The 144,179-nt window shown below is 39.2% G+C and overlaps 1 protein-coding gene across 3 annotated transcripts; it reads left to right on the forward strand.

Moving 5' to 3' along the window:
- The first annotated feature begins 14,669 nt into the window (after positions 1–14,669).
- PTCH1 (patched 1) lies at positions 14,670–101,211 on the forward strand. Of its 3 annotated transcripts, none has more exons than XM_063454965.1 (24): positions 14,670–14,866; positions 29,880–30,072; positions 54,593–54,782; positions 55,626–55,692; positions 55,778–55,869; positions 56,811–57,009; positions 57,155–57,276; positions 58,863–59,010; positions 60,562–60,693; positions 60,873–61,028; positions 61,186–61,284; positions 62,072–62,197; positions 63,834–63,952; positions 65,398–65,800; positions 66,224–66,533; positions 70,629–70,771; positions 81,350–81,530; positions 82,571–82,851; positions 86,037–86,174; positions 88,625–88,767; positions 93,735–93,834; positions 94,387–94,641; positions 95,530–96,052; positions 97,442–101,211. In XM_063454965.1, exons 1-23 carry the CDS (start codon positions 14,864–14,866, stop codon positions 96,049–96,051), a joined length of 4,122 nt encoding a protein of 1,373 aa, XP_063311035.1. In that variant the 5' UTR covers positions 14,670–14,863; the 3' UTR covers position 96,052; positions 97,442–101,211. The 3 variants fall into 3 exon arrangements, with proteins under 3 accessions (XP_063311035.1, XP_063311034.1, XP_063311036.1); XM_063454964.1 differs by lacking the exon at positions 14,670–14,866 and adding an exon at positions 26,794–27,766; XM_063454966.1 differs by lacking the exons at positions 14,670–14,866; positions 29,880–30,072 and having other exon boundaries at positions 54,673–54,759.
- The last annotated feature ends 42,968 nt before the right edge of the window (positions 101,212–144,179 follow it).

A 144,179-nucleotide genomic window follows, 5' to 3' on the forward strand; every position in this document is an offset into this window, starting at 1 on the left:
AAAAATCTTCCAGTAATGTTTTAAGTTCGTCATCCTTTACTTCTTCCGCTATATTTCTGAATCTGAGGTTCTGTCTTCTAGCACGATCTTCTAAATCTTCCATTTTAAATTCTATGTCGGTTAATTTCTGTTCAGATATCACTTGCCTCTTTTTTTGTGATTGATTAGTCTCCTCCATCTCGACAATTTCATGCTCCAAATGATTTAGATCTATACTTAGATCGCCAATCTCTTGTTTTATATCTGCAGCACTAGATTTAATTTCATATTTCAGTGTTTTCACCATAGATTGTATGCACTCTTTTAAGAAAGATTGGGATACAAATGGGTCTTCAGTCTTTCCAGTATTTACAATCATAGATTTTTCTTTGGTAGCCACTGGAGAGAAGGATCCAGGCAAGCTCTTATCTAGTTTATTCTCTTTTTATCCCTTCTTGTAGCCTAGCTTTTAGTTGCCATTTTTACTACAGGATTGTCTTTTCCCTTTTTTTTCCTTCTCTACTGTGTCACTTTAAGAGAAAGGCACCCCCAAAAAGAAAAAAGAAAACGCAAAAAAATAAAAAAAAATTCTGCTGTTCGATATATCAGGGAAGGAGTTATTATTATTATTATTATTATTATTATTATTATTATTATGGTATTTATATAGCGCCATCAAATTCCGCAGCGCTTTACAATGGGTGGACGAACAGACATGTAATTATAACCAGACAAGTTGGACACACAGGAACAGAGAGGTTGAGGGCCCAATGAGCTTACATGCTAGAGGGAGTGGGGTAAAATTACACCAAAAGGTAAGGATAGTATTAGACTTGTGACAGTTGCAGAAGAGGAATCAGTCAGGAGCTATTAACAGTTTAATTGATACGCTTTTATGAAGAAGTGGGTTTTTAACGATTTTTTGAAGGAGTGGAGAGTGGGTGAGCATCTAACGGAGGAGGGAAGCGAGTTCCACAGGAACGGTGCAGCCCTCGAGAAATCTTGAAGGCGAGCATCAGAGGTGGGAGTACAGACAGACTTAGTGCTGCAATGTTAAACATTGCAGTTCTTGAGAAACTGCAATGTTTACAGCCACTGGTGGCGCTTCCTGGATCTTAACAGACGTAAGTCTTCAGCAGATCGTTAGGGCCTAGACGGGACATACTTGTGTATAAGGGAGGATAGATAGGTGGAAGCAGCATTATGTAGCGATTTTAAAGCAAAAAACAGAATTTTAAATTGAGCTCTATATTTTATAGGAAGCCAATGTAGGGACTGACAGAAGTGTGAGGCATGGGAGGTGCGGGCGGACAGGAAGATGAGCCTCGCTGCCGCATTCATTATGGACTGTAACTGCACAAGATCGGAGCACGTAAGACCACTGAGAAGCAGATTACAGTAGTCAAGGCGAGAAAGGACAGTGGAATGGACCAACACCTTAGTCGCATCTGGCGTTAAGTAGGGGCGGATGCGCGCAATGTTTTTGAGATGGAAATGACAGGATTTGGCGATAGATTGAACATGAGGCTTGAAGGAGAGGTCAGAGTCAAAGAGAACACCTAGGCATTGAGCCAGCGTGGTGGAGCTGATGGTAGCACCGTTGACTTGGAGGGAGACAGACAAAGGAGTAACAACATTTGAGGGAGGAAAGACCAGAATTTCAGTTTTGGTCAAGTTTAGTTTACGGAAGTGTGCAGCCATCCAGTTAGAAACAGCAGAGAGGCAGTCAGAGACACTAGTCAAGAGGGACGGGGAGAGATCAGGAGAGAACAGGTAGATTTGCGTGTCATCTGTATAGAAATGATATTGGAAGCCAAAGGAGCTAATGAGTTTACCAAGGGAGGCCGTATAGATGGAGAACAGTAGGGGACCAAGGACGGAACCTTGGCGGACACCAACAGAGAGGAGTTGGGGAGAAGAAGCAGATCCAGAGAAAGAAACACTGAATGAGCGCTGGGAGAGGTAGGAGGAGCACCAGGAGAGAGCAATATTTGTAGACCGATATTGCAGAGGATGAGAAGAAACTGTTGATGATCAACAGTGTCAAAAGCCGCAGACAGGTCAAGGAGAATTAGGGTAGAGTAGTGACCACGAGATTTTGCAGCAGCTTTGGTCAGTGGAGTTAATCTTTGGAGAGCTAGCGTTTACCCCTCTTTACCCACACTTTCTTTTCCTCCAATTATTGCACTGAAGAATATATAATATATATGTTGGAAGGCCATTTGGCCTGAATTTGTGGGAGGAGTTATGATCCTATAAAAACCCTACCCCCCTACTTACCTTTGTCGTGCAAGCTGTTTGTCGTCTCCATAGTTACTTGCACTTCCGGTTCGTCGTTACCGCCAAGTCCTGTCTCAAGTTGTCTCCAGCAAGCAGTCCGTCACCAGCAGCTCCTGCCTCCGTCTTCCGTGCCCGTCCACCGGCTTCTACCCGACTCCGCCACTTGCTACCCGGCTTCCGGTCACGAGACCGGCACGTCCACGTAAGCATAAATGTGGGAAATAGCGTTTGGCTATTTCCCACGTTCGGGCCTAAAAACGTGGGGATAGGCTCCCTTTTTTACTTACCCATTCATGCTTTTACACCATTCGTGTACTTCTGCGTCCAAACGATCAACAGGCTGATAAGTGGAATCGGCTATAGCCACACCAGGTGTCTCATTAAGCCCGGCAGGCCCTCACCTGGCGATCTCGGTCATACAGTCTGACTTACCTCTCATTTCCCTCCCCTTCCCCCACCATCCACTATTCACTACTCCATACGTCTCACCGGCCCACTCTGTTCCAATCACACGGGCCTTATCGCCATTCCCACAGGTACACTCATATGCCCCAACCTATTATCTATATCCATTGACCCTCTTACGGTGGAACACCTTCTGTCCACAGCAATCATACACTGGTTTCACGATCGCCTCTTTTTCAGTCCTCACACTTCTCATCTTGGCGTACCATTCCCATCGAGGTTATACGTCTGATCATAGTCCCCTTCCGCATCGCACTCTACTTCCATTCCCAGCATCAAAACTCCTCATTCCCGTTAAGGAGTTCTCACTGCACTACGCAAATCGACCATGCCATACAAGCTATCACTTCAGCAAGTAGTAAGGCTTAATTGAGCAAGTCAGACTTATCCAACGCCTTTAACCCCTTAAGGTCACATGTCATGTGTGACATGTCATGATCCCCTTTTATTCCGGAAGTTTGGTCCTTAAGGGGTTAATCTACTACCTATTCACCCTCCACCATGGCACCTTGTCTATGTTTGGCTCTAGGAGCAGCCCTAAGTATTCAACATCTTCGCATAAACCTTCTGCTGGACGAATTTTTTGTTGATTTAGCAGGTTCACAAACATCTAACAGTGTTCACACCACCACAGCCTCCTTTTCACAACACTCGGGGTCCCTCTGTCACCAGGCAACCTCGGGTTAGGGATGCCTGGCCCACTGTGACGGATGCCTTGCCGGCCTTTGGAGAGACTTCTACTTTGTCAGAGATCTACTCCAACGTGGCGGCCACCCTCACATGGGGTCATCTTTGGACCGGCAAGGCAGTTAAATGCTGCTCTGACAACTCCGCAGCCTGCGATTTCATTAGCAAGGGCAGTCATACTCGCCGCCACTGTGACTGATTTGCAGGCTGATTTGGCAGGTAGCAACCCCTCAGTTCTTTCTAGTCTACATTTTTATTCCTGGTGTCCACTACACAACTGCTGACACTTTGCACGCTCTCAATTTAAGGTTTTCTTTCAGGCACTCCCTACGATCCACTACATACCATCCAAGATACCACCATTCCATGAGCTAATCTTGGACTAAGCACACAATTTCACCACGTACAGGTGTGCACGCTTCACGCAGTTTCACGATTACTCTATCACTCACTCCAGGGCCTTGAATATTGTGTATATATCACAATTAGACTTTGCACGAATCAAGACTTTTGCAGTTACAATATGTTGGGGTTTTTTTTTGCCTCTTTCTCCTAACTTACAAATCAAGCATCTTACTTAAACCTCCTATGCTGTCACACCACTTTATGTCTCCAAGGTCAACCACACACTATCGGTCCTAATTCACTACTCCACGTCTAAAACTTCCATTAAGGTGGAGATACATCATGGCTTCCTTCGCTGGTCTTTCTGTCACAAAGTGCTGCATCAGCAGCTTCAAGCTCTTACACCCCAGTCTACATCACTAAGTGATGGGGCCACGGCTAATCCTAAACACAGTTACATATATACCTCAATCAGAGTAAAAGCTCCTTACATGCAAGCAGTACCCACGTTGTATTTAACTTGCATAAAGTGTGTTTTCTTTGAATCCTCTTTTTGCCCTCTTTATAGGCCTACTCGTACGTTGGTTTCGGCACACCTTAACCAACTTTGCTTCTCCTTCTACATTCCATTACGTATTAGATAAATTCCGAGCACAAGTTGGAAGGCCATTTGGCCTGAATTTGTGTGAGGAGTTATGATCCTATATAAACCCTACCCCCTACTTACCTTTGTCGTGCAAGCTGTTTGTCCCCACCCACCTACACCCATCTATATTAACAATTCACCTTTGTGGGCCCTCTTTTACAGGCCTACTCGTACATTGGTTTCGGCACACCTCAACCAACTTTGCTTCTCCTTCTACATTCCATTACGTATTAGATAAATTCCAAGCACAAATATATATTTTTTTTTTTTTTTTTTAATGTTGTCAGTTTTGAATTTTTTTGTTTTATACTCATCTGTTTCTGCTGTGACCTCTTCCAGATCTGATTACTGTAGTATCAGGTTTCTTCAAACTCTGTACCCTCCTGCTGTTAGAAAATATATCCGTACAGACACTGTGCTCTCAGTGTTTCCCCACTTCAATCTTGTTCGACACCAGGCGCCGGCAACAAACGGATAGGCGTCTTCCCCCAAATCTAGAGCCACACCGTCTTCTTTCAGGAGTCACTCTCTCCAGTCTCTCTGGTCACCTGCAACAACACGGGTATAAATCTCCCAGCTCAGTATCGGGAACGGCCATTCAATCTGGTATTATTGGCGCGGCATGAACCCTCTCCTTCCTTCCTTCACTTGCAGGCAGTCTCCTTCTTCAAACGTGCACGAGCCCATGCGCCACGTCCCATTGTGGTTGTTTCTATGCACTTGATTTCTCCATCCTCTTATCTCTTGATATTATAATATCGAGAGAGACATAACACCTCAAATTGCATATTTTCACATAAATCCTTCTACTGATCCTCTGAGTCATAAAACGACAAAAGTTAATGATTTAACATACGAGAGGCAAAGTTTTGAGTAACAAACAACTATAGGGTGTAAGACCCAAAAAACATAAAAAAAATTATAATGATTTAACATACAAACGTACCCTTTGCAGAAGCTCTTGTTCATCTGTCACCTATTAATGCTCCTGGTAATAAGAAAGTGTTGTTTCAGATATATTCTTTAAGTAAAGATTAGGCATGTCTTCTCTTGAAAAGCATTACTGCACAGATTCACCTTTAAAGAACAAAACTCATGGCTGGTTTCTTCACTGGAGCAAAAACTAACTGAAGTTCCACCATGCAGAGTTTGGATATTTACAGTCAGGGAGTTTTTTTTAAAGGGGTCTCCTTGCTGCAAAACAACTACTCACATGGAAATGGATAACATGAAACTCATAAAAAGGTGTTGGTGTAAAATAGTCTCTTAGCAAAGGTAATGACAGATGTGTCTGTCAGTTTGTTGGAGTCCTCAGCAGGCTGCTTTGATTCTGTATTCTAATTGTAATATAAATATAGTTCAGCTTTATTGTGGTATCCCTGACTCAAAATGTGAAGCCAGAAGATCACATACATGTCACGACGTACCACAACTTACAGGAATGTCAAATCCAACAAATAAAGGTAATGCATAGACATGTTACCGGGCCTTAGAGTGGCCTAGCTTAATGTTAATAAAGATAAAAACAAAGTCAGTAATAGCCAAGGTCAGGAATATAGAAATACGGCTAAACAGATTAACAAACCGGGTCAGGATACCAGAAATACTCAAGGTCGGGAACAAGTCAGGTTACCAGAATTACAGAAAGTCAAATACAAGTCGAGGTCAATATCAAAATATATCAAGAGAGACTTACTAGTACAAACGTGTATCAAGGCAGAAACCATGATAGGGCAATGAAGGGCCCAAATTAACTTTATATAGGCTAACACCCTTTCTGATTGGTCCACATCATCTCTGTGACTCCAAACTAATTAAATATGTGGTAGCCTAGAAGACGTGGTCACTTTGAGGGCGGCTGTGACGTTACATATCTTAAATACATAAAAGATGTGCCATTCAAGCAGGCAGTGTCTACGATTCTACAGGGAAGAATCAGAAGAAGAAACAGAATCAAATAGATATTGGCCCGCACAAACCAGTAGAGGGAGCTATTCACCGGGCCAAATGGTAAGTATAATATTCCCTGTTCAGGCCGCCTGACAAAGGGAGCATTACGGGCGCCAGGACCAGGTAAGTATGTGGTAATACATTATGTAAAACGTATTCAAGCAAAAAGAATAAAGTCCAATAACTTAAACAGTGAAATCAACACTAACCAACTTCACTATACAATAAAAAATGGAAAGTGTCCCTCTACAACAAGCACCAAAACAATAGTTACAATTCGAGAAAAAAAGGTTCAGCACTATGTTGAAATTGTCTACATAAAAGAATGTGATAATGCAACCTCAAAAAATTGCAAACATATAAAACATAGTACAATATAATTCACAAAGCAATAAATAACAAGTGTGCACACTCAGGGTAGAGACAGGATTGGACTCTCAATTAGATGCCTATGGATTGTATAGGTTACCCATCAGCCAGTTGGATGTCTTCTTATTCAGTGTCCTCCCACTGATAATGTGTCACGAACTCCGGAACCAGACAGAACACAGGCACAGGAAGTGCAGTACCGGTCCTTAGAGTGACCAAACTGTGCACACAGAGAGAAGTCAGAATACAAGCCAAAGTCAGAGGGAACCAGAGAGACAGAATAATCGATAAGACAAGCCAAGGTCAAGGGTCAAAGAAAGCAGGATTAACGGTGAGACAAGCCAAAATTTCGTTAATCAGACAAATGGACAGCGTATAGGTGCTAATGGGTTATCAAAAGACCACAACAGGGCAACAAGACACGGAAGAGGTAGTTTTAAATATGCTTAAGAGACTTCTGATTGGCTAACTTTCGATTGGAATTAATTATGACACGTGGAAGGTATTTAGGCCTTCCACTTTGACCTGTGACATCATGGCTGCGCATGTGACTGACTCGGTTGCCTATTTAAGCACACTGCACGCGAGTGTGTAGCATCAAAAACGTTGCCGGACGAACAGGGGACAGCTGCGAGCAGTGCGCGGCCAGCAGGAGAAGGCAGGCGCGCAGGGAGGGAGCCTGACATAATGGAATCTCAATCACATATAAAAGGATAAAAAGTTGAAAAAAAACTAAAAAAATTAAATTATGCAGATAGTTTTGCATAAGAGAGTATATATTTGATATAGTAAGCTCACATGTTCCAGGGCCAGGAAACGGGTGCTACCATTCTAATGTATTCATGCTGTTTGGATTTTGGCACAAGCTTATAAAGCCCAATGGTAGCAAATATAACTGGATAAAAGATGGTTCCAATGAAAAATATATATTTATTATACAAATAACATACAAAAAATAGATATGGCAACACGTTGTGCCATAGAATTGCTTTTTCAGTTGGTCAGACATCTGTAGTTAACACAATATACATAAATGAAACTACCATTCAGTTGGGGTAGAGATAGAGTGATAAAAAGAGACTAATAAAAAATATATATTATTTTTCATGGTGTTTTTTCATGGTGAATATTCACCTCTGTGCCGAAGTGTTATCTGGAGACGGATGATTTTCATTCTAATTGTAGATTTGCAGTTACCAAGGCAATGTGTTATATCACATTGATGGCAAAGGGTAGTTGTTGCATTCTATATTCTTGCTACAGCCCTGTCCAGTGTAGCTCTCAGATCGAGCGTTCATTTTTTTCTCTTCTGATAGGCTCTGGATCCTCGTGTTTAAAAATCAGAAATAAATAACAATAGTTCCCTGTGGAATGTGCCACTGGGGAGAGAAAGGTCTTCAGATTTCCTCACAGTTCTGGCTATAAAGCTCTGTCACTAAGTGCTCTGTAGTTGGCCTAAACCAGCAGCTCATGTTTGTTTATAACAGTGTGATTTATTCATTATTAACTGTTTCACATACATTACTTAATTTGCCTGAAACGCATTGGAGACATCAACAACAAAATGTGCCATAGTAGCCCTCTATTACTGAGGATCTGAAGATGTTAGATTTAAAAGTATGTATGCTCCTCATGACCCTTACTGAAAGGGCTTCCAAAATGCAAAAATCCAGATTCTACCTATAACTTCCAGGGCAGATTGTTTAGGCACCCAAAATATGTATTAAGCACAATGGAATGCAACCTAGATGTTCAAATAAAAAGCCAACGTAAGCATTGCTTGATCCAAATACTGTAACCTCAAGATTCTCATTGTGTTAACAGCAAATATGTAAAAAACTAGATTTGAAGGACCTGGGTCTTTTTTGAGCCAGGATTATCATGTTACTGAGAATTTAAGTTGACACAAGCCCACTGAGTAAAACAAGCAGCTAGGTAATATAAAAAATATATATATTCTTAATTAGGCATTGCTGAAAATAGAGAGTTACTGACTAAGCCATTTATCACTTTTTGTTAATTAAATTACAGCTGTTAAAGGTTTATTGGGAGCCAATAATTATTGGTTTAAATTCTAAAACTAATATCTAAATTCTACATTGAAAATATCGGTTTCGGTGATTTGTATTCATTTATTGTGCATGTAATTCAAATAACATTGAATTTGAAAACTAAAAGTAGTTGAGAAATATTTTTTTTATTTGCCCACTGTAAATTCCGTCCATGGTGCTAAGAAAATGTGCCTTAACTCTAAAGTTTTCCAAAACCTAAATCTCCCATAATACTAACCAATGTCTCAGTCCCCCAACCATAATCCTATACCAGCACTAACCTTAACTTTATACCAAACCTAAATCTAACCGCACATCAACCATAAATCTAACCACACACCAATCCTAACTCTAACACAAGAAGAATGTCCTCTGCTAATCTCACTGCTGACATCTGCTGAATAATTGTATCTGATTACAGATAGTGCAGAGTTCTCTGTGAGCTAAGTTCACTGAGTGATTGCAGCATGAGTGGCATCCTCACTGGCTCACACAATTATCATTTTCAGCAGGGGCAAAGTCACCTAACTGTGGTCTTTTAAGATGTCTCCCTCGGTTCCTTTGAGACCACACAGGAGTCTGTGGTAACATAAAGAATGGTTGTGTGCTTATTTTATATGTTGCACACAGCTAATTGGTCTGCATTGGGGACACTAAATATAGCTCCAGCTGACAGAGAGAAACCCCAGGTATCAAATGATGCCTTGATATCCCCAGAGCCAGCAGGGATCTAGCCCCTGCTGGCACAAAAGCAGATATGACAAGATATGACATTACATCATGAGGCATTAAAGGACCACTATAGTGCCAGTAAAACATACTCATTTTCCTGGCACTATAGTGCCCTGAGGGTGCCCCCACCCTCAGGGACCCCCTCCCGCCGGGCTCTGGGATGAGGAAAGGGTTAAAACTTACCTTTATTCCAGCGCCGGGCGGGGAGCTCTCCTCCTCTGATCCTCCCTTTCAGCTGAATGCGCATCCGCGGCAAGAGCTGCGCGCACATGAAACTGCACTGAAACTGCTATGTTTATATAAAAAAGGGTTCATCCTAGAGTTACCTGGCACCCAACCACTTCATTAAGCTGAAGTGGTCTGGGTGCCTAGAGTGGTCCTTTAAGGGGTTACAAGTGTCAAACATGCATTAGGTTAAGAAAAAAAAATGTCATATACCAAATAGAGTCCATTCCTGTTTCAAAGCTAAACGTTTCAGATTTTAAAATATTGGCTAAGTGTTATAGTTTTATTAGTATTATTAAAAAAAATATATCAACTTAATTAGACTCTTTAACTTGATACAAATCTGGCTAAAAGCAGTTCTGTGTAAAATTGTCACAGGTATGTTTTTGTCAGCTGACACTCTCAGCCAATGAATGGTGACTGGATTAGCATCACCACAGATGAAGGAGCCCCTGAGCCCAGTAGGACCCCAGGTAAGAGGGCAAATCATTGCTAAATGGGAACTGGGCTAAGGTGCTCTTATCGTCATAACCAGATCATAGGTAGACTAAAGCTCCACCCTTTGTCAACTTTTGTCAACTTGCACGTTATACATAAGGTAACATAGTCCCTACATCTCCTTCTGCAAAATATTAATTACTTTAATAAAAAACAAATTGAGAAAAGTGACATATACAGTGACATATATTTTAACCCCTTAAGGACACATGACGTGTGTGACATGTCATAATTCCCTTTTATTCCAGAAGCTTGGTCCTTAAGGGGTTAAGATGGTAACTCCAACCAACAAACCAAAGAAAACACTGTTTTTGGTTAGAGTAAAAAGGATTAGACTTAAAACCATAATTTACTCTTACCAGTATTAATTATAAAAATAACAATTACCAATAATTAATATGAGGCACTTCACAATCTGGACTCATTAGTAAATCTGTTTTGAGTTATTGTTCTTTTGTTACACTTAAAGGAACACTCCACACACCTAAAACCGTTAGCCTGCTGAAATAATTTTTTGTGTGTGATGTTTTTCAATAGAAATTGGCTCTTTTCTAAATTAGCCATGTTACACCCCCTGGCTGTCAAACAGATAACTGGTCCTGTTACTTTCTGGCAGTTTAGCTGAGTTGAGCTAAACTCAAGAGGCAGGCAATTGCTGCCTCTCATTGCGATTGCAGAGTCACAGGAAGTCAGGACTTTGGAAGAAGGGGAATGCTTGCAAAGGCTGTAGACAACAAATCTTCAGGTTTTGCAAGCTGCTGTTAGATATACCTGCAATTAAAAATGCAGAATTAAAGGCATGCTTGTTTTTTATTGGGTTATTTAAACTAAATCATGATTTTTGTTCTTTTTTTTCTTGTACTATAGGGTTAATAGGTCCCCTCTCCCTCGGGGCCCCCTTTCCACTGGGCTGAAGGTGTTAAAACCCCTTCAGCCACTTACCTTAATCCAGCGCCGGGCTCCCTCTGCGTTGGTGACCTCTCCTACCCCTGCCGACGTCACCTCCGGAGTGGAGTCGAAGTCGCATGCGCGGCCAGAGGAGCGTGCAAATTCAAACCGGCCCATAGGAAAGCATTACTCAATGCTTTCCTATGGGGATCTTATTTGACATTTGACTCCGTGAGGACGTCCAGCGTCCTGTTAGTGCGATTTACTCACTGAGAATCGCAGAAGCGACCTCTAGTCTCTGTCAGGTAGACAGTCACTAGACGCTAGATTAACCCTGCAATGTAAACATAGCAGTTTCTTTGAAACTGCTATGTTTTTAGCTGCAGGGTTAAAACTAGAGGGACCTGGCACCCAGACCATTTCATTGAGCTGAAGTGATCTGGGTGCCTATAGTGGCCCTTTAATGTTGTGTTAGATATGCACATAGGATATTAAACAAAAGCTATTCCTGCCCTTTAAAAAATATATATAATATTTATGGGTGCACTTAAAAAGTAAGGCTTGAATTACAGTGGAACAACCTCATAAGGCAAATTCTATGTTCTGTTTAAGTTTAGAAGTTGTATAATTGCTTCCGTCTTCAATGGGTTAAAGAACCACTAAAGTCATCTAATTCACTTCAAGTGGTCTGGGTGCAGTGGTCCTGTCATTACCCCTGAAATGTAAAATATTGCAGTTCTTTAGAAACTGTAATGTTTACATCGCAGGGTAAATACACCTGCAGAGGCATCCTCCTCCAGAACCGAGTGAAACAAAAGCAGACGATAGCAGTATTTGATTTGAGGAGTGTTGCATCTGGCTGTGTATGCCTAGTTCCAATCTTTTAATATTATTATTATTAGCATTTATATTTCGCCAACAAATTCCGTAGTGCTTTACAATATGGGCAGATGATTGGAGTAGTTTGGAGTGGTCAGCTTGGTTGTTGACATCACTGGAGGAGCTAAAGGCTGCAATGATTGGAGAATTGGTGCTGTAAATGAAATAAGTAATCTATGTTTTACTTAAATTTTACTGGGGTGGGGGATAACAGTGATCACTTTGCTATAAGGGAACCTATAGTGCCGAAATAGTGATTGTTCATTTCAGGGACAATAGGTTCCTTTAAAGGCAATCAGAAACTGCCATATTGCCTTGTACTGCCTGTGGATGTTTAAACAGATACTAAAGGTAGACTTGACCCCCTTTTTAATGTAACATGGAGTTAATAAATAATATTTTTTTATTAAAGAAATGTAAGCATTTCCTCGCCTCTGACTCTCTGGCTACTCCATTGCCAATAACAACTACAGTTTACATTGCAGGGCAGTTCAATATCTAGAGATTAAACTAGCTATCCCTCCTTTACAGTGCTGGTCCTGATCTAAAGATTAGATAAATTTGACGCAGTTACAATAAGGAAGACCTTCCGTCTCCACTCAGTATACAGACCCATCCTAAGGATTATGCATGCGCAGTCCATGGCTTTCCCAGAAATAGAACACAGTCCAGTTTATTAAACAGTGAACTGGGCTGTGTATAAAATGATCAAACCTGCAGTACTTAGCTGTCCCAGTCATCATATGATGTGATGTGATTGGAACTGCTCTTTGGGAAATAACTACTTATCCCATAGAAATGTCCATATTAGAGCATCTCATCCTGGTGTGCAGAGGTCTTCTTGCTGCTACCTTAAAGGACAAAGTGCAGTCTCAACATGAATTAACATCCCCCGTCCCCCCCCCCCCCCCCCCCATCCCCCGTCCCTCCCCCCAATCCCCACTCCTCACCCAAACAAGATAAAATTAATTTTAAAATAACACTCCAAGCACCATAACCACTACAATCTGCATTGTTTATGGTACCATATGTGCCCTGGCACATTTCATGTTGTTTTCATACCATTTTAGTACAGTTTGACAACTTACATGGGTCTTGCTAGACACCTGAGCAAACTGACTGCTCCTGCTGGAGAATCCACACTGCTCTATACAGCAATGAAGAGCCATTCATGACTGTGCTCATTGGCTGATGCAGGACTGTGCATTGTTCTATAGAGACAGGATGCAAAGTATGTGGGAAGAATGCCAGCAGGATCCAAGTAAGCTGTCAAACCATTCCATCTTACAGTGGAATATGCCAGGGCACTCCTTGCACCATAACCACTACAGCGGTTGTTCCTTTAAAGTGATGTAATTTTACATGATTTTTTTTATATGTAGAACTGGAGATCTATAAACATATTTGGTGTTCTGCTTTATGTTTTTGTGTAAGCTATTCAATTAGTGTTTGAAGGGTAAGTTGCTATGATTAATTGATTGACTGATTGATTGATTTTAATAAAAATAGTATTAAAATGATTAATATAGATTTTTCTGGGAATATTGCTAAAGGATATGGCAATATCAGTAAACGTCCAATATGTTTGGCATCCAGACTGTAATCGCATGAACAGAAATTCAAAGTAGGGACAGGTGTGGATCACATGTGGCTCTGGAAGTTTAAGTCTATTTTCTTTTGCGTTCTGGCAGTTAAAGGTAAAAATAACCCAGAGTTTTTCATTCACAGGTTAATTCACATTTTACCACATCAGCCCTCTCACCTCGGTATCTCCTCCAGTTCTTCTCCCACACACAGTAGCCTCATAAATTATCACATGAAAATAATGTTCCAACACTTTCATGTCTTTATTTTCAGGCATTTTACCAAATTCCCAATGCACTGCTGGCAGGGAACAGTGATCAATTGATGCAAGATAATAGAGCATGACTGACTGGCATTTCCTCCTAACACTGACAACTAAACAGCTCTTTCCCAGGAGGGACTTGTTACTGTATCTTCATTCTGCCCCATCCCAACTACCTCCATGAGTGTGATTGTTCATTAAATAATGAAAATACTTCTAATCTTTAAAGCTGAACACGTCAAGGATGCCGACTAGCTTCACAGTTATGAATTCTGTTAAGGTTATCAGTGCTTGCATCTAACAAATGGTCGTTATTCTGTTATTTTATATAGGATTTTTCTAATATTTTGTAATTTCATAAATGATATTTTCATTCTTCGCATATTCATAGGTTCAGTTAAGTGAACTTGCAATCGGCTGAGAATATTTTATTTTTCATATACACTTACAATTTGCAATAATTGTTTTCTGAGGGTGTCTGATATTATTTTTACTCAGCATGGGGCTAGTGAATATAATACCTTCATTTAGCATATTTCATTGAAGATTTTCATGCATCACGAAACATATTTCATTCCTCTATATCTCAATCATTCTCAAATTCTCTCTGTCTTTTCCTCTCTCTTTCTACCTCAATCTTTCTCTCCTCCCTGTCAGTCTCTCTGAAGCAGTCTCTCTCTCTTATTCTCTCTATCAGTCTCTCTAAAGAGGTCTCTCGCTCGCTCTCTCTGTCACGTGATCCTGACAGGTCCTGCCTATTGAGAGGCAGACCACCCACATGGAAGACGATGAAGCTGCTTAATAGAAACAGTCGTGTAATTGTGAGACCTTCCAGCACTCTGCAGAATGCCTGCAAACCAGAAGGATTATTACACTCTAAGTTCCTGACTGCGAGAAGCTGATGTGATTTCAAAGGGCGGTGTAACATCAGGTCCCCCCTGCCCCCCAAAGAGACAGGGGGAATCATATCAGCTGCTCCCCTGCAATATTCGCTGGGGCTTGGCACATTACGGAGGTGGCCCGATGGTAAGTAAATCGATGGTGAAATGTGCTGGGATACGGGAGGCAAAGCCTGGGATAGTCACTGGCTTCTCTCTGAAGTGGGATCTTGGCAAATGGCACCGGTTGTGTTGTGATCAGGCTACTGTTGCTGGACTTAAATTTGGGAGCACATAGAGGGCAGGGAAGAGTTGGCAGGGAAGTCATGATGAAGCTGTGTGTGAGTGTGTGTATATGTGTGTCTGGATACAGGATCTAGGGGTGAGGATTAACCCAGGCAATCCCTGAAAGGACAGTATAGGGCTCTATTCATATACCAGTAGTAAATGGACCAGAGCACGTTAACTGGTTCCCTGAGTATGTCTTCGGACCCCCAGTTAGTCCAACAGCCCAGTCATCACTCTGTCAACTTTCACATTCAGAGAAGGAAACGTGGATATTCTAAAATAAATAATTCTGTGCTCAATAAACCATTTCTTTGTTTAATTGAAAGTTAAAATGAGTTGGATTGGTTTTGTATTGAGTTGAATAGGTTGGATGAGTTTTGTGATAGGAATATGAAACCATTTTTTCACCTAGACATCGACACTTCAAATATATTATTTGTGAGCACTTAGATATATGCATAGATGGATGGTGAGATAGATGGATGGATGGATGGATGGATGGATGGATGGATGGATGGATGGATGGATGGATAGATAGATAGATAGATAGATAGATAGATAGATTGTGATATTTCAAGTCATTTTGGCTATGGTTACAAATATTGGTAGAGTTTATCCCTCGCCCAACAAAAAATATATATTTTATTAGAGATCTGTTTATTAGAAATTGTTTCAAAAACGTGTACATACTGGATCAGTGTATTTATCACTGATTATGACTTCATATCTTTATTTATTTATTTTTAAGTGTTGATGCTGTTTAAGTAAACAACGTTGCCATTAAGCTATATATGTCCTTGGGATTGTTCCTGTTAACCGTGAAGATGTTTATAACGTGATAATAGTTTTGGGCAGCAATAGGTATTATGTGATACACAGCCCTGAAATCAAATCCTCTTTCAAAGTGGTGGTTGATAGAAAACTTGACAGGCACATCCACAAAGGGGGGAGAGAGCTGGGTCCAAATGCGTGGATGCGTTAACCCCTTTATCACCAAACAGTGCTCAATGGCATGACGATCAATGGTTAATCTTGCTTTCACTCCCAAACACACACACACACACTATGTACCTTTTTTACCCTGCCTTGCTCCTGTCCCAGTTGATAAAGTCCTATTGAGGCATGTAGGCGTGATGTGTAAACCGGATTAGTTGAATGAAAGAAAGCCACACAATGAGGCTGAATTGTTTTACTTCCCTTTCACTGCTCACGCTTATATCTCTAATAAATGTGTTACTCCAGCAGTGAGTCAAAAAGGATCGTGTCACTTGGGATCTTTCCCCCGGCATGGACCCTGCTACAGAAATCAGGCACAACAGGAGCAGTAGTAGTGCTTTCAGGGCCTGGCTCTCCAGCTGCAGCTCTGCATGACTTGATACACAGGAAGCCCATGCCTTTGTGTATCAAGTCATGCAGAGCTGAAGCTGGAGGGGCAGGCCATGAAAGTACTACTACTGCTCCTGTTGTGCCTGATTTCTGCAGCAGGGTCCATGCCTGATTTCTGCAGCAGGCTGGTCAGCCAACCTTTGGATCTCCTAGTGCAGGCATAGGCAACCTTCGGCACTCCAGCTGTTTTGGACTACACCCAGCATTATGGGGGATGTAGTCCACAACATCTTAAGTGCCGAAGGTTTCTTATCTCTGTCCTAGTGTTTCAGATTGGTGCCTACCTCAATAATTAGCCATAATCAATACTGATCTACATCAATCTCTGTTCGGATATCATGGTTAATGGCAGCATTGTATCAATGCATTGTATTCAAACATTTCAGAGATTTTCAGTCTGTGTGCACTGCAAGTCGGCTGAGCTTTGTGGGCCTTGTACTCCTCGGCAGTTATAATGGAAGATTTGTAAGGAGAAATTCAGTAGTGCTGGTGCTGTATGTTTTTTTTTCCATAGGCCATGATCACTATTGTAGCCCATGTTATGTACTGACTTATAGCAGTGACTGTTCATTGACAGCATTGATAGGATCACTATGTTATCACATTGTATACATTATTTAGAGAGTGTAATCTGAGTCCACGTCTTCACCAATACAGATTAATAAGCATTACACGGGATGGTGTTAAACTAGATATACTTGTAATGCCCCAGCCTGCCCTCCCATAATATATCTCTGTATCTCCATATGGAGGAATCATTTCACACCTGGTAACAAATAATGGATTGTGTTCTTGTACTTCCATAGGAAACAAACATAGTGCTTGATTTACGGTAATATAGGTAAATTTGCAGTGAATATGCATACACCGATGTTAAATAATGGCCCTTTAAATTTAATCTGTGCTTCATGGCCCTTGCCACAAAGACTACTAGAATCTAGTCTATCTGGAAGAGGGCAAATATGTACACACTTTTCTAGAGATTTATATAGGTATTGGAATATCCTTCAGTTATACTCCATCCAGAGATTGTAACCTGAGTGTAAGTTTATGTGGGTATATATTTATAAATTCATATTACATTATGCAACACATGTATGAGGTTATCGTAAAATATATGATAGATAGATAGATAGATAGATAGATAGATAGATAGATAGATAGATAGTTAGATGGACTTGTTTCCTCAGTGCAAGTGTTGCACAGCATGTCTTGTAAAAGCTTTGATTTGACAAGTCCAGCCAGTATCGGGTGACATAAAAGAAGACATTAATATGGTATTTATGTAACTGGCAGTTTGCAGTCTGCTCCAGGCCACACAATGTCAGTACAGACACAGTATGATACATTGTATAATAGTCAAAGCACTACTTTATTAAGAATATTGCTTATGGAAAACACGCACATTTTGTAGGTTACACCATCTTTCCCTGATAAGTAACAGCTGTCATAACCATAAAGACACAGTGATCTAAGTGGAATAGACGTGAGGTCTGAGTCCTGATAAATACACTGAACATAAATATTATATAGATAAAGTTGCAGGGTGTGCTTCCACTGACTAAATCCACATGTCTCCGGTGAAGCAGTAAAGACAATTAGTGCAGCTCTGGGCAATCAAGTATACTTTTACACAGGTGTAGGGACCTCTGGTACTCCAGCATCTATGGATCACCAATCCCATTACACCACAGCAATAAGAACCTGACTAATCCTGTATTTCTCATCATTTACGATTTCGGTGTTCAGGCTCTCAGCAACAAAGGAATTAGGTCCACGACCCCAATTTATCTTCTACTGCACAACAAAGGCATTTGCTTTGGTGATAAACCTACCTAAATACTACATTTGCAAAAAGGCTCAAGGTTTATCTTAAAAACAAGTTTTACATTAAACGTGTCACCCTGAAGGTATAAAATATGCATTCACACTAGGCACGTGGGGGGTTGTTCACTAAACAGTGAACTGCAGTGAATTGAGAAACTAATCTGTAAACATTTAGACTAGAATATCCATGATGACAGGAGGACATTTTCCGGTTAAACTGTTTTGCTTTAAATTCAACAAAATCGAGTTTTCATTCATCACAATTCTTTGTTGACAAACCTGTGTGCAGCAGACCGAGCTAAGTGTGCAAATCATGTTATGCACCACAATGCTCTCAAATGTAAAGGAAGACAGAATAAGGACAGACATTATTTGTGCAAGTGCAAAACTAGTAGCAATTATCAATGAGGAAACTGGATGCAGGCATCAATCTGACCACCCAAGTTGAAAACAGGCTCTTACAATGACACCTCTTCCCTTTTTCTTGAACATTACAGAAACAAGGCCAATTAGATCCCCACAGTAATTCATCTCTTGTGTATGAAGCAAGCAGACCACAGGGAGAGAAACGATTAAGATAGCGATTGTTTAATTCTAGCCTCCAGATCAGGCTCTGCAAGAAACAAGAAGGAATTCTCTGCCATCGTTATTGTTTTGAAAGAATGAGTATGTAACCGCTTCAAAGAGTATTGTGCCCTCTACAAAATACCACTCACAATATAGCCAGCAGAACTTGCCCCTGCCAAAATGAGTCTCTTGTGCATAATCGTTCTTAGTTTGCTATGAGGGGTGAGTGGCAGAGGTTTTAATTCATGATCTGCCCAGAATGTGCTTATTATGTGCCCTGTTTTATCCCAAGCCTGTTTCACTAAGCTCAGCCATTCAGGAAATATGCATTGGTCCAATTGTGTGAACAGAACAGGGCTGTGCAGACACTGCTTTCTGGAGCAATCTGGACTCTTTCATCTCATGGGGTACAAATGTGTGGTGACATATCTTGCACAAGAATAACATTGTATATCTAATAATATGCTATTCCTACATAGTAGAAATCAGATGGATATGCATTACTCTGTTTAGATTGTGTTTCCACTGGTTTGGTTCCACATTCTGATGAATATAATTTGAGATTGACCTATCTTATTTCATATTTACTAGTATTTTTTAATTATCTTTATTAAACAGAAAATTATGATTCCCCTACTTCCAGTTTTCACCTTTACAATTTCGCCATGATATAAATTGTTTTGAACATGCACATCTTACAAGTCAACACAAGCTTTTGGAGTATATGCTATATAAAATTATTAAACAGCAATAACATTAGCATACTGCCTACCTCAAGCAAATGTGGATGGTCGCGTGTCAATATAAAAGTATGTAATTCAGTATCATGCTAAAGAACGAACAATGTAAACAAGAGAGCAATATCAAGAGATTCTAAGACAAATCTCTAAAAGGGGAGCAATTGGCAGAAAAAATCCGCTGGTTTGCATTGCGATTGTTCCATTTTTTTGCTCCTTATAATTAAACCCATGTTATAACTTAGGGATGAATTTATTTTTATTGATACAATTCCTTTGGATGTTTGATAGGTTTACAATGCAAGATGGATTTAATGCATCTATTTCTCAATTTCAGGCAATTATGAGTTTCAGGTCAAATTAGATTTACTCAATAAACAGTGAATTGTGACTTAGTAGCTGAATAGCAAAAGTAAGTTCAGCAGCTACATTTTGCAGTTTTGTTTTCAATCACAATTCGATGTTTAGTGAATACACGTTACTTTTCTTGGGAAGTAAATTGTTTGTGTTCCAATGTATATAGTGATTTATTGTGTACAATAGCGTTCCATGTATTGCAACATAAAATATTTATCAGGTAAAGGTGACTCTAAGCACCGCAATAAATGCCCACAATCGTTTAATGGGGGAAAAAAAGTGTAGCTTACTGAGAATCATAAGGATGGCAATCAATAGGATCGATACAACAGCCAGCTTTTATTTAGCATTCCTAGGGAACTAATTAAGACATGTTTTCTTCATTTAATAATACCATTTAGGAATAACACTAATTAGATTATCAAATAATTCATCCAATCTCCTTCAATGTGTGTAAAAAAAAACATTGTATCACAACTCCACTAAGGACTACAGATCACTAACGTTACCGTAGAATTGATCGATTTATTAAAGTCTACTTGTTTGGAAAGAAAACTACGTGTAACTTCTCTTGAAGTATGAATAATTCGGTTTATTGTCCAAGCTCTCCGCTATAGTTCTCTTTGTTAACAGCAGACCTTCACTAAGTCCATGATTTAGATGTTGCACGGTGCTGCTGAAATTTCAGTGGGCTCCTTTCTCGCTGGTAGCCGGGGAGGGACATTTTCGATGATGCGTAACAGAAGTACCTTACAAGAGAAATGCTTTCATCTCGCTATTGGCCAGTAGCTGTCAGCCCTTGCACTGCATTGGGTAACGTAAAGGGGGACGGGAGCAGATCCTCAGTTTAGGAATGTACTATGGCTTGCATGGTATTTCTTTACGCAGCAGACCAAGCATGTGCCTATATGTATGTGTATGTAGACTAATCTAGTTTGGAACGAGGGTTTCACAGGGCACAGTGACTCTCAGACATTATAAATGGAAACCTTCATTAGAAAGAGTAGGCAGAACAATACCATAACAGAGGGCAGAACACTGCAATAACACTGGTTAAAGCACTGTCGTTACACTGGGCAGAAAACTGTTTTAAGACTGGGTACAGCACTCTCAGAACACTGGGCAGAACAATGTCATAACACTGGGCAGATCACTGTCAGAACACTGCAATAACACTGGGCAGAACACTGCAATAACACTGCCATAACACTGGGCAATCACTGTCAAAACACTGCCAGAACACTGGGCAGAACACTGCCAGAACACTGGGCAGAACACTGCCAGAACACTGGGCAGAACACTGCCAGAACACTGGGCAGAACACTGCCAGAACACTGGGCAGAACACTGCCAGAACACTGGGCAGAACACTGCCAGAACACTGGGCAGAACACTGCCAGAACACTGGGCAGAACACTGCCAGAACACTGGGCAGAACACTGCCAGAACACTGGGCAGAACACTGCCAGAACACTGGCAGAACACTGGGCAGAACACTGCCAGAACACTGGCAGAACACTGGGCAGAACACTGCCAGAACACTGCCAGAACACTGGGCAGAACACTGCCAGAACACTGGGCAGAACACTGGGCAGAACACTGCCAGAACACTGGGCAGAACACTGCCAGAACACTGGGCAGAACACTGCCAGAACACTGCCAGAACACTGGGCAGAGCACTGCCAGAACACTGGGCAGAGCACTGCCAGAACACTGCCAGAACACTGGGCAGAACACTGCCATGATACTGGGCAGAACACTGCCATAACACTGGGCAGAACACTGCCATGATACTGGGCAGAACACTGCCATAACACTGGGCAGAACACTGCCATAACACTGGGCAGAAAACTGCCATGATACTGGGCAGAACACTGTCATAACACTGGGCAGAACAATGTTATAACACTGCCAGAACACTGGGCAGAACACTGCCAGAACACTGGGCAGAACACTGCCAGAACACTGGGCAGAACACTGCCAGAACACTGGGCAGAACACTGCCAGAACACTGGGCAGAACACTGCCAGAACACTGGGCAGAACACTGCCAGAACACTGGGCAGAACACTGCCAGAACACTGGGCAGAACACTGCCAGAACACTGCCAGAACACTGGGCAGAACACTGCCAGAACACTGGGCAGAACACTGCCATGATACTGGGCAGAACACTGCTATGATACTGGGCAGAACACTGCCATGATACTGGGCAGAACACTGCCATAACACTGGGCAGAACACTGTCATAACACTGGGCAGAACAATGTTATAACACTGCCATAATACGGAACAGAACACTGACATAATACTGGGCATATCACTGTCATAACACTGGGCAGAACACTGCAATAACACTGGGCAGAACACTGCAATAACACTGGGCAGAACACTGCAATAACACTGGGCAGAACACTGCAATAACACTGGGCAGAACACTGCCATAATAGTAGGCAGGACACTGCCATAATAGTAAGCAGAACACTGCAATAATACTGGGCAGAACACTGCCATAACACTGGGCCGAACACTGCCATAACACTGGGCAATCACTGTCAAAACACTGTCATAACACTGGGCAGAACACTGCCATAACACTGGGCAGAACACTGCCATAACACTGGGCAGAACACTGCCATAACACTGGGCAGATCACTGTCAGAACACTGCAATAACACTGGGCCGAACACTGCCATAACACTGTCATAACACTGGGCAGAACACTGTCATAACACTGGGCAGAACACTGCCATAACACTGGGCAGAACACTGCCATAACACTGGGCAGAACACTGTCATAACACTGGGCAGATCACTGTCAGAACACTGCAATAACACTAGGAAGAACAAAGTTATAACACTGGGCAGAACACTGCCATAACACTGGGCAGAAAACTGCCATAATACTGCGTAGAACACTGCCATAACACTGGGCAGAAAACTGCCATAACACTGGGCAGAAAACTGCCATAACACTGGGCAAAAACTGCCAGAACACTGGGCAGAACACTGCCATGATACTGGGCAGAACACTGCCATGATACTGGGCAGAACACTGTCATAACACTGGGCAGAACACTGTCATAACACTGGGCAGAACACTGTCATAACACTGGGCAGAACACTGTCATAACACTGGGCAGAACACTGCCATGATACTGGGCAGAACACTGCCATGATACTGGGCAGAACACTGCCATGATACTGGGCAGAACACTGCCATGATACTGGGCAGAACACTGCCATAACACTGGGCAGAACACTGCCATAACACTGGGCAGAACACTGCCATGATACTGGGCAAAAACTGCCAGAACACTGGGCAGAACACTGCCATAACACTGGGCAGAACACTGCCATGATACTGGGCAGAACACTGCCATAACACTGGGCAGAACACTGCCATGATACTGGGCAGAACACTGCCATAACACTGGGCAGAACACTGCCATAACACTGGGCAGAACACTGCCATAACACTGGGCAGAACACTGCCATGATACTGGGCAGAACACTGTCATAACACTGGGCAGAACACTGCCATGATACTGGGCAGAACACTGCCATGATACTGGGCAGAACACTGCCATGATACTGGGCAGAACACTGCCATAACACTGGGCAGAACACTGCCATGATACTGGGCAAAAACTGCCAGAACACTGGGCAGAACACTGCCATAACACTGGGCAGAACACTGCCATGATACTGGGCAGAACACTGCCATAACACTGGGCAGAACACTGCCATGATACTGGGCAGAACACTGCCATGATACTGGGCAGAACACTGCCATAACACTGGGCAGAACACTGCCATGATACTGGGCAGAACACTGCCATAACACTGGGAAGAAATCTGCCATAACACTGGGCAGAACACTGCCATGATACTGGGCAGAACACTGTCATAACACTGGGCAGAACACTGCCATGATACTGGGCAGAACACTGCCATGATACTGGGCAGAACACTGCCATGATACTGGGCAGAACACTGCCATAACACTGGGCAGAACACTGCCATGATACTGGGCAGAACACTGCCATAACACTGGGCAGAACACTGTCATAACACTGGGCAGAACACTGTCATAACACTGGGCAGAACAATGTCATAACACTGGGCAGAACACTGTCATAACACTGGGCAGAACAATGTCATAACACTACCATAATACTGAGCAGAACACTGCCATAATACTGGGCATATCACTGTCAGAACACTTGACAGAACACTGCAACAACACTGGGCAGAACAATGCCATAATAGTAGGCAGGACACTGTTGTAACACTGGGCAGAACACTGCAATAACACTGGGCATAAAACTGCCATAACACAGGGCAGAACAGTGCACTGAAAAGGTTGGCTAAAAGGCAGGTGCCTTTGAAAAAAACTGACACTCCCACAATAATTTTCGAATAAGGCAGGCATCGCTTTATTAACATTGCAATTTTGCAACAGCTGGGGGATCTGCTGCATGGCCATCCTGTATTTGTTTTGGAGAAATTTAGCTATGATGCTCAGCCAACATTAGGGGAAATGTAGGCTACAGCAGCTGTAAAGCAAGAGGTTTCCACCAATCTATAATGTGTCTCACTGGAGGGTGGAGGAGTAGGATCCCAACAAAACATAGCCAAGGGTAATGTAATTCAATACTGTTACTTGTTCACCCAAAAGAGTAGCAGCATTCCAGTTGGAATTGAACCTGTTTATAGTCTCCCAGGCATTGGCTTCAGACACAGTTATTCACTAGTCTGTCCAATGCCATGACGGTCTATAGGTCGCCACCCCCAGCATATTCATTTAATGAAGTGAAATGTCCCCCTCTCAGTGCTATAGTGAAAGCAGAGAGGGGATGATTGGGGGCAGCGCGCCTTATTCAGAGGCCCGTCCGTCACGTGACTCCAGTCTCTGCCCTCCCCGGCCCTGCCTCTCTCCTGTAGCCTCTCCTCCTCCTCCATCCCTCCCCCTCCCTCCCGCCTGAGACGCTTGTTTTTTTTTTGGTTTTTTTTCAATGGACACACACAGTGTTTGCGTTAACCCTATCGTCGCCCTATAAGCCTGCTTAGCTGGGGCTACATTCTTAATGGGAGTATAGCTTCAGGCAAGTAAATGTATAGAAATGGCTATAAAGACAACCACCATAGGGCAAGCCTGCTATAAAATCAACAACATAATTATCAACATGGAAAAGTCACAAGGCTCTTTTTCTGGGTTATTTATAATAAAAAAAGTGTAATTTCTGGCAAATAAAAAAAAAGAATATATATAGTATTTACACATATATTATGAACCACAATGAATGTTTCAGCAACGTATAGCATGCCGATGCATATGTGACGGGGTCATAAAAACAGAACACCGTCCATCCTCAACAGCCAGAGACATTTCGGTGCCTATAGTAATTAATATTGAGGGTTTAACAACTGCTCGCTTTAGTGCTTTTGATAAATAAACTACATGCTAGTATGTGAGTAGTTTTATTGCTGAGCGCAAATAATCTATTCCCTGTGTTTTTAGCATAAGAATGACATTAGATTATTGGAAGGAAGACTCACCCCACCTGGCAAAGCACGATAGCAAACAAGGCAGGTGTAGAGGTGGACTTACTGCTATTTGATTTACCAATATTCCCCAGTAACTATATAAATATGTACTATAGATGGATCAAACTGTCAGAGAATTGCATTTGGTAAATTGCTTTTCATGTTGTGCAGTGAGATACAAAGTTATACATATATCAAAATATATGTAAAGAAAATAATAATGTGTCAAACAAGATAAGAAGAACTCATAAATCAGTAGAAGCTTGCTGTATTATTACAGCCACGTAGGAAACCTTTCTCCCCCCACCCAATCCCAGTACTTTGCACATCAAAGTATCAGTATACACATACGCCCTAAGTATCAGTACCAAAATACATACATTATTTCTTGCAGGAGGAATGTCTGCTGTGTATACATCCTTGCCACAAATCTCTATCATGTGTTATTCTGGAATTCTGAGACATAGCGTGAAGTGATTGGTTAAACCATGCCATGCTGTGTGGGGTCTGGGCCATACTAATATGTGAAGGGGGTATCTATGAGTAACATTTCCTATATATTTCAAAAACATGTCCTCAAAGGACTGGAGAAAGAAAATAAAAGCAGAAAATCAAGTGGTTTTGATTAAAATTGACATATTAAATAAGTAAAAACAAACCAGTTTAACAGCAATGTTTTCTTTGTACAAAAGGGTTGTCAGTAAAGAAGAAAGACTCTGGCATCCCCCAGTATTCTCCCACAAGCACATTGTCATTATTTGTGCAAGCCTGGGAATTTAGACTGGACCTCCCAGTATTTATTCCAATTTAGGGCCAAGTTGCATCTTTCTTTCTTTTTTTTTTATTATAAAAGGATCTCTCTCTCTATATATATTTCTCTGTGTTTTGAGCAGATCACTCCGCGTGAACTTTAAAATCGCGAAAATCTTGTATTTAGTAAGAGTATCAAGTAAGGGTGTCCTGAAAAGGAAAGGGGGTAGGTAGTATAATCGGATCTTGCATTTCATAAGACGGAAAGCATAGAAGGGGGAGAGACAAGGGAACAAGAGTAAAAGGCTACTAATGGCTGGATTGCATGTGAGAGAGGGCTGGATCCCTTTAAGGCTCCCCCTGAAGCTGGGAGATGCACACACAAGGCTTGTCTGCCTGGGTGGTCCCTCTACTTTGGTGAGCTGTTGCTAAGCAGCTAATAATAGTCATGTTTGTTGAGTAATTTCTGCCTTCCTCTAGCCAATGGGATTCCAGAAATCCCAGCCATCTGACAGCCCTTTGGGCGGCTCTTTTTGGATTCTCCCCTCCTTTCCTCTTTCTCCAAATGGAGAGAGAGTTTTTCTTCTTCCCTCCCCCCTCCTTCTCCTGCATCTCATCTATTGAAGCAAGGAAAGAGCAAGGGAGAAAGAGAGCACACAGGCAGCCCAGCGAGTCTCTCAGGGCCCCCCGAGCTACAGATTAGGGATTTAGGTGCTGCTTGGAAAGTCATGGTCACTGCCTGCACCCAGAGGACGTCGCTTAGCTAAGGAAAGAATAAGCCCCCAGTCCTCCATTGCCTCATTTATGAAGCCAGCCGTGCAGCTGCAGTGAAACAGGCAACCATAGGCACCACCAGGAGCAAAGCACACTTGGGTGTCGTACCCTGAAGGGGAGATCCAGGCTGTTTGAGAAGTCATCCTCCACACTGTGTGCTGCCTAGCCAGGCAGGGGTTCCCCAGCCTGTGTGTTTGGGTGAAGAAGCAGTCTGTGTGTTTAGGTGCTTCTGTTTTGTGTTCCTAGTCCCTCCAGCCTGTGGATTCATGCAGATTGGTGTGAAAAGCCAGGTCACAGGGAGACCCGTTCAGTGATCTCTGGCAAGGCTAGTGTGCTCCCCTCCCCAGCTCTCACACATAAACAAACAGTTTCTGAATGTGGGAAGCTGCAGAGACCCCCGGATCGCGAAATGTGGGGATGGAAGGCGCAAAGTGTGACTCGCCGCCCTCCACATCTTCGCCTGGAGCAGCATGAAGCAGAGCCCGCTGAGAGCCGTGCCAGCCGAGGAAGACGAAGAAGTTACTGCCTGCACCCCTTCTTTTCCCCCACCAGGATTGACACCTCCCTGCACCAGCTAAGCCTCGGGGGGATCACGGAGTACAGTCCCCGGGCTGCCCCCCATCACTGCCCTACTCGGCCACAACATGGCCTCGGCTGCCTATGCTACTGAATTGCAGGGCAGTGGGGAGCCAGCTGCCCGACCGAGGGTAATCAGGAGGAGGGGAAGAAACAGAATTGTGTCGCCGCCTGACCTGGACTATCTTCAGCGGCCGAGTTACTGCGATGCGGATTTCGCTCTGCAGCAAATCTCGGAGGTAAGTGTACATCATCGCTACTTTTATTTGATACCCACTGTAAACAAACGCTTGGACGCACTTTCCTTATCCGTGAAGGGGTTAATGAGCGTTAGTGGTCCGTAATGCCAATGGGATTCCAGAAAAAAGCTTTGGGACTATAGTATTAGCAATGACCAGACTGTCAATTTCTATACGTATTTCAGCATGTAGTAATAGTAGTATGGACATTTAATGACATGTTGATTTTTACGATCATTGAACTAGACCCATTGGACCAAATCAGTCAAACACTGTCCTGGGTAAGTGTTCTAAACGTGGAACATTCAGAAGGAACACTTCTTAGGTTTCCATGGCGACTGCTCCCCTTTAGAACGTTGCCCCAGCACTGATGTTTGTATAGGTAACCCAGAAGATGATGCTCACATTGCACCATTCATGAGGATTCGGAAGACCAGGAAGCATCATCTGCTGTGTTTGTGACCCTGCTTACACTTTGTGCAAAGCTGTGTCCTTAACAGACACTCATCTGGATTTCTCGCTTGCAAATTCAATGTTTGTGTTATGATCCCGGCTTCGTACCTCTCCCCCTCCTCTTTATTTTTTTAAATAAAATTTTGAAGCGCCGCCAAGCTGATTTTGTGGGTTTTAAATGGTGTATTTTCCTGGATCTAATCCCACTCCTGTTGGTGGGAGTTGTTGAATAATACCTCCGGCGGCTTGGAAAGTAAGAAAACTGAGTTGTAAACAAATTGACACCTTGGGTCATTGTTGTGCTTGTACGGGAGGACCCCTTCTAGCTGGCTTTAGATCTGGAGGAGATTGTTGGGTTAGGGGTGGGCTCTCCATGCTCCTTATGCACACAGGTTCTATTGTAAACCCACCCAGGCATCCTGTTTGTTTCCACAGTGTATCTGCCACAGGGGATAGTTCCCCCTTTTTTTTCCTCCGAAGCTGTGCAGTGGGGAATGTGTAAGAGGGAGAGAGACAAGAAAAGGCCATGTGGCTGCCCTCTTCCGTTCACAAATAGTGTCGTGAGTTTCAGATGGCTGCTCTGTTTCCTAATTCAGATCACACAGCAGCTCGAAACTGCTATGGGAATTACTAAATTCATTTCTAACCACGTGGATTGTACTATACTACCAAGCACACACTGATATGATACAAACAATACACTGCCTCTGCTCCCTATGAGGGCTGCCTATCATGGGGAGCTGCTCAGCTGCAAAATGTAGTTCATATCTCTGTTTTACAAATTTAGTTTTTCATTGGTGAATAATTTCTCGACACAATTGTGGTTTATTTTTTACACCATTGAGTCTAACAGTGACAATACAGTGTTTTCATTAATCATTCTTATTTATGTACAAGTTATTTTAAATCAGTCCAAATGCCAGTGAAGGCTAAGCTCTCATTAATTTCCCATAATATTCATTCATTGACCTTTGTACCTCCTCTACTTCTGAATGTAGCAAGACTCTTCTTTTTACTAGTTAAGGGCACAATAAACATTGGGAGCCATGCGAATGATATATGCTTGTGTTATAACTTGTCCAAGGGTAGTCAGATGCGAACTTTTCAGATTGCAACTACTGAATCTTGACCCAATTTGTGATTAGCAGATGTGCGTGGGATTTGAAAGGCATTAATCCCAGTAGAGATGTACTTGCTGTACCTGCATTATTATTTATAATTTTATGTTATTTTCCAGCCTGACTTTTAAAGACCACTTTTAAAGACACCGATATGGTATAAAGCAGATACTTGTGTCTACTACAGATGCATAGTGTTGTGATGAAAAGATTTTGGACATTTGTGCGGTACCCTAAAAATAACATATTTACATGCAGTTCTTCTTCACTTACTAACATAATTTATAATCACATTTCTTTCATCTCACATCGATTATTTTTGCCACCATTTATAGAAAGTACATTGCACATATCTGGATTAGCATCTACACATTCTAACTCGTTATTAATATTTTAGTTTACTTTGGTGAATACAAATCTATTAACCTATATCATTATAAATGGCTATGTTGAAGCAGAATGTTTACATTCAAAAGCAAATTATGATGACTTAAAGTTTTTAAACTCGTACCCTCTTTTTAACCTGGTATTTTGTCTTACAGGGGAAGGCTACAGGCAGAAAAGCTCCATTGTGGCTCCGAGCTATGTTTCAAAGACTATTATTTAAACTTGGTTGTTACATACAAAAAAACTGCGGAAAGTTTTTGGTTGTGGGCCTTTTGATATTTGGTGCTTTTGCTGTGGGATTAAGAGCTGCAAATCTAGAGACTAATGTTGAAGAGCTTTGGGTTGAAGGTAAGAAATCTTTTCATTATTATATGTTGCTTGGAATAAAGGTGCCCAGTTTTGAGTCTTACATGTCTTTTAGCTGTTTTTAAATCTTTGATGTCACCTGGAAGGCGTAATATCGTATGATTAGACGAACAATGTTGAGTTGCCCAGCCAAGCAATATGCATAGCAAATAATGGCATGAGACTGGACCAGTCCACTTTCAGGTGGTTTAGAATGTATGTATTGATTTACAATGTTTCAGAGGCACAGTATTTCAAGGGCTCATTTTTAGGCCAGATCTCAGTATTAATGTGAATGCATTCTGGATGCTTTTTTTAAAAGAAAAATGTAAAACATTGATTTTGATCAGTTTATCTTTTACAGTGTTTCACTAGTTTATTTAATCACTGTTTTGATTAGAAAGTTATATTTGCTGGGTGTTTTTGTTTCAGCTCATAGTGTGCATAGTTTTTCACATTTGGTGTATTAGGATTTAAACCAGTTATTTGCTGAGTGAAAGACTAAAGCAGAAAGACTTGCACATTGCAGCCTGTAGGGCCCTGTGTGTGGTCCTGTGTTGGAAAGCTTTCAAGTTATTACTTCTAGGGGGAAGGGAGTGTGGCGCATATGTCTCAAGGTAAAGGAAGGGTGGGGGTGCAGCAGAGAAAGGGGAGTAGCAAGGCACAGGCCAGAACACATGTTTGTTAATTAGATTAATGTTGCTTTGGGAGGTGGCTTGTTTTAATGGAATTATTCATTAATGATTACTTTTTAACCAGCACAAGGCTGAGGCTTAGTAGTGGCATGATAATGGGAGATTTTGTTTTTAAGCAGATTTATTACTCTTTTTCAGTTCCATACTGTGTACTGTATATTTTTAAACCAGTTGTATCAGAAATACAATTTTTTAGGCGTTGTACCAATAAAGACAACTGAAATATGTTTTACATTGTTTGCTTTTACATTTACATTATGATGGGATGCTTTATTTATGTGTACAGTGGTGTATACAGTCATTTTGAGCCCCTGCCTATGCTCCAATAACAAACTTGCATAATTTAACACAGTATCATTTTCTAAGGCACATGTGATCACCTGTAAAAAGTAAGACCTATAAGGTTATTTAGTAAAGCATGATTTTTTGATTTATGTGAAGTCGATTTAAAATTTTAGGTCAAAATAGAAAAATTGGAAAATGAAAACAGTCTCAATGTTTTCAGTTTGGTTATTATATGCAAATTCACTTTGAATTCCCAACAACTCACAATTTAATTAATAACTTGCCCAGCCTCTCCTTTTACACCTAATTTGGATGTCTGAAATATTTGCCCTATCTCAGTGACCTCAGAAATTAGTAATAAATGAAAGCAGCTTCCGATTGGTTACATTTTGGGTACAAAGTGTCTTTGCAATGCTGCTGTGTATGCCAAGCGAACTGTTGAATGGCTGCATGAAAGAGAAGGCCCAGGTTTGGCTTCAATTTGACTTGTATATAGGTTTGTGCTAGCTGACTGGTTACGTGCGTCAAGGTCTTTGTACAGTTCATGTGTGCAGGCAAAAGAGCTTAATCAAAATTTCCTCTGTAATTAAACCCCGCCCAATTAAAGGTTTTTTTTTTTTTTTTTTATAGAGTATGCAATTTTGTTGTGGTATTATTGGGCGTAGAAGTTATTCTCTAAACTGTGGGGGTGGATGGTAATAGAGAACTGATATATTTGGCCTGAATATTTTTATGGCAGATTGACTTTGTGAGCGTTAAGGTATTTATGGTTTTATGTAATCTTATTAAAATTATATTTATTATATTATTAATTTTTCATAAACCCAAAATAAAATGCCCCAGTCTTATCTAATAATATATGTGTCTGTGTCTCATTCTATAGTATTTACATTTACTGCTGTATACGAAGCACAAACACGTTTACAGGGGACTTCAGATATGTCAAGGCTTAAAGCACGGGCTAAGTGGTTTGTTTAGGATTATAATTTTTTTTTCCCCTGATCATTTCTGTATTTCTCAATATACAAAAATGTACCATTCTAATAAATCTAATGTTTCTTTAAAACCAATACACCTGCATTAATCATTTGTGACACTTTACAAACAAAACGTACTGTCTGTCCATGAAAACGTTTTCACTAGTAGTAAACTGTGGTGAATTGTAAACTGAATTGAAAAAAATTAGACCAGAATAGCCAAGATGGAATATCAGTTAAAGGATCACTCTAGGCACCCAGACCACTTCAGTTTAATGAAGTGGTCTGGGTGCCAGGTCCCTCTAGGATTAACCCTTTTTTATATTAGGGTTAATCCAGCCTCCAAATCCTCTAGTGGCTGTCTCACTGACAGCCGCTAGAGGCGCTTGCGTGATTCTCACTGTGAAAATCACAGTGAGAGCACGCAAGCGTCCATAGGAAAGCATTGTAAATGCTTTCCTATGAGACCGGCTGAATGCGCGCGCAGCTCTTGCCACGCATGCGCATTCAGCCGAAAGGGAGGATCGGAGGCGGAGAGGAGGAGGAGAGCTCCCCTCCCGGCGCTGGAATAAAGGTAAGTTTTAACCCTTTACTCTCCCCAGAGCCCAGCGGGAGGGGGTCCCTGAGGGTGGGGGCACCCTGAGGGCACTATAGTGCCAGGAAAGCAAGTATGTTTTCCTGGCACTATAGTGGTCCTTTAAATTGGAAAATGTCTCAAATTTGTTTTGGCAATTACGATTTTACTTTGCCATAATTTAATATTAGGTGAGTAAAACCCCCGGTGTTACTATAAAAATACTGCTCAGTAGTAGTTAAAGGAACACTATAGTGTCAGGAAACAAACATGTATTCCTGACACTATAGTCCTGAAGTGGCTGTGTAGGTGACCGTCCCTCTCAGATCTCCATTGTTTTCTCCAACGCCAGACTTGTCATGACTGAGCAAACCTGACTCCCTTGGATGGCTGACATTATGAATCTTGATAATCTCAGCCAATCCAATGCTTTCGGTGCTCCAATCAGCATCTCCTCATATAGATGCATTAAATCAAAGCATCTCTATGGGGAACATTCAGCGTCTCCATGCAGAGCTTGGAGACCCTGAACGCCACTCCGAATCACCTCTAGTGACCCTCTGATTGACTGCCACTATAAGTGTGACTAGGCAACAAATTAAACACTGTCTTTTCTCTGAAAAGGCAGCATTTAAAGTGCTCAGCTTTCAAGGACAGGCTACATTAAACTGTAGTGGTTCTGGTGACTATAGTGTCATTTCTTAAAAAAGAAATAGATAGACTCCTAACCTGAACCTATGTGGGCATGTTGGGCACTCAACATATTCTGATGGTTTAAACATTAAATTTCTTCACTGTACAGAGAAACAAAGAAGATGTAGTCATTAGATATTCCTGACTGAAAACCAATATATCACATGGTAACACTTAACAAATGTATAAAGCGTATCAAACAGTGCTGTAACTTTATCAAAATAGGTGGAAAGTAGTGTTTTTTATTCAACTTACCATTATTGTATGGCAAGTTATACAGTCAAGGATAGGTTCACATGTGTATGTCCCATTCTGACTGGCTGCATAACCATTATTTAAATGATTATTATGTTTGCTTCACTACCCAGATTGAGTTCTAAGCAAGTTTCACACACAAAATCAGCTCCTATTAGCATCCTTCCTGGCATCACATTTAGGTTGAACTGTTGATATATAATATAACTGTCCATATAATATGTTGTGTTATTGTTTGACATACTAAGGTAAAGACTTTGAGGGATATACTTTTACCAGAAAGCTTGCTATTAGCCGGGGTTCACTTAAACTATGACTTTTCCATATAGTTAGAATCTTAAACAAAATGTTGGTGTTTTGGCTGGAGGGAGGGTTATTCTGTGGGGTTTTGTAGTCCATGTGGTGTTATTCCCCTATGTAAGCTGTGGTTATGCATGTGGGTTGGGGGGGAGTGGAGTACTTTGTGATGGTACATGTCAGGGTAAAATAAATGTGGGGTGTAAGGGTAAAAGCTATCTGTGATGCCTGTGTATATATGTGTATATGTTGGGGGCTGTGTGCCTGACATAGATGTATTATAGATTATCTGTGACAAGACAGAAAGAAAATAACATTTTAAAAAGTTAGACGTGTTCTCATAAATGTTTTGTAATTATCATACATGACAAGTATAGTACTGTGTGAGAAAGATTTAAAAAAAATCTGTGGCAAAAAAAGAGGAATAAATGCAGCAGAGCTGTTATTTTCTGCTAAATGTAATGCATCAGTCTTTGCTCTCTGTCCTCAAATGCCCCCATCTGGCCCGGTCTGAAACATATGCATACCTGACTGTGCCAGTGACTCAGTCCATTTAGATAGCATTCTAGTAAATAATGAGATGCTAAATGGTTGTAAAATTATGGTGTCTGCTTTGGTTTTATATCTGTAGCCAGAGAAGCGGTACAAAATATTTAGCATCAATGGTAATATTTTAAAATCCTGTGTACTTGAGCCTCATGGAGCGATGTTTTTAATGTGTAACTTTCCAGTAAAAAACACCTTCGGAAAACTGCATTGACTGTCAACCTTACAGACATTTATATCCTCAAAGGCCTATAGGTTATACACAATAGCAATTAAACTACTACAAACTATTAAGGCCCATCCTAGCAGTTCAATTGCAGTTCCTGAAATCCATTGTGCAATAAAGCAAAATATATTGGTTAAATGCACATAAAAATAATAATATATGGTGTCTATTAAATTTAGGCAAATGGAAACATGAGGTGAGAAGGGTTATGCTCAAACACATTTGCCTAGAAGCACTGAAGTATAGTTGGGCAAATAGCATATGCAACATATGAAGATGGCTAGTTCTGGAACCACTTATATACAGTATATGTGTAAATAATGAGATAAAATGTAGCTGTGAAGTAAAAAAAGTGCAAACTAAGTAGGTGCACACAGTGGGACAGATTGTATGAGTAAAAAGGTGCTACCCTCTGGAAATTGATTGGGTTTTAGGTAATACTTTTAAAGTTCTGGAAACTATAGGTAATTCTGATAGTATTACAGTGAGAGGTGAAAAGTAATAGCGGTTTTGTCACCTTGCAGATGAGAATTAGATTGGAAAGCCTGAGGAAAATAGAATGCATTTAGCATTGGTATTGCCATACCTGGGGTTTGTTTTAAGAAGAAGTCTCTAATTTTGTGATTTTGGGATAGTAAGGTTTAGCAGAGAAAAGCCAGCTTTATACGAGTCCCTTGCAGCTTAATAGAATTGAAATTAAGCATCATGAATAGATATTATTTTATATGGTCTTTTGGTTGCTACATCTTTAAGCAGCATTATAACCTTATCCCATTTGTTTTACACGGTCTATGAATAGGTGGTAAACTCTGCTCAACTAAAAGCCTCTCAACTCACTGTGAGTTTTAGTGGCATGCTCATAAGCTGAGAGCATGCACAACTTTGCTACTATCAGCTTATTCACAGCTCCATTCAGCATTTTTGAGCAGTGTAGTGTGCAGTGATCTCAAAAGCTGTAAACCACACATGTGGCAAGCAGCGACTTGGGTTCAATCCAGAGCTGGGGAGAGAACAGGAGGGATGTGATACGCATGCACCAGCCCAGTGAGTATAAGTACACACAAGTACTGACAATCTTGGAAAGCATAATAAGACGTAAAATTCCTCCTGTTTAACCAATTCCAACAGTTCTTTTAGCCCATTTTCTTTATTCTATTTTAGAAGCATGGATGAAAGGGTCTTAACAAGAATGGCTATACGTTACTAGGAGGATGTGCATGGAGTTTAGGCAGAGCAATGTATACAGTTAAACTACCAGCTAAACTATCACGCAAAATCATAGCCGTCCACCAGGTGGTGATTATATATTTATGAAAGTAGAAGTAGCAGGCCAAGTTTCATTCATGGTTATGCTTGACCACTGGCAGTGAACCAGAGAGATAGTAATGAACTTAACTTCACTTTGTACTATGATTGCCAAATCAACTTTTTTTTTATTAAGTATGCTTTCACTCATCTAACAGAGAACATGGCAAATAATCCATACAGCAGTATGTAGCATTTCATTCAGGAAAACTGATTCATTTAGAGGGGTATCTATATGCAATGCAATGACTATTTTTTTGTAGTCGCATGCAAACTTGGTGGATTATATAAGGTGATGCCCCAACAGTATGCAAAAGCTAAACATGCCTGAAAAAAATTCTAGTTTGACAATTATAGTTATAATTATAAAATAACATTTCAGAAATGTTTAGCTCTAAATCTTATCACATGCTTTTTGTTTTATTTAAAGCAGGGGGTACTAATTTATTCTCCTCTAAACATTTACTGGTCAGTGGTGAAATATAGGGTTGCTAAATTATGCATGTGCTTCTCCTTGGGACATCAATCGACTAATTACAGCAGTTTCTTTGGGATCAAGACCAAATTGATTTATGAATTTAACATATTATGGTCACAACAGTCCAAAATTACATAGCAGGTAAATTCCAAATCTAATACATACAGTTAAACTGTATTTATTCTTGCAATTTATTTTGAGAGCCGATTACATTTAGCCTATATTACCCTTTAAAGAACACCAACTAATTTGTAACCTTACTAGAATCTGGTGTTCTTTTACTGTAACTGTCACCCTTCTGCTGGAGGGGTTTCCTTTCCCCGTAGAGTAGAGAGCGCTAAAGTATTCCCAACCATCAATCCAAGCAGTGAAGAGTAGGCATAGCTGTAAAGCTCTTATAAGAGCTAGTGATATAGCATGTATAGTAGGTCCCTACAAACACGAGGCGAGGCTATATGTTAAGGGTAAAGCAGGACTGGTTTAATGGTAGCCACACTGGCGTTTTATGCAAGTCCCCAAGCAAGGTGTATGCCCACATGGACCTTGTTGGGGACAGGGACACAAAATTATACACCAATGATAACACGTTTACATTGTAAGGCACTCCCACACAAAGCATACAATCCCTCCCCTCTGCCTAGGAAATAATTGAGTCAGATACTGTATTACCAAATTATCTCCAGGCTGAAGTATTTTGCAAAACCTCAAAAGTACCCCCAAAACACATAAAAACCCCACAAGAGTTACATCCCCTGGGTGACCAACATATCAAAAAATCACCCAGATCAGTTCAGGGATTCAGAAATTCTATGGAGGTCTTATTTTGACCCGACCGCACGCATAGTTTCATGCCCAAAACAGTTCCAGAGAATCAGACTGTGCGGCCAGTCTACTTTGAGGATTCGAAATAACATTCGAAATACCGAACGTGGCCGTTGGTGAATATAATCAGTGTATCTCTGTTGGTCTGGAGTTTCTTTTCACCGAACACCGTTCGACTCCCGTTCGAATAGTCGAACATCCATGGTAGGTGAAACTTTAGCGGTGTTCGTGCCGCCGCGTGTCCGATTTGAGTTCTATGAACTCGACGACCAAACACCGCTCATAGTACTTGCGGCTTAAGATGGCCGCTGCCACGTCTTCGAATGTCGAATGGCGACCACTTCGACTCACTTCGACCTATTTTGACTGTTCAGGAGTTTGAAGTGTATTGAGTACATAATGTTAATAGGTGGCACACTTCTTGTTCGGTAAGGGGATGACAGGGAGAAATAAAATAAAGGGAAATTCAATGTCCTGAGCATATAGTTGAATGCATAAACAAAAAAGGAATGATAATCCATGGTTATAGTAATCCGTCACAGTATTTGTGTGTTCAGACAGCCCCTACACCTAGGCCTCCCATCCATTTCACAAAATCTTAAATAAGTCATATACAATGTGAGTGTTAATGGAGTGTTGCCTTATGTGAAATTGGACAGTGATGCTGAATAGGACATCATCCAGTTACATGAGGTGATCACTGATGTTAAGCTATTATATTTAGTATATTAACTTTTTCAGAGCTACAGGCATTAGGGCAATTTTACACCTCTGTGACACTCCATGTAGAAGGATTCATTCATGGAACAAGTCAGCTGCTGCAATAACAAGTAAATATGGTTCTTTATGGTTTAACTCCACAGTATGAAAGTTTCCAGATGTATGAATCGACTGATCCGTTTGTTTAGATTATGTTGTACAGCTGATGACTAGATTAGTGCTGGCTGGACAAAGTTGAGGGAGGTATGTCTGGTTTCCACAATGCCATGTTTATATTTAATTTGTGTTTCTCCCTCAAAGCTGACCTCCCCTTGACCTACCAGATTTGCATCCACAAAAGATGCAAACATTAACTAATTTCAAATTTCTATTAACAACCTGAATAATTTGTGCATAACCCTCATGGTGCGGTTCCACTCAAGGTTTTTTGGGTTACGGTAGTAAAAAAATCCAAAGGCTCATGTGTAGTATGAATTAATCATACATAATTAGCGTCAAATGTGCCCTTTTTAAAGTATGTGCCCTTTTTATAAAATATATTTTTTTGTGAATATTAAAAATATACAAAGCAATATATATATATATACACACTGCTTTATATATTTTTGATATGCATTAAGATATATTTGTGACTTGTTTGGCATACATAGTAATGGTCATAATTGTTTATTTTGTTTATATTTCATTTTTCTTGGATATAGATGTTTGTTTTTCCTTTTTAGATGCTTGAGTAATTACTATAGCTATTTTACTATAGTTAAGAATTAGTTGTCAACACCAAAAAATGTTTATTTACATATCTTGTGACCTACCAAGACTCACAGACATAGCTCAAGGCCAATGTAGATCCGTGCCTCCCAAGTGTCTCTATTTATATGGGACAGTCTCTATTTTGGGCCCAAATCTATCTATTTTTCTTTTTTTTTACCATAATGCCACTCTTTTCTAGGAGCTCCATATTTTTGGTGAGTTTGAATGTACTGCATAACCAAACTTCAAAGAAGTAATACTTACAGTAATGTGTCTTTAAACTACTATAAATGTGTTTAGAAGTCCATCTGTGTAAATAAGATATCGTATTGTTCTAAATTACATTTTAGCTGCATAAATTATTATTAGGAAGTCACTTAAAATTTCTCAGAACAGCCAGCCTCTGGCCACAGTCCCTCTCCCACATCCCTAAAAATGTAGATATCCTTCTTTGTCCATTTGAAATGTTGGGAGGTATGTAATACATTTTTGTGATAAGATGGCAAGCCTCATGACTGATTTATGTAGACTGCACAAGATTAGCCTAGTCTGTTGATATAAAGATCAAAAACCCAAATTCTCCAGGTGAGACTAATAGAATTTCCAGATGTAACAATACACACAGTTCTGATAAGGTCTCAGAACCTCAAGGAAGTTTGAGTCTTTGTGCAGGTTCATAAGATACTACAACTTGTCTGCAAAAGATTTCCAATAAAACTGCAGAATGTGACACATTAATCACCATGCACATAATGAGTTAAATGTAGCAATTTATTATACTGACATTGGAGAACAAATTTGAGCAGTGCGATATTTCCTGACATACTTCCTTCAATCCTACGGCAAATCAACTTGAATTTGTGCTCCTGCTCCCCTTCTGACCCCTTGTATGAGTTACCACCCTTTGCCAATTTGCATTCAAAGGGTTAAACCAGCCTAATGTACTTTAATTTGTGTTGCAAAGCATACTGAATGGGTTCCTTCATAGATGCCCAACAATATTCTGTAACTGCTCCAAATAAGCCACATCCCTCTTCTTTTCCAGGTTTTAATTGAACATGTACACACGCATACAAAAAGTAATAATGTGTAAATATGCAATAAGTAATCCTGTGCCTTTATATAGATTTTTTTCCTTCTTCTATATTCATTGCTTAAGGGTTTTTTGGCCCCCAGCTCAGGAATCCAAACCAAAATGCCAGAAGTATTACACAGTCAAAGATTGCAATGTAAACAGAGCTCTCTGCCATAAGAACAGGGTGGTCCTTTTCTCAGATTAGGAGGGGGAGAGGAGGAAAAATGCCTCCGCTCACAGCACAGTAGTTGTAGTGTTATTTGTGTTTTGGCTGCAGTGTTGTTATTTTTTTCTTTGAGTTACAGTAAAGGAGAACTGACAAATTAATATTTTTGACTGGCAGAGACCAGTATCTGAAATGAAATGAAGATGCTGTATCGCTAACTGTGGCATTATCATTGCTTACCTTGGCATGCTCAAAATTCAGAAAAGGAAGTAACCGTGGGGCAGTTTTGTGTGTGTGTGTATGTGATATACATATTCATTACATATGCACAATATCAAGAGGAAGAAAATACTAATACAAATATTGTCACTTTCATATATGTTCATAATTAATAATTTAGCTTAAAGAAACACTTTACTGTCAGGAATACAAATGTGCATTCCGGACACTATAATGTTAAAACCACATTAAAGGTGGTCAGCCCCCTTTTGAAAAGGTATAAATCTTACCTTTTCCCAGTGCCATGAGGGTCTTGTCATGGCTGGATCCAGTCCGCTCGGCCTCCTTGGCTGGGATCTGAGATCATCAAAACTTATGATCTCAGCCAATCCAATGCTTTCCTCTAGGAAAGCATTGGTAGGCTATTGCGTATTCACCGGGAAAACTCCATGCTTCGCCAGCACTTATTTTAATTTATTTTAATTTGATTTACAGCCAGCAGGGGGACTAACTGTCATTACAGTTAGTTCCCCTGCTGGCAATGCCTGAGCCAGCTATCCCGGCCATGTGATTGTGAGGTCCTCGCAAGGACCTCACTCTCACATGGCCCGGGGGGGGCTGAAGAGAGCAGACGTGCCGCGGGGGGCTCCCTGGGAGTCCCCCCAACCGCGATCGCCGGCGTGGGATCGCCGGCGACCGGGTAAGTTACTAAAAACCGGAGGGCGTACTATTACGTCCTGCGGCGTTTAGAGCCGCTTTTAAAAGGACGTAATAGTACGCCCTCCAGTCTTAAGGGGTTAATGTGTAATATACAGGGTGGGCCAAAATTCAGACTAGGGTTCGGAGTCAATAACCTTTTTATGAATGAACCAATTTTAATGATATTTCATACTGAATGCTTAAAGGGACACTATAGTCACCAGAACAACTACAACTTATTGAATTTGTTCTGGTGAGTAGAATCATTACCTTCAGGCTTTTTGCTGTAAAAACTGTCTTTTCGGAGAAAATGCAGTGTTTACATTACAGCCTAGTGATAACTTCACTGGCCACTCCTCAGATGGCTGTTAGAGATCCTTCCTGGGTCATGGCTGCCTAAAATGCATCCAAACATTCAGTGTCTCCACCCTCTGCATGAAGACACTGAACTTTCCTCATAGAGATTCATTGATTCTGTTTATCTCTATGAGGAGATGCTGATTGCCCAGGGCTGTGATATATTTGTGCTGGCTCTGTCCCTGATCTGCCTCCTTGTCAGTCTTAGCCAATCCTATGGGGAAGCATTGTGATTGGATCAGGCCACCACTTCTGATGATGTCAGGGGTCAGAGGAAGTTCACAGGCAGAGGCAGCCGCTTCAGATGTGAATACAAGTAAGATTTTACTATCTTTAAGGAGGCAAAGGGGCTAGATAGTGGTTTTAACATTATAGGGTCAGGAATACGTTTGTGTTCCTTACCCTATAGTGCTCTTTTAATGTATGGAGATTTCTTTGACTAGGTACGGAACATGACCTCTTTTAAATGAGCTCCATTTGCCACCTCACAAAGTTGGGCTCTTTCAATTGCCTTGCGTATAACATAAGTTCATGTTTGAGGCTCTAGCGCTCAAATATCTCCATAGATATTTTCCTTGAGCTGCTCAAGTGTACTTGGTTTGTTCATGTACACCCTCTCCTTCAGATATCCCCACAGGAAGTAATCAGGAGCTAAAAAGTTGGGAACATGGTGGCCAATTAATCTGGGAATTTATTTAAATTGTCCACTCATCGAACAGTTGTCTCAGGAGGACAATTGTGGCACTGGCCGTATAGTAGTAGCCCTATCGTCTTGAAACCAAATTTCAGGATGATTTTCCACTACAAAACATAAAATTCCACTATTTTGCTCGTTGTTCCTTCGTGTAATTACCCATGATGAATCTCTCAAGACTCCGTTATAACATGTACCTGTAACAATAAAAGGGAACTACTAACAAATACGTTATTTACCTGTCAAATCCTACTCTGAGTTTTGGTCCACTCTGTCTATACGGCCCATTGGTACAAATTTTTATAGTTTGGCCTGGTAAAATATATTGCCTTTTTTATTGCTTTTTGTGACATTATATAAACTTGCTGCTTGGTCTTTATTTTACATGGCTAAGCTTTGAAAAATGCATTTGTAAGCATCCTCAATTGAAAGGGAAACATGACAAGTGTTTCCTCCAAGCACGACTTTGATAGTAGTCCTACACTAAAACTGTTATGAAAGGAATATTTATAACAAACACATCTTGCAATTTGCATTTAATGTTTTTTTTTCTTTCATAACGATCCATTAACTCACTAACCATGATTGTAACCTTTACATGCTTTGTTTTGTCCCAACTGAACTTGAGAGTCAGACAATATAAACGTTTCCCCTTGCATTTAAACCAGTCTGTAGTTTGGCACTATATGCATATTTTAGGCTGGCCCTGCAAGGCAAGTATCTCTGGACACTGAAAAACATGGAAGTGATGAAATGTTGGTACTGGAATTTTCATATACTGAATTTATCTCAGAAGTAACTGCTCAACTCCCTTTTCTCACTTAGGGCTTGAAGTAACTGGAAGCAGTGTGAGATAAAACAGTGTATATGATTAATTACCTGCTTTCAACTATGCTATTCCCAGCACACTGTTACCTTAATGCAAGAGAAAGAGTTTACCTTGGGAAAAGCAGAAATGCTTGTAATTTATGTAGATATCTGTGCTGCTTCTTCTAATTGCATGTACTTTGCCTTTATGTGAATCTGTTGTGAGTCATGCTGCAGATAATGAAATTTATTAAGATAGAGCCCACTGTTGTGTTCAGGGGGGCATATCAGTAGGTAGTGGCAAAAAAGATCAAAAATCTAATTATTTTGGATAAATCATAACTTTTATCACATGAATAGTGTCATGAGTGCCAGGAATATTTACATATTATTTGAAGAATATCAAAATACATGTTATTTTTGATTAAAAAAAACAACCAAAAAACTGACTTTGATCCTTGCTTCCTACCAGTTTATGATTTTTATTTTCAAGGCCTCACTAAATACAATTAGTAAACAATATTATGGGACATAGAACCACCGCAGTAGACTTCACAGTTCTGGAGCTCAATACTTTTTGATGAATGCTTTCATAAATATGCAAATTTTACACAGTATCGGGGCTTTGTTAATCCCAATAAACATTGTATATGTAATAGCCTTTGGGTTATTAAAGTACATCCCCAAAGAAAACTACACAAATAAACAACCATTTAAATATGGACACATTTGACATTGCTGTTGTGGAAGTGGAATCATTGCATTAGCAATATGGTGAGAGCGGGCTAAGCCACAGGTGTTGGGATATTTTGTCTGATGGTTTTGCCCAGAGCTGAGGGATGGCACCAAGAGCCTACAAGCTCCATACCCATGCAATATCATGTAGCGGTGATGGTGCTTATACTGCCCTCTTAAATACCATTTACCTAAAGCCCAGCAACCCAACGCAAAAGGTGAGGTAAATTATCCAGATTTATGTTGTACTAATTCAGTTCAAACAACTCTACTTATTTGGGAGAGAAGGGCCATGAAAATGACCATACACTTTTAAGGAAATGTATTTTTATTTATTACTGGTACTTATAAAGCGCCAACAGATTCCACAGCGCTGTACAATTAGTAGTGATACAGGGCTGTTTTTTGGTTTGCAAAATATGCAATATCTCCATCTGGATACCTTGACTTATGATATAGGTTTCTCAAAAGAAGTTGGTGGTGATACAGGGCTGTTTTATGTTTGCAAAATATGCAATATCTGAACATTTTCGTTGTGGATCAGTATCAGCAAGGGACTTTAAAAAAAAAAAAAAAAAAAAATATTGTTCCTGTAAGAGGAAAAACTGTCAAAAGAATGCCATACTGATCATGCCTAAAATTAAGGCTAAAACTGCACCAAAAATGTTCAAAGTACAACCTCTGCTGCAATGCAATTTGCTAGTACAGTGTTGATAAACAGAACAGATGTCATTAGGAGTCCAATGGAATGTTCAAAACCATTTACCACAGAAATGTTCAACAGAAGAAATGGAGTCACCAGGTTAACACTTCAAGCCTATTTTGAGATGCTTAATGGCTGTTTCAGCTGACCAGTCAGACACAGGTAAGAAAAAAACAGGCAGCCATCTTGTTACATATCCGTCTGAAGTGCTGCTCTTCTACAATACATCATCGGAATAATATATATTTGTATTCTATGTTTAGAAAGTCAATAGAAATGCTAAATGTTAAGGACTGTTCCAGCAAGAATAATGTAAATGGTAACCAGTTAATGTGAATTGGTCAGATCTCCTTTTACTCACAAAAATATGTACTCTGCACATTGAATCTATGTGAATGAATGAGTGTACTGTCTATAATATAAATATATAGGCACACATTACACTTTGCCAATGTTTTAAATGACAGGAAGCAATCAAACTTTTCTTATTTTTGCTTCCCACACCAATTGATCTATCATTTTGCCTGCAAGGAGACTTGAGTGCAAGGGCAGTAACACACTCACATTTTATCGTAACTTTTGTTGCGTACCGAAACCAGTTGACTTGAATAAATTTTTCTGGGGCCTGAATGAAGCCAGCAACGTGGAAAAATCTTGCCATTCAGGGCAGTCTGAATGTACATTTCAGCCACACAGTAAGCTGCATTGGTAGGCACTGGACTGCTAAATACAACCATTTTTCGCAGCAGAGAGTTAGACAGGTGATTAGCATAATTAGTAGAGTGGGCTATACATATGGTAATGTTAAATGTGTAAATGCCAGCTGCGGTGTAAAATTTATGTCAGAGGTCGACAGGGCTGTGCGAAAGTATTGTGTTACAGCTGCAGGTCAAAGTGTCCTTTTGGCAACACCCTTTTCTCTTGTTGGTGAATGATGCAAGAGAAGAGAGAGTGCCCGAAAAAGAACAGATAAGGCTTTGATTGAACAGCTGAGGGAAAATTGATTCTGTTTTACTTCAAAATACTCAAAGTGTCAAGTTTGTTTTGTGTGCCATATTTCAAACTTTTAGATTTACCGAGCAGAATAAGTAGGTTATTGTACATTTTTTATGTATGTGTATTTAGGAGTATTTTTGAACATGTACATTTTTGCTCTCTGCGGCCTGGTTTGTAGCTGCTGTTTTTTCGAGGTGCACGCTGTAGCCAGTCAAAAAGTGACAGAATTAAATGTAATCGTAGCTTGTCAGTGTCACACAGTTTTCTGGCTGTCTAACTAAATTTGGAACCGGAGCCAAAATGTCCCTCTGTGGTTTTTGTGCTGCACAGATTCCCGAGACTCCTAAAACCACAACATTCTTTGTAAATTGAAAAGGACCTTTTCTGATTTGTGTGTATTTTTTACATTAAATACAGATCAATTTTTTAAATGGAGAGTATGTTGAAAGGTACATCTGTCATTTTTTTTCTCTCCTTGTTGTAAAAAGCTTGTTTCACGCAAGCTTATTTTATTTTTTCCCCTGGTACTTTTTTTTTTTTTTTTAATTCTGTCTGTAATAGTGGTGTTGACAGAATATAGTTCACACCACACTGACCTTGTGATGAAACTTCCTCATGACCACAGGGGGTCCTTATGAATCAATTCCTAATCCAGCTAATCCTGGTCGCAACAAAAATCATGAATGTGGCCCCCGTTGCAGTGTGTTTCCCTGCACAGATGCAGAGGGAACAGTTTTTGGTACAAATCAGTGCAGCGTGATCTTCCACTTTGGCTGGGGAGCCGGGTGCTTCTTTTGTGTTTTTGCCCCATTTGGCCTCAAGTGGGAAGCCAATGAAATTGAAGATGGAGACATAATGGTGTCTGTTCAGAGGCACAGAGTGATGTCAGCCTAACAGCAGAGACATGAGAAGTGGGGTTCGAGTTATGTAGGCGCACGAATTGAGAAACTTGGAACAGGTATTGTATTGGATTTTGAGGTTGTATTTTGTTGTTTGTTTAAAAGACATTTCTGAACAGCTTGGTCAGCAGGTTTTGCTTGATGTTCAATTTTAGTGGCAAGTATTTGTGCTATGTTCTATTCTGCATAGGGTACTACTGTATTATTTAGCATAGAATATATTTTTGTGCTAAAGAAATAGAAAGGTCATGTCTGGAACATTTATTTGTGCAACTAATTAACAGTAGGACAAAAAGTAATTCACATCATTGGTGGTGTTATTTGAAAACAAATATTAAGGTAGTTAAGCTCTGGTAGAAGTGGGCTCCACTGACTGTTAGTTTTGTATGTTCACAATACTGAATGAGCTATTTAAGTGTCCAGTGAAAAATAGGCTTTGTGACAGATCCAATGTTGTGTTTGGAGCTGGTGGGCATGTGAGAAATATGGAGATTTGGAGAGCTATGACAAGTAGTACTTTCAGGCCGTGAAGGGGGGGCAAGAGTTCTGACCTGACCTGATTGTCTGTGACACCGAAAGCAGTTCTGCTTCACTGCAAAGACTTTCAATAGGAAACTTTTTTGGTAACAACAGATGGCATAAAAAGCAGCTGGCAGGGAATCCTGAGGAACGATGGAGAGACGTGTTTTTTTTTTTTTTGTTCTCTTGTTTTGGGTTCTGGTCTGTCTGATCGATTTAATTTTGCAAATGTTTATTTTGTGAATTAATATTTAGATTTATATACTTCTCAGATTATAGCTATTTATCCTAGTATTTTTCTTTTGCACCCAAATCCTATTCGATTTCCTTTTATTTATTTGTAATGGAGTGCATATGTTTTTATTTTCTTATTATAGAAACTAGAATCCACTTAGAGCCGCTGTGTATAATCCTGTGTGTATAAAGCCGTTGTGTATAATCCTATATTTCTTAAAATTATGTGAATTCATGTTTTCATTCACCTATAGCAAATTAATTTCCTTTAACCCCTTAAGGACCAAACTTCTGGAATAAAAGGGAATCATGACATGTCATGTGTCCTTAAGGGGTTAATGTAGAAAACCAACACAGCGACTATATGCGTTAAAGCTGCACTGTCATGTTTTTTTTCTCTCTGTTTTCCTTTCTTTATGCGCCTTCTGTCCTAATGATTATACTCTCACCTATTTCCACTTGCCTTTTTAAAAAAATGTTTATTGTTTCTATCTTCTGCTTGTTATTAATATCCGAGCGCTGCCATTTTATTCTCATCTGTCCATGATGTTTACTGTTTGACTTCTGTGGGATTCTTTTGACTGATGAATTGTGGGCAGAATATCTTAGCAACTGAAATGGAACTTTGCGTAAGCTCCGCCCATTGTCTAAAATGCAACAAATTATGCTCCTTATTTGCATTAGTATTTCCTACTTATATATAACTGTGATGGATAGAAATTAATATAAGTAAAATGTCTATCTGCCACTTTCTAGGTTTGCATATTTTACCTCAGGCGCCGTGTCAGTGCCAAGTGTACAACACTGAGGTCTATGGAGGATACCGTGAGACAGCAGAATCCTCTATAGATCGATGCCTGAATCCCACACACGTCACTTGGGAAAACCTGCTGGGATTGGACAAAAGTTGATGATCTTTTGACGATCTCAGCCAATCCACTGGAAGGCTACCTCGCATGCGCATCCAAACGCCACGCTGCGTCAACCCGCATCTTCTCATAAAGGTGCATTGAATCAATCAATGGGGAAAGTTCATAAAGTTCATGCCGAGCATGGAGATGCTGACTGTCAGTGCAGCACTGACCCAGGAAGCACCTCTAGTGGCTGTCTGAGCGGTATTACTAGGCAGTAATGTAAACACTGCCTTTTCTCTGTAAAGGCAGTGTTTACAATAAAAAAGCCTACCTACAGAGACATACTATAGTCACCAGAACAAGTACATTAAGCTGTAGTTGTTCTGGTGACAATAGTGTCCTTTTAAGGTTTGACCCCTGGTACCGAACATTGACAATATTTGCAAGAAAATGGCCTGCAGACCGTGCTTGTCTCATCTGTTGCTTTTTTAAACTTTGTAATTTAATACTGTCGATGAAAGCATTTCATTAAAATCATTTTGATTAAAATAAAAATCTTATTTAAAGGATCACTATAGGGTCAGGAACACAAACATGTATTCCTGACCCTATAGTGTTAAAACCACCATCTAGCCCCCCTTGACCCCTCCTGCCTCCATAAATATAGCAAAATATTACTTTTTTCAAGCCTGAAGCTGCTGGTTCTGCCCTGTCTGCCTCAGAAAATCAAGCTGTCTGCTGACATCATCAGAAGTGGTGGCCCGATCATTCAAACACAGCATGATTCTAACACAGCCCTGGCCAATCAGCATCTCCTCATAGAGATGAATTGAATCAATGCATGCAGAGGGAGGAGATACTGAATGTTTGGATGCATTTTAGGCAGCCATGACCCAGGAAGGATCTCTAACAGCCATTTGAGGAGTGGCCAGTGAAGTTATCACTAGGCTGTAATGTAAACACTGCATTTTCTCTGAAAAGACAGTGTTTACAGCAAAACGCCTGAAGGTAAATTATTCTACTCACCAGAACAAATTCAATAAGCTGTAGTTGTTCTGGTGACTATAGTGTCCCTTTCAATCAACACACTTATCAATTTTAATCCACCTTGACTTTCACTGATAATTTCATTGTCACTATATGTTTTACTAATCTAAAAATTAATATTTGTATTAAGTGAAGTCTTCCGAGTACTACTGTACCTCCCATGTACAGGTTTTATGGGGTTTTGCAAAGTTACATTGTCAAATATACGGCTTTTCTATTTTAGTTTGCCTGATTGGTTTGCTGGGCCCATGTTGCCTTTAAGACTATATGGCAGTCAAGGAAATGAGAATTATCCCCATCATGCATACCATTTGCAAAAGTAGACAACTCAGGGTATACATAATGGTATTTCCAGTCATTTTTACTAGACAGCCACAAACCCTGGCTAAAGTTAGTGCTCATGTTTGATTTTTAGCGTTTTCACATAAAAACAGCACTTTTACTAATGGTATCATCATATTTGTGTTCAGCAATGTCTCACAAGTACATCAGTACCCCCAATGTGCAGGTTTTATGGGGTTTTGGAAAGTTACAGGGTCAAATGAGCTTGCAAATTAAATTATCTGTTCCTTCTGCCTGGGTTGTCAAGCAGGTCCCTCAATATATAATTAATAAAATATTATAATGATTTAGAAATAATATATAATGTACATTTAGAATTAAATTGTGTGTGTGTGTGTGTGTATGTGTGTATATATATATATATATATATATATATATATATATATATATATATATATATAAAAAGACAAAATGCTCTTGCACTCACGCTTTAAATGTCCCTTGTGTGCCGGGTGCTAAGCCAAGGCTTTAAATATCCAAGAAATCCAAAGAGGTAGCAGCACTCACGGTCCAGATAAAAAATCCAAATTTTATTAAAGCATATTTAAAATGATCGACGTTTCAGTCCACTACACGGGACTTTCCTCAAGATCAACAGAACTGAATTTTAAATATGCTTTAATAAAAATTTTATCTGGACCGTGAGTGCTGCTACCTCTTTGGATTTTATATATATATATATATATATATATATATATATATATATATATATATAGAGAGAGAGAGAAAGATTCTAAATGTATTTTATGTATAATTATATTTTTATTAGTTATATGTTGGGGGATCCGCCTGACAACCCAGGCAGGCAATCTGTCAATCATGCTGACTCGAGTCATGTGATTGCAGTGTCATCGGGATTGGTTGCAGGGGAACTACCTCGTCAGGTAATCCCCCTGATCGGATCCGGTAAGGAGTATGAGTATTTGTGGTGCGGGGAAGGCCCAAGCGTTAGGGCGTGGTATGCAGCCCTAATGGCATTAAAGCCCTTCTTTTGTAAGACGGCATAGCACGCCCTAACATTGGGAAGGGTTTAACTAAAATATGCAACTATGAGTTATTCAACTAGAAAACAAACTGTATTTCTAATCTGAGGCCAATATTGCCAAACTGAAAACCTAGCTGGCAATTTTTTCAGTTTGGCTACTTTGGCCTAAAATGTAACATTTTCTTTGAATTCATGACAATAAACACTAAATTGAATAAATCTCTCGACATATTCTCAGTAACTGCAAATGTCCTACCAGAAGATAAGCAGTTTTTAATATGACATAACAACTGAGCTCATTATGTTTTGTATTGGCATGATGATGTCTGCAGTGCATATGTTCAAAGTACGCTTACATAGAAAAATTGCAGTTTACCTGATGGTCCAGTGTGAAGCAAACAAGCTAGACTTTTCTGAAGCAGATGTAGTGTTTTAGAAAATGACCTTTTAAAGGTCATGGTGTAGGTTTTCCATGGTTTCTAGAAAAACAATTCTAATTTTGTTATTGTTTCCATGGTGGCTAGCCTAACATGGCTGTGGCGTGAGCCTTCATGCCAGCAATATTAGCAGCAAATCCCTGATTGGAACACCTTAAATCAATGGTAAGGTAGGCAACCACTGGTGTGACCAGCTCCAGTGAACTAAGTTTTTTCTGATTCCTATAAAATCTGCCTTTGCAGACGTTTGTGAACTATATTTCCCTTAATGCTTACCTGGTTATCTTGGTAAACACAATTCACAAACAATTCTATATTATTTTTCTCTGAGCATGATATACTCAATTCTAAATAGCTTTTATTGGTTTCCATTTAAATAGATACTTCAAAAGTAGTATACTCACAGAAAGAAGTTCAGTAAAAACAATAATAGCTAATAAAGCAATGAAATTTAAAAACCAATTTTCTACTTATTACATGTCAGGTCAGGATTTCCTTCTTAATCCATACGTGTCTGGCTCGCGGTCTGCGTTTTCCAGACGCAATAAAATTCTCTTACAGAAGGAACGATACTTGCACTGTATTTTTCTGTCATGTAATGGTTTTAAAAACATTTTAAAGAGACACTCTTAATCCTAATGATTTTGGGATATAGATGCTGCTTCTGCAGCCTTGCAGATGAAAACAGTGCCAAATGGCACGGCTTTACATTTAGCCATTCTAGGGCCCTAAGTGGCTGCCCGATAGACAGCCTCTAGGTGACTTGGTCTAAAGATTCAATAATTGATTCTATTGTAAACTTTGCTAACACCAGTTGCTGGGTGTGTGTCTAGGGCAAAATTAAATGCATTGCATAGGTGGCAATTGGTGTACATGCGTAGTACATACGCAGTGCTTCTTTATAAGAGGCATTTGATTGGACATAGGTCATTAAGTTTCATGATCTCACAGTAGTATGATTGGGCTGCAGTGAGAAGTTTGTCCCAGTGCTGGATTGCAGGACCCTGTGTCTGAATCTCTTTTTATTTTTTCCTGACGTTTGTGAGATTTTTATAGTACTTATAACTTATGAAGATTTATCTTGCAGAGTATATTTAAATGCATACTAATAATTTGTATGTGGTACTGTCCCTTTAATTTCTTTCTCGCTAACAATGACTGCTAATAGCACGATTGACAATTACATTACATTATCTCATCTTTACAGCTCCTTTGGAAAAACTCATAATGATATTGCCAAATAAATTCACAACTTTTTTTTGCCAGCAAGCATGCCAGCACCATGATTTAAATGTTCTTTCTTTACATAACCTCTGACTTTTTTTTCAAAATTTTAAGGTCTCCTTTTATATTAAAGGAACACATAAAGCACCATAACAATTACAGCCCACTGTAGTATTTATGGTGCCTGGAGTGCCCCTGTACTATCCCACAATTTTATCACCTATAAAGTCCAAAGCTTTCTGTGTAGGATTTTGAAAATGTTCACAGATGCTCTTTACTCATTATGGAGTTAGGCAACCTAAGCATTTGAAGCCCCACTTAGAATATTCATATTATCTACAGCAGAAAAATCTAAACCATTACTGGTTGAGTACATTTGTTGACGCTAAGATTATCCTTTTCCCTCCATTTGCCATCATCTTGTTTTCTACCAGTAGTAGAGTTCTTTGGGTTCATATAAAAATTATATGCTTAATAGTTTACTAAAATCAGAATTATTGGGAATTTAAGATTTAACAAAGTCGCTTTATCACTTTAGTAAATAACGTTAAATCTATAGCATTGTGTTTTTTTTTGGTTTTTTTTTGCAAAGCACAGCTTTCTTGGTGAAAAGGTGACATGCCAATTTTGAGTTAAAGGACCACTACAGTGCCAGGAAAACAAACTCCTTTTCCTGACACTATAGGGTTAATAGGTCCCCTCCACCCTCATGGCTCCCTCCCGCTGGACTGAAGGGGTTAAAACCCCTTCAGCCTCTTACCTTTCTCCAGCGCGCGTGCATCCAAACCGCCCATTGGAAAGCATTACTCAATGCTTTCCTATGGACGTCCAGCATCTTCTCACTGTGATTTTTACAGTGAGAATCGCGGAAGTGGCCTCTAGTGGCTGTCAGGGAGACAGCAACTAGAGGCTGGATTTAACCCTCAGTGTAAACATAGCAGTTTCTCTGAAAACTGCTATGTTTCAGCTGCAGGGTTAAAACTAGAGGGACCTGGCACCCAGACCACTTCATTGAGTTGTAAGCAAGGCATCTGTAAAATCATGCCCTCTATAGTCCTCCTTAATCACTACACATATTAGCACTCTGATCTCGCAAATTCTTAGAAGTTATCATTTGTATTGTGTTTCATTCTTCTTCATAGAAGAAATAGTAGACTGTAAAAACGTAGAACCCTCATATGACTAAAGTAGTACCCTCATATGATGTAATCGAGACATGGATAAAGGAATTGCTAACTTTAAAAAAATATATATTTTTAGGTACAAATGTTTATAGTGCACAAATTCTATTCTCTTGAACTTTTTAAAAAAAGGAGTGGGGGGAGGGGGGGGGGGGGGTGGGTGGATTCCTGTCCTATTATGGCCTACAAAGAAATACGCCAACTTTCTGGCTTTCATGTTTGATACCACTGCCTTGGTTGCTTGGCCTTGTGGCAGCATACTCTCACTGCATCAATGGGTGGGCCAACCATCAAGGTGAAATGATAGTTTGTGACATTCCTTTGAGTTGAAAAATCACAGACCTGACTCCTAGTTCTAGAATAGAAAGAGACTAGACTTGCATCTAACTGGTATTTTAGTGTCTTTATGTATGGTCGCACCATCCACCCTCAACACTGCTTACCTATCCTCCTCTCTCGATGTCATCAAGCAGGCATGGCTGATTCAGTACTTCTCAAATTGGGGACCTTGTGCGTGACATATGCATCAAATATTTTTTTTCCTGTCTTTCCTATGAGCAGCAGCATCATGTGCAGTGGCAGTGCCCCTAGTGGCTATCAGCATGACAGCCACTAGAGACATGTTTGGCACTTCAAGATAAACATTGCCCTTTCTGAAAAACGGCAATGTTCTACCTTGAGTGGTTAAACATACAGAACCAATGCCCCCGGGCCACTTAATTGAGATAAAGTGGTCTGGGTGACTTTATACTATAGAGCTTGGAATATGTGGTAGTACCATCATTTCCTCCTGGTGAACAATCCTACAGATTCTGAGTTATTCCAGTATGATGATACACCTTACTACACCTGTAGCTCAAGAAAATCCTCCTATAATTATACTGCATTCATCACTTCCTATTCCTGTAATGATAGACACTGTGACTGGACCTATCTGGATTTAATCATTATAAGGCCCTGCTCAGATCTGGAAAACAACATAAATTGCAAGTACATGCAAATAAGGGAAATCCACAGCACTCCTGTAAATTGACACTTTATTAAATTGAAAACTATGGAATGCTGTTAAAGGAAATTTACAAGAGGAGGGGGAGGTGGGGTGATTGTTAAAAATCTAGTGATACCTTCTCCTCATTGTGTACATTAGTTCACTCAGAATGGGGCCCCGAGATTTTCTTAGCTTTCTCTAGCATTACATTTTGGCATGATTTCTTTAGTATTCTTGCAAACTATGAAGTATTTGAGATTTCTTTTTTTTTCTTTCTTTCTTTATGTCAAGCCCACCTTTTGTAATGTTTGTGTAAAGGAAAGCTACTTTCATGCTGCCAATATTTTTATTTTATTTTTCGTGGGAGTCTGTATATAAATACCATTGATCGTGAAATGTGCAATTGGGCCAGACTGTTTATACAAGTGCAAGAAATTGTACAAGAAATTTTCAGTCTGCTTTGCAAGGAAAACCTTCCTCAAGTGATTTAGTTTCTCCATATGGAAGCTCTATATTGAGAGGGGGTGGGGATGGAAAATAAACTCCAAGTAAAATTAAACTTTCGTACATTTATTTATTTATTTTTTTACTGAAGAGTTTATTTAGTGTGAAGGTCACACAAAGGATTTCATGATAACCTCTAACTAATATGTACAAATCATTCACTTCAATGTTTTTTGTATTCTCTGAAATACTAACATAACAATGTTGTCTTTTTTTTTTTTTTTTTTTTTACCAGTTGGGGGCAGAGTTAGCCGAGAACTTAATTACACCCGTCAGAAGATTGGAGAGGAAGCCATGTTTAACCCACAGCTTATGATCCAGACCCCTCTAGAAAATGGTGCCAATATTCTTACAACAAAAGCTCTGAAACAACATCTTCATTCAGCACTTGAAGCCACCAAGGTGCAAGTCCTCATGTACAACAAGTAAATGTCAAATCTTAAGAAAATACCTCTCTACCTTTTAATTACAGTATTGTTATAAGTCATACCATTGCATGCATTAGTGAAGCCATCATCTTTCTGCACTCTCTGAGTTCCTCCTTATTTTCCCACATTCTTTATGTTTTCTTTATTGCCATGTTGACGAGAGAAAATTTGAATTAGATTTTTGACATAATTTAAATTAGAAGTAAACAAATAGTCTTGCTAGAGTCGTCCATCTAATCTGCCTACTTGAACAACTAATAAGCTCTAAGTAATGTATATATTTTTTATTTTGTTTAATGTTGTACAAGTACACAACATGATTCACATTTTAGAAAACAAATAATTATGAAATAATTTTAATTTTAAAAAGGAAAAACCCCAGCATCCCGTTTTGCATTTGAAGATAACCCAGGTGACCTTTGAAAGTTCAAACCTCTCTGGTGATGTCTTGTTGGCTACACAGGAAGCCTAAGGTGTGTGCATCCAATAGGAGCTCCCAGATCCCAATTCGGTATAAGTAGCACATGGACTAGATTCGAGTTGAAAGGATATACAATGGAAACTCCCACCATATTTGTTACAAGGGTTTTGTTTTTAAATGCAAGACTAGATTTCAGACTGTAAACTATGAATTTCTACTCTTCTGATTTTCACTGTAATACTGAGTTTAGTACTGTATTAAAAATAATCGTTTTATTTGGTAATGGGACTTTGCACTTTTTTACAGTCAATTATAATACTTTTCATTTGAGAAATGTCAATACTTATTGCATGCAAGAATTAAATTTATATTTTATTATAAATATGATATTGAGCATTATTTATGTATTTATTTTTTAGGAAATGGAAGCTAGAAGAATTATGTTTTAAATCAGGAGAACTCATCACTGAAAGTTATATGAGCCGTGTAGGTCAAGTATAAATGACACACAAAACACCTCTATTCTGTAGCAGTCCATAGATCTAAATTTTGATCTAAATCTCTTTTACAGTTTATAGAATCTTTATATCCCTGTTTAATTATCACACCTTTGGACTGTTTTTGGGAAGGAGCAAAACTTCATTCTGGAAGGGCCTATCTACCGTAAGCATGTGTTATTTTTTTCTTAAATGTGCATTCAAAATTTGACGTGTGTTAATTTCTGGATTTCTTGCCTTCCTCCCTCCATTGAAAACATTTTACAGGCATTTGTGCATATTTATTTTCCACCTTGGACTATCAATATTATAATGTACCTATCGTAAAGCATCTGTAATCAAGAAGAAAAGAGCAATGCTTTAATTTAATCGATTTCATTAAAACAAGTATTGAGCATTCTTCTTAATGTGGTTCCACTTAGTTAAGAAACTTTTATAGTTCACAGTCTTCATTTACACAGTGTTAATTAATTTATGTAGTTGTCAAGATTGTTTGGGTAATGATGATGGGAGTTAATGTTGCATAATTGTTCTTCCTCTGGTTTTCATATTTCTGAAAAAACAATTTATGTTGGTTCTCCACTACCCATTGCATACTGTTCTGGGTGGGGAATGAAATGTTATTTGTTTTTCTACTTGGGAGACCTACAATATGACTCACACTTGCTCGGTCAAATTTAGTTTGGCTAAAAACCACAAAACGTGGCTGCCAACATGTCTTATGTCTCTGATTATCAATTTCCTTGAGCCTATATGCAGTGGTTGCAACAATCGGATGGTAGGATAAGTCAAGTAACCACGCTCAGAGAGAGTGTGTCTTCCCTAAGAACAAAAGTATAAATTTAACATTTGACCTTCACTACTGATTCATCTAAGTGCATTTGGATACAAAAGTTTACTAAAATCACATGTGATCACTGTAAATATTAACTGTAAAGATTAACTGGCATAAGTGACAAATGTCATGCAAAATCAGGATCTGATCAATTAATTTACTTTGTGTTGTGACCTCTTCCCCAGTTTCTATGGGTCAGTGTGTGAATGTTTGCGTACCTATGTAAAATAATTTTTGGGGGGCTAAATTTATTGCATTAATTTTCCTTATAGAGGTAAACCAACTTTACAGTGGACAAACTTTGACCCTATGGAGTTCCTGGAGGAGTTAAGAGGCGAAAAGTTTCAAGTAGACACCTGGGAAGAAATGTTAACTAAGGCAGAGGTGGGTCATGGCTATATGGACCGCCCTTGCCTTAACCCATCAGATTTGGACTGCCCAAGCTCTGCTCCCAATAAAAATTCAACCAACGTGAGTATAAAGCAAAATCTAAAATTGATATTCTCTTAACATTACTTTAAACCAAATATAGAAACCTAATTGTGTGTTTTAATGTTTATTTCTCTCCTTTTTGGTCACCCATTGATACTTTTCTTAAAAATGGAAAAACAAATAGCCTCTGGATGTTGCTCTTGTTTTAAGTGGTGGATGCTATGGTCTTTCGAGAAAGTACATGCACTGGCAGGAGGAGCTGATCATTGGTGGTACCGTTAAGAATGCAAGCGGAAAACTTGTCAGGTAATGGTACTAAAAAATTACATTGTCATTTTAACAAGCATAATCTAGGATCCTGGAGTATAGTTACAATGGGCAGCTATTAGCTTTGACATATTCATTATACCTGTAGTGTGTTATATATTCATGACTTAACATTTGAAGTCCTTTGCAACTAGACATATCTTAAACGTTATTCACCACTGCAAGCTATAATCTCTCCAGGAGTAGATTTTGACACCTCCAGGTAAAAGTTTGTGTTTGCCAGTGGCAAATAGAAATTTTGAGCCTTGATATGTTTATGAGTAGTGGTTAGTACTGGTGATCTCACCCAGTGGAGGAGTGGCAGCTCTGGGGAGCCCAGCACGCTAGAGGATATATGGTAAGTAAATCACTCTATCTAACTTTATTAATGGGTGCCTGATAATCAAAATAGTTAGTATAAAACACTCTTGCATTAGGAATACATGTTTGTGTTTCTTTAACTTGATGGTGGTTTGTCTGTATATGGATGTATGGGGCAAATTAAGCTATACACTCTGAAGCATACAACCTGTTATTGAATTAGCTGGTAATATTTGCATGTTATATTGTGGCACAAGTTTGGATCATGAAGGTAGACAGGAAGCATCCACAAAGGCACCACCTAATATCTATGTTCCAGAATTAAGTATTTTCATATATGTACAGCGCTACGGAATTTGCAAACGCTATATAAATAATATAATAATATATCAATTAACTTGATGAAAGATGGAAGTAAAATATTAAAATAGTCAGAATATCATACAAAACAGTAGTAAACATATAGTATTATGTTAAACCTCTAATTTACATGGTCTACAAACTAAACTATTGGCATTATTCAAATATTGTATTGGACAAACATATTTCCAAATTCTTTGTTAGCTGTAGGTTTATAATCAACCATCTAACACATCTGATTTAAAAAAAAACACGTTCCATGTTTAATTGTACTCTTTTTTTTTTTCTTTCAGTTTTTCTATTATACAATTTAAAATTGTACTTTTATTTTTTGTAACAAGGATCACTTTATATGTATGATTATACCTTTATGGTTTGCACATTTAATTAATTACAATTGCATGTGGAATGAGTATTGAGAACTATATTGCTTAATATAATGGTGTAGTATAGGGGTATTTCTGTTTAAACAATATATGCTTTTGTATACCTAACACATTCCTGCTGTATGTCAAGAGTTTAGTCTGGCATATCTCCTAGCAAAACCTAACTATTTGTGATGTGAATTAAAGACAAGTAACACGCATACACAGCAAAATGTTAATCTACATTAAATATGACTTACGTCTAATCCATAAATATTTATTGAAATTATAGGAACACTATAAGCAACTTTAACTTAATATAGAGGTATTGGTGTATAGATCATGCCCTTGCAGTCTAACTGCTCAATTTTCTTCCATATAGGAGTTAAATCACTTTGTTTATGCAGCCGTAGACACACCTACCTGCATGTGACGTGCACAGTCTCCCTAAATCTTCCCTATAAAGAGAGATCTAATATTAAACTTAACCTTTTGCTTTATTCAGTTATGATTTTTACATTATTTTTTTTTCTGCTGCAGTGCCCAGGCATTGCAAACCATGTTTCAGTTAATGACACCTAAACAAATGTATGAGCACTTCAAGGAGTATGAAGACGTTGCTAATATAAATTGGAATGAAGACAAAGCAGCAGCCATCTTGGAGGCATGGCAACGGACTTATGTTCAGGTAGACGTGGCCTAAATCACATCATCTAATCACATGACATTGTGCTTATATTTATATGGGTCTCACAGGATACGTATGTGCAAGTAAACATGGTAGCGGCATGTGTTTTGGAATTACATATGCACACATATGTGGCCTATTTCCTTTCTGTTTTGCATAGAGATGTTGTAGATGTTAGTGCCATAAGTAATTGATGTTAGTGATATGAGCATAAAAACTGTATTGGACACCGGGTTATCTAATTAATTAGAAGTTTTGTTACAATCTCAAGAGTGGATAATAATAACTCAGCCAAATTCAATTATTATGGGAGATATATAGGCAAAAACAGGTGCTATTTTATGGCAAAAAACTAAATAAGGAACAATCTCCATGGAGATCTTTAGTCCTTTGCTTCCAAAATAGTATATGTTTTGCCTTGATAAATCCCCATTGTATCTCTGGACCCAGAGGTGAAAACGGTCCCATTGAAGTGAAGTCTTCCATACCTCAGGGTCTTGCTCCATACTGAACTCCTAGGCTCATGGTCTCATTGTTGGGCTGTTTTGTCTGACAACATTACTCTAACGTGACAGGGATATGCTAACAGCCACAGACTAAGCATGGGGATCCATTATAAAGCCAAACCTATTTAAAAGAGACTGCAATTGGCAGTGGGTGACCCTGAAAGGGGATACCATTGTTGGTGGACACCCAGAAAACCCAGCAGCTACAAGGGAATTTAAACCAAACTGATAACAATATCCCAAGGGCGCTACAAATATACCCTATGTTTACAGGGAAATTATTTGATCTTTGTTCTGTAATAGCCATTTTTGATGGCGCAAAAGTTTTTTTTTTTTTGTTGTTTTTTTTTTACTTTCGTTAAAGTACTTTGCTAAGGTGATATTTCCTACTCTGTGATGTACGCAAAGGATAAGAGAGCTGAAAAAAAAACCTAGAAGTGTGACTTGCAAGGTGTCTGGAACACATTAGTGCACCAAAGAATCTGTTCACAGCTGCATTCCCATTGGTGAGGTCATGTGACATTTCTGTGGCCTTTGTTTCCCAGGCACTGACCTCTGTTGAGTTGCATGTGACCTCTGTGAGTCAGTCAACCAATTAAAAACAAAAGCATCCCCTGAATTTATTACACCCATTCTTGAGTACTGCCACCGCAGTCAAGCATATTGGGATGAATGGTGACACGCTATTTGCCTCAATGTGATGCTGTTCAACAAATCTGTAAGAACACATTTTTTTCTTTAACTCTTTCTTTTCTTGGCTGCTTTAATAACATAACTTGGCAGCAAAGCACAGAGCTCATTCACAAACTTTTGTTTTTTTGAATTAAATCCTTTTCCGATTTCTGATGTGTGAAGGGCTCTGCAATATGTTGGGAAAATTAACAACGTACTATTTATAAAGGGACATTTTAGGGTTTGTATGTTTTTTTGTTTGTTTTTTGTGTGTGTGTGTGTATTTTTTTATTTTTTTAGCTTTGTTTTGATGCTACTTGATGATTTCCCTATATACTCATCCTGAAATAGAATTGTTATACTCTGTCACTAGGTTGTACATCAAAGTGTTGCACAAAACTCCACCCAGAAAGTTCTTTCCTTTACCACGACTACACTGGATGACATTTTGAAATCCTTCTCTGATGTCAGCGTTATCCGAGTTGCTAGTGGCTACCTACTAATGGTGAGTCAAGGTCTCTGTAGGAATAAATTATGGGGTGGAGGAATTCATGGGATGCAAACATTGGATGGTGGGACATGCATGTTGGGAAGGACTACATCATTAGATATTTACTTGTTTTGGGGTGACTTGGTGCCTCCTAAAAGACATATGTTTTTTGTTTCCACCTGTTTTATTTGCAGCTTGCCTATGCCTGTTTAACCATGCTGAGATGGGACTGTGCCAAGTCCCAGGGTGCCGTAGGGTTGGCTGGAGTCTTGTTGGTTGCGCTTTCAGTAGCTGCAGGATTGGGCCTGTGTTCATTGATTGGAATTTCCTTTAATGCTGCAACAACTCAGGTATTACTTTTAAATAAAAATTGCAGGGTATGATGAATCCATGTGGGAGCAGTATATATTTAAAAATATGCAATCCCAGTAGAAACGAGTACATGGAAGTCATGCTCAGACAGCCAAATGCATGATGGGTGCTGATTGCCTGCCTTATTCCCACCAGGTTTTGCCTTTTCTTGCTCTGGGGGTTGGTGTAGATGATGTCTTTCTGTTGGCACACACATTTAGTGAAACTGGCCAGAATAAAAGGATTCCATTTGAGGTAATTACAAATATTTTAAGAAAGAAAAAATAAAGCCTTTTGTTTTCACAGGTATTTTGTCTTTAAGGCACATTATAAAATAAGTTAATCGTTGAGCCTATAAACCCTGGATGCCCTATACCTGCAATGTCTCAGAAATACAAAAATGTGGTTGTCCTTGGGCTTTGGAAGCAATTCGATAAAAAAAATAATAATAATAATAAAAATGAATAGCTGAAAACAAAACATTTGCTATTTATTTTGCAATATGCCCTGGAAATGTTGTCAAGACTGCATTTGATGAATGGCTTTTTTCATTTATAGACTTCCCAGTGAGTTACTAGTATTGTTTAATTAATGGAAAATGGTGCGCTATACTTCCACACTGCAGGAACATTTCTCCCTGGTAGATCTGGATGCTTCTTCTTACTTGAAAACATTTTGCCGTGTACACATTTGTGCACTATATTAATCATGTTTCCCAGTAAATTTTAACCCATATTTTTCACAGTATAAAAAGAATGGAAATATGTCTAAATCCTCCATGCGGTACATAAACTATTTAAATTTGTCGAGGTACCGGCTAGGTAAAGAGACATTGCAATGAAACCCACCATGTGGTGCACCATGACCACTGTGTATGAATCAATTCAGCCTTTTTTTACATTCATGTATCATTTACATATTCCTCTTTGAGTTATGTGCATATATTCTGTTTAATATCTATGAGCTCCAATCCTTTTTTGATGTATGTTGGATTCTTTTTTATTGTGCGTCATGCAATCTATGTTTTTTCTCTTTCTCCCAGGATAGGACTGGTGAATGTCTAAAGAGAACTGGAGCGAGTGTTGCCTTGACTTCCATCAGCAATGTGACAGCATTTTTCATGGCTGCTCTAATACCAATTCCTGCACTCCGGGCATTCTCCTTACAAGTAAGGGAACAATCCGTAACTTTATGCTATATGAAAGCTAACCTAATAACCTATATGATAGCTTGTTTTGGCTTGTGAAGGAAGATTTGTCAATTAAAGATACTCCTGCTGACACTAAGGATTAACTCTTTTGTCTTACGAGTTTACCTGAGCAGATGTAAGCTGAGTTGCACGTGAGGCAAAACCCAAAAACATAATTACTTTCCTTATATGTCCACCTTTCTCCTAATTCTTTCTACATCCTATTTTTGTATTTTAACAAAATCATAGTAACACAAAATATAAAGAATTATTACAGCTCTGGTTAACAATTTTTTTATTCAGAATTATTTCTAATATATTTGGGGGACTTGGGACTGATGTTGATTTTTTTAATATATATATTTTCTTTAAGCTACATTATTTAATGGCTAAATAAACAATATTGATGCCCAGGCCTTTTGAGAAAGTAAAAAAACTACGTTTTAAGATATTCCCCTAAGAATAGCCCATAACCTTTCTTAACCTCTGCCTGCATGTATAATCTATAGATAATAGGTAAGACTGCAGTAGTGTATTGGACCAGAAGCGGATTTGCACAATAATAGGCCAAAGAAGGCAATTGAAGATGGGCAGCTGCTAAAGTGTGCAGCTCTGGCTGACAGACCTTCTCATCTGCTCATCACCTCAAGCTATGAAGGTCACCCACACTCTCTCTCTGTGTGGGCTGCCAGGAATGGCAAAGAAAACATACATACCTTGGGCTGGGCCCCATCTGAGCAGACCTGTTAGTTTTCCCTGGTTAACTCTAACACAGACTTCCCATTCTTCTCTTGACATCAGTTACAGGCAGCAGCCTTCATATTTTCAAACAGTGGATGCTCTGAAAGCTTGCAGAGGCCTAAATATGTCTAAATAGGAAGATATCTTGTATAGTCTAGTAGATTTCAACAGACCCTTGTACAGAGTCTTGAGTTTACAACTTTCTCAATATATTATGTTAAAAAATTCCTTTTTTGTGCTGAAGCAGTGATACAAATGGAATGAAAAGAACACAATTTACAGCAGTGCTTTTTTCCCCATCCAGATACATTTTTTATGCCAAGAAGGATTTAGAATGCAATCATGAAGAAATTCTGATTTATAGATTGGTTTTACCTGTATGCTGATCTTATAGTCTTTATTTATTGTGTGAATAGAATCATACACCTTTTTTTTTTTTATATACTCTAATTGGATCACTATGTATATATATATGTGTGTGTAAATTCTTTCTGATAATAGTGGCAGTAGATAGATGTAAAAGTAAAGCACTGCAAGTGGGTGCTTGTGCAGTATTAGAAATAGGAGTTTTAGTGTGGGGGGGAACGGGAAATAGGAGTTCTTTGAGAGGTTAAGTTTCATTTTATGAGCAGCAAGATGTCACAGTTATCACACTTTATATATTTTTAACCCCTTAAGAACCAAACTTCTGGAATAAAAGGGAATCATGACATGTCGCACATGTCATGTGTCCTTAAGGGGTTAATCAAGGTACAAAATGTGGCACATGTTCTCGAGAAAGACATATTTTAACTTTGCTCCAACAGTTGCCCTTTACACATAACCCACTGTCTTACTCTATATCTGCCTAACATTTCTCCCATCTCATTTTTAGGCTGCTGTTGTTGTGGTGTTTAATTTTGCCATGGTGCTGTTGATATTCCCCGCTATTCTAAGCATGGACCTTTACCGAAGGAGAGATCGCAGACTTGACATATTTTGCTGTTTCAGCAGGTAAATATTTATAATAACAAAGCTGAAATAATAATGTGCTTTTTAAAAAAGAAATTATATATTTTTTGTAAGATTGAGCATTGGCCTTGTTTTAATCTTGTTTCTCAGTAACAAATATCAAGAATGAAAAATCTACAAAATTCAGAAACCTCTTCACTAGTTATCTACAAAAAAATACTTACAAACATTTTTACTTTCGTGGACAAAATGTAGTCAATAAAACCGCAATGAGCTTTCTTTATACTTCAGGAATGATTTTCAGGTTGGAAAAAAACAAATCTGATAGGGTGTGATTTTTGACCCCTTTAAATCTCTGCAGATGTGATGACAATGGTAGCACCCCAGTCTCCCACCCAATAAAGAATGTTTCAAACATCAAAACTTTATTGCTTTTTTGAAATAGTAAGGGGAAGTCTGAGACGTTAGATAGGTTTGTGATATCACTGAGCACAATACAGAGATCAATGCAGGTTGGTATAACACTTTTCAAATTTCTGTATTTTATACATTATTTAATGGTACCCTTGAATGTAGACATTACGCTTTAATGCAGTCATTGTTTTTACATTCTGCTGCCATTTTTTTTTAGGAATCTGTATTTCTAATAAAGACATTAACATACATTTATTTATTAAAAGACATTTATCATTTTCATTCATCTATTTTGTCTCAATGCAGAATAGTATTTTTCATTTTTCAGGCATTCACTACAGGATAGCACCTTTTGGTGAACCAGTCACCATGATTACAGGCTTTCTAAGACTTACTTTTATTTTTTTGCAATGAAGACCGTAATCCCTTTAAATTAAAACACTCCTCTTTGGCATTTGGTCCTACTGGGCGTTACTGTTCAGTTAAGGATTCAGCACAATCTAAAGCACAAACCTCCGTCTCCATTGTTTTCCCCTCAAGTCTAAATCCATGTCATCCCTAGTAGTCTGTATCTGTGTAAATAATTGTTACTATAAATGTCTCTCAATCTTTTTTGGATAATATTCATTCTGAGGTTTACTAGGAGATTACAAGTTGTGAGATCATTTTAGAAAAAAGAAAAGCCATGGCTGCTGAAAGCATCTTATTTGTAAGAGTGAGTGTAATATTCCAGGAAGTAATGTACGGTATTTGTCTGCCTTTTTACTTCTCAGTAGCGATCTTGCTATGTGTACTAAAGAGTGTTTGCCTGAATTTACATACAGATATCTAATTCCCTGATCTGCTTTGAGTATTGTCGTATGCCAGGCATTTCCACAATGAAAAATGGTGATCACTAATGTAAAAAAAGAATTACAGAGTAGTGGCCACAAATGAAATATAATTTTGTGGAATTCAGGAATATTTAAGTGTGGAAATCTTTCTTTTAAAATGGCAGTTTATTTTGCAGAACACTTACCTTGGGTTTTAAGAGTATAGCAAATTAACAAGGGCTATCACTTTTTGCATTCTAGTCCCTGTGTCAGCAGAGTGATTCAGATTGAACCCCAAGCTTATACAGACAATAATGAAAATACGCGCTACAGCCCTCCTCCACCTTACAGCAGTCACAGCTTCGCCCATGAAACGCAAATCACGATGCAGTCAACTGTACAACTGCGCACAGAGTATGACCCACGTACTCAGTCATACTACACTACAGCAGAACCACGATCTGAAATTTCTGTGCAACCAGCTGTTTCTGCACCACAGGAAGTGAGTCCACCGAACCCAGAGAGCACTAGTTCCACTCGAGACCTTCTTTCCCAGTTCTCCGAGGCAGGCTTGCACTGTATAGAACCTCCCTGTTCAAAGTGGACCCTTTCATCATTTGCAGAGAAGCACTATGCCCCTTTCTTGCTAAAACCAAAAACAAAGGTCAGTATACGTTTTTTCTTGAGGGGTGGGGGGGGGACTACATTTACGATTTATTTCTGTATTTCTACCCCCACATGCCTCTACCCCATGCATGTAAAATGATATTATATTTGTTTACTCTAGCAAGTGTTTTATACATAAACTTTAATTTTTTTAGTTTTATTTCTTCCATTTTTTGTGTGGATTACTTTCTCAGTTTTCAGGACAGTGAGATTATCGACATATTGAATTAAATTCTATGCACAATCAACAAAAGTTGATCAGAGATTATGTTTGTAATTATATGAACAGACTAGAACTTTATATCCTCAGATATTTGTTTCTGCACTGAATAAAAAATATTTCACATTTTGTTATGATCCTCTGTTTCTACTTTGTTCATCTAAATTTATAAGGTGTCATTTTTTTTTCTGTTCTCTATAGGTTATTGTTATATTTTACTTCTTGGCTTTGCTTGGCCTCAGCCTCTATGGCACCACTCGAGTAAGGGATGGTCTTGATCTAACAGACATTGTACCTCGGGAGACCAGAGAATATGACTTTATTGCAGCACAGTTTAAATACTTCTCATTCTACAACATGTATGTGGTGACACAGAAAGCAGATTATCCCCGGATCCAGCATTTGCTATACGACCTTCACAAAAGCTTTGCCGACGTTAAGTATGTCTTACTGGAGGGAGACAAACAGCTTCCCAGAATGTGGCTGCATTATTTTCGTGATTGGCTGCAAGGTACGTCCTTATAAAACTATAACCTTCACAGCAATTTCTTATAAAACACCTAAATGTTAGCAATGTAACCCACTGAAAGTATATACTAATTTATTGAATTACAGTTGATAAACTATAAAAATTACATATAAAACACCAATCTAAGTTGAATCTGGAGGTTTGGTCACATAATACAGCCATAAATAACATAGTCTTACAACAATGTCTTGCACATCCTAACCAAATATAATTGTTTATTGACTTTATTTTAGGGTAGGGGCCTATTTAAAGGGACACTATAGTCACCTGAACAACTTTAGCTTAATGAAGCAGTTTTGGTGTATAGAACATGCCCCTGCAGCCTCATTGCTCAATCCTCTGCCGTTTAGGAGTTAAATCCCTTTGTTTATGAACCCTAGTCACACCTCCCTGCATGTGACTTGCACAGCCTTCCATAAACACTTCCTGTAAAGAGAGCCCTATTTAGGCTTTCTTTATTGCAAGTTCTGTTTAATTAAGATTTTCTTATCCCCTGCTATGTTAATAGCTTGCTAGACCCTGCAAGAGCCTCCTGTATGTGATTAAAGTTCAATTTAGAGATTGAGATACATTTATTTAAGGTAAATTACATCTGTTTGAAAGTGAAACCAGTTTTTTTTTTTCATGCAGGCTCTGTCAATCATAGCCAGGGGAGGTGTGGCTAGGGCTGCATAAACAGAAACAAAGTGATTTAACTCCTAAATGACAGTGAATTGAGCAGTGAAATTGCAGGGGAATGATCTATACACTAAAACTGCTTTATTTAGCTAAAGCAATTTAGGTGACTATAGTGTTACTTTAATAAACAGTTGTTTAACTGCCAAGTTGCAAAAAATAACCATATTAGCAGAACTGGTAGAAATTCTTTAATTCTACTGTTTTTCATGTCACAGTTTGTAATTTGGCTTAAAGGGACAATCCAGACCCCTAAAGCATGTTAGCTTGCTGAAAATGCTTTATGTGTGAAGAGTCCCCTTCCCCCTATTTTCAAGCAAACAATAGGTTCTGTTACTTCCTGGTTTGGTTAGCTCAGTGGAGCTAAACTCAAGAGGCAGCAATTACCCAGAGCACCTGCCTTGCAAAGACTTCTCATTGAGCTGCATTAGAAAGTGTATGATTGGACAGCCACAGAATGTCTGGGTGGGGTTAAAAGGGGAGGGTTTGCAAAGGCAGCAGACAGAATTATCCCAATGACAAAATGCATAAAAAATGCATGCATGTCTTTACTGTGGGTATGTTCACTAAACAGTGATTTTTATTTGAGCAGTGAGGTGTCCCTTTTATTTAAAGTGTGGGGGGGAAAATGTCAATCTGTACAAATATTTTAAAGTGGTAACAGTTTATTAGAATTATTCCTGATTCACTATTGTTAGTAGAATTTAAATTCTTGTTGTCTTGTAAACACACATTGAGAAAACAGAAGTTATTTTAAAAATGCTTTTCTTTGTATTTTCTTTTATGTTTATTTTGTAATATGTGTTGTTTCCTAGTATTGTGCAGATTTTGATTTACTACTAATGACAGGGCTGAGTGTTCACTGGAAAATGCTTTTAGTGTTAGTTGTGGTTTTGTGGCTAGGTAGACTTGGGTGGTATTGCATTTCCAGTCGCATTATCCACTGGGTAGGTCTAGTAGTGTGTAATCTCTATAAGGCAGACTTCATTGTTTTAAGAGCTCTGCAAGTAGTTGCTAGTTACATTGTTTCAGACATTTCAGTGCCAGAGGGGCTTTACAAAGCAAGGAATGTTCTGTGCAAGGTGGTTCTGAAATAATACAAATTATAAAGAGTAGAATATATTTACCATAAAAATATATATATATATATATATGTAATTTTATAAAACAAATATATAATGGTGCTCCCCCTACAGACAGGGATAACTGCATTTAGAAAGTGAAAACATTTCAAATGTTCAAGTACTATGTGACTTTTCCCTAATAGGGTTTGTAAATAAGCTAGTGAGCGAGGGATTCCTGTTGGCAGTAATGATGTCATTGGCTCCTATATGAATGCTATGAAAACAGCTGGAAGCTGACAAACTGACAGGGGTTATTTATAAGGAGCAACTGTGGCGAAAACGTCTAAAAGTGGAGCAGTCACTATTTAAACCACTAGAATATCCCTCCATCTTGCTCCACCTTTCAGATCATTGACCCATATTTATTCCATAAAAAATAACCACAGAAGTTTCTGTAACCTGGGAAATGCAGCATTTTTCATTTTTGTTTTGTAAATAAAGTAATTATTCAGTTCACATGGATTATACATGATTTTTACAACATAAAGCACACTTCAGAAGTCAAAGTATTGTGTGTATGGTGTTTTATCCATTGGGGTTTTACTCTGGTTATGTGTAGCTCAGTGCCATGTGATTAGGTGACGGAATCAGTCTAACTGCCAGTAAAATATGTCACACAATTATTATATAATCTTAGTTAATGGGATTCCCTTAAGGTCTATAGAGGATTAATGCACATTCACATTGAAGCCAGCACTTAAAAAAAAAAAAAAAAAAAAAAAAGAAGTTTACTAGTATTGCTGTATTATTATTATTATTTTATTTATATAGCACCAGCAAATTCCATAGCGCTGTACTGTAGCACTGAGTTAGATAGCAGATCACTTTAATGCTAACTACTAATGCAGATGGAGCCAAAAGGTAGATCCCAGATCCCAAATTTTCTTAATCCGCTTTAAAGCTGGCTAAGCATCATGGGAGTTGCAGTTTAGTGACAGTAGGGGATCTACTTAAGACAAGTGTATATAAATGTATAATGTCTATTACAGCCCACTGTATTTTTAGAGTGACAGCTTTTTCATTATACCCTAGTCATGCTAGTAGCGTTTGCCCAATTATTTTCTTGATCAGTTTATGATTGTTCTTGTATTTATCAAAATATTAAAGCTTTATTAGATGTTCTAATGTACAGAGCTGAAAGCAGAGGGAAAAAATAAAGGTAATAGTATTTAGCATTTGAAATAATATATTTTCACTTCCCCCATCCCTCACTCCCCTCCCCCCCTTGCAATTTTATAATCTAACATGTTTCTCCTTTAAACCTTTTTGCATAGCAATGTCTCATGCGATGGTTTTAATTACACACTTTTAGCACAACAATGTGGAGTCTTTGTCCTCCCGACCATTTTTTCCCTAGAGCCATGTGCTTTGTCATGTGTATTTGTGCAGAGGTCTGCATGCACTGAGCTATGACTTCCTGTTTCAGACGCGCTCTCTACTGCCTACCACTGTGTTTGTGTATATGTGCGAGCCCCTTCTCTCATTCCACTCCCTGTCCCCCCTTCGCGAAAGGATGGCAAAGAGGAATGAAGCAGTTAAGGGTGAATAAATGTTGGCTGTGATCTTTACACATGCTGGCAGCAGATCTCGCGTATTGTATTAGCTGCACAAGTTGAACAGATGGAACAAATTGACAAAATCGTGTTCACTCACACTGTGCTCAAGAAGCAGCTGAGATGCTATTTGAAGTCCAAGAGTTCATGGGTTTTTATTAGTTTTTGCATAGTTCCACAATGGATCTTCTATTTTAACACGCAGCACAGTAGCACAGGATGGTTTAATGAGTGCTAGGCGCATTTGTGAATCCACAGGTTCATGCATAGCCAGATTACTTTTGGTGTGACAGAATTTTGGCCTAGGCTGTGATTAAGTGAATTGTGTTCAACTTTCTCCCTTTTGTGTCTAAATGGGTCTTCTTTTACAGGCTTATTATGGGGTTAATTTGTGTCCGGTGTAAATGGCATACAGTTATATTATGTTATACAGAAATAGCATCATGAATATTCTTAAAACTACAACTGGGATGCAGGTATCAAGAGAGTGCATAACTAACTGAACAAATGTATCCCGTGATCTGTATCACCTAATGATGCAACACTTTGAGGATCTGATTTATAGTACAATATAGTTGTGAGTTACGTGGTTTCTTTTTTTCTTTTTCTTTTTTCTTTTGTATAATTATTGTTGATGAATCCTTAAACACCCAGAATTTGAAACATTAGCAATGACTGCTGAAGTGTTTTGTAAGATTTTTTTTTTTTTGTGTGTGTGTGTTTAGGACTACAAGATACTTTTGACCATGAATGGGAAGCTGGAAAAATTACCTATAACAATTACAGAAATGGATCTGATGATGCCGTTCTTGCCTATAAACTTTTAATACAAACTGGCAACTCAGATAAACCTTTTGACATCAGTCAGGTAAGAAATTTTTTAATTATAACCATATTGATTTACAGTACTTTCAGAGTGTACATTTCTCATTTTGTGAAGTAGCTGCAACAGAAGCAGGTGGTGAGGGCATCGCACTGGGGCATTCTTGGGGCCTCTCGTGCTGAACTATAACCTGATATATTTTACCTTTCTAAGGGAAGTAAACCTAAGGTGGGAGAGGGGAGTGCAATCACTGTTTATGCAGTGTGAGAAAGCTGAGAGGCACATGATGATATAGGGCCCTCAACACCCTCTGTTCCTGTGCGTCCAACTCATCTTGTTGCAAATGCATGTCTGTTAGTCAACCTATTGTACAGCACTATGGAATTCGTTGGTGCTTTATAAATAATAATAATATCTAAAGTCTATCTTATGGCCGGCGGCAAGACAGGAGGAAGATCTCCCACCTTTTCACCATAGATGACAAAGGAAATATGTTACAGTGGGAGCAGGGCTACTGGGACTTTTGCGCCCCAACTGCTACAGTAGCCAAAATGTAGCACTTGTTCCTCAGTTTTAATAATAAATATAAATGCTATCTATCTTGAAAGTTCTTTATATTTTCCAGTGAAGGAGAAAAGGTTAAAAAATAAATAAAATTGTTTCTAGACATGTCAATATTTTATTTACAAGATTTTATAATTCATATAGTGATGGATATTCAAGCCTGGCTGTTCAGTTATTGCTAGTCTACATTTTACAGAATTCTCTGCCAGCTAGGTCTGGGAATTGCTGTCCCCGGCAATCGTTTAAGGACAAGGATGGACACCATTGGCATAGAATAATTAGACAGTGTGCCGCAATTTGGTAATAGTTGCCAATAGCTGTTATAGGGAATGAGACCCCTGAACATGATCTCAGTATGATTGAGAGTATGTGCCAGTTTATTCTCTAGTAATGTACAACAAACCATATAAATTGGTGACCGAACAAATGTAAACACCAAGGGAAGAGGAGGGGAAGCCGATTTGGCTCACTTCAGTTTACAATCTGCCAACTTGTACAATTTTCCCTGATGGATAAGTGTAATGGCCATCAACTGTATAAACAAAGGTGGGGGGAAGGGTTGCTGTAAACTGAGCCAGGCAGTTTAAGGCATGCTTTAAATGCAGTAACAGTTTGAAATACCATTCACATATCTGCAGAACCTTTTGTAATCATTATATGTTAGTGACAGTTCTTTCTAGTTCTATGCTTTGGTTTTGTACAATTATTGACTTTGGAGGCAGGTGGCACTAAAAAAGGTGCAAATATAATTTAGAATAACACTTGTATCACATGTTGATGTTAATGGTGTTTAATAGTCCTATTACTATATTCCACATTAACTGTTGTGTATAGTCACTTTGTAGGGGATCCTTGTGTAATGTCATAATTTTTACTCTTCCATAGTTATATCATTATATATATATATATATATATATATATATATATATCCTGATGAAAGTCCAGAGCGGGGCCTGAAATTATGGTCTTATTTTTTATTATACTTCAATAAAGAGTTTGGAATTTTAAAGCTCGCGAGTGGCAGACACTCTTATTATTACACTGACCATAGCCCTGGCGTTGCAGCTCCCGGCATCACAACGGATAAAGTATGAGTGCTGGGACTATATGGGATTTGCGAGATATAGAGATATATACATACATACATACATACATAGAAACATAGAATGTGATGGCAGATAAGAACCGTTTGGCCCATCTAGTCTGCCCAATTTTCTAAATACTTTCATTAGTTCCTGTCCTTCGGAGCCTTATGCCCATCCCACGCATGCTTAAACTCCCTCACCGTGTTAACCTCTACTACTTCAGCTGGAAGGCTATTCCATGCATCCACTACCCTCTCTGTAAAGTAATACTTCCTGAAATTATGTTTAAAACTTTGCCCCTCTAATTTAAAGGGACACTATTGTCACCCAGACCACTTCAGCTCAATGAAGTCGTCTGGGTGCCAGGTCCCTCTATGGTTAATCCTTCAGATGCAAACATAGCAGTTTCAGAGAAACTGCTATGTTTCCATTTGGGGTTAAGCCAAGTCTTCCGGACAGCCACTAGAGGCGCATCTGCGACGCTGGAGGCATATTATGCCTCCATCACGCAGAGCGTCCATAGGAAAGCATTGAGAAATGCTTTCCTATGGACACTTTGAATGAGCGCGCGGCTCTGCCGCGCATGCGCAGTCCGCTCCGCTGACGTCTGCAGGGGAAGGAGAGGTAAGGGAGCCCGGGGGTGGAATAAGGTGAGTAATTGAAGGGGTTTTAAGCCCTTCAGCACAACGGGAGGGGGACCCTGAGGGTGGGGGCACCCTCAGGGTACTATAGTGTCAGGAAAACCGATTTGTTTTCCTGACACTATAGTGATCCTTTCTGCCTTGCCAGCACTTCTGCTGATAAACTACTAGTGGGAGATGAGGCGACTTAAAGTTGGCAGCTGAAGATAGCTGTAGCTGTCCAGGAGTGTAACGCTCACCAATCTCTGGCAGACTGGGACACGTAGGATAAAATAAACGGAAAAACAGAATTAATGGCAGCACCTGTAAATAGTAGCTTGCCAAAACCTGCATGTTTCCAGTGCTGCACTGAGGTGCTTTGCTCCCGTGTTGCACAGTGTCGCTCACATTATGCAACATGTTTTTTATTGCGGAACAGTAGAGCTCCTTGTGTCGTAAACAATGCAAGAACCACAGGAGGTTATATTATAGAGCTTACAGTGTTCTTTTAATTCAGAGTACACGTTTTTACCACTTTTCTGAAATTTTTGTGATCATATATATATATATATGAACACTTGGGGAATTTGAGGCTTGTCTGCTTTGCATTAGGAGCTGAAAGTGTATGAGCGTAAGTGATGGTCTTACTTTCGGTATGAATATGGCTTTTACTACACTAAGTAAGAATTTGTCCAATGTTAACATTTGGTGCAGTTGTAGAAGAGTAAATCCGCTTCACTGTGGCCTTTTTAGTTGAGATAAACAATAGAAGATACTTCTTTAAAACACAGTATTATTGGATATCCAGATATTTCAGGTTTATAAATAAACAGAGTTGTGCTGCTTTCACTATTTCTCATTTATTTCATAGTACATGGATTTTTCCCCCCAATTTTTTGTTCTTATTTATATAGTTACATAGCTGAAAAGAGACTTGCATCCATCAAGTTCAGCCTTCCTCACATATGTTTTTGCTGTTGATCCAAAAGAAGGCAAAAAACCCAGTCTGAAGCGCTTCCAATTTTACCACAAACTAGGAAAAAATTCCTTCTTGACCCCAAAAGGGCAGTCAGATATCTCCTTGGATCAAGCAGCTGTTACCCTACTAATTAGAAATGATATCCCTTTATGTTATGTTTTTGAAAGTATTTATCCAATTGCTGTTTAAACATCTGAGTGGACTTGGATAAAAACCACCTCTTCAGGTGGTTTACTGTAAAAAAAACAACTTTTCTTTGCCTTAGATGACATTTTCTTTCTTCCAGCATTAATGCATTGACCTAGTGTCCTATGTATAGCCCTGTTTATGAATAGATTTACAGATAATGGTTTGTACTGGCCCCAAATATATTTGTACAATTTCCCCTCTGAGGCGCCGTTTTTCCAAACTAAAGAGATTTACATTTTTTAACCTTTCTTCGTAACTAAAATGCTCCATTCCTTTTATCAATTTTGTAGCTTGTCTCTGCACTTTTTTTCTAGTGCAATGATATCCTTCTTTAGAACAGGTGCCCAATATTGCACAGCATATTCAAGGTTTGGTCTTACCAGCGATTTATAAAGAGGAAAAATTATATTTTCGAGGAGACGGGGCCGGACCGCCGAGCTGGACGGTCGCAAGGGTGATCAGCTCCGGCAAATCCCTCTACTTTAAGCCTATAAACCTACGAATTTCAGCCTGAAAGCTAACCGACAGCACTGGTCCTTGGCCCAAAGGAGGCACTGGGTCCAGGGAGAGGCTGGTTCCTTGAGCTTCAGTCCCCTGGAGGAGGAATCTTTGAAACCCCAGATGGGGCCTACTCCGGCGGTGAGTGGGGCGGACGGCCGCTGCCCCACTATCCTGCCCAACGATGCCTGACCTGAAGGCCTGGAGCACAGTAGATCTAGCCATGTTCCCCCCTCCCCCCTCTGGACCTGGGGGGTGATTCCGGTCCTTGCCCTGGGACCTCGACCGCTGCATTACAATCAGGGCCCAAGAACAAGACCACCCTGATCAGCGACCCCGGCACCTCGCCCAAAATGGCGGATGCCATGCTCGCAGAAGACAGAGAAAATGAATACTCTTCCCTCAAGCTACAGCCTGACAGCAGAGACCTTGGACAGAAACTCACTTGCAATGCCTTAACAGGCCAGAAGCCAGCGAAGGGAGCACAACGAGACAACACTCACCCCATGGAACAGGCAAGCGACTCTGAGAAACCCTACCTTTCAGCCAACTGGTCTCCACTGTAACGAGCCGCACACCTCTGCCGCAAAGCCGGACATCCTTCCCCAGCATGCCATGAAAGAGCCGCGATGAACACCTGACAGCCAGCATGCAGCAGTGGCTGGAGAGGCGCATGGAGGACACCCCCGAGTAGAGACTCACATGGATGTCCTGCCTGAGTGTCCTGCCGAACTACACCTGCATACTATGGGGACTACACAGGCAAGATCCAGCACCCATGATGAACTGACCACAGGTCCCCGAGGTGACCATGTAACTTCCCACTGCAAAGTAGCAACTCTTTTACTCCCACTAGCCACTTGACAGGATGGAATGGTGGCCTGGTGCCATTAGTATTAAATCATAATGTGGCTGCAAAAAGTTAGACACCTGCAGAATATTGTGCCCTTAGTTTAACTCAGCAAGACCGGTGAGCCTCGGTTAGCTACACCATGCTAAATTGTGTAAAAGTATTCTATGAAAAGCGCCCCACTACTCTCTTCAACAGGGCCTGGTCTCCCAGTGGCAATAACAGTTTGTACCTTTCTAAGGTTTCACTAGCCTATTACAATAACCTGTAACAACGCAAGGTCCTAGCAAACCATGTCTTAGACCACATCTTGGCCATCTCGACAAGGTATAAAATGCCTGTCTGTATACGCTTGCGCTGCAACTAATTCTTGTTTTACGTTTTAAACCAAAAAATGTGTGCAGCTACTCATGACATACTGAGTTTATACTTGAAGCCTATAACCATTTATAATGCAACTTAAATCTATGTCAATGTTTGTTTTCACTGCACTCCAAAAATAAAGAATATAAAAAAATGTTTTAAATTATATTTTCATCCCGAGAATTTATGCCCCTATTTATACATGACAAAATTTTACTGGCCTTAGCAACTGCAGATTGACATTGCATATTGCTGCCTAATTTGTTGTCTTTAACTATTCCCAAATCCTTCTCGTGTGTGGTTATCCCTAATTCATTATCATTTAGGGTATAAGTTACTGGTGCATTCTTGACCCCGAAGTGCATAACTTTGCATTTCTCTACATTAAATTTCATCTTCCATTTTAGTGCCCAGTCCCCCAATGTATCTAAATCCCTCTGCAGCAAAGCAAAATCCTGCTCACATTTTATCACTTTACAAAGTTTTGTTTCATCTGCAAACACTGAAACATGGCTTTCAATGCCTATTGCAAGATCATTTATAAATATGTTAAATAAAAGTGGTCCCAAAACAGAACCTTGAGGGACACCACTTTTGTCCAGCCTGAAAATGTACCATTAATGACAACTTGTACTTTATCCTTAAACCAATGTTGAACGCAAGAACAAGAATATTCATCTATACCAATTTCTTTTAGTTTGAAGACTAACCTATTGTGAGGAACCGTATCAAATGCCTTGGCAAAATCCAAGTAGATCACATCCACTGCAACACCCTGATCTATACCGCTACTTACTTATTTGTAGAATGCAATTAGGTTAGTTTGACATGACCTATATTTCATGAAGAAATCCATGATGATAATTGCCAATAACAAAGTTATTCCCAATGAGTTCCTACATTCCAGGGAATTCCAGTCACAGAAGTTAAGCTCACATGTCTATAATTCCCAGGCAAGGATTTTGAACCCTTTTAAAATATAGCAACGACATCTGCCTTCCTCCAATCCTCCAGTACACTACCTGAAACAAAAGAATCTTGAAAGATTAAATACAGGGGTTCACTTATTTCCCCACTTAGCTCCTTAAGTACTCGTGGGTGAATACCGTCCGGCTCAGAGCTTTATTTACATTAATTTTCTTTAACTGCTGTAGTACCTTGTCTCGAGTCATCCAAATCACAAGTTATCTGCAAGTTTTTTGCAGCAATCATTTGCATATCTCTTGCCATAGAATCCTTATTAATATATACTGGAGAAAAATAGGTATTTAAAATTTTTGCTTTTTCCTGGTCTTTATAAAATAACAGACCCATCTCTTTTTCCAGTGTACCTACACTTATATATATATTATATATATATATATATATATATACTTCATTTTTGTTTTTTTTAGAATTGATGTACTTGAAAAAAACTTGGGGCTTGGTTTTGCATTCTTTGGCTATCAATTTCTCATTTTCTAGTTTAGCCACTTTAATTGCCTTTTTGCAAGCAGTATTGGCTTCCTTATATCTTATATAGGAAGCCTCTGATTTGTCTGATTTAAATGCTTTAAATGCCCTTTTCTTAAATTTATAATCTCTTGTTTTACTTCTCTACCAAGTCACATTGGTTTCAGTTTGTTTCTTTTATATTTATTACCCGATGATGCTTACTGAGAAATGTACCTTTCTAATATTTGTTTGAAGAGCTTCCATTTATCCTCAGTGTTTTTTTCACTAAGGAGTTTATGCCAGTCGATAGGTTTTAGAGCTGCCCTAATCTTATTGAAATTGGCTTTTTAAAAATTATAAGTTTTAGTATACCCCAGGTGCTTTTGCTTTTTTGAGTTTATTTCAAATATTACCATATTGTGATCACTATTTCTCAAATGTTACCCTACTTGAATGTTGGTCAAAAGATCAACATTGTTTGTTATAACGAGATCCAGATAAGCATCCTTTCTAGTTGGTGCTTGTACCAGTTGTGACATGAAGGTGTCATTTAACACATTCAAAAATCCCCTTGCTGAAGTACTAGTCACTCTATCCCAATTTATGTCCGGGTAATTAAAATCTACAATAATTAACGTGTTAACCAGATTTGCAGCTTTCCCAATTACATGCCTAAGATTTGACTTTAACTCATGGTTGACATACAAACATACCCCACCACCCTTCTTGTTTTTCCTATCCTTCCTAAATAACGTGTACCCATTTAAGTTAGTAAGCATACATGTAATATTATCATGAGTACTCTGTTCTGAGCTTGCTCCTCCCCCCATCTCCAGACCCCTTATACTGTGCTAAAGCCCATCTCCTTTCTATCCTATTTTCATTTTCTAGATTGCTTTAACCCCTCCCCCCCCCCCCCCCCCACATCTACTAGTTTATTGTCTCCTCCAACATTTTAGCCATCTTATCCCCCAGCACAGCAGACCCTCTTCCGTTTATGTGCAATCCATCCCGGCTTTACAGGTTGTACCCAAGCTAAAAGAATCGGCCCAGTGCTCTAAAACCCCCAAACCCTCTTTCCTACAGCAAGACTTCAGCCACGCATTGACCTCTCTAATCTCCTGCTGCCTTTCTGCTGTAGCGCGCGGCACAGGTAATATTTCTGAAAATATTACCTTGGAGGTCCTTTTCTTTAGTTTACTTCCTAGTTCCCTGAACTCATGCTTTAGGACCTTCCATTTTCCTCCGACTTTGTCATTGATACTAACATGGACCATGACTGCTGGGTAATCCCCAGCGCCTCCCAATAATCCCTCCACTCTGTCGGCAACATGCCGGACCCGAGCACCCAGGATACAGCAAACTGTCCGGTTGAGACGATCAGAGTGGCAGATTACCCTATCTACTCTCTGAATAATAGAGTCCCCTACCACCCCAACCTGTCAAGCCTTCCTTACACTCTCAACCCCACCCGTACTAGAGGTGCTGTTCCCACGGCTGTTAGAAGGAACAGCTTCCTGCAGTACAGCTACTCCTGAGCTGATGCTCCCAACATCTTCACTCAAATATGTTTGTTAATATATAAGAACTGCCTACTGCCATAATGTAATTCCCTGGTAATGGGCAGTTTGTTATCTTACCTGAGTCTCTGCTGAGGGTCCTGCAGTGGCCAGTGACAACGTCTGGCTCCTGCAGAAACCGGAAGTCGATATCGCCAGCCATTCTTTGGCTGAGAGCGGTCATATGACATTAACCAGCTCATGACTCATATTCCAGGCTAACTAGCACCCTTAGGAAAAGAACGCCACTCACGCATTAGACTTTACCTATAGGAAAGGAACGTCACACACTCATTAGGCTTTCCCTTTAGGAAAGCAATGTCACACACTCAGTAGGCTTTCCCCATAGGAGAACATTGCCTCAATGCTTTCCTATGCAGATTTTCTAAAAGCTGGACACCATCACGTAAAGCGTGAAACTGCAGGAAGCGCCTCTAGTGTTCTGTCTGGTAGTCTTTACACTGCAATATAAACATTGTTTAAAAAAAAAATGCAATGATTTGAGTTGCAGGGTTAAGGGAACAGGGACACTTAAATGAGATGAAGTAGTCTGGGTGCCTGTAGAGTCCCTTTAACTGAACCCAGGCGTATAGAAGGATGTTTGCAAGGCTTATTTCTTTTTCTGTATTGCTTTGTTTGTGCAAAATGTTTCCCCAGCGTGGTCATCCCTCCCAGAACCCCCTCCACCCAGCTGTAGACATTTGTTGATCATGCTGGTCCATTAGGCGGGGCTTGGATGCAATGAAGGAACAGGGTTGCTAGTGTAATTAGAAGGGGAAGGGGGAAGAAAAAAAATTAATTGTTTTTGTTAGATGGAGAGTCGTATTTCTCTGGAATGCAGCAACTGTTTATCCATTGCCATTCTTTTTAGTTCTAGTGTAATTAAAAAGCAGAGATGTTTATCATTTTTGTTTTAAGAAAACAAATCAACATCATATGCTCCAGATCCTTCTGACTTTTAAACACCACCAAATTCTTACAAAGAACAATCACACTCAGACTTTATTTAGGATCATAGTTAACTATGATCCTAAGAAAGTCCTTAATTAGGACTGAAACGTTGACTTGCTTTTAACAATTATGGAATACAAGTTACATTTTATTTAAGACCGTGAGTGCAGCCGTCTGTATACAGCATTTGGATACTGGAGCCCTGGTATTGCAACCGGGCTCTTAACCAACCTACAGCCTGAGTGCAAGGATCTACTTTATAAATATATATGTATGTGTGTATATATATATATATATATACGATCAATGAATAATCACGTGAAAAAAATTGCAAAAAATATAATCAAAAACGAAGGATTAATACTAGATTACTCATATAGCCATTTTTATTTGACATGGTACTCATTAATATATTAACATTTGAAATAGAAAGTGTTACGAGATTCTGCTTCGAAGAACTTGGAAGAACTATGAAATACATAGTACAACTATATCCCTCCAAAATGCTTTCTACCATTAATATATCAGGAAGTACTCCCAACAACATAGTCCTCTCCTGTAGCGACATTTGGAATTACTCCAAATGAAATTACCTTCTGCTTTAGATCTATTTGGAATTTCTCCAAAGGAATTACCTTCTACAATTTCTACATTCGGACCTGCTCCCAACAATATTACCTTCTATTATAGCTTCTGTTATTGCTACATTTGAAAGAACTACCAAGGGAATTCTAATATATTCATTATCTACATGCAGAAGTACTCATTTTATCCTTTTAAAATGACTTTCTTCTATAGCTACACTTAGAAGCACTACTTATAAAAAAATATTTAATTCTTCGTTAGCTATATTCAGAAGTACTCTCAACCAAATGACCTTCATTTGCTTCAGAACACAGCAATTGTATGAGAAAGGTCCTGGACAAAAATCAGTGGAGGGCTTATTAAGACTAGTAAAGTATAAAGGCAATTTTCGTACAGGGTTATGTAGTAAAGCGAGAATTGTCAGAAAATCAAAGTGATTTCCAGACCAAAGTAGTCAAATTAGAAGCATGACTGCCTTGAAGAATATTTTCAGTTCAACTATTGTTGCCTTAAATTTGAAATTCACTTTGAATTCTTGACAATTGTCTCCGAAGTGAATAACCCTGTTTTATTTTATAGAGAAAAAAAAAAATTGATTCTTTTTAGCATGAACAATTTTGACGCATGGTGAAATAAGCAAGTGCTTATTTACTGACTTTTATGTAGCAACTGTTCCTGCTCTGATCAGTTGAACAAATAGCGCTTACGTACAATTTTTAAAATAAATTTGGCAAATATGTTAGCATGGAATATTTGCTTTTTATTTATTTACCTGCGCATGATCTGAGACAAAAAATAATTGTATTTGAATTCTGTGAACTACATTCACATGAAAAACAAAGTGTTTATCTTTTTGACCCTTTCTTTGTAATAATTGAATTAGTATTTTTTTTACAAACTTATAGCTACTTCTTTCCGACTTCTCACTTCTTTTTCTTTTGTTCAGTTAACTAAACAACGCTTGGTAGATGCAGATGGAATCGTTCATCCTAATGCTTTCTACATCTACTTAACGGCCTGGGTGAGTAATGATCCTGTGGCATATGCTGCATCCCAAGCCAATATCCGCCCTCATCCACCAGAATGGGTCCATGACAAAGCAGACTTCATGCCGGACACCAAGACAAGTAAGTACGACTGAGTCTCTGGCCTTAAATGTTTATGAACCGTTTCCTCCATCCCAGCTCTGTTTTCTAGATGACATTGAGCAGATCTAGCACTGCTTCAGCAGACTGCAGTATTTTATTTTTGACAGCCATTTTATAGTTACTTTCTGTTGAATGAAAAAAGTAGATTGTTACTTTAAACATTGAATATACCAAGTGTTAATTTATTTTAATGTATTTAATTTTTAGTTTAGGAGCACTAAAACATTGGACAATAACTATTTTATATAGCTTCTAGCATGTTATGGGTTAACATAGGCAATAATCTACCAGTAGAATATCCTAAGCTTGTAGTTTATTACAGTGCATGCTGTGTGTGTTTTAGTAGGCTAAATAAAATAGTTCTATGCGGCTTGTGCCAAGTTTGGAAGCTAAGAGACTGTTTTCATATTCGTGTTCTAAAGAATTCTACCACTCAGGCCTGTTCTGTTTGTTTTTCACTCGTACCTTATTCCCTTATTCCCTACTCTTCTGCTACCCCTTTCTGGCAATATGGGTAATGTGGCTGGCAAATGCACACTTTCTGTCTTCTTGTAGGTTGATCTTTGAAGTAATTACACCTATATTGTTTGTTTGCTTTATTCAGTTGAAATGTCCAAAAAAAAAAGTTTTAAAGAAAATTATATATATCCTAGGGCTGTATGGCAGCCAGCCAAGTCTTGTCTTAATGAAAATTTATAGTTGAGATTATAATAGGACAAATCATGTTTAGCAAGTCAACCAAGTGGCCCTGCAGGGTTGAACACACACGACATTAACTGAAGACTAGCTGATTTAATGGCTGGGGTGTGAGTCCGTTCATGTATCTACCGATGTAACAACAATGTTGTATTACTATTACTATAACAAATAAAAGATTGAACTGGCTAAAGATAAATAAAAAATGGAACTGGTAAATTATTCAAATTTACTAATTCAAAAACCTTTTCAGATATCAGACATTTTAATTATTGTGGTTTTCGTCTACATTTTTACAATTTATTGTTTTTTTCCCTTTACAGTTCGTGCAGCCGAGCCGATAGAGTATGCCCAGTTTCCTTTCTACCTCAACGGTCTGCGTGAAACGTCAGATTTTGTGGAAGCTATTGAGAAAGTTCGAGCTATTTGCAACAATTATACCAGTCTTGGGTTGTCAAGCTATCCAAATGGCTACCCGTTTCTGTTCTGGGAGCAGTACATTGGGCTTCGTCACTGGCTGCTTCTGTCCATCAGCGTAGTTCTGGCCTGTACGTTTCTGGTGTGTGCCCTTTTTCTCTTGAACCCCTGGACTGCTGGAATCATTGTAAGTTAATAAGGTTCTTTGTTGTAGTCAAATTCCTTTCGGCATAGCTCTTGCTACAGCCAGCTAGGTTTGTTTATGTCTGGATCTCTGCTGGAATAAAGTATGTTACATCATTCATGATATGTTTATTCGACTTCGAAGGGGAAGAGAAGGGAGGGTTCATGGCTACGCAGTAAACCTTTGAAACGTAATCCTTTATACCACTTGTATTTCTTTTTTGTAAATCTTAAAACAACCAGATTGTTTTCTACAAATTGTTTATAAGCAAAAAATGTATATTTTGTTTAAGATAAATGGCAAGCTATAAATTTTTTCTACTACTTTTTCTACTACTTTTTACAAAACGTATATATTACTTACAATTAAATACATTAAGGTTGTTTCACTAAAGTGTTAATGTTGGAAAGTCAAAATTAATTGAAAGTTAATTTGCATTTTAGGCCAAGATACCTGCATTGTGAAAATTCTCCAAGTCAGCAGCAGTTTTGCCCTATAGTTTTAATTCACTCTGAATTTACTTGAATTCATAACAATTCACACATTAGTGAACTACCATGTTAATAGAAGCCTAATAAAAGACAGACTTGTTGACCAACTGCCTCAATAATTGAATACAAGTTCATCCTTTTCATGAAATTGCATAAAGACAATAATGTGCTTAATAAGTGCATTTGTATCAAATTTATATTCCTCTGAGCTACATTTCATATTTTGTTATTCTCAAAATGTGATCAAGATAAATGAGTTAACATGACCACTTACAGAGGCACTCCTAGCGCCATAACTATTACTGAGCATTGTAGTGGTTATGGTATTGGAGTTTTCATTTAACAGTGTTTTAAAGTGTTGTAGAAAGTTTACTATGCAGCAAAACCAATGGACACCAAATGGTGGTGGTAAAGGCTCCTATTAATCCTGCATTCTGTTTTGAGCCATTTATTCTGTTTACAGCCATTTATTCCATGGTGATTTTTGAGATAGGATTTTTCATATGCTCATGCTGCTTCCTGGGATTGTACACTGTACTGTAAAAGAAACGATGTAGTATTACTACCTGTTCTGTGTATCAATCACATAATCATATAATACTTCCTTAGACCGTCTTAACCTCTTGAGGACCAAGAGTTAAGTCAATTCCTTATTATGGCATTTTTGCTTTATATGAACATTTCACATTCTGTGTGAAATAGTGCAAGATAAAGAACACTTTATACTGTTTAAAGTTTTTAGTTTCCCAAATATTCTTAAATAGGCTGAACGAATAAGTAAACATTTCAAATTGTGTACATTTCTATAATTACATATTAAATAAAATTGATATGTTACATATTTATATAATTATATATGCTAACTATGCATTCTTTGCTTCAAATACATGTTAAACTAATATGTAATATTTTTCCAAATGTAAAGTGCTCTGTAGTGAACGGGTTAATCCAATTGGAATGCTACTAAAAACTCATGTTATTTCTGTGCATAGGGATTTGGGATAGTGCACAGGTAACTTATTTTGCTTTTAATATAAAAATAGTTTAAACAGACTTCTGTTTCAGTAGGCACATGTGGAAAATTATATTGAAACACCACAGATATTCAGACCTTCAATGTACATTTTGTTTAAGAGTCATCTTTCGAAGAGGAAATGTGGTAACCCTAAAGGGACACTATAGTCACCAAAACAGCTTTAGGTTAATGAAGTGGTTTTTGTGTATAGATCATGCTTCTGAATTTTCACTGCTCAATTTTCTGCCAATTAAGAGTGAAATCACTTTTGTTTCTTACTCCAGCCCTAGCCATACCTCCCCCTGGCTGTGGCTCAAACAGCCTGCGTGAAAACTAAATGGTTTTATTTTCAATCAGATGTTACTTACTTTAAACATTTTTATCTCCTACTCTGTAAGTTGAACTTTAATTACATACAGGAGGCTCCTGCATGGTCTAGCAAGCTATTAACAGAGCAGGAGATGATACATTCTAAATTAAACAGAAAGTGTTAAGGAAGGCTCTGCAAATTGCATGCAAGCTGTGACTTAGGGCTGCTTAAGCAAAGAGATTTAACTCCTAAATGGCAGAGAATTTAACAGTGAGACTGCAAGGGCATGATTTATACATCAAAACTGCTTCATTAAGCTAAAGTTGTTTTGGTGACTATAGTTTCCCTTTAATGCCAATCTACACAGTCACGCCATAGTCTTCCGTGTAAGATAAGACTTCTCATTTTATTTAGTATTTTATGGTACTTAATCTTACTATTTTTTTAAAGGACCACTATAGGCACCCAGACCACTTAAGCTCAATGAAGTGGTCTAGGTGCCAGGTCCCCCTAGTTTTAACCCTGCAGCTGAAAACATAGCAGTCTCAGAGAAACTGCCCTGTTTACATTGCAGGGTTAATCCAGCTTCTAGTGGCTGTCTCACTGACAGCCACTAGAGGCTGCTTCCACGATTTACACTGAGTAAATTCACACTTAATTGACGCTGGGCGTCCTCACGGAGTCCAGCATCAAATAAGATCCCCATAGGAAAGCATTGAGTAAAGCTTTCCTATGGGCGGGTTTGAATGCGTGCGCGCCTCTGGCTGCGCATGCTCATTCGGCTCCACTTGGGAGCTGACATCGGCGGGGAGGAGAGGTCACCAGCGCTGGATTAAGGTAAGTGGCTAAAGAGGTTTTAACCCCTTCAGCGCTGAGAGAGGGGGGCCCCGAGGGACGGGGGCTCTCCAAGAGTCTATGGTGCCAGGGAAATGGGTTTATTTTCCTGGCACTATAGTATCCCTTTAAGTGATGGTTTCAGTAATCCCCTCGTCTGCATCTTTGTCATCACAATCTTTACTAATTCATTTTATTCTGACTAAAGAGGCAAGGGTAGTCATGGTCAAGGGTTATTTGCAATCCCTCTTGTGCTTTAATATGGACATGTAAGGAATCCTATAAAAATGGGGATTATTGATATGGTTCATAGAACCTGCCTGCTGTGCTCATTGCTACTTGTAACACAGATGTTATACACTCATTATGTTTCTAAATCATTAAATGTATATAAACAGTTGATAACATTTTACTTTATTGCAGGTTGTCTTTTTTCCTTTTATTTTGTATTTTGTTTTGATTTTATCTCTCTCCCTTGTTTATATCCGATGTCGCTTGATATTTTCTGATTTGTGTCTTTTTTTCCCTTTTTCTTTAGGTCATGGTATTGGCACTCATGACAGTTGAACTTTTTGGAATGATGGGACTTATTGGCATTAAACTGAGTGCTGTGCCTGTAGTGATCCTGATAGCCTCTGTTGGTATTGGAGTGGAATTTACTGTCCATGTGGCACTGGTAAGTGTAGTTATTGCTTTAACTCAATATCCAGGCAGTTTGTGGCAGCATTTTTCTATTATCTTTGTAGGCAAGTGTGCAGTGGCAAGCAAGTTTCTGATAGCATTATGGACGGGTTAAAGGGATACTAATGCCAGAAATACAAAGTTGTACCCTTGGCACTATCACTCCCCCCTACCTTGTGCCCCTCGCTCCTCCACCTCGTTAAAACCCTTTATTTACTTACCTGATCCCAGTGCTGATGTCCCTCTGCCCTGGGTCAAAGCTCCTCATCCGTTCTGTGACGAGCAGGTTCTAATGCGCAATGCACGGACATCAAACGCCAGATACCGGACCAAAGGTCTGTTTCAAACCAGGAAGCCATCTAGTGGCAGACTTAGTGCTGCAATGTAAACATTGCAGTTTCTCTGGAACTGCAATGTCTAACATTGCAGCACTAAGGGTAATAAGAACACGGTACCCAGACCACTTCAATGAGCTGAAGTGGTCTGGGTGCATATAGTGTCCATTTAAGGAGATTTGCAAATGGATTACAGGAGGCAGCCTCAGAATCTCCCTGCTGAAAGATTGAAGACATAGCTGACCAGACATTGTCCCAGTGCTGAGTGGGTTAAGTCCCATACAGTATTGTGATGAGTTGACGGTGTGCAGGTGGCCTTATCCCGGGAGGAATTGGAGAAATAGGATCCTAATTTATTGTGCAGGGCTGGCCATTAGAGTTGCACAGCATTGCAGAGTTTGTTCTGTCAGTAGCCAGCCTGATCATTGGAATTTAGTTCAGCATTGGGATCTTAGCTTACTCTCTCCTTCTGTGCAAAGAGGAGCTGGGAGACATGTATTTGTTTCAGCACTGATGACCAAGGCCCTGTCATGCATGGGCTGGTCTGTCATGTAAGTGACATTACCTGTTAGCCAGCCCTATTTGCTTAATATGACATCTCCGTAAGTTTACCAGCAATTGCATATTGCCAGCTGTGTGTGACTGCTTCTGAGTGTTTGTGTATATGATGACTGTAAGAACTGTCTTTTTGGGAGAGTATGTATGTGAGTGGATGTCCGAGTATGCATAAATATGAGTGTTTGGGAGATTGTTACAGACTTGAGAGAGTCTGTAATGGAACAATGTCGCAATTATTGTTGGCAAGTCTGAGTCCTGTGATTGTGTCTTTCTGAGCATGTTTATGCACATTTCTTTGAGATATTTGCAAGGCCCAAAATGACACTACTAAACAATGATATCTCTATTAATATTTTGGTCAAAGCATGCAGAACTATTGAAATTTTTTACCTGAAAATAAGGTTCCTAATAGAAATTGATATCATTCTTTTGAATGATAAATGTATCTATTAGCTTGGTAACTCACTGCTAACAATTCAAAATTTACTGTTGTGCATCATCTTCATATTATTATAAAACATATATTGCAGTGCTGTACAATAGGTAAACTAAAAACAATTGGTGCAACAGGACATGTTGGTCGTACAGGAACAGAAGGTGGTGTTTATGGTCCTGCTGAAATTAGCTTACCATCTCAAGTAGGACCTAAAAAAAATGTGCCTTGGCTTCGGTAATTCCAAGCAATCTTCTTACACAGTTCTCCCAGAATTACCAGTTTATTATGCAGATGAGCACAGCTAGACAAGAACTACTGGGAAAATTTCATTGTCTTTTAAAGGTAACAAGTTGACAGAAATACTTCAACCCTAGACCAGAAACTGCATCATGCTGACAAGTTCCAAAATTGTTTGGTTCCGAGTTATTGGTCATGTTGGATCACAAGCCAGAATTCGGTATAAAAAGCAGTGCTCAATTGCTGATAGTACCAGCAGAAATGTAAGATCAAGTCTGAACGATGATGCCCGTCTATGCACATTTGCATGTCGAGTAAATTCTGGGAGTATTGTAGAAATATGATCTCTTGGAATTACTGAGCCTTGGTGGATTTTTCCCAAGATCCTACTTGAGATAAGTAGACAAGTATAGCAATTATATATACATGTATATAAATATATACATTCACACATATATCCACTAGGTAAGCGATTCTGTCTGTGTTTAACATCTTAGGGAAATATAATGTTGACACACATTCTTAACACCTTAGAACTGTTAGAACAGAAGGGGGAACATTCTGTATAATACCAATCTTGGCTACAGTTAGTTTGGATTTCACCCAGTATGACTGTTCCAAGAAGTTAAACTAATATTCTTTTTTTCCATTATACAGCATATGTGAAGAGATTAAGGAACCATTTTTGCTTAGCACATGAGATAAGAATGGTTGGCAAGCTAATTGCTGACCGGGCGGTGATTTCCTTTTTGGGTCAGTTAGCCTTCTGATCATCATACATATCCATCACAGCTCATTTATCCATGTCACTGCCATTGTTTTACATGCATTGGGTAGAAGCCATGTTCTATACTTATATTACCAACTGCAATTTTGCAGGCATTTCTTACTGCTATTGGGGACAAGAATCGACGAGCCGTTCTTGCGTTGGAACATATGTTTGCCCCTGTGTTGGATGGAGCAGTTTCTACCCTGTTGGGTGTCCTTATGCTGGCTGGATCAGAGTTTGACTTCATTGTCAGGTAAAGCGTGTTTCACTGTGTCTCTTACCCCTGCATCTCTATCTAAAGATCATTACAGAATAATTAAGTCATAATAAACTAGCCATGAAAGATCCCAGATCAAAATAGAATAGATTTTCAGGTTATGTCCAGCTTTCCCGGCTTAGTTCCCTAGTGTCCCGCTTTTTTCCCCAGCAAGCAGAACACAAGCGCTACAGCTTGAAGGCCGATTTCCCATTATATTTTTACTGCAAGCCTCTACAATTGAACGCTACAGCTTTAAAGGTACAAATTGAAATTCAGAAGATGCTCCACTGGATCTCTTTCACCTTTGCCACTCGATTACGTACTTATAATAATGTTTTCTATAGCTTACTACTGTAGTATCCTGTACTTGCAGCTACATGTAGTAATTAGTAATCTGGCTGTTAGAATTTGATTGGCAAAATTCTAAATTGTAAATCACAACTGTTTCTTGTCCTCTCCTACTCCTCCCCCCATGCTTGCCACTCCTAGCTGTAAATACATTGATATAACTGTTTATCTCTGCTCCCTAGGCCCATTTGCCATTACTCTTTACTGCAAGCTTCTACAATTCTACTCGGCTCAACCCACCTACCTGCCCCTCTTTCCGCCCACCCAGACTCCCCCTAAATATATAGCATGCTCCTCCAGCTGTTTAAAATTCTCTCTCATTTACCTCTTCAATCCCTCTATACTCTACCAATAGCTGCAACTCTCTGTTTACTTATTTAGCCATCACTTCCAAATTTCCCCTGCTACCTCTTGTCTCAAATCCCCACGGTATCCTTTAGATTGTAAGCTCATGGGCTATCTAGCTATGCACTTTGTATAAAAGAGCTAAAATGGTTAGATCTCAGATTACCTGCAGGGCCCTCTCTACCTTTTGTATTTGTCTGTGTATACGGTTTGTTCTCCACTAATTGTACAGTGCTGCGGAATCTGTTGGCGCTTTATAAATACCAGTAATAATAATAATAATAATTAGAAGCCATCTGCTATGTCCAGGGCACCAGGACCCTGCAGAGAGCACTGAAAACAGTGCTCCTTGTAGGGTCTGCCCTCAGTGGGCTCACCTTACATGATTGGTAGGTAGCCTGGTGTGCATGCACAACAGGCTGACCTGCCAGTAACTTGGGCATCCTTTGGGTGGAGCCAGTAATACTCTTTTGCTGCTGACCCACCCCTTTACCCCTCCCACTTTTGGGGTTTCGGGAGTTGGGAGGTATGTAAAAGGTTAAAGACATCATGTGCTATAAGTATATACATTTATTGTAAAATCTTGATTTATACTTGGTTTTATGTGTGCCTCCCCACCTGTTCATATTTACTGTATGAGTTTTCATGGGAGCAGCAAGCCTGTAAAGAAATATGTTCTGCAGATATTGTCTTTGATGACAAGATATTTAAATGTATGGAATTCCTTCTAAGTTAAGCTCCATCCTTTTAAAAGCTTTTATAGCTATGTTATTTGATTATATTGCCATGTTCATATATAACATATTCATTCAACAGTTTGTAAAGTACAATAAATCAATACTTAAAGCTACAAGTATTCTTACTAAGAACTGCATTTTATTTACTTACCAAAAAACACACAATTTGTAATGAACTTGAAAAATGCATGACAGTAGAATTTTAATTTTATTAAAAAATAAATGAAACAAATTGTTGTACACTGAGTGGAGGACTTATTGCTGCTAGTTACTTTAAGACATGAGAAGATGATGTTTCTGCAAAGCATTAAATACTAGGTTGTTTCTTGTGGATTTAATTAAGAATGTTAGTTTGTCAGCTCCGAGGAGGGTTTTCTTTTAAAGGGAATTTGATAAGTGCAGTGAAATAGATCCCTTTCCATTACAAACAACCTGTGGAGCTCTGTAAAATGACTAATCTTAGTGGTAACACTGGTTCATTGTGGCCAAACCTCGCGGCAAAAAAAGAGAAAATAAGCCTGGGAGAGAGATTGAAACCTGGTGGAGGATGGGCAGATGAACTTTTTCTTGTTAAAATAGACAGACCATTGAGAAAATAATACACAATGTGTGACAATAAATATAGTGGTTTCAGACTAGTTATTAACAGCACAAGATGGAGAAGATTGTAGAACGCATTTTGTAATCGCCTCAGGAATGGTTTTGTTTGTAGAAGTTGAGAAATTATTAGATATGATTTTAAATCTCTGGTGTTAATTCACATGGGCACACATGTTTTCTAGGAATTTTCCAGCACATGCAGCTATTTGCCAGTCCTGTTATTTCCACTATGGTAACACAGTTTCTATGAAAGAGTCAAGATACTTTGATTTTTGAGAGAAAGAATCATGTAGTTAAACGTCAGTCTTTTGATTTAACTAGCTAATATTTGAACTGGTTGATTGTATTGCCAGATAGATGGAGGGCGATGGTGAATATGTCTCTACATTGGTGTGTTTAAAATCTATAATTTTAGGTTTGCTTTCCACCATTGACCTTGATGTGAAATCTGTCTCGAATTGTCCTTGTTTTTTTCCATGATGGATGTAGAATAACCTAACGTAATTCTATTGTTCCTGGGGATTACCAAGGTTCCAGAACATTTGGAAAGGGAGAAAGATTAGCTCAAGGATGTGCTCCACTAAAATTGAGTAAATTAACAGACATTGTATATGCAAAGTAGACAGAAATATAATCTGATTGTTTATTCTAGCTGTAGATGGATGACATGCAAATGTTTCTGGGGCCCATTGTTGATACAAATCCCAGTCTAAAGTTCTGCTTGGTTTACATTTGAAGAGGACATTGGCTTGTTGATTGTGCTAATGGAGCTAAGATTTTCCAAGATGTTTACATAACTGGGATATTTGTGTGTTGTTATTTCATAGAAAAAGAAAAGTAGAAAAAAAAAAAAAGTTAAAAACAAACACTCTGTTTGTGCCAATGAGTTATTAACTCCTTCTTTGTAACCTGTGCAGTTAGAGAATCCCTTGTCTTGTAATGTGTAAACACTCGAAATACCTTTTTATCAATCAGCAATGATTTTATCTGTAATCTATTTGATGTTTAGAATACTACACTAACTGCAAGCATTAATCTTAGGCCAGCAATTGGCACACTCTGATTTCCAACTTCTCTGTTATGACAACAATATTGATCTAATTTGAACACGTTTAGTGTGTTTAATTAATATGAGTATTTCATAAAGATAAAATCTTTTTTTTTTTTTAAAAACTCACATTATCTGTGTTGGAATTTCACTGAATTTTAAAAGATACAATAAGACTAAGTAGCAACAGGTTCAGGTAAGCATAACTCCCCTTCCTGTGCACGGACAGCCAGCAGCGAGGTCACCGTCAGGGGTTTTGGAAATTGTCACCCGGATGGTGACAGAGCTGCGTAAAATTGTTTGATTGATATGATAGTTAATTGAAATCTGCCCACATTATCTGTACTAGTCTCTAGCTGAATAGGTAATGGCTGGCCGTATAATCCAAGTTGAGCTTCACAGCCCAACCAGTGCCAGATACATCACACCACTGACACAAGCCATAGAGATGTTGACAGAATGGTTAAAGCACAGTCAGTTAACCCCTTAATGACACAACTTCTGGAATAAAAGGGAATCATGACGGAATATATCCGTCGTCTGTCCTTAAGGGGTTAAACCCTTGGAGTGACTGCTTTACTTTTTCAGCAGGGTGAAATCAGTCTTTCATCCTTTTGAGACTGATAAAATGAGTAACATAGAACTAGTTAATAACATAGAACTAGTTAATGATTGGATATTTGAAAATGAGAAAAAGTATTTTCTTGCAAGACAACAATTATTTTATCAATGAAACTACTATAACTGCAGGAAAATGTCTCTATTTATGTAAAAACGTCCTTCAGTTTTCCATACCCGCTTCATATTTACTTTTTACTACCAGACTAGTACTAATTTAAGCTAGAAAAGTGTTAATACATCTTGACTAACAATACTATTCTAAGTGAGTAGTTATGGTACTTTTTACTATCAATTTAGAACTGTTTAAAGAAACCTATTTCTTTAAACCTTGGTATTACTAAATAAGGCAGCACAATAAATTCTCAGCGATGGGAAACAACATCCACTTGAGCATTTTCTACTTCTTCCCCATTACTTGGGCTTTTATATTTGAATTGGCTCACTCAAAACAAGAGTATTCAGAGATGCTAAATTGATCAACAAAAGATTAGCCTGCAATGCAGCTTGGCCATTGTAGAGCTCTTTTCTCTGTACAATGCTGAGGCACAAATAGAATGGAAAGCATTTTCTTAAACAAAAACCCTGTTCCTCTGTTCAAAATGTATGCAATTTTAAGCTATGTGGTAAAACAGAAACACACTGAATTTCATGAGGGAAAATGGTCATTAAAGAAAGAATAAAAAATACCCTTACCTGATCAACTAGAGATTTAATGAGAGATTGCTTGGTAAGTTTTAGGAGCATTTCACACAGTGGATTAGACACTGGGAGAAGGTCTTATTCTCCCTGTAAACTAAATTGTTTAAATTCTCCCCTCCACCCCCACCTTGCCTTCATTTTGTTTCCATCTTCTGGGTTCTCACTAATGGGTAGAGTAGAGGAGGGGTGGTATTATGTTTGTGCTCTCAGTTCAATCCCTTATTTAAATCACATTCCATATTTCTGTGCCTTGTGTAACACTTACATGAATAGCTGTTATTTATTAAGACTTTCTGATGTTTAACAATATAAACCATTTTCTTTTCTTCTAACTAACACTGAACTGTGGAATGTAGCACTTAAGGTAAAACGTGTTACCACTATCTGTTTTGTGGTTGCTTGTTAATGTGTGCTTTTTTGTTACTTCAAAATTCTTTTGATGCATGTTTTGTAACCGAGACTGTTTATGAACTTACTATGTGAATATGTTTTGGGTTTTTTTTGTTTGTTTTTTCTTAAATGTTCATTTAGCAAAATACTATTTTTTTTTTCCCATTCTTTAGATACTTCTTTGCAGTCCTGGCAATATTAACTCTTCTTGGGGTCCTGAACGGATTGGTGCTACTTCCTGTTTTGCTGTCATTTTTTGGACCTTACCCTGAGGTCAGTGCAGCAATTAGATATTGTACAGTAACTGAATAATTATAGTTAAAATATATTTTTTTTTTGTTCAGCCTTGCCTCATTTGTATAATTTCCAAATATATAACAGTAACAAAAATAAGATTACACTTTCTTAGGGAAATTTTTTTTTTTTTTATTGCATTTTCTCTTCCAGCTGGACTATGATGCATTGTATTGTAAAGTTATCAGGAAGTGTTTCTGAGAAAAGACACACATTTAATTTCATTATATATCCACAAATGTTGAAAAAGTACTGGATGTTACTTCCAGCCAAATAATCTCCCATTTGAATTAGATGATATGCTTACTACATAGTTACATAGCTGAAAACAGACTTACGTCCATCAAGTTCAGCCTTCCTCATGCTTTAGCATTTCTAATATATGCATTTTTTGTAAAAGGGAAAAATTTACTTTCTGTGTGTAAATTTAGCACAAACATCAGTTAAATAAAACTCAGAATTCTTTCTCAAGTGTTTAAGTGTTATATTACAATTGACAATATTACAATGAAAATATTTATATTTTTGTAGGTATCTCCGATTAATGGAACAGATAGGTTATCCATGCCTTCCCCAGATCCTCCACCAAATATCGTACGTTTTCCTGTCCTTCCTCGGCAACCACACAACGGGTCAGATTCTTCTGATTCAGAATACAGTTCTCAGACCACAGTTTCAGGAATCAGCGAAGAGCTACATCAGTACGAAGCACACCATGGTTCTGGCCTTCCGTCCCGTCAAGTCATTGTGCAGGCCACAGGGAACCCAGTGTTTCCTAGGTGCACGGTAAGTTTTAATTATATGTATTGCTTTATTATAGACATAGTTACAAATTTTGCAGGACTGTGCTACTGGATAACGTCTATTGATATTATAATCTGAATACAAAGCAAAACGAGACAGGTATTTCACTAAACCATTAATTGTAGTAAATACTTGGGCCAAAATATCTGATTAAAAAAAATCTGCAAGTCGTTCAAAGAAACCTACAATCCCAAAAATAACTGATTATTTTGTGATTACACATTCCCTCATAGGGATGTGATCACTGTCCACCCTTCTTTGCTTAGTAAAATTTAAGTTAAATAAAAATAACTCCCCTAATTTCCAGAGCTGGAGCCTCCAGCTACTCCTCTGTCTATGTCAGCATCCAAGCCGACATCGCTCGGGGTGTCGTCCAATCCAGTGCTTCTCATAGAGAAGACTTGGATTTGAGAAGGCAAACACGACATTCCTCCCACCAAATGCTGCTGTAAGTTTCACTCAGTTCTGGAGGAGGAAGTGCATCTAGTGGCTGTCAGGAAGTCATCCACTAGAGGTGTATTTCTATAAAACTTCAGTATTTTATATTGCATGGTTAAAATGACATCACTGTACCCAGGGCACTTCATTGAGATGAAGTAGTCTGGGTGACCTTAGTGGTCCTTTAAGTCAAAGCTTTTAGCTTGAATTTTGCATTGTGCGTTTCACTTCACCACAGTTTACCACTTAGTGAATAAATGACAACCACGAGTTCTAAATTTAAGATTTTAGGAAAATCTGGTCAATGAGGTGCAGTCGTGGTATTGAGTTGGGTACCTATTGTATATGATATCTTTTAGGTTTCTTACTATATATGTTTTTTTTTCTTGTGACCCTGATGTAGATTTTATTGATGTTATATTTTATTTGCAGGTTGTTCAAGCAGACACTAGGAATCCTCGGCCAAGTCAAAGAACAAACACAGAGTCTAGACCTCATCAACAATGTCGCCCAAGCAGGAATCAGAGGTGGGATTCAATGGAAGGGTCACGACCACCTCCATGCAGACCGCGAAGGGACGCTTTTGAGTCTCCTACTGAAGAGCATGCTGGTCCTAGTACCAGGGAACGCTCAGGACATAGATCTCACACGCAGAACATTAGAAAAACTGCATTTGCTCCAACTAGTGCTTCAGTGCCAACATACGGTCAGCCAATAACTACTGTGACTGCCTCCGCTTCAGTTACTGTTGCTGTTCATCCTTCTATGTGTAGCCACAACTCTCGTGCGCGTCACCCATTCTGCAGTTCTTACCATGAAAATGACAGGGGACCTTTTGAGGACCCTCATGTGCCTTTTAATGTGCGGTACGAGAGAAGGGACTCTAAAGTAGAAGTGATAGAGCTGCAAGATGTTGAGTGTGAAGATAGGACACAAGGAAATGGCTTAAATTAAGGTAAACTGATTGTCCAGCATATGTGTTTGTCAACAAAACATCTTCCTCAGTACCTGGGTTCTGTTCCAACTATGGTACAATACAGGAATTTGTGTTAGGGTGTGAGTATAATGGGGGTTGTTTTATAATAAGTGTCGGATTCACATTTGTGCCATTTTTGCGTACATACACATTTTTTTTTAATATATATATGAAACGGCTCTTCACCCTTTGTAGAGCAGACTTCTTTTCCATGTTTGCTGTAGTGTGACAAAATAATCTGTTTTTCCACCACTATTTATTCCTCTGTCATATTTTTTGCTCCTGTTTTTCTAATGATTTTATCATTTATTACATTCACAAAATAAGACAAATGGGTCATATTACAAGTAAAAAGAAAAGACACAATCAGTGACTCCCCCTTCATAAAACTAGTTTGAAAACGGCAGGATTCTTTTCAAGCCAGTTTTATGAATCGGATGTCCCTTATCGAATGAGGGCATCAAATGACTGCTTTCAGCCAATCAGGGCTTTTCGATTTCCTGATTTTGAGAAAACTGAAGGACAGAGAGGCAGGGAGATCCGGCGCTGAACACAGATTTGTGGGTTAAATCTCTCGAATGGTTTAACCCCCTAACCCAAAATTAAATTGTTATGGTGCCAATGCCATTTTTTTCATTTTGATGAAGTTGTTATTGAGCACAGAGTGTTCCTTTAAGTTTCACAGAAATTTTGCCAATAAGACAGTGGCAGAAAAAATAGTTAGAAAGAAAAGGTGCACTTTTTCACCTCTCTTTTATACATTGGAAACAACAATTTTTTAAACTAAGAAAAAATTAGATGGGAGAATATATTAACGGGAGAGGCATTTTGGCGCAAATAAGGGAATACATATATAGAAATAGGAAAAGTGCCCGCAAAACAAAATATAAAGTGAACATAACACTTTTTATACATTACTCTATATGGTTTACATAATTGTAACTTTTTTCCAAATATATTTACATACTGTTTTAGTTCAGAATGAATGGTAACATAATCACTCAATAATAGGGGCATGGCACACTTAATCAGAATCAAAGCTCTAAATCTGGTAGACTTGTGCAAAAGTTATTTTATAGAATAAGACTCCACAGCTAAATCCCCAACGATTTATTCGCATTGGTGTGGATTAAAGGGTATTTGATTCGGACAAAACATTTAAAACATTCTAAAAACTGGCAAAACAGTAACTTTTGTTCACTTCCATGATAACTACTCCAAGTTTTCAACTCTGCACAAGATTGCTCAAGGTACACAGTCCACAAAATGTTAGATGTCTCTGAGACTCTAACCAAATCCAAACTTGATCATCTCAAGTAGAATTCACAAAATTATGTATAAGTATTTTTTATTTATTTTTTTCCACAGGGAATGCACATTCTGAATCATTGATGGCCAAAGACGGGACAGAATATCCAGAATGATTATTGAAAGCTGCTGGAGGTTTTCTAGAAAGGACATGCTGCATCAGGATAAACAGTTCACTGTTACTGTAACCTATTGTATAATTGTGTTAAATATTGCTATAAATATTTAAGAGGTGTATACATATGTAAAATACAAGAGAGAAATGTAAAGTTAGAATAATTGTGGAGTTATTTGACTCCTTTTAACAGATGGGAGCAAACATGTTTGCCCTCTCTAAACAATGTACAGCATTTGTGCCACAATTAAGATTAATCTAGATATTAAATTCAGCGTATTTGTTTTCTGCTGCTTAAATATTGTATAATTACTTGTATAATTCTATGCAAATATTGCTTATTTGATAGGTGTTATTTTATACATGTAAAGTCACATGTTCAGATGTGTTAAATGTTCATATCACAATCCTGTGGTAGTATGTTACTGATAATTTTCAAACACGCTATGCGTGATTTTTAATTATTTTTTCTTTCAAATGGGCAGATATGAAGAATTTGTCTTATCTGGTGTCCTGTCTCTATGTGAAGCTATATGCAAGATCTCTTGCTGTTGTAATGTTGTAGATTTGTTTGTTTGTGTCATGTGACATCATACCATTTAGAATTGTGTGTTTGTGCCTTGCCACATCGTTCTGTCTCTTCCATTGTGATGCATATTCTTGGTGTGCTTGTGTAAACCCCTAAAATCCAGGACCCCTTTTTCCATACTGAGCACTTAATAGCTGGAGACTTAATAGCTGTTACAGACTTTTAAGATAAATGTAATATGTCCCATGTATGTAAAATATGAGGCTGCAGTATTTTATGTTTTTAGCAGAAGCACTTCCAACATTGAAGAGGTCAGAACCGAATTTTTATTTTGGCATATGTTGGCCACTCTGCCGTACATTGGTGCTACTATAACTATTTCTAAACAAATTATTAATTTTTATTACTTGACTCTGAAAATATAATTATTTCTCTAACTACCTCCCCTTCTCCCTTACATACATAGATTTATTTTGTCTTTCAGAGTTTATCTATATGCTGTTAATTTAATACAAACATTTTTTTTTTCTTGTTTAGTTTCTATGTTTAAACATCAGCATACTGTAGAAATGCAGCTCTGTGCACATCAGGAGACTTTTGTGCTTGACAAAGCAAAACCTTGCTCCTAAAATAGGTTTAGCTGAGGATATGATACTAGGCACTTGATGTAAAATGAAAAATCCTAATAAGGGATATGTAGCTGTCCTTCCTTGTAAATATAAGCTATTTTGTATAAGCACACTGAAACGAAAATCTGTGAGTGCCAGAGGAATGCTAAAATTGTGTCACTGATTGGGTTAAACAATTACCTTTTTTTGTGTTCAGCACAATCTCCTTATATAGATAATACGATAATGGGCCCTGTCTGCTTTTAGTGCAATAACTGCAGATTAAAAGCTAAATCCATGCGTTTACATGCTATGTAAAGCTGCGTTAATTAAGCTTTTTTTTTTTAAGGTTTGAATGTCTGTAGTTGTATACTGTTTTTCAGTAAACCCTGACTATTCACAAAATACAGGAAGAGGGGGATAACAAGCCACCACTGACAGTACTCATGCCTAAAATATATCCCTTCACTCAATGTCCCAGTCATCCCAAAATGTATTGAGTAACTGATGTGAAGCTGCTTTAATTGGATCTCTATGGAACGAGAAAAATTAAAGTTAATTGAGAAATTTTAATTTAGTCAATTTGTTAAGTTGTAATAATTGCAGGTATTAGTGAAGGTACTTGACTATGATCAGATCAAAGCAGACGTAGACAGCAGGTACTTTTCCAAACCCATTGTGGAACTGCCACTGGCAGGCTAGCAAAACCTAGGACGAGTTGTAGTTCCACATGAGCTGGATGGGTATACCGGGGTTAAAGGAACTGTTTGTAAAAGTGTCGATGTGTTAATAAACAGTCTATACTATTATGCAGGCAACATTGGTAGCAAATGAATATGCTGGCTTTATATACGTGATTATTATATTGAAAAAACAAATTTATTAAAATTGGTTCATCCACTCGGTGACATTAACATTTACAAGTGAACTTTTAAAGTGAATTTTAAATTTAAGGTCCATGTAGCCGAAATTGCAGCACAGCTGACTTAGAGAATATTTTCAGTTCGGCTAGTTTGACCTTAAATTGGAAATTCACCATGAATTTTCACTTCAATGAATAAACCCGATAGTCTTCTGTTAGTTTTTGCCAGCTACATTTTAAGCATTGTGCCAGTAAGACTGTTTGCCTTGGTTCAAACAAATGTCCACTACTTAAAACCTGGTTATAGAATTACCATCAGATGTCAAGGTCTAAGTTTTACATAGAGATTTAAAAATACTGAAAAATACTCATTTTATGGCTGTACTTGTTAAAACAATCTTTATATATGCACTGTTTTCTTGAAATATAGATCAGGCAACCCAATTCCTCCACCATTTAGTTTACTAAATTTTTAACTGATTTGCATTGTCACTGAGCTATGCATTTGCTCACATTTTTGCTTGGGCAATATACAGATCATAGTATGCTGTATAGTCACACATTTAAACAGTTAATAGTCGACACTTTGCCTTTCATTTTTAAGTTTTCAAAGCCTACCCAGAATACTACTATACACCATTTCACTGCCAAATCTCTTTTCCCTACCCTTTGTTAGCGTGTCTGCTGCCTTCTGCACAGTATAGACTTTTTAAATCTCCAATAGTCACATTGACAAAGGGAGTACTCCATATCTGGCAATGTTTAATTAAGAAAAAATGTTTTGTTTTTTTTAATATTTATATTTTTGTATAATAATGTGTTCTTACAGTATTTGTCATGCCAGTTTATAACAAAACAATGCAGGGATTTTTTTATATATTTTTTTTTGTTAATTTTTATTGGGAAACATCTATTACAGCTATGTTCTTCTTTTTTTAATGGAATTTTATTTGTATAGAGTGCTTACTAATGTTAAATAGGAGAGAGTATATAACATTTACATTAAGGACTCATAGCGTTTTAGATTAAGGAGTTAAATGGAAAATATTCAAACTGGGTCTCATTGTCTGCCTTTTTTTCGGGCAGGTGTGGGTTGTGTGTCATTTCATTTACAAAGATAAACGTATGCCATATAATTTATTTATATGAAAATTTATTTTTGTAGTGTACATAATAGTCATCAATTCTTTTGACAGAAGTATATTTTTAAAGAGTTTATATGTATTGATACCATTGTGAGACATAAAACTTGGTTACAGTGCACACGTACTATTTAACTACACCCGGAATAAGTTTGCTTTGCCAAAGGTTAGGCAACCTGTGTCTTTTCTGCTGTTGATAACCTACAGACCCCATAACCCCCAAAATCCTGGGGCATAGGAAAATGGTGGTTTGTAGTTTACCAATATTAGACAAGTGGCATGTTGTTTAACCCTGGTTTATCCTATTCAATATTTTGGTTTGACCAGCATAGACACCATGGCTTAGTGGCTTGCTGATGCTCTCCATCACTGAATGGGTTAAATATATAAAAAAACAAATACATGACAAGTCTTACTATACGGAGCATGTTTGTTTCCATTTGTAATCTAGTGTGGTGTACGTTTCAGACATTGAAAGTGAAAAAAAATTGTACAAACTCTCTAAATATTAATGTTCGAACACTGATAGAATTTCTAACATGAATAAAAAATATTATAACTTATTGGTTACTCATTTATGTTTTTGGAGGGTTTTTTTTCCGCACTTGAACACTGCATAAAAGTCATTTACTTTTCATTGGGGAAGGATTACCTACTGCTAACACAGCACTCATTTGCACCTATTACTGCCTTACAGTATGGAATGTTAATAAGATGAGTTTGCAGGGAAAATAAAAGAAAATCCTAGCTATTGTTTTATAAACACTATAAAGTGGCAATGATGCTAAAGGTGTTCATTCTAACAGCAACGATCAAGCCCTCCTACAGTTCAGATCTACATAAAATCTTCATGTAAGACAAGTTACTTTAACAGTACACCAGTTATTACTGTCCAGCAGATACTTCCATCAGTACACTAAAAATAACTAGTACCTTAGCAACTTTTCATTAAGCTAAATTCCGATGTTGCGTGGGCAAACATTCTGCCTCTAGTGCCAGATATACATATTAGTACAGATAAACAATTGGGGTTACAGCTCTTTTTCTAAAAAACAAAATAAATCTGCACATGGCATTGCACTAGTATAAACTTATTGCACTTATATCCTCTTCAGGGATCCTCACATCAAAAACATTGCAGGCAAACAACACACACGTTAGTACACTGGATTGTATTCACTATTTGACTCCAAAGTGGTAAATGGAAGCTGGTGTCGGAAAATCACTAATATGTTCAACCCAGTAGTTAAAACCATGATCAGATAAACTCAATAGAGGAGTTCATGCATTTTTACTTAAAGGAATATAGGTAGGTTATTACAAATGTACAAGTAATAATAAGTGAAGTATTATTCATACATGCCTCCATTATGTTAAGATTGTTTATTTAAATTAAAAGCAATTTTCAAGCCTTTCCACACACATAAAATTATCTTACTGGTGAACCAACGCCAGATTTGCCATAAAGCCACATAAGCCACGGCATGCAAGCCAGGGTTAGCCGATTCTCAGCCAGCTTATTCTCCTGCCATAGAGCCAGACAAGGAGAGATCTCAGGCAGGGATGGCACTCAATATTGTATCACAGAGATGCCACAAGTTACCGCAGAAACACTCTGATACAATCCTCCAGCGCCAACATCACCCACCGAACCACCAGGGATCAAGTTTCCTCCTTTATGGCGCAAAGTAAGCAAGGAGAGATGAATACATTTTAGGTTTTTTTTAAAACAATTATTTTCTTTAAGCAGCCCCTCAACCCCTATTCCCCACACAACAATCCAGTCCTCCCACTCAAGCCACTACCCCAGTACATCCACTATCCACACACTCTGGCCACTGTACACATACTACAGCCCCTATCCCCCCAGCACAGCCCCTATAGCCCCACAGCCCATATCCTCCGACTATAGCACCTACCCCACCATATCCCTATTCCCCACCAGAGACCATATACCCACCACTATAGCCTCAATCCCTCATTGCAGTCCTATCTACCCCCACTACAGCCCCTGCCCTCCAACTACAGCCACTATACCCACACTACAGACTAGTTATTAGTTAAAATAAAATTAATTAGTGTGCAGATTTACTCATCTTTTTTCCAATGCCATGTGGGTCTCCTCACTGCTGCCCCCGCTCTTGCTCTGCCTCCTTGTGCAAACTTAGATATACATACATAAACATAGGGAGAGGGAATGCAACAACAACCAGGGAAGGATGACTATTATTCACCATGTGAGTCACTAGCAAACTCACCTGGGTCTTCATGTTATATAACCAGCAAAATCCCAGACTGACTCCATGTTGTGTGACTGCACCAACTCTCCCTATCATTGCAAAATACTCCAGGCATCTACTCCAGGCTCTCTCCCAGTAATCCACTAAGAGAGTGTGAAAACTTTGCCGGCACACATGTAACCTACAAAGCCAGTGCATAGTTTGTTTGGTGGGCACAATGCAGGCAGGCAGAGGAGCACATACAGAAAATGAAGTGCAGGGGTCAGTGCCCCCTTGCCTCTCCCCCCCCCCCCCCCCCCCCCCGTCATCCAGAGGCCATGACCTCGATGGCCTTATGACAAATCCAGGACTGATTATATATACTGTATGTATAATATATACAACTATAGCCTTTGTTACATATAGGTCGATCACATGTGTAGGTTGTTTATTGGCACTGATAAGTCTTTTATTAGTTCAGATCAACTTAGTTACCGCCATAAAAGGCATTCCATAAAAAACTGTCCAAAAATATATTTTTTTTTGACTAGCTGCTTACTGGCAGCATTAGTGGGCAGTCAGTGGGCAAATAGTAAAAAGAAAAAAGCTTGTAGAGGGTCAATATGATCCCCACAGCAGTACACCTTCCCCATACCAGAGGCTAGCTTTTATAATAATGAATGCAATTGGTTCTAATAATGATTGAGGGAAAAACGTATTGTCCTCCCATCAGTTTTAGAATTATTTAAAATAAAAGTTTACGTATATTAGCTCTTCATTGCCCATGCCCCTTGAGGGTAGCCATCGTTAAATGTTATTTGGTCAGAGGCACCGCTTACCCAATCAACGACCATGTAAGTAATAAAGTAATAACTTTGATGTTATATGCAAGTGCAAAGCATCTCAAAAATGTACTCTAAGCTGGATTCAGTCATTTTAATTGCGAATGGTCTTGGTGGATAAAAGATGCATAAAATGGATTTAAAAGAGGTAATTACACAGATCTAAGGGTACACCAGGAGATGCCCTGAAACGAGAATTTATCTTTATGTATGCATGGCAGTAATACACTAACAGGCTATAATACATAAATTGTTTTATTTTCAACAACTAAAAATTGTAAATAAAATAAAAAATAATAAAACAACCCTCTTGTTCCAAGATCTCACTGCTCTGAAAACAGGTGGAAATCAGTATGAGTATACTTACACTATGCTTTATTGACTGTGACATATCTTTGGTTACACTGGTACATGCTTGACCCAGATAGAATTTACCATTTCATCGTGACAAATTCATGCTTATGAGAGAAATATGTTGACCTATTTCAGCAGTGTGATCACTGCTCTTTACATTCCATGACCCTTAAATACAATAAATCTGATGTATTTTGCCAGTACAGCGTAACACAGCTGAGATATCTTAATCGTTATTATTTTAACATGACACATTTTTTATTTAATGTTATGAATCAATTTTAGTTTGTTCGGTGCTCCGATTGTGATCTTGCTTTACACATATAGTTTGGTAAATCGCTTAAAAATAAGTTGTGCTTCTGGAACTGAAGTAATTAATCCCTTTCCTTCAGGTGGTCTTGTGAGTGGGGAAGGGGTGTGGGGGGCATTAAACTCCATGTTTCTATTCAGTCAGATATATATTAAATATGATGAGGTGGGAGTGCTAGGACCCTGGGTGAAATCCTAAACACCCATGATTTACTAAATTGTATTTTCAGACTTCAGAGTTTACCTTTGTTGAAACAGTTTATTTTCAGAGCTGTGTCTGAATTAGGCATTTAATTGATTGTATTTATTATATTGTTTTTGCCTTGGGACATTTAGATTTTATTCTTCAATATATGGGTCTAGCACACTTGACCTAAGTATGCTAGTAGCTAGGAGTAGAAATAGGTTAATAGTCATATTTATTTACCTGTTCTATGTTAAATTCTGTATATATTGTGTATTGATATTGTTTTTGTATTTTATTGTATCCTATTGCATCAATTCAATGTTTTGTGGACCCAGGGCATACTTGAAAACTAGAGAAATCTCAATGTATCCTTCCTGGTAAAATATTTTATAAATAATTAAAACTAAATGATTTACTACTTGCTTGAACATATAGAAATATCAGTGCTGAAACTGGGCCCCGAAGCTTGACTGGGGTCTCTCAAAAACTCTTTCACCTAACCAGGCTGCAGCTCCCTTCTTCCAGGCAGGTATTGTTACCCTTCAAGATCCTAACAACCAACAGATGACTCTGTACAGGCTCCACAGCCAAAACGACCTAGTTGGTTGAGAACATCAGCAGGACACGAGAGCACACTACATATTTAACAATAAACAGTCACATTATATTCATTGAATCTGCCTGGCTCCCTTACACCAAGTAATTCTCTCTCTCTGTGTTAAAAATGCACAAATAAAAATGAAAAATAATAAAAAAAAAAAAAAAAGAATACCATGAAAGGCCTGGGGTGTGGCCTTTGCTCTTTCTCCACCTGTTGGGCTGTTGAGTGGAGAGTAATGGTGAAGTAGACACATGGCAAGAGCAATGAGATAGCTGGAGACACTAAGTCTACTGATCCTTACGGAGGTTAATAACCACACCACACAAAAACAAAATCAAATCTTTACTATTCAGTACAAATGAATATTATATACTTTAGAAAAACGTCTTCCAGCTTAAAGTGGCTCTGTCACCTCAAACTTATTTTAATCCCATAGTTTCCTCTTCTTTTCCCCTTTCAGAATCTTGTCTTCATTTCTAATCTATTCATCTTTAAAACATAAGTAGTCCCTATGTTGTCTTATGTTTCAAAGAGAAATAGATCAGAAAAGAATGACAGATTCTGAAAGCGGAAGAGAAGACGAAACAATAGAAGATAGGTGTGACGGACCACCTGGCACGCCGACTGGGTACCTTCATCAATCGCTGCTTCCTAGTAATCCTTGAGTACCATAAGAACCGCACAGGACACCATAACTACCGTAAACCCCACAAACCGCCGCAGCTTGGTTGGGGTCTCGCCACCCACCCTGGACCCGAGACCAGGATCCAGCTGCCACTGGGTAAAACTCTCCTAGCCCAGAGAGCAAAGCAGACTGCTCTTACAAGAGCAAGAGTTGTAATCCAAGGGAGTATAGTGATTATAGCAATCCCCAGAGTGAATGTAGCTCTCCAATCCCCCAAACATGAGCCTAGACTTCATGAAGGGGAAGTGTTCTGTTTAATGGCAGCCACAACTGGCCTTATATGCAGGTCCCCATGCAAGGGGTTTTTGGTTACATATTCTAGGGGCATTCCCCACTGGACCTGAGAGTAGACTACAGTAAAAACATACACATGATTACATTGGCTCTCAGGTCCAGGACACACCCACACAAAACAAGATAATCCCTCCCCTGTGCCTGGGAGATAATTGAATCAGGAACTGTACTAAGCTATATTATCTCCAGGCACAGAAAACATATATTTTACAATAACCCAAAAGTACCCCCAAACCACATGAAAACTCCACAAAAGTCACATCCCCTGATAGCCTCGATCTGGGGCACCAACATATCCAAAAATCACCCAAATCGGTTCAGGGATTTCCATGGAAGTCATAATATTGACCGACCGTGCACATGGTCCTATGCCCAAAACAGTTCCAGGGAATCAGGGCTAACAGTTGGTCTCTCTTTCTGGAGTACATAAGTACATAAATCACCTGAACGGAGCCTTTTTTTTTTCAATTTGACAATTTTTATTTTGTTAAAAGTCAAAAATTGGGGTTACAGAAAATAGAGGTGAGAAGGGGTTTAGATGTGACACAGTACATGCAATTGTTAATAACGCATTGAATGCAAATAGTACATTTGGTGCGATATGTGCAACATGGGCAGGAAACAATACCCTGCCACATTTGTCATATGAGAAGACTATATATAGTAATTGCTGTGTGCCCTGTATGCGCCTTTTAGAATTGTGATCTAATATCATTAGAAATACCTTTGTCTATACTTGTTACGTCTGTTGACATGTTTGCATCTACGGCAATCATTACGGTTGAATATTTTGCATTTAGTCACAGCTTAGAACGTTAGATCGTCACATCAGGGGTACAGAAATTAAAGAGGGGGGGGGGGGTGGTTAAGCATATCACACTCTGATTGTTCCGCATAGGCACAATTAATGGGTAAACCACAGTGGTTGCATCACATTTAGGCATACATCTGACATTACATGCTTTTTAGCTCTGTTTGTGGTGTGGTGTATGCCCTGACCATTCTCCCGTCCGGAGGTGGTGATTAAGCTAGTGGAGAGTGCCGTGTGCTATTCCATAGGGGAGTGTGGCAGTATATGGAGATAAGAATAGGGTAGTATAAAGAACGGATAGTAGCAGAAAGCACCACAAAGTATGTTTCTTAGGGTCAGGATCTCCAACCAACATTAACTATATACAGTGTGGGTGTGGGTGTATACTCAGTCTTTCCCCTGGGTGTGATTAGTGGCCAGGTTGTCCCCAGGTCATCCTCTCCCATCCTGTCTCTTAGTGCTATTATTCCTTGCGATATTGGGCTTGTTGGTGCCCAGTTCCGTATCACATTCTAGTCTCCCCATGGGTAATGTGTCTAGTCCTCGTTCACCCCATCCTCCCTCCCTCGTCCGAGATACGTTTCCCATTCCTTTCTGGCTTTCACTATGTGATTTGCCGGATGCATATGTCTTGGTTTCATAGTCTAGATTCATCAATATTTGTTGGGTCAGGCTAAGTCTTTCCGGGGCTTTACTCTGTTTCCAGTGTCTGGCGATCTTGCGATCAGTAGGTTGGCAGTTATCAATATATGCTATAGTAAGCCCGCTTGGGGTTTTGTGTATGATTCGAGTGACATAAACAGTAGTCCACATTCTGGTTGTAGTTTAGTCCTAACGTGGAGGGCCCCCTGGAAATCTCCTCTACCTTTCTCCAGTTGAATGGAGCCTTTTAAAGTGCATTGGGCAAGGTATATTGCAGGGCCCAGAGTCCTGAGGCAAGAGGCTGGCCAGCAGGCCCCTCCAAGAAACCGTGACGAGGTTCAGTTCGTCACAATAGGTAAGTTACAGGTGACAGAGCCATTCACAGTAGACTGCATTCAGTGTATATTTTGACACATTTCAATTGTGGCCAGCATTAATTTTCAGCAATTTGAGCTACAGTTGCTCTTCTGTGTGATTGGACCAAACGGGCTTGTCTTTCTAATGATCACTATTTGGACCTTGTCAAAGTCACCCTTTTGTCAAAGTCAGATCTTATCGCTTGCCCATTTTTCTTGCTTAAATTCAAGAACTGACCATTCACTTGCTGCCTAATATATCCCAGCCCTTACAGGTGTCATATTAACAATCTAATCAATGTCATTCACTACACCTGTCAGTGATTTTATTGTTGTGGGTGAACAGTTTAAATGAGCCAGGCATCTCCTGAGAACCCCCTTCTGGAATCATTTTTAAAGCCAGAAGGATGGGGGCCCACTGGCACTTTAGGCAGTGCAGAGCCAAGAGACTGGTCATGGCCTGGCTCTATTAAAACAATACTCTCCACCTGACAGCAGACTGAGTAGAGATAGAGAGGAGGTCATATGTCAGGCTGTCCTTGGCATTAATGATCTCCAATGCATCCCATGTCTTTTTTATAACTTATTTATATATTAGATGTTATCGAGATAGATAAATGTTTTTCTCTCTGTGATTGCATGCTGGGGGTCTTTTAATTACTGATGTCTGAGATTAACATGGGCTGACATCCAGTAACACTTTAATTTCAGCATGTTTTTTTTCTAGATGTAGGTATAGATATTTATTCTACAATATTAAAATATACCATTTATAAATATTTTACAGTATACTAATAGGTAGATATATGTATTAAATGTATAATGATATAAATATACTTCATCCTAACATCTATATGGTTAGAGATTAGCTTCTGATTCTAGTATAAATTAACACCATCCTTTGGACACTCATTCAACGTGGCTTGTAAATGTAATGGTATATATAGATTGGAATACTTCATGAGATATCTTAGAAGAACACAAAATGATATTGTTACATATAATTCCACTCTAGGCTTGGGCTCCCAAAACAAAAGCTGTTGCTGTCTGTAAAGCTAAATCTTTATAAGGTCTTTTTACGGACCAAGCTTTGCACGAATTGTTGACATTATATAAATGAATTATGGTATAATATTTAACACAGCTTATATTTTACTAAAATATCAGATAGCTGTTGCTGTGTTTTAATGTGTCTTTAAAACTGGGAAAATTGGGTGGGGGGTTCCTTTGGTTACTTTTTAGGTGTTAAAGCAAATTATAAAAGATGCTAAAAAAAAAAAAAAGAAAATGGAAAAACAAATAAACATTTGTGTAGACATATAAAGCATCCAATAAAAACCTTCTTTTTTAGGTTATTCCCTGAAAGTATGCAGACAAACATCCCATGGTATGAAATGGAAAAACCACCAAACACCTTCTAAAACAGCTTAACCTAATTTTAATCAGTAAATGACACTCAGTAAGGAAGTATGCTTTTTTAAAAAAAAAAATTTTTTAGCTTGCATGATTTTTACAGCATTTCTTTCTAAACCTACACATAAAATATATTTAATTTTTAACTTAGAAAGTGTTGAGCATTTATTCATTATGCTGGGAAATAGCTCTTCATTATTCTGTCACACATTATGTTTCTTAAAATATCGACAAATATATAAAAATGATTGATCTCAAGGAATCAGTCCTACTTTTAAAGGGACACTATAGGCACCCATACCACATCATGCAGTGTTTCTGTCTCCTTAACAGTGCAGCTGAAAATATTGCAGTTTTAGAGAAATTGCAATGTTTATATTGTAGGGTTAAGACTGCCTCTAGTGGCTGTTTTCCAGACACCCACTAATGGCACTTCCTGCAGTTTCATGTAGTTTACCTCCATGAAATGATGCTGCTGGATGTCCTTACGCTTTGCATGAGGACGTCCAGCATCTTAAAAAGCCCCATAGGAAATAATTGATTTAAGGCTTTCCTATGGGGAAGGCCTGAAGCGCACGTGGTAATTGCTGCGCTCATGCATTAGGTTTTTCCAGATCACCGTGACAATGGTGGAGGAGGAGCCCAAGTGAATAAAGGATTTGTAACAATTTATTTGCCATTGAGGGGGGAGCCACGGGCAAGAGGGACACTATGGTGTTATGAATACAGTTTTGAACTATTCCTAACATTAGAGTTATCCTCTTTCTCTCTCTCTCTCTCTCTCTCTCTCTCTCTCTCTCTCTATATATATATATATATATATACATACATACATAAATATATATATTCTGATCTGAAATTGTTGTTTAGTGAATAAGCGAGTGCAATGTATTTTGTATGTTGTATAAATTGACCCCCTCAGCATCCTATAATGTATGCCTGTGCAGGTGAGTGCAGCTCTCTTGGTTTAATTAATATATTTGGGAGTACACGCCAACTCCTTGGTTTTGTACCCCTCCCTGTCACAGGTGCCTCATTCCAGAACCCTATTGAGCCTTGACGTGCAGAGAGTCCCAGGAGGAAGTATTTATCGCTGTTTAAACATCTGTACAGATTCTGATAAAACTACTTCTTGAGGCAGATAATTCCACATTCTTATTGTTCTTAGGGTAAAAAAAAAAAAAGTTTCCTTTGCCTTAGACTAAATCTTCTTTCTTCCAGTCAGGGCCAGTGCAAGCATTTCTGGCACCCAATACGAAAACAAATTTGCTTCACCCAATCATGCAGACTAACACACACACTGACTCAAGTAGACACACACTGACCATCCAAACTGACACACACTCACTAACCCATGTAGACAGACACACTGACCCATACAGACAGACACTGACCCATACAGACAGACACACTGACCCATACAGACACACACTGACCCATACAGACAGACACACTGACCCATACAGACAGACATACACAAACATACTGACTGAAGCAGACTAACACACATTCTCTGACATACCTCACCTTCTTTGCTGTTCATTGCCTGTGCCTGGCTGCCCATCACGTCCTTTCTCTGCACATTTCCTGTTATGTTCCCGCCCACTTCTCCCCACATACAGGGGAAGGGGCGGGAGCGAGGAATTGAAGCGCCAGGGTGCTGCTGCTGCCGCAATGCATGTCTGGGATGGGAGGGGGGGGCCTGGCTGAGCGGGCTGTGATGGATGCCACTGGACCTGTGTTCTACCGGGCACTAGTGAGCAACAATGTAAGTGCTTCTGAGCGCCATCTAAAATGGCCGGCGGCATACTCAAAATAATATAACTTGTCAACGGAACTGCTTCCAGTCTAAACACATGACCTCATGTTCTGTATATAGTCCTGTTTGTGAATAGAGTTTCATAAAATGGTTTGTATTGGCCCCGCATATATTTGTATAATGCTATAATATATTAAATTTGAAAAAAGATACAAATAAGGTAAAGGAATCTGCCTAACAAATGTAGAAACCCTCCTTAATGAAATGACCTCCTAAGTAAAGTCATTAAAAGGTAATGGCAAAGCAACACAAAATAATAATAAAGATTATTATTACCCCTTAAGGACCGGACTGTTTTGCCCATGTTGTATGTTAAGGACCAGGGCTGTTTTAACACTTTTTGGTGTTTGTGTTTAGTTGTTTTTTTCAGGACAAGAAGGGCTTTATTTACATACCATTATTTGTATCATGTCATATATTTTACTTTTTTTAATAAAAATAAATAAATAAAATATGGTGAAAAAAAAAAAAAAAAGAAAGTCATAAAAAGTTACACGGTTAAACATAGTGCTAGCAAATTAAATTCTCTGGACTTTCTACCTGGGTTGTTAGGCATGTCCCTCAAATTGCAATCAATGCAATTACTTAATTATGTAAAAATATTACATAAATATGCACGTAGAATTGAAATCTATATACATATTTATATATTTGAAGTATACGTGTATATTTATGAAATTATTTATGTAAATTTGTATATGGATATATATATATATTGTATTATTTTTATTTATTTATATATACATATATATATATATAATTCTAAGTGTATTTTGATATAAATATATATATATATATATTAATATCAAAATACCGTTAGAATAAAGTTACATATATATATATATATATATATATATATATATATATATAATTTCTTTAAAACAAATTTAAATAATTTTTAAATTGTTTAAAATTCTTATTTACTTATTATTTATATTTTATAATAATGTATATATATATACAATATATATAGTTGTTATATATATATATACATGTGTAATTTAATTATAAGTGTATTTTTATATCGATATATGTATATATAAATATAAAAATACACTTAGTGTGACATTGTGTATATAAGATATACATACATATTATATATATATATAGATGTAAAAAACAGATAACATTTGTATCTGGTAATACCTTTTTTATTGGACTAACAGAATTATTTAATGACAAGCTTTCGGGATTACCTCCCTTTCTCAAGTCTGAAGCATTTCTGAGCAAGACGACACATCGTCTTGCTCAGAAATGCTTCAGACTTGAGAAAGGGAGGTAATCCCGAAAGCTTGTCATTAAATAATTCTGTCAGTCCAATAAAAAAGGTATTACAAGATACACATTTTATCTGTTTTTTACATCTACATCACTGGACTAATACGGCTACAATCTCTATATATACATGTATATATCTTATATATAAAGATATATATTATTATTTTTTTACACTCTTTGCTTTTTTTAACCCCTTAAGGACCGGACTTTTTTTGCGATGTTGTACATTTGCGACCAGGCATCTTTTTGACACTTTTGTGGTGGTTGTGTTTAGCTGTAATTTTCCGCTCTCTCATTTACTGTTCCCATACAAATTATATATTGTTTTTTTCAGGACAAAAGGGGCTTTCTTTACATACCATTATTTATATAATCTCATGTAATTTAATTTTTAAAAAATGAAAAAATATGATGAAAAATTGAAAAAAATACATGTTTTTTGACTTTTATGTAAAAAATCTTTTACTCATCTACAAAAGCGAATGAAAAAAACTGCTAAATAGATTCCAAATTTTGTCCTGAGTTTAAAAATACCCAGTGTTTACATGCTTTTTGCTATTTTTTTTGCATGTTATAGGGCTATAGGTACAAGTAGGATATTGAGGTTTCAAAACCTATATTTTTAAAATGTATCAATAGTGACATTGTAACACTATTATCTGTCATAAATCGCTAAATAACACCCCACATGTACATATTTTTTTTAAAGTAGACAACCCAGGGTATTCAATATGGGGTATGTCCAGACTTTTTTAGTAGCCACTTAGTCGCAAACACTGGCCAAAGTTAGCGTTCATATTTATTTTGTGTGTGAAAAAAGTAAAAAACTAAATTGAACGCTAATTTTGGCCAGTGTTTGTGACTAAGTGGTTACTAAAAAAGACTGGACATACCCCATTTGCAATACCTTGGGTTGTCTACTTTTGCAAATGATATGCCATCATGGGGGTAATTCTCATTCCTGGGCTACCATACGCTCTCAAAGGCAACGTAACCAACCTGGCCATTTTCAATGTAAAAATATGACCCATATATTTGACCCTGTAACTTTCAAAAACGCTATAAAACCTGTACATGGGGGGTACTGTTATACTCAGGAGACTTTGCTGAACACAAATATTAGTGTTTCAAAACTGGAAAATGTATCACAACAATTATATCATCAGTAAAAGTGCTGTTTGTGTGTGAAAAGTGCAAAAAAAGTCACTTTCACTGACAATATCATCGCTGTGATATGTTTTACTGTTTTGAATCACTAATATTTGTGTTCAGCGAAGTCTCCCGAGTAAAACAGTACCCCCCATGTACAGGTTTTAGGGTGTCGTAGAACGTTACAGGGTAAAATACAGTGATAGCAAATTAAATTCTCTGGACTTTCGGCCTGGGTTGGCAGGCAGGTCCCTTAAATTGCAATCAATAAAATAACTTAATTATGTAAAAATATTACATAAATACGCACGTAGAATTTAAATATATATGCATATTTATATATTTGAAGTCTACGTGTATATTTATATAATTATTTATGTAATTTTGTATATGGACATATGAATAGTTCGTATTCTTTTTATTTATTTATATATACATAGATATATATACAATTTCATTCTAAGTGTATTTTGATATAAATATATATATATTAATATCAAAATACAGTTAGAATAAAATTTCGTATAGATATATAATTTTTTTTTAATTTTTATTATTATTTTTATTTTTTTTAGTTTAATTTAAATTACTTATTATTTGTAGTTTATAATAATATATACACAATATATATAGTTATTATATATATTATATATATACACGTGTGTAATTTAATTATAAGTGTATTTTTATATTAATATATGTACATATTAATATAAAAATACACTTAGTATGACATTATATATATGATATTTAGACGTATATTATATATATATAATATACGTCTATATATCATATATATATATACACATATATAATTATAATTTTTATTTATTAACTTTAAACTTTATTTTTTTTATGATTTTACACTAAGCAGGGAGACTGCCTGTCAGCACAGACAGTCTCCCTGCAGGCAGAGACATGGACACCTATTGTGACCATGTGGTCGCCCTGTTGGGCGATCACATGGCCACAGGGGTCCTAATCCGCCATGGGGAGACTGTCTGGGCTGCAGGCAGTCTCCCCACAACGGGAGCACCGCCGATCGCCGCCGGGGGAACGACGGCGATCGGGTAAGTACATTGGACCGTTAGGACGGTTCAGGACCGTCCTCGGTCGGCAATGCAAAAATGCCGATGACGGTCCTGAACCGTCCTCGGTCCTTAAGGGGTTAAAACTTTATTTTTTTATTTTACACACGCGGGGAGGGTGCCTGTCAGTTCAGGCAGTCCCCCTGCAGGCAGATACACAGGCACCTACTGCGGCCATGTGACCGCTCTGTTAGAGCGATCAAATAGCCGCAGGGGCCTAATCCGCCGAGGGGGGACTGTCTGGGCTGACAGGCAGCCCCCCCGGACCGGGAGCAATGCCAATCGCCGCCGTTCCCCCGGATCAGGTAAGTAAATATTTCCGTTATGACGGTTCAGGATCTTCACCGGTCCTCAAGGGGATGTTTCCGGTGACGGTCCTGAACCGTCATCGGTTCTTACGGGGTTAAACAAGATCCTAAAGTTTAAATATGACAGTTAGAGTAAAGTGAAACAAAGGAGAGCAGGAGAAAGTGTCTTGTAATAATCAACAAGTATAAAGGGTATTGAAAAATCCCTACATAAAACCTAAGTGTGCTGCATGCACAAAACCACATGTACCCCGCACACGAACCCATTTGTGAAAGCCACCCTCCGCATCTGGCACCAAAATGGCCCCAAATACTACCTCACTACAAACCCGAGCCCTCTACTTCCACTCAGGAGAAACCCAGATTTCCCGGCGGGAGACATGGGACCCACCCTGAGATTGAGGACCGACACCACAATACCCCGAATGATAGACGTACTCACACCCCCTTGCTCTATAAAGCCAATTGCAGACCAAAGTCACACCTTCCTCCACACCATAGCAAGGGAACAACTACAGAGATATGCACGCTCGATCCCCCAACGACCGAGCCTTACGCGGGATTGTACAGAGTTTGAGTCCCTGTGCCTGTCGGAGGCACCCCCCCCCCGGGAGTGATCTTCCAGATCTACACCACACTGAAGACTGGACGATAACTTCTGGCACCACCATGCATTAGGCGCTGGGAAGACGACTTAGACGTAACACTCACGGACCCAGACTGGGATAAGATCATTACACTCACCCAGAAGACCCCAGGGTCGGCGAGGCTCCAAGAAAATTCGTATAAAGTATTTACGAGATGGTACATCACCCCAGCAAACCTACATGCTAGAGACAGCACGAAACCAAAATGCTGCCCTTACACAAATATCATCAACTGTATACTGAGAGGAGGGCCAGAGCCCTAGGGTTGTCCGGTAAGGACTACGAGTGTTTGACTACAATCATGTCCCTTTTGGATGAAAATGATGGACAGTTACCAAAGACTCTCACTGACCTTAAGCCTAAAAGCTGCTTTACTCCCAATTCTGGCAGTTTCAGGAACTACTTAGTTTTGCACTCCTCACTGTCACAGGTGCCTCATTACAGGACCCTATTTAGTCTTGACCTGCAGAAAGTATTTTCCAAGTAAGTGGATTCATCTCATAAGAGCAAGCATTAGGCTGCTAGAGTAGGACCTTGTGGCAGGATTATGCAATGTATGATCATATACTGTAACTAAACCCCCATTATTTTTTGCCTAGGTGAGGTGTTTTTAAATAAAACCATAGGCGTTCGCACGGGGTGTGCCGGGTGTGCCTGGGCACACCCTAATCCCCACGGCACGCCTATGTATTGAGACTGGCAGGGGAGATCTCAGGATCCCCCCTGTCGGCTCATGCAGAGCCGGCGCTATCCGAGCGCCGGCTCTGCTCTCAGTCTCCCCTCACTGACCCACAGGCAGTGAGGGAGGCAGGAGAGGACCGGCGGAGCTCTTGCCCCGCAGGCTAGAGTTCACTCACCACTGGACCACCAGGGAAGGATGGCAGAACAAGGATCCCCCATCCCAGGCATAAGGTAACAAGGGAGGGGGGATATTCACTGATCTGCCCCCACCTCCACTGGACCTCCAGGGAATGTAGCAAGGAACAAGAATCCCCCCTCCCCACATAAAGTAAGAAGGGAGGGGGGATATTGAGTAATGTACCCCCACCTCCACCCCCCACAATCACCCACACACATACAGCACCCACACACATAAAGCACCTACACACATACAGCGCCCACAGACATACACAGCATCCACACACACATACAGCACACACACACAGCACACACACACATACAGCACCCACAGACATACAGCACCCACACACATACAACACCCACAGACATACACAGCACATACACACATACAGCACCCACAGACATACACAGCACCCACAGACATACAGCACCTACAGGCTTACAGCACCCACAGACATACACAGCACCTTCACACATACAGCACCCACACATACATCACCCTCACAAAAACACACAGCACCCTTACACACATTACACAAACAGCACCCTAACACACAGCACACAAACAGTACCCTCACACACAGTACATTAACAGCACCCTCACAAGTGCACACACACACACAAACAGCACCCTCACACACAGTACATTAACAGCATCCTCACACACATCACACTAACAGCACACACACACACAGCAGTGTATGTGTGTGTGTGTATGTATGTGTATATATATATATATATACATGTGTGTGTATATATGTGTATATGTATATATACACATATATATATATACATACATATATATACGCGGCGTGTGCTTGTGCTTTAGGGTGCACACCCTAATGCAATAGGCTGTGCACGCCTATGAATAAAACTATTACATTCTGTGAGTTCTGAAATTGTTGTTTAGTGAATAAGCGAGTGTGTTGGATTTTGTATGATATATATATATATATATACACAGTTTTAATCAAAATTATTTAACACCCATTGGAAATCAGGCTTATTGTAAAAATTTACAGACTTTCAGCTGTTTGCAATGAATAAATCCAACAAGGAATTGAAATAGCTTAACACTACAAATTCTTCAAGTTGGATCCCCAATTTCAACTAAAATGCAACTAATAATGACTTCTGCAGTCTCAAAATTATTCAAACCCTTGAATAGAATCCCACACAAGAGCACAGATATGCAAAACAGGTGTTTTCTCAAGCACACCTGATGCAACTAATCAATGGCTTCATTAGTTGCACCAGGTATGCTCGGTGATGTTCTAGGGCTGTTTTGCATCCTCTGGCACTAGAAACCTGCAGCGTATGTAAGGCATGATAGATTCAGTCAAGTATCTGGAAATCCTAGGAAAAAACATAATGCTGTCTGTGAGGAAGCTGAAGCTTGGCCTTCATTGGACCTTCCAACAAGACAATGATTCCAAGCATACCTCAAATTCCGCCAAGGCTTGGCAAAATAAGTCCTTAAAAATTCTACCATGGCCATCACAGTCACCTGACTTGAACCCCATTGAAAATCTCTGGTGGGAATTGAAGAACGCGGTTGCATCACACAAACCCATGAATATTACTGAACTGGAGGCCATTGCTCATGAGCAATGGGTTAAGATTCCTCAGAAAAGCTGCCAGAAACTGGTGTCTGGCTATGCATCTCATTTTTAGCAGGTTATAACCACAAAAGAGTGCTTTACTAAGTACTAAATATGTTTGCCATGAAGGTGTTGAATAATTGTGAAACTGAAGAAGTCATTATAAGTTGCATTTTCAGGTGAATTTGGGGAAACCACTCGAAGCATTCGTTATGATGAGTTATTTAAATTGCTTTGGTTTGATTTGTTATTAGCAAACAGCTCAAAGTCTGTACATTTTGACAATAAACCTGACTTTCACTGGAAATTAAAGGAAAACTCCAGTGCCAGGAAAAAAAATCAGTTTTCCTGGCACTGCAGGTTCCCTCTCCCTCCCACCCCTCAATCCTCAGTTGCTGAAGGGGTGAAATCCCCTTCAGTCACTTAGCTGAGGCAGCGACGGTGTCCCTTGTCGCTGTCTCCTCCTCCGCGCCGCTCCTCCTACTGACTCCGTCGTCCGTTGGGCGAGACTGATGCCCGCCCACCGGCCGAGGAGACCTAATGCGCATGCGCGGCAATGCCGCGCATGCGCATTAGGTCTCCCCATAGGAAAGCATTGAAAAATATTTTCAATGCTTTCCTATGGGGAAATGAGCGCGCTGGAGGTCCTCACACAGCGTGAGGACGTCCAGCAACGCTCTAGCACAGATAATCTGTGCTATGAGTTTATAAAAAACTGCAATAATTACACTTGCAGGGTTAAGAGTAGTGGGAGTTGGCTCCCAGACCACTCCAATGAGCAGAAGTGGTCTGGGTGCCTGGAGTGTCCCTTTAAATAATTTTGATTACAACTGCAGATGCCTTCTAGACATGGGTCAGCTAATTTGTGCTTACCAAGGACTCCAAGATTCCTTATCACCAGGACAAAGAGCTTGGTGTCTCACTTTCAAATCATAGCATGCTTCTTGGCATCATGTCTTCACATACTGGTAGTGAAATGAGTGGCTCATACCTTCACCAGCTACTCCCAGATGAATGTCTATAGGTTATCTAGCCTCCCAAACATAAGAAAGTAGGGGAAAATCCAGTAGACTTGTGTCTGGTACAATTGTAAGCATGAACATGTATGCATGCCTGGATAAATCTGTCCAGGGTCCATACCTCTGTGGTGGGGGGTGTGAGCGAGTGGCTTTTCTGGAAGATCAGATTGGAGATCTGGAGAGGCAAATTGCAACACTGAGGGAGATTGACAATCTTGAGAGGAGTCTGCTGCTCACTGAGCATAGTTTAGTGAGTGCAGGTAGTGGAGTGGGAGGAGATGAGACAGTTGGAGAACAGGCACATAGCTGGGTAACAATGGGGCGAGGAAGCAGAGGGGAGGGAAGAGGAAAGGTTTAGCTAGTCCTGATCTTGTGCAGCCTAACAGATTTGCCCGTTTGAGTGAAGATGTTGGGAGCATCAGCTCAGGAGTAGCTGTACTGCAGGAAGCTGTTCCTTCTAACAGCCGTGGGAACAGCCCCTCTAGTACGCGTGGGGTTGAGAGGGTAAGGAAGTCCTTTACACACTAGATCTCCTACACACACACACACTGCACCACCTACACACACTACATTCCTTGTCAGCAAACACATACAACATTCTCTAAACACACCCTCTCTACAACCCCTACACACACTACGTCACCTATACACACACACTACAGCCCGTATGCACACACTCGCTACATCCCCTATAACACTATGCCCCCTATACATACACTCTCTACAGCCCCTAGCCACACATATTACAACACAAACACAAATTCAATTGACCTATTTACACAATACCACACCACACTCTAACACACGCAATCCCACAAGCAGGCTCCAAATGCATGCACCATACACTCTCCTGGCCCTTTTGTCCTCTGGTATCCCACTTGTGGAGACACCAGAGACAATTTAAAAGCAAACACAGTGCAAGCATGGCGCAAGCATGATATTAAATTTGCTTGCGCTGCACAGAACAAATACAGGGCCTTTTTCTAATGCTAGAGCTCTTCAGTGGGGCTCTGCGCATTGAACCAACATGCTCACATTAGTGATGACAAAACACACCCTCTCTGGCCCCGCCCCCTTCTTAGGGGGCCGCTCTGATTGAAAAATGCCCGGGCCTAATTTTTTTTCCAGTCCGGCCCTGCATGGAGGCACACAGCAGGGCCGGCGCTCGGGTAGCGCTGGCCCTGCAGGGGAGATCCATTGATCTCCCCTGCCGGCCTCGGCCCACGGCCATCACGGCCCACCGGGCCTTTTCGCGGTATGCCCATGGCCAGTCTGGGCCTGATCCACCCTGTGTGGCAGTCTGACTGGAGGTGATGAATTGTTGCGGCTATTGCAGGAATAAACACTCCTTCCACAGCATTGTTCTGCGTTGTCTCTCTCTCTCTTACCACATAAACAACTGCCAAAAAATGGTGTGGAGCTACTCATGAGAATGGGCGGGTCCAAGTCAGAGTCTAAGGGGAGCCATCTGGTTAGATATATTAATGTTAAATAATTCTATTATAGTGACTCTGTACATCCACTTTTGAATTTGTATCAATGCACTGGCTTAGTAATATCCTATATCAAGTTGCTTACACTACAGAGTACAGTCTGTTCAAAGAGAAAAAAAGCTTGTAATGTAAAGTTAGCATAACTACTGTGATAATAGATAGGGTTATTTACTAAAGTGAGAATTGCCAGTGATTCAAAGTTAAGGCAAAAAGTTAACTGGTAACTAAGATGACTTGAAGAATTGTTTCCAGTTCCAACAATCATACTTTCCAAATAACCCTATCTCTCTTTTGGGGACCAAACTCCTCAATCATGCTTTAGTTCTCCTATTGATGGTGATCACATGAGTGAGTGTTCTTTTAAAACTATTTTTTTCAGCATGCTCTTTTCCCAGTATTTGTATTTTTAAGCCCTGTTGTCTGTATCATTCATTGAGCTTGCTATTGATAGATCCATTCACTTCTCACTCTCGTTTTGTTTATAGTGTTTGCTTAGGCTAGCAGCATAATGGAATCCTTCTTATAGACTCCTGACATTTCTCCCAGTATAATGTATCACACATGCCTCAACAGTTTCCCTCATCATGAATATGTCTCTAAGTATGTTACAGTAAATAAAAAGTCTACACAAGGACCATGTGGCACAAAAGTCATGCTAGAAGGGCAGAGCTTACTAAAACGAAGCAATATTAGCCATTTAATTACATTAGAATTTAATAGGTTGCTTACATTATGTCTTCATTATGTCTCTTGTTTTAAATGGGTTGCAGTCTTCTTATGATACTATGAAAAATACATAATCTGCTCATATCAATAAAATGATGGAAAAGGGATAGTCTATTTTCTGGGCAAAAATAATCAATTTTGATATAACGGTATTTACATTCAATGGCAAACCAAATTTTGCATTTTATTTCTTACAGGACAGGTATGACATATGCAGTAACAAATGAAAAAAATATCAGCTGTGGGGATGCAGGGGAGAAACACGTGTGTGGACTGGCTGACTACACCTACATCCAACTCTTTTTCTGTGCCAGGCTGCATACCAGTAGATTCTGCTGGCCTTTATAAGGGAAGTAGAGGAGTGGATCAGTGAGTGCTGAAGAGAGAGGATTCAGAGTTTGTTATTAGTGAAAGAGCCATTGAGTGCTGTGGGGCTTGTATGATGGAAAGATAGACTTGATTGAGATATGGAAGTGAGAGATTAGCAAAGGGTATGTGTATTGTGATAAATGCATCATGTGAATTTTCCTAAGGCATCAAATCCATCAGATAAAAGACACTTGGAAGATGTATTTTTATTATTATTTAGTATTTTCTGTCTACAAGATCCTGTGCTCTAAGCACGGGGGATAGAAAGAACTTGTAAGTAAAATCATCTTTATGCCTGCTAGTAAATTGTAATAAAAGTAAATGGATGTTCAACCAACAGTCTTACCATCTAACCAAAAACCTGGAAAATCATAAAAAATCATGAATATGTTACTTCTGTGTTATTAATTGTGGAAGAATCTATATTTAATAGGGGACGATAGAAAGGACAATCATATCAAGCATTGTTATACAGCCCTGCCATACGGTGCTGCTACAAATGCTGTGAAGGCTAGAGTGTAGTTAGAACTTAGAATATACTTAGTTGCCCTCACACACACTGCACCCCTCACACACACTGCACCCCTCACACACATTGCACTCCTCACACACACACATTGTAGCCCTCAAACACACTGCACCTCTCACACGCTGCACTCCTCACACACAAATAGAGGCGTAACTAGAAACCACAGGACCCCTGTGCGAAAATTGCCCTGGCCCCCTCCATACTTTTACCCCCGCCCCTCCCCCCAATATGTCTGCCCCCTCTCCCATATGTCCCTCCTCCACACACATGCAGACAAACAGATACACATGCAGACACACACATATACAGAGAAACATTCACATACACACACATACATACAAATACACGACACTAAACATACAGGCACACATAGAAACAGACACATACATACAGACACACACATACACACACACATACACATACAGACACACATACATACAAACACACGACACACACATACAGGCACACATACAGACACACACACACACACACACACACCCATACATACATACATACACACACACACACACACAAATACACATACAGACATACATACATACATACACACAGACACATACAGAGAAACATACATACAGACACAAATACATACAAATACACACACACACACACACACACATACATACAGGCACACACACATACATACACACACATATATACATACACACAGAAACACACATACAAACACTATTGCAAAGGGGATGGTAGAAGCCGCACCCAACCCCAGCAGCCACCCGGTGCTCCGGAGTAGGACCAGCAATCCCACAACAAGGCAACAAAGGAATTTCCCAGGCACTCAAAGTGTTAAAGCCGCAGGCAGTTTTAATAAAACAAAAAAAGAAAAAAGACCACTTAGTAGGTTGAAACGTTGCTATTCTTTTTATTTCATTAAAACTGCCTGCGGCTTTAACACTTTGAGTGCCTGGGGAATTCCTTTGTTACACACATACATACAGACACATACATACAAACACACAGATACACACCAAGACACATACATTCAGACACACATGCACACACACATACAGAGAAACATACATACAGACACACATACACAAACATACAACCACACACACACACACACTCAAAATGGTTTAGTCAACCTCCTGTTTCCTACCTTTTAGGTGCAGGAGGGTGACTTTCCCTGGGGTCCAGTGGTGGCTCAGGCTGATGGGAGTCAAAATACAACAATAGGTCAGCACTAATTTACAGACAATATATAGGTAGGCAGCAACCTTTGAGAAGGGAATCCCTCCAAACCCTTCAATGAAACAAGAAATAGTACCAAAAAAAAAAACAGAGAATGCTGCGCCAATAAAGTTGGAAGAAATAGTTCAAAATAAAGTCTCACTAGAGCAGCAGGGTAGGATTACAGTGCTAATGGAGACTTTTCCTCAGGGTTAGGTCTGTCCAAGTGGCGTGATTTGGTATATATAGGGGTACATTGAAATTAAAATTTGCGCCTAAAATTCAATAAGCCAATTAAAAAATGGAATATACAAATTATATCAAACATGAATAAAAAAAATAAAGTCAAGATTATACTGAAATCAACAGTGTTATAACTATAAATATCATCAAAAACGAGCATTGGATATGTAACAATTTTAAATGATACAAACAGGTCATGTGACATAGGGATAGTGTGTGTTAAAAGGTATTGTGGGTAAGGTAGTTTATAGTGTACAATTGACAGTCCGCCCAGTCTAACTACAAGCTGGCCGCACACAAGATCTGTATGGTCGGCTGAGTAGGAGAGGCAGGTAAACGAGCAATTTCGGTTTGCGTGCAATTAAAATGTTCGCCGGCCGCATACTGAGCATGTGCGGCCGGCTAGGAAGAAAGATTGGCATGTGTTAATACTGCAATCGAAAAATCCAGCTGCCACTATAAACCCTGGTTAGAAAGTGCACCTAAAAGCCAATTTCTACGTTTACGTAGAAATTGCTCCCAATTACAAGACTTTGACACACAAGCTGAATTCCTTATGGACCCATTGCTATCAACAACAGTATATAAACTATTAAGACAAAAGAAAGGACAGACCTTCTGACATATAAAAAAGAAAACTAATACAAACAACATCTCTCTACCTGTTATTTTTAATTTTAACAATAAAAGTGGTCACCTAAAAAGAGTTATTAACCCCTTCAGGACAGAGTCAATAGTGCACATTCTGATCAAAACAAAACGTAAACAAAAACTGGAATTTGCGCTATATGTCTGTTCAACCGTAATTCACCGCTGTCACATTAAGTGCACCCACACTTATTATATATCATTTTGTTCAGGAGAAACAGGGATTTAATTTATCATTAACTATTCATATATGGAACATAATTTATTATGAATAAAATGTAACAAAAAATGTGAGAAATTAAGTTTTTTTAAAAAATTAGTATTTCCATCTGACATTTTAGCTGTGAATGTCATAATACGGTTAGGTTTTACTGCAAAAAAAAAATGCACATATTTGTAATCAGCGATGTCTCACGAGTACAACAGTACCCCCCATTAACAGGTTTTATGGTGTTTTGGAAAGTTACAGGGTCAAATATAGAACGTTCCATTTTCAAATTGAAATTTGCCAGATTAGTAATGTTACCTTTGAGACGGTGTGGTAGCCCAGGAATGAGAATTACCCCCATAACAGCATACCATTTGAAAAAGTAGACAAGCCAAGGTATTGAAAGTGGGGTATGTTTAGTCTTTTTTAGTAGCCACTTAGTCACAAACACTGGCCGAAGTTAGCGTTCATATTTGTTTTTGTGTAAAAAAAAAGCAAAAAACTGATATTTGGCCAGTGTTTGTGACTAAGTGGCTACTAAGAAAGACTGGACATACCCCACTTGCAATACCTTGGGTTGTCTACTTTTGCAAATGGTATGCCATCATGGGGGTAATTCTCATTCCTGGGCTACCATACGCTCTCAAAGGTAACATAACTAATCTGGCAAATTTCAATGTGAAAAAAATGAAATGCAAGCCTTATATGTGACTCTCTAACTTTCCAAAACACCATAAAACCTGTACATTGGGGGTACTGTTATTCTCGGGAGACTTCACTAAACACAAATATTAGTGTTTTAAAACAGTAAAACATATTACAACAATAATATAGTCCATAAAAGTGCAGTTCGTTTGTAAAAAATGCAAAAAATTCACTTTTACTTAAAATATCATCGTTGTAATACAATTTACCAGTTTGAAACACTAATATTTGAGTTCAGCAAAGTCTCCCGAGTAAAACAGTACCCCCTATGTACAGGTTTTATGGTGTCTTGGAGAGTTACAGGGTCAAATATAGTGCTTGCGAATTAAATTATCTGCACTTTCTCCCTGTGTTGTCAGGCATGTCAATCAAATTTTAATTAATCAAATCACATAATTATGTTAAAAGATTACTTAAATATACATGTAGAATTTTAATATATATATACATATATATGTATTTAAATTCTACGTGTATACTAATGTAATCTTTTATGTAATTATATGTATTTATCTATATATATATATTTGCGGTTATTTGTATTTTATATATAGATAGATATATATAGAATGTCATTCTAAGTGTATTTTGTTACCAATATATATATATTAATAACAAAATACAGTTAGAATGAAATTACATATGGATATATAATTTATATAAAATTTTGTTTCAATATTTTATTTATTTATTTTATTTATTTATTATTTTAATTATACGTATATATATATTTCCTGATCAATCATGGCAGCATTTACTCATGGGTTAGCTCCTCCCCTCACAGCAGAAAGGACAGGAAACAGAACTCTGAAACTGGTATAAATAGATCCTCCCCCTTCCCATCAGCCAGTCTTTTTTCCTGTCCTTCACAGCAGTTTGGAAGGAGTCTGCTTATGCAGGCCTAGTTTTTTCTTTTATGCTCACCAGGCAATATTTTTTAAGCCCTGCCGGGGTTCAGCCTCTAAGCCCTGAAGACCCAGCAACGCACTATTGTAAAAGTGACTAGACTGGGTACCCCCTTTAGTGACCGGGGGTCGGACCCAACCTCTCCCTCAGGGGATGAAAATGGTCCACTGCATGCCAGGGTTCAGCCTCTTATCCCTGAAGACCCAGCAACAGGCCAGCTTGGGTACCCCCTCAGGGGATGAATGTGATATACTGCCTACATGAAGCCAGGCCAGGGTTCAGCCTCTTATCCCTGAGGACCCAGCAAACAGCACATCTGTGAAGGTTGCCAGCCTGGGTTCCTACTTCAGCAACCAGGGGTCTGTCCTATCTCTCTCTGAAGTGATGACAGTAGTCCACTGCATACATGAGGCCCAGCCGAGTCTAAGCCTTTATCCCTGAAGACCCAGCAAACAGCACATCGGTAAGAGTTGCCAGCCTGGGTACCTCCTTGAGTATCAGGAGTCTAACCTATCTCTCTCCCTGAGAGGATGACAGCGGTCCACTGCATACATAAGGCCAGCCGAGTCTAAGCCTTTGTCCCTGAAGACCCAATATACAGCACTTCCATAAGGTGACTACCTGGGTATACATATTCTATGTATTCCACCTTGTCTGGGGTTTGGTTAAACCTTCTTCCACTGGTGATGATGAAAGGCTTATGGGGTACAGATGGAAGCCTATAGTTTAAACAGTTTAGGCTGTCAGTTGTTCAAATCCCCATTTTGCCACTGAAACACAGGCCTGCAACTGTTCAGGTAAGTGCATTAGCAATTTAGATTAAAACTAGTATAGGCACCTGGGTCTCTGTTCTTTCAGTCCCTCCCAGCTGCTTACATTAGGCTTCCTTCTAACAAATAGGTCACATTTAGGAGGTTTGTGTGGTGAGCATTTAGGTAAGTTTATACATGAAAGAATGCTTGGTGCAAAAGAGTGCTGATAATGCAAGGAGGCATTGTGCAAAAGAGTGCTGATAATGCAATGAGGCATTGTGAAAAAAGAGTGCTGATAATGGATATCCTGGCTGTATAAAGTCTGCTGGAATTCCACAGTCCTGAAGACAGAGAAATATCCAAGGTAAGAACTTTCCTGGATAACTGATTGAAGTACACACATATATATGACCGGTTTTAAAAATCTAAGTCCATACACACACTTGTTTCTATCAAGGCATGTGGCATTGATTGCTGTTATCTGTGCATTATTGCAAAGAAGCAGGCTTTTGCAGACAGTGGAAGAATATACTGCACAGGAGACCACTCGGTCTCAGTATCTGTACACGAACTGGTTTCTGTTACAGCATCATTATGTTTCCAATATATGCTTTATGTATGAATTGGTCTGAAGACTCTGCCTCAGTGTGTGTCCAGTATATGCTTTATGTATGAATTGGTCTGAAGACTCTGCCTCAGTGTGTGTCCAGTATATGCTCTATGTATGAGTTACTATGAGGACACGGCCTCAGTATATGTGTCCGCTATATGCTTTATGTATGAATTCTATGAGGACACAGCCTCAGTATATGTATCCACTATGTTGTGTATGTATGAGTTGATCTGAAGACTCTGCCTCAGTTTGTGTTCTCTATATGCTCTGTGTTGCTGTGAATTCACAGCCTCAGTATATGTACTCTACGTGCTTTATGTTTAAGTTAGAGACATTGCTTCAGTGTATCTGTTCACTATATGCTTGATGTATTAGTGGAAACACAATATAGGTGAATGAGACACATCCTCTATATGAATCCAATCTAATACAAGTTCTATGTGTGCTTGTTAGTCACAATCACAACCTCAGTATATGTGTGAGGAATAATATGTGCATGAAGCTCTGTTAAAACACAGCCGCAATTTAGCTCACTCATATAATCTTACTATGTGTGCAGGCATAGTGTCACTGTATATAGCAGAGGTAGGCTATGTATGATTACTGTTTAAACAGACTCAGTATATGTGAGTGGTATATTATGTGCATGAAGCTCTTTTATACACAGCCTCAATTTAGCTCACTCATATAATCTTACTATGTGTGCAGGCATAGTGTCACTGTATATAGCAGAGGTAGGCTATGTATGATTACTGTTTATTCAGACTCTGTATACGTGACGAAATCTCTATGCATAAGGTGCTGTTAGCACAGCCTTGGTAGATCTAACAATACAAATGATCTAAGGTCTGTTTTGAGCGGAGATATAATACAGCCCAATTCTAGCAAAAACAATTGTACTGGGTAAGTAACTATTGCCTACTGTGGATTTTCCATTTCAGTTTTTAAATGAAGTAAATAAGGGAACATACTGCTTTTGGTTTTGTATTAGATTCCCTCTCCCACAGGTGTTTCAGGATATGCAATTAACACAGTTTACCACTTCAGATAGATTGCAGGTGTTTCTGAACCTGTCTGAGTGCCTCTTCCAGGAGAGAAGGAGATCTGATTTCCAAAATGGAGCATGGTAATGTTTAACATTATTAATGTGGTTTGGTTTTTTTTGTGTACACACCTATGTATACATGAGACCATTCTACAAAAGTGTTTCTATTGCCAGGTATCATCTCCTCTCTGATCAAGATAGGAATTTTTTTTGTTAAGTTTGGTGGCAGGGTTAACCTTTAGATATATGCTGATTACTGTTGCACAGCTTAGTAGATCATGCTGGTTGCAGGAGCACAAATTGGGCTATTAATTGATCTCATAAGTAGGTAACTCTGAAACAATTACCTGACTGTTTTCTCTGGTATATTTCTTTTCTTTCTTAAATCTAATTTAAAAGCTGTTAATATTGGCCTTTTCTTTCACCTACTCTGAAAAATTCTCCTGGTCTGGTTTATACATTTTATTCAGTATTCTCCTTTATTACTTGGGGACCTGAATGTTTGGCAATCCCTTAAGTATATGTCAAGGGTGGCATGCCTTTGATTCTTAAGGAGTTAATGTTCAGAATTTTCTCACAGATTCCCCTGTTGTGAAGGGGAACATTATAATTTCCTTTCTGCAATAAAATGTTTTATTTTAGGCTCATATGCTCCAGGGGACTTTGATACTGAGTATTGCAAGTATTTTAATTGACATTGGAAGGTCTTTCCAGTTCCTAGACCATTCTACCAGGCTTACTATTTCAGATAAAATTCACCTGCTACCAGAACAATAGAGGAAATCCCTGAACACGTAGTTCCATTATGGACCTCTCTTCTGATATCCATGGGGATTCTTCTAGGTGTCCTTTATATCTGGAATTTGCAACCAATGTGTGACTTTAAGTGGTTGATTCATCCTGCATATTATAAGGTAATGCAGCTTGCTGATGACAAACATTTGACTGATTTTTACATGGTCTCTGTACCTAGATCGGTATAAGTTATGGTCACTTCTAACATTGCACTGATTTAATACTTGTGGATTATATGCTTGGTTTGGTGTTGATATCTTGCAGATAAAACCAACTGCTTATTATCACCACAGGCTCTGCCATAAGTACTTCATCACTATCTGAAGATAAGGTAAGAGTAAGTGTGCGATTGTTGGTTCTCATAAGGATAACTGAATATCTTCTACTATCCTGTTTTTTATGTCTGTTGCCACAATGTATCATGTGCCTATTGCATATCTCCTACTCAGGTTGCACAACAGTCTCTAATAAATTTGATTATGCTCTTTGGCATAATCTCTACTATTTGCAACAATATGTTTATCTTTGAATGTAGGTACTGATGTGGTTGGCCTACATTGCCTACTTATAATTTAGTAGTTACCACAAATTCTACGGTTCATACCGATATTCCTTTTTTCCTCAACTAATCTGTATATGATTCTTTTTGCCTTTGCCTAGTAATGTTATTGGTTTATACCTCTCCTGTAACTGATCATTACTGTATCAATTCATCCACGGTGTGTAGTATTGTTGTGAGTCTGATTTTGCAATTTATATTCATTGTTGCAGTGTTTTTCATAACCGGCTCTTATTTCTCTACTAGGCTCTGCCTCTTTCTGACAGGCAGATATTGATTTGTTTCCTGTATCTACAGGTAAGTAGTTCACTAGGCAAGAGGACGCAATGTGAATTGCCTTTGATAAAAACATCCAGAAAGTAGTGTAATTCTCCCACGTTAAATATCATGGTGTGACTGTTCTCATCCAACAGTGTCTGATTGTTCCAGTATGATTTCTGGAAGTTAACGGTTTGTCAAGGTTCTGATTTGATGATGCCATCCATTTGGTTTTAAATTTATATCAGAGAAGGACATTATCCTTTCTTGTTGACATAATAGATCTATAATTTCTAGACCGTGTCTGGGTTTCATGGAGGTTCTCTAGACTAGGCTATCATGGCCTTAAAACCTATTTGGCTCTATGTTTATTCAGGATATTTCAGACATTTGAATGCCAGGAGGTTGCTGACCTTGCAGCCTCTAGGGTAAATTGACTTTTCTGAGCAGATTTTTTGGCAATATCCTATTGATTGCTTGTTTGGCTTTTTTTTTTTTAAAAGTCTTCTAAGGTTTATGCAGCTCAATAATGGTTTTTATAGCTATTAGCTGTTTTGAACTCTGTCCCTCCCTCGATATGTATACTGCTTGGGTAATCCCCATGAGTAAATGCTGCCATGATTGATCAGGAATAAGGAAAATTGTTTCATACTTACCGTAATTTTCTTTTCCTGATCATTATTCATGGCAGCATTACGTTCCCACCCATATACTATAAGAGTTGTGAAGCTAGTTACAAAGACTGCCTGATGGGAAGGGGGAGGATCTATTTATACCAGTTTCAGAGTTCTGTTTCCTGTCCTTTCTGCTGTGAGGGGAGGAGCTAACCCATGAGTAAATGCTGCCATGAATAATGATCAGGAAAAGAAAATTACGGTAAGTATGAAACAATTTTCCTTAATAATATATATATGTAGATCTATTATATATATAATATATATACATATTATATATATGTAATGTCATTCTAAGTGTATTTTAATACTAATATATATACTTATATTAGTATTAAAATACACTTTGTATGACGTTACATATATATAATATGTATATATATTATATATATAATATATATACATATATTATATATATAAAAATGCATTTAATTTATTTTATAATATGTTTAATATTTTTTTTTTACACTACCTACCAGCAAGGGGACTGTCTGATATTTTAGACAGTCCCCCTGCTGGCAGATCCATAGCCAGCTATAGGGGGCAATGTGATCGCTCTTTGAGAGCGATCACATGGCCCCCGGGGGCCTCATTTGCTGGAGGGGGGCTGCCTGGGCTGTCAGGCAGCCCCCCAGAAGAGGAGGTGAGTAGTTGCTGGCTCCTGGGGGCTTAAGCCGTTACGGCGTTCCATGCCGCCGCAACGGCTTTAAAGCCCATTTAAAGCGCGACGGCATGGAATGCCGTAACGGCGTTAAGGGGTTAAAAAACACTGGCAGTTGCTGAAACAAGACGATATACTTAATAATATTATACCAGATAAACCTAACATTGTTTTTAGAGGGGCCCCAAATTGTAAATCTGTTTTAACCAATTGTGCTAGCAAAGACAAATCTCATGTAATTTCTTTTTTCCCCAAATGCCAGCAGTTTCTATAAATGTAAGATGTATCATCTGTAGAAACACCGATCCCTCCACTCCTTCCAAAACTACTCAATTCAAATCAAATGTAACCAATAAAACATACCAAATTAAAGGTTTTATAAGCAGTGATAGTAAAAATGAAATCTACCTACTGGAATGTCCAGTATGTAGGCATGTCCAGTATGTAGGCATGACGAAAAGAAGTTAAAAAATCAGACTGAGTGAACACTGCAGAAATATTAAAAAAAAAAAAAAGGGATACTTAAATCACTCAGTCTCCAAACATTTTTGACAAAGTTCACTCAAATTCACTGGTATCAAAAAATGTGTCATCCCCTGGTAATATTAAAAATATTTTAGGTAAAACAGAGATGGAATGGGTATTTAACTTAAAAACCCTAATCCCCTATGGTCTTAATGCAGTCTTTGACCTGTTCAATTTGATCTAATCCTATACATTTTTATTTACACTTGTGTATCTGGAATCACTCTGTTTACTACCTGACAGATTTGATGGTTCCCGTTCCATCTATACAGCATTTAGACTGGACTGCGAACTCCTTGCCCACGACCTACAACAGCGACTTTGTCAAGGTCCATTCTGCTATTAATTTACTTTCTGGACGGATTAAGGAGTGGGCATACCAGAAGCTGCAGCAGAAAAGCACTGTCTTGGATAGCTGAGAGTTGTTCATGACCGCAATGGACTCTCAGTGCATTGCCTCCAGGAAAGCTGCTCCCAAGCCTGCTCCAGGTACCCGTAGATCTCGGTTACCTAGAGAAGAAGACTTTATACACACATACAAAGTCCCCATCCTGTTGCAGCGTGAAACCACCTTCAGAGACCTGCCTTGTAACCCTGATTGTACTCAAGCAAGCCGTGAATCTCCAGTGGACAGGGAGGAATCCATGGAGATTGGATTTACCCAAACTAGGTTGCCTCCTAAGGAAAGAGACCGTAGGAGAGTCTATGGCCTGTGTTTATACTGTGGAGAAAGAGGGCATATCATCTCTCTCTGCACAATTCGTCCACCTAGGCCAAAAACTCTTCTATTGGGTACCCTACGGACTTGTCCTGTCATCCCGGTAACACAACTTGGAAACTGCCAAGGTTACTGCCAGACCTGTCCACGTTCCAAGACACAAAAGGGTACTCATACTATGGTACTGTCAGAGTCCCGCGGGCGGCTGTGAGGGGAGGCTGCAAGCCGCTCGCAGCACTCACCCTTGGTTCTTTGCCGCTCGCGGCCTCCCCTTCCTATGCCTGTTGGCGAGCGGCGTCCTCACAGCCTCGGACGCCGCTCGCATCCTCTTTCTCGTCTCCCGGCGGCAGCGTGTATAACGCTGCACGCTGGGAGACCGCGCATTTATGCAAACGCTGGGGTCAGCCACGTGACCCGGCGTTAAAGTCACAGTATGACAATCACAGTGGGAGGTATAGATATCTCCCACGTGTGATTGTTAATTCTGATTGGAAGTTATCCAATCAGAATTAACCACAGGGTTTAAATACTTACCTTTCCTGTCCCTCAGTGCCCTGTTGTGGTCTTTGGTTTCCTGTATTGCTGTTTGCTTGTGTTTCTCTCTGGTTACCGATTACTTGGCTTGTTCCTCCGACTCTCCTGTATTCTCCATCCCTTTGACCTCGGCTTGTTTCACGTTCTCCTGTTTTCTGGCTCCCCTTACTCGGCTTGTCTCCTGACTATTCTTGGTGTGCTTAACCCGGCCATTCTAAGGACCGGTACTGCACCTTTTCCTTTCTGTGACCTGTTAGCATGTTAGGTTCCCCGAATCGTGACAGGTACACAACATACCCTGTACTCCTGAGAAGTCCATACCTTCTGCTCCTGACACATATGCACCTCCTCTTGAAGATACTTCTGTTAATACCACTTCTTCCTGCCAGCTTAAAAAGGAATTACCTTCGGACTGTACCTATGCCTCCAATGGTACCAAAGTCCGCATAACAGATTTGGAAATGTTCGAAAAGGCATTGAAAGCCACAAACTCCACTCCTATTAAGGTAATAGAAGTACTTATTACCTGTAATCGGATCATCGAAAACCTTGACCTATCTCCAACGGTACCAGAAGCTGCTACTATGGAGTCCCATACTGTTCAGAGACTCCGCTCTGGGGACTTCGATTATGAGGACTTTCGGATTGTGAAACTGATGTATTTTATGAGAAAGACAAAGAGCCTGTTCACGCCCGGAGGGCGTTCTAAAAGGGGGGTACTGTCACGGTTCTCACCGCAACATCCAGACTGCCAGACGAGGTCACCCCAGAAGTGCCTAACAAAGGATTTAAACCTGGGTACTTTGTGGTCCTGGACTTGCTGTTTCTCCTCTGAGCCACCATACAGCTCAAGTAATAGCCTGAAGTCCAGTCTTGCCTTGTATCTAGCAGTGGGGGTTGGACTTTACCTGAGACTGCTCCTGTCAGTTATGGTCCACCTGTAGCCTATGCCTCATTAGCCAGGTATAAGACACTGCCTCTCCCTGAGGGCAGTGTCAGTTCATTGACTCTGGTTCCTGTATTGGTGTTTGTGTTCCAGTGTTCTCCAGTTGGCTCCTGACCTTGGCTTACTATTCGTGTATCCTGACTTCTGGCATCCTCTGACTTTGGCTTACCCTTGTTTATCCTGACTTCTGGCACTCTTTGACCTTTGGCTTACCCACGATGATTCTCCTGCTTATGTCCGTACCTGTACTGTGACTTGGAGCATTATCCTGCACAGCCCCCATGCACAGACTCACAGACCAGGTAAGTTCTTACCTGACCACCTTGGCCTGTGTTTAATTGCAAGGGTGAGCACATATCTCTGCATACCGAACTCCCACTAAGGTAAGCCGTGACACTTTCTTCCTAGCTGTCCGCACATGCTCAGTATGCGGCCGGCGAACATTTTAATTGCAAGCGATCAGAATGCCGAGATTGTGTGCGTCCGGTTTGAGGTTAGACTGGGCGGATGCTCAATTGTACACTATAAACTACCTTACCCACAATACCTTTTAACATACACTATCCCTATGTCTCATGAGCGGGGGTATACCGCTGTATGCCTTCCACTCCAGAGCTTGTTATAGCTCTTGCAAATATGAGTCTACTTCCTACTTTTTATATACATTTTAACTCTGTATTTCGACTTATTGCACTATTGGCTGTTTCGTATCTCCCTTTTGTCTCCCTACATAAACGAATACCCCAAGCCACTTGGACGGACCTACCCCTAAGGAAAAGTCTCCATAAGCACTGTAATCCTACCCTGCTGCTCTAGTGAGACTTTATTTTGAACTATTTCTTCTAACTTTATTGGTGTAGCCTTCTCTGTTTTTTTTGATCGGAGTCAAATTGGGGAACTCTGAATCCCTCCTCTCCTCCCGTGCGGCTCTTAGTGATTGTTGGGATGAAATGACCAGGGCAGTCGCTTCCTCCCAGCATCTGACATCAGCACAGGGGGTCTGGTCGCGCTATTAAAGCGCAGCAGCGCTGACTGGGCCCCCTGTAAATACTTAGCATCAGGTGGCCCTAACAGCATGGGCCACCCGATGGGCCCCTGAATGCGCAGTCCCGGCGGTTCTACCACGCGAGCCATGGCCACATTACATTGCCGGTGGACACCCTGGTCGCACACACACATTGCAGCATCAAACACACACTGCACCTCTCACAAACATTGTACTCCTCACACATACATACACACACACACACATTGTACCCCTCACTGTATCCCTCACACACACATTGCATCAGTCACACATGCACTCATTGGACCCGTCATACACATTGCACCCCTCACACACAATGCATCCCTCCCACACACTGCATCCCTCACAGACAAATACTGCACCCCTAACACATATTGTACATTCACAAATACACATACATTGTACCCTGTGTACACTGCACCCTGTACACAAACATTGAACCCTCACGCACACACACTGCACCCCTCACACATAAACATTGTACGCCTCACATACACACTGCACTCCTCACACACACACACAAACTGCATCCTGTATGCTCACATTGCACCCCTCACACACTGAGCCTCTCACACACATTGCACCAATCACACACACAGTACCTCCTTCACACACACATTGAACTCATCACACACACTACACCCATCATACAAATTTAACCTCTCACACACATTGAACTCCTTACACACACAATGCACTTCTCACACTCAAATATTTCATCCCTCTCACACACACTGCACCACTCACACACACATTAAACTCTTCAAACACACACTGCACCCCTCACCATACAAGCAACCATAATCTTAACTCTAACCCTAACCATAAAATAACTCTGGTTAATGTTAAAACTAGCCCAAAATGTATTTCTAAGCCTAACCTTAAATCTAGACCTAACCATACCCATAAACATATTCCAAGGCCTAACATTAACCTTAGCCCTAAACTTATTCCTAACCATAATACCAGCCTTAACCCTTGCCATAAAACCCAATCCGAACACTCACCCTAGCTTTTAAATCCTTAATGTTTTTTTCAATGCCCAATGACGGAAGCCTTATTACTCATATTTCATTACCCATGCACATAATTAAATAAGCAGTATCAAATTCTGCATTTAACTTATCAAATCCATTTTATACTATTATAAAAATGCTGTAATATTAAATGTTGAGCATTCTCTTAAAAAGCTAATTAATTGTAACTTGTTGCTCGTATGCTAAACATTCAATCAAGTAATTAAGGTAAATTAAGATGAAAGAAAAAACCAAAGCAAAAAACTGCCTTACCAAACAATGTTTGTAAATGTAATTAAACTATCAATATCTCCAGAGAAGTGGGTTTATTTCATACCAACCTCATTCCTGAAGGTTTTCTTGAAAAACAAATGGAGCTATACTGCAGTTGCATTGCGATACAATTCCTTTTACAGGATTCTATGCCAACTGGCAGAAACTGACAAAATATTACCGTTACACTTGGCATTTGTTTATCTGCTATTCCTTTAGGTGCCAATCTACTGGAAGTTAATCTGGGCTCAGAAAACTTTAATCTTTATCTGAAGACAAAGTGATTTCTTTGTTTAACCTCACACAGGGAATGGAATAAGAACAGTTAACAGTTGATTTTTTTTTTTCTTTGAACCCACGGCTGGTATTGGTAAGATAACAGAAAGCTGCAGGAACTATACACCTAATGAAACAACCAGGTGAACGCAGGTAAGGTTTTGTTACAAGTGAAAATGACAGATAAATTACACTGTTTTCCATTTAAAGGAAAGCTGTCACCAAAGTTTATCATCATTTCTAAACAAATTGTGTGGTTAAATGACCTGTAAATACATATTCACATATTCATATACATTTGTCGAAATCTCATCATCAGCACGCAATGAGCAGTGCCATTTTACATGGTCCTTGGCTGGAGGCATCACTTACCCAGCTATAGAATACTCTGCCTAGCTACTCCAACTTCCATACAATTTGGAGTCATCAACAGGCGTGCAAATGCACAATTTTCTCTACCAAATCAATGTTGGGGCTTGACTATTGCTAATACTGAAAGATATCAGATATTGAGCTTTAGAACCTTCTGGAACTAGTAAATAATTTCTTTTAACTATTTTAGAAAAAAACTTGTCAAGTGGTTTAAAAAAAAAAAAAATGGAAGTTACCCTTTTCTCCAAAGACCACTACCTCTACTTGGGATTTTGGAGGCCAACGAATATGTCTTTATTCAGATCACTCACCGTCTCACCTCATCATTTGCACAAAATATTTTATATTTGATGATGCAAAACATGGCCAACAGCTTTTGGGCTATGTTAATGATTCAATGCATTAATCCTGCTCACCTTGGAGACAATAAACTTAAACAGCACATTCCAGCTCGTACTCCTCAAGCACATGTGGCCCACCTGGTGCTTATTTGCCTACACACACCAGTGGAATGTTGTGTTACTGCTCCTTCCTGACAGCACTCATCAAGTAAAGAGTGTAGCATGTCTTTTGACAGAGATGATTAATGTGATTTTCTGTCTCCATATAAAAAGGATAGTATGAAGTTTATTGGATTATTAAATGAAAGGTTATGAGGGACAAAACAGTGAATGAGAAGGGATGGAAAAATGAAAGTAGAGGATATACCATGAGTGCTTCCTAGCCAGCCTCCACATTATTAATGTTAAAAATAAATATTATAAATAAATATGGGGGTCAATAAGACCCATGCATTACTTTAAGGGAGGTTTAAACCTTTCCTATGCCCCCACTTCTCATTACTGTCCAGTCTCTAGAAAGGCCCCATCCTATGTCCCCACCGCCCATGAGCATCAGGTGAAGGACTTTAATATAAATAAAGGGAGGTGGATACATCATGCAAAAAAAAAAATGTAGGGACAACCCAATGAACCCACTACTCCCACCATGGTCAGCACGTGAGGGCGCTAATTATAATATTCAGAGGGGAGGACCTAGTGTCCTTCCCTGGCCTCCACCCATTCGCGGTAAGTGCAAGCCCTCATTATAATATAAAAATCAGGTACTAAGTGGCCTCCAGATGGGGCCCTAATTGTAAAAGAGGAGATCTACTTAATAATGAACAATGAATAGCGAACAATGTTGGATTTTGCCGTCCAAATGGACTTTAGTGAATAATCCTCACAGAATGCTTCTTACTACATTGTCAGTGATTTGCTTGGACAAAACTGTGTAGTTTGATATATTCTGTCTTGGGGTCATCTCGTTTTCATAGCCAAAAGGTTGTCTCTCCAGGATTCGTGATAAACAACCATTTAGTGACAAACTATTATGCATATATTTCCTTTCGCAAAATAAAGAATGTTTTACTACTTTTACACATAGTCCACAAGACAGAGATGATGAATTGACAGCTATAGATGGATAGTTCAATAATATATTGGCCAATAAGGTAGTGGATATAGATGTAGGAGGAGGAAAACATTATCAATATTCTTTTCTCTGCTTTTAGTTATAAAACCATGTCTACTCTGCTAACGATAAGTGTATTCAATCACCCTTGGATTTCACCCCATTTTAAACAAGTACAAACAGGACTCTGTGTTAGAGGAAGCTGTGAGCAAAACAAACCAGTTGCCTGGTCTGCTCATCTCCTTCCCCCTATATACTAGGTTTGCGGTCTGGAGTCCCCAGGTCCCCAGCCACTGTAAAAGCCAAACCCATACCCATTCGTGGTCACAAACAATCAGACACACATATATTGGTGTCTAGTGTCTTTACCACTTACTACTAGTTACCTTTATAGCGTTTAAGCTTTACAAGACTTAAAAAAATAAACCTGGCAAATTAATGCTCACATTATGTAATGATAAGTTATTTATTTATAAAATATTTTTACCAGGAAAGATGCATTGAGACTTCTTTCGTTTTCAACTATGTCCTGGGTCCACCAAACATTGCATTGATACAACAGGGTACAATAAAATATAAAAAATAATATTAATACACAATATATGCAAAATTTTACATTTAACCATAACACATGCATTCTGTTTTGAGGTATGTGGAGAGGGGTTTCTTTAAGGACTTTAGGCTTGGGGAAGATTTGAAAGTGTGCGGGAGGTTTTTCCATAATTTTGGTGCTCTATAGGAAAAGGAGGATCGTGCTGCTTTCTTTTTGTATTGAGGTAGACTAAATAAAGTGCTGGTACTGGATCGAAGGTTATAGGGATGGGAACAGCCGGGTAGAGCATTCTGCTCAGGTAGGGTGGGAGCTTCCCAGAAAAGCTCTTAAACACAAGGCTAGAAAGATGAATTGTGCGTCTGGATTCCAGCAACAGCCAGTTTAGTTCTTTTAGCATGTCACAATGGTGGTTCTTGTAATTACATTGTAGCACAAAGCGGCAGAACAAGTTATACAATGTATTAAGTTTATTAAAGGGACACTCCAGGCAGCCCTTTTTACTCACCTTGTTCCAGTGCCGGGTGCCTCGTGAAGCCGGGTGCCTCAAAATGACTAAATAGGCGGGCGCGAGCAGGGAGCAATCAGACGCTTCCATTTGGAAGCGTCATTGCTCCCTTGTGCGCATGCACGGCTTCGCCGCACATTTGCACATTCTTCATAGGGCGGCATTCCACTACTGCGCATGGACCGCGCATGAAAATGGTGGCTTTAACACTATAGGGTCCTTTAGTGTTTCTTTAATCAAGTAGATTTTCTCCCTGCTGGTGCTTAGACATGCCAAGTGACCAAGAATAACCAAGTGAATATAATGCCAGGAAGAGCAACAAAATGTTATGATACTGACAAACGTATTTGATTTATGTTGTTCGCAGGGCCGGACTGGCCCACCAGGATACCGGGAAATTTCCCGGTGGGCCGTCGGCACCTGGGGCCGGGGAGACATGTGGGTGTCCTGCGGCCGCATGGAGAGCTTGGATGGCGGCCGCAGGGGAAGTTCTTCTGGCAGCCGCTGTGGGAGCAGGCTGTTCTGTCTCTGCTCCCCCTCCCTCGCGTGCAGCTTAATGAGACCGGGGCCGGAATATGACGTCATATTCCGGCCCCGGTCTATTTCTAGCGCGCGAGGGAGGGGGAGCAGAGACAGAACAGCCTGCTCCCCCAGCGGCCGCCAGAAGAGCTTCCCTTGCGGCCGCCATCCAAGCTCTCCATGCGGCCGCAGGACACCCATCAGTCTGCCCACCCACACAGGTAGCAACAAGTGTCTGTGTCATGCTGTGTGTGTGTCTGTCTGTGTCATGCTGTGTGTCTGTCTGTGTCATGCTGTGTGTCTGTCTGTCTGTCATGCTGTGTATGTGTCTGTCTGTGTCATGGTGTGTGTGTGTGTCTGTCTGTGTCATGGTGTGTGTGTGTGTGTGTGTCTGTGTCAGGGTGTGTGTCTGTGTCATGGTGTGTGTGTCTGTGTCGTGTGTGTGTGTGTGTGTCTGTGTCACGGTGTGACTGTATCATGGTGTGTGTGTCTGTCTGTGTCACGGTGTGTGTGTGTGTGTCTGTCATGGTGTGTGTGTGTCTGTCTGTGTCATGGTGTGTCTGTCTGTCACGTTTAACATTTGTTATGAAGGAACACAACTGCAGATTTCTTAGAGCTTGAATATTTATTAGAACAATTAGAAGATATTGTGACTTTAAGTCCAGAATTACAGGCACTGTAGCTTTAAATAATAAACGGTTGCTTAAGTCCAGAATTACAGGCAATGTAGCTTTAAATAATAAACGGTTTCTTAAGTCCAGAATTACAGGCAATGTAGCTTTAAATAATAAACGGTTGCTTAAGTCCAGAATTACAGGCAATGTAGCTTTAAATAATAAACGGTTGCTTAAGTCCAGAATTACAGGCAATGTAGCTTTAAATAATAAACGGTTTCTTAAGTCCAGAATTACAGGCAATGTAGTTTTAAATAATAAACGGTTGCTTAAGTCCAGAATTACAGGCACTGTAGCTTTAAATAATAAACGGTTGCAATTAGCAGGTTCTGAATCATTTAGAGTCTGTTAATTGAGTTAACAAGTTAGGTGATAAGCAATTACAATAGTTTGTTCCATTAGCAATTATCTGAAGCAAGACAGGTGCAGCTAAACTCGAATAGTGGATAGGTTGAAGATAGCTGTAGCTGGGTTGTTTGATAATAAGACTTTGGTAACAGGCAATAAAGGCTTTAGATATGTAACTCTTATCACAGAGGTTTAATGTTACTTAGCTTCCGGTAAATAGAAAACAGGTTCCCAAGTTCTCCTCAGAGGCGGTTATATCCAATGATATGTGTGTAGAGAGTTCAGGCTTTAGTCGAGGATGAGGAGAGGTGAAGGGGACGTGAGTAGTCTTCCAGTCCGGTCCGGTAACAGATGGCTTTCACAGAGAAGTTTGTAGCCGGTTCGTGAGTGCGGTACGTAGTTCAATAATCCAGCGTCTATCAGCTGGTGCGGTCGCATTAAGTAAGGAGACCGCGTCATAAGGGGGTGTGGCTAAGCTCCGTGGAACCCGGAAGTAAGAGGATACCGGGGTTAAGGCATGACAGTACCCTCTCCGTAATGAGCAACCTCTGGGTGCTATTAACATGGTTTAGAAGGGTAGCGTTTGAGGAAAGCGGAAATTAATTTGTCAGCATGAATGACAGAGGAGTTTTCCAAAGTATCTTCATCAATTCCATATCCTTTCCATCTAATGAGGTATTGTAAAGAGCCACGATGAATCCTTGAATCCAGAATTTTTTGAATTTCGTATTCTTCTTCACCCTGGACTAATACAGGATCAGGAGAGGTAGTGACATCTCTATGGAAAGGGTCAGGATGATGAGGTTTAAGCAAGGACACATGGAAAACAGGATGGAGTTTCAAAGTAGGTGGAAGCTTCAATTTAACAACATTACGGTTGATAATCGATATTATTGGAAAAGGACCAAGAAAAAGGGAACTTAACTTCTTTGATGGACGGGTTGTGGAGAAGTTTTTTGAGGAAAGCCAGACAAGATCACCAATTACATAAGCGGGAGGAGGTTGTCTTTTTGTATCAAAAAACTTCTTTTGATTGGATGACGCCAATTCCAGATTTTCATGTAATTTCTTGAATAAAGAGGACATGTGAGAGATTTGATTCGAAACGGAGGGGTTAGATGAAGAAACTGTCTGAGCAGGAAATGAGGAGGGATGAATTCCATAATTGGAGAAAAATTGAGTCATTTTGCTACTGGTATGAAAAGAGTTGTTGTATGCAAATTCTGCCACGGGTAACCATGTTATCCAATCATCTTGTAAGTGAGAACAATAACATCGTAGATATTGCTCTAAGCATTGGTTGACTCTTTCAGTTTGTCCATCAGTTTGAGGATGATATGCGGATGACAGTTTACGTTGGATATGAAGAGAAGCACATAATGCGTTCCAAAATTTGGAGATAAACTGAGTTCCTCGGTCTGAAATGATTTCGTCTGGCAGTCCATGAAGTTTCACTATATTGTCGAGGAATATTTTTGAGAGTTCAGAGGATGAGGGTAACTTCTTTAAAGGAATATAATGAGACATTTTCGTGAAGCGGTCCACTACCACTAAAATGGTGGTATGATGTTGAGAAGGGGGTAGTTCCACCAAGAAGTCCATAGAAATGGATTGCCAAGGCCTTTCAGGAATCGGTAGATTCAATAATTGACCGAATGGGTGATGATGTTCATGTTTGGATCTTTGGCAGGTAGAACAAGATTTAACATAAGATTCAATGGTTTTGTCTTGGCGAGGCCACCAATAGTATCTCTTAGACAATTCAAGGGTCTTTTTTATACCTGGATGACCTGCCAGAGGAGAATCATGAATAAATTCGAGTATTTTAGTTCTGAAAGCGGGAGGTACATAAATTCGGTCTTTGAAATAGTAGAGACCGTCTTTCTTCGATAGTTTAACTGATGTAGGAAGATTAAGAGTATCTTTACTGAGTCCTTTTATGTCGTTGAGAAGGGAAGATAAAGTCCCGACGACTGTAGGAGGAGGAAACTCCAGTTCGGTGTCAGAACAACACGAGGTTTTAGCTGGTTCTTTAGTAGACTGAAGAATTGGAATATGTTGCAAGCATGTTTTCTTGCAATAATCAGAATTAAAGGCAAGAGAAAAGGGAAACCATGAGATTTGAGGGTTGTGGTTCCTTAACCAGTTGATCCCTAATATAATAGGAAAAAATGGTGATGAGATAACATCAAATATAAGATTTTCAGTATGAGTATGATTGATGGTTACTTTTAGAGGGATGGATTCATGAAGTATTGGTCCCGATGAAATGAGGGACCCGTCAATCACTCTAACAGGCACAGAAGTTCTTTTACGAACACAAGGAATTTTATTTTTTGTTACAAAGGCTGAGTCGATGAATACTCCATTTGCACCGGAATCGATAACAGCCTTGGTCATAATTCTTTTATTGTCCCACTGTAATACAAGAATGATAGGGGACATTTGAGTATTTGCTGTAGAGGGGAGTACACTTAGGATGGAAGAGGCATGAGTCTGCCTACTGCCTTTTATCCGTTTCAATAAAGGACAATCAGAGACTAAATGAACTTGAGAGGCACAATACATGCAGAGGTTTAATATACGTCTTCAATTTTTCTCTTCAGGAGTGAGGGGACTTCTTATTACCCCTATTTCCATAGGTTCGATTGGTACGGATGGGTTGTCAGATGGCTTTGGAGGATGAAATGATTTTTTCCCAGTTGAAGTTGAGAGAGCCTTTTCGGCCTTTCTTTCTCTAAGCCTTCTGTCAATGCTGATCGATAGATGAATCAGAGCATTCAAAGTAGTAGGGAGTTCTATTCTGGATAGTTCATCTTTTACAGCTTCAGATAAGCCGATTCGAAACTGGTTGCGCAATGCGATGTCATTCCATTGCGTTTCTACTGCCCATCTTTTAAATTCAGCAATATAATCTTCAACGGGTCTATG

Source organism: Pelobates fuscus, chromosome 5 (assembly GCF_036172605.1).
Source record: "Pelobates fuscus isolate aPelFus1 chromosome 5, aPelFus1.pri, whole genome shotgun sequence".
In the NCBI taxonomy this organism is placed as follows: domain Eukaryota; kingdom Metazoa; phylum Chordata; class Amphibia; order Anura; family Pelobatidae; genus Pelobates; species Pelobates fuscus.

Coding starts and splice junctions, on each gene's coding strand:
- PTCH1 (XM_063454964.1), top strand. CDS start 27,596: ATGGCCTCGGCTGCCTATGCTACTGAATTGCAGGGCAGTGGGGAGCCA. Junction 61,029..61,185: donor TTAATGCTGCAACAACTCAG/GTATTACTTTTA, acceptor TATTCCCACCAG/GTTTTGCCTTTTCTTGCTCT. Junction 66,534..70,628: donor TTTTCGTGATTGGCTGCAAG/GTACGTCCTTAT, acceptor GTGTGTGTTTAG/GACTACAAGATACTTTTGAC.